General features: G+C 43.1%; 1 protein-coding gene across 1 annotated transcript; it reads right to left on the bottom strand.

Moving 5' to 3' along the window:
- Window positions 1–35078: 35078 nt before the first annotated feature.
- LOC109896080 (hexokinase-2-like) lies at window positions 35079–129149 on the bottom strand. Its single transcript, XM_020490307.2, has 19 exons — window positions 128853–129149; window positions 103335–103497; window positions 98838–98986; window positions 97880–97999; window positions 97646–97741; window positions 86886–86985; window positions 70536–70719; window positions 70157–70318; window positions 69763–69996; window positions 47466–47770; window positions 46491–46639; window positions 45223–45342; window positions 39012–39107; window positions 38682–38781; window positions 38351–38534; window positions 37764–37919; window positions 37226–37462; window positions 35369–35528; window positions 35079–35198 (listed from the first exon to the last, which is right to left on the bottom strand). The coding sequence occupies exons 1-18, from the start codon at window positions 128913–128915 to the stop codon at window positions 35384–35386; spliced, it is 2763 nt and encodes a 920-aa protein (XP_020345896.1). The 5' UTR covers window positions 128916–129149; the 3' UTR covers window positions 35079–35198; window positions 35369–35383.
- Between the last annotated feature and the right edge of the window lie 15030 nt (window positions 129150–144179).

Raw genomic sequence — 144179 nt, 5'->3', positions numbered from 1 at the left:
GTTGTCTATGTTAGTTTGTCTATGATTTTCTATTTCTGTGTGTGGCCTGGTATGGTTCTCAATCAGAGGCAGCTGTCAATCGTTGTCCCTGATTGAGAACCATATTTAGGTAGCCTGTTTTCTATTGTTTCGTGGGTGATAGTTTTCTGTTTTGTGTCTACACCAGACAGGACTGTTTCGTTTCGTTCATTCTTTGTTGTTATTTTGTTTCGTGTTCTTATGATAATAAATTATCAATATGGACACCTACCACGCTGCATTTTGGTCCTCCTCTTCTCCTTCATACGACGTCCGCGACAGAATCACCCACCACCAAAGGACCAAGCAGTGTGGTATCGGGCAGCAGCAGCAGCAGCAGCAGCGATCTCCAGACTCCTGGACATGGGAGGAGATCTTGGATGGCCAGGGATCCTGGGCACAGGCTGGAGAATATTGCCGCCCCAAAGCTGAGCTGGAGGCAGTGAAAGCCGAGAGGAGGCAGACACGTACATAGTGGTCAAGTAAGCACAAGAGGCAGCCCCAAAAATTTCTTGGGGGCGGCACATGGGGAGTGTGGCTAAGTCAGGTAGGAGACCTGAGCCAACTCCCCGTGCTCACCGTGGAGAGAGGTGGACCGGGCAGGCACCGTGTTATGCCGTGAGGCACACCGTGTCCCCGGTGCGCAGGCATAGCCTGGTGCGTTACATAGCAGCACCTCGTATCGGCCTGGCTACGGGGAGCATCCAGCCAGGTAGGGTTGTGCAGGCTCGGTGCTCGAGACCTCCAGTGCGCCACCACGGTCCAGTCTATCCGGTGCCTCCTCCACACACCAGGCCTCCGGTGGCAGCCCCCTGCACCAGGCTGTCTCTCGGTCTCCTCCCTATAGGTGCTCCCGTCTGTCCTGAGCTGCCAGAGTCTCCTGTCTATCCTGAGTTGCCGGAGTCTCCCGTCTGTCCTGAGCTGCCGGAGTTTCCCGGTCAGTCAGGGGCTGCCGGAATCACCCTTCTCTCCGGAGCTGCCGGAGTCTCCTGCCTGTCCAGTGCTGCCGGAGTCTCCGGTCCGTCCGGTGCTGCCGGAGTCTCCCGTCCATTCGGGACCCGTGGCTAGGGTCCCCAGTCCGAGGTCGGCAGCGAGGACTATGGTGGAGTGGGGTCCACGTCCCGTGCCAGAGCCGCCACCGCGGACAGACACCCACCCAGACCCTCCCCTATAGAGTCAGGTTTTGCGGCCGGAGTCCGCACCTTTGGGGGGGTTACTGTCAAGTTCTGACCTTAGTTATTTTGTTATGTCTTTGTTTTAGTATGGTCAGGGCGTGAGTTGGGTGGGTTGTCTATGTTAGTGTTTCTGTGATTTGCTATTTCTGTGTTTGGCTTGGTATGGTTCTCAATTAGAGGCAGCTGTCATTCGTTGTCCCTGATTGAGAACCATATTTAGGTAGCCTGTTTTCTATTGTGTTTCGTGGGTGATTGTTTTCTGTTTTGTGTCTACACCAGACAGGACTGTTTCGTTTTGTTCATTCTTCATTGTTATTTTGTTTCGTGTTCTTATGATAATAAATTATCAATATGGACTCTTACCACGCTGCATTTTGGTCCTCCTCCTCATACGACGACCATGAGAGCTGATCTGATATGTCAAAAGCTCAATTAGTGGAACAAATATGACAATCGCCCTTCCTGTCTAAACACAGCCTTAATAGCCTCCTTCCACGGTTGGATTCATTGACTCTCCCCTTTAACTGCCCCTAATTGACAAATGTTTTTCTCCCCAGCCAAATACATGTGCACACAGCCAGACATGGATTTGTTGACAGCTTGTGTAAACTCCAGAACATTTCTTAGGATTTTCTACATGCAGTAACCCAAGAGCAGTATAATGCTGTAAATACCGGTAAAAGCACAGTGCCACCATTTCTGCACCAAAAGGCAGGGCCCTATACACTGAGTGTAGAAAACATTATGCTCTATAGTAATATAGTAGTAGGTGCCAGTTTCCCATGTCTATCAAGAATGTTCCACCACCCAAAGGACATCCAGCCAACGACACATGGGCCAGCATCCCAGTGGAAAGCTTTCGAAACGTTGCGTCCATGCCTGGACGAATTGAGGCTGTTCTGTGGTCAAAGCGGGTTGCAACTCAATATACACTGCTCAAAAAAATAAAGGGAACACTTAAACAACACAATGTAACTCCAAGTCAATCACACTTCTGTGAAATCAAACTGTCCACTTAGGAAGCAACACTGATTGACAATAAATTTCACATGCTGTTGTGCAAATGGAATAGACCACAGGTGGAAATTATAGGCAATTAGCAAGACACCCCCAATAAAGGAGTGGTTCTGTAGGTGTGAGTGGTTCCACTTCTCAGTTCCTATGCTTCCTGGCTGATGTTTTGGTCACTTTTGAATGCTGGCGGTGCTTTCACTCTAGTGGTAGCATGAGACGGAGTCTACAACCCACACATGTGGCTCAGGTAGTGCAGCTCATCCAGGATGGCACATCAATGCGAGCTGTGGCAAGAAGGTTTGCTGTGTCTGTCAGCGTAGTGTTCAGAGCATGGAGGCGCTATCAGGAGACAGGCCAGTACATCAGGAGACGTGGAGGAGGCCGTAGGAGGGCAACAACCCAGCAGCAGGACCGCTACCTCCGCCTTTGTGCAAGGAGGAGCAGGAGGAGCACGGCCAGAGCCCTGCAAAATGACCTCCAGCAGGCCACAAATGTGCATGTGTCTGCTCAAACGGTCAGAAACAGACTCCATGAGGGTGGTATGAGGATCCGACGTCCACAGGTGGGGGTTGTGCTTACAGCCCAACACCGTGCAGGACGTTTGGCATTTGCCAGAGAACACCAAGATTGGCAAATTCGCCACTGGCGCCCTGTGCTCTTCACAGATGAAAGCAGGTTCACACTGAGCACATGTGACAGAAGTGACAGAGTCTGGAGACGCCGTGGAGAATGTTCTGCTGCCTGCAACATCCTCCAGCATGACCGGTTTGGCGGTGGGTCAGTCATGGTGTGGGGTGGCATTTCTTTGGGGGGGCCGCACAGCCCTCCATGTGCTCGCCAGAGGTAGCCTGACTGCCATTAGGTACCGAGATGAGATCCTCAGACCCCTTGTGAGACCATATGCTGGTGCAGTTGACCTCATGTGTCTGGAGTGTGTCAGCAGTTCCTGCAAGAGGAAGGCATGGATGCTATGGACTGGCCTGCCAGTTCCCCAGACCTGAATCCAATTGAGCACATCTGGGACATCATGTCTGGCTCCATCCACCAACGCCACGTTGCACCACAGACTGTCCAGGAGTTGGCGGATGCTTTAGTCCAGGTCTGGAGGAGATCCCTCGGGAGACCATCCGCCACCTCATCAGGAGCATGCCCAGGCGTTGTAGGGAGGTCATACAAGCACGTGGAGGCCACACACACTACTGAGCCTAATTTTGACTTGTTTTAAGAACATTACATCAAAGTTGGATCAGACTGTAGTGTGGTTTTCCACTTTAATTTTGAGTGTGACTCCAAATCCAGACCTCCATGGGTTGATAAATTTGATTTCCATTGATCATTTTTGTGTGATTTTGTTGTCAGCACATTCAACTATGTAAAGAAAAAAGTATTTAATAAGAATATTTCATTCATTCAGATCTCGGATGTGTTATTTTAGTGTTCCCTTTATTTTTTGAGCAGTGTATGTTTCTAATGTTTTGTACAGTCAGTGTACATGACTTACCTTAAAGTGACTGCCTTTAAAAAGCAACTTCTCTTTTTGAAAATGGCCTATATGGCATTGATATGAGAAAGAAACAGTTATTCTAGTGTCAAAATTGGCTAGAATCTGTAAATAGGGGAATTTTGGTCATAAAGTCAGTCTCGTCCAAAACTGAGATTCGCATGATATGAACAAATTGTATGTCACGGAAAGAAGAGTACTGTAACAGTTTCCCTTGAGTTGGGTTTATCTTAATCGTGTCCACAGCTAGCAGCACACAAGTAATCATCCATTCGAAGCGCAGCTGCACCTGGCCCGATCATAATGTCCATGGTCAAGTTGGTTTGAAATTCGATATCCTACGGGGCTAGTTAGGGACCATCAGTCAATTACACAATGCCCATGGGGCTGGTTTGTGCTTAGTGGAACTATCATTTGTTTTTCAACAGGACAATGACCCATCACACTTCCAGGCTGCATAAGGGCTATTTGACCAAGAAGGAGAGTGATGGAGTGCGGCATCAGATGACCTGGCCTCCACAAGCTCAACCCAATTTAGATGGTTTGGAATGAATTGGACGGCAGAGTGAAGGAAAAGCAGCCAACAAGTGCTCAGCATATGTGGGAACTCCTTCAAGACTGTTGGAAAAGCATTCCTGCAACGTTTGTCGTCTGGGGAAGGAGAGGAGGACCAAAGTGCAGCGTGGTAAGTGTTCATATTATTTAATGAAATATGCAACACTAGTCAAAACAACAAACCCGACAAACAAACAGTCCTGAAAGGTGAAACAACAACACTAAACAGGAAACAACCACCCACAAAACACAATGGAAAACAGGCTACCTAAATATGGTTCTCAATCAGGGACAACGACTGACAGCTGCCTCTGATTGAGAACCATACCAGGCCAAACACAGAAATAGAAAATCATAGACAAACTAACATAGACAACCCACCCAACTCACGCCCTGACCATACTAAAACAAAAGACAAAACAAAGGAACTAAGGTCAGAATGTGACAATTCCTCCTGAAGCTGGTTGAGAGAATGCCAAAAGTGTGCAAAGCTGTCATCAAGGCAAAGGGTGGCTACTTTGAAGAATCTCAAATATATATTTTTTTATTTGTTGAACACTTTTTTGGTTAGTACATGATTCCATTTGTATTATTTCATAGTTTGGATGTCTTCACTATTATTCTACAATGTAGAAAACAGTAAAATTAATAAAAACCCTTGAATGAGTAGGTGTGTCAACTTTTGACTGGTACTGTACAAGGAACGTTTTTCTACATTTTCGCCTAAAATGACATAACCAAATCTAACTGCCTGTAGCTCAGGACCTGAAGCAAGGATATGCATATTCTTGTTACCATTTGAAAGGCATCACTGAAGTTTGTGGAAAAGCTTTTCTTTTGAAAAATGAACAAGTAGTTGGAAGAACTACAAGGTGTCTCTCATTAGAAAAGTGGTCTTGTTGGCGCGTGAATGAGGTCGCGCTCTTCGTTATTTATCTGCCCTATTGAACATACTAATTTCCATCTTAAATATCATTTATTTAGATATTAGAGTACCCGAGGATTAATTAGAAACATCGTTTGACTTGTTTGGACAAACTTTATTGGTAACTTTTTGGATTAGTTTCTATGCATGTTGAAAGAGTGGATTACTGAGATCATTGGCGCCAACTAAACATTTTTTTTTTATATAAAGGACTTTATCGAACAAAACGACCATTCATTGTGTAGCTGGGACCCTTGGGATTGCAAACAGAGGAAGATCTTCAAAGGTAAGTGATTTATTTTCTCGCTATTTGTGATTTTGTGACGCCTGTGCTGGTTGAAAAAGTATTTTGGTGTGGGGCGCAGTCCTCAAATAATCACATGGTATGCTTTCGCCATAAAGTCTTTTTGAAATCTGACAACGCGGTTGGATTAACAAGAAGTTAAGCTTTTAAATGATGTATGACACTTGTATTTTCATGAATGTTTAATTACGATTTTTGTATTTTGAATTTCGCGCTCTGCAATTTCACCGGATGTTGTTGTAGGTGTCCCGCTAGCGGTTCATGCGCCAAAAGACAAGGATGTGCACAATTTATTTTACAACATTTTATTTTCATTTTATTTTTTTCACCTTTATTTAACCAGGTAGGCTAGTTGAGAACAAGTTCAGCTGCAACTGCGACCTGGCCAAGATAAAGCATAGCAGTGTGAACAGACAACACAGAGTTACACATGGAGTAAACAATTAACAAGTCAATAACACAGTAGAAAAAAAGGGGAGTCTATATACATTGTGTGCAAAAGGCATGAGGAGGTAGGCGAATAATTAAAATTTTGCAGATTAACACTGGAGTGATAAATGATCAGATGGTCATGTACAGGTAGAGATATTGGTGTGCAAAAGAGCAGAAAAGTAAATCAATAAAAACAGTATGGGGATGAGGTAGGTAAAAATGGGTGGGCTATTTACCGATAGACTATGTACAGCTGCAGCAATCGGTTAGCTGCTCAGATAGCAGATGTTTGAAGTTGGTGAGGGAGATAAAAGTCTCCAACTTCAGAGATTTTTGCAATTCGTTCCAGTCACAGGCAGCAGAGAACTGGAATGAAAGGCGGCCAAATGAGGTGTTGGCTTTAGGGATGATCAGTGAGATACACTTGCTGGAGCGCGTGCTACGGATGGGTGTTGCCATCGTGACCAATGAACTGAGATAAGGCGGAGCTTTACCTAGCATGGACTTGTAGATGACCTGGAGCCAGTGGGTCTGGCGACGAATATGTAGCGAGGGCCAGCCGACTAGAGCATACAGGTCGCAGTGGTGGGTGGTATAAGGTGCTTTAGTGACAAAACGGATGGCACTGTGATAAACTGCATCCAGTTTGCTGAGTAGAGTGTTGGAGGCAATTTTGTAGATGACATCGCCGAAGTCGAGGATCGGTAGGATAGTCGGTTTTACTAGGGTAAGTTTGGCGGCGTGAGTGAAGGAGGCTTTGTTGCGGAATAGAAAGCCGACTCTAGATTTGATTTTCGATTGGAGATGTTTGATATGAGTCTGGAAGGAGAGTTTACAGTCTAGCCAGACACCTAGGTACTTATAGATGTCCACATATTCAAGGTCAGAACCATCCAGGGTGGTGATGCTGGTCAGGCGTGCGGGTGCAGGCAGCGAACGGTTGAAAAGCATGCATTTGGTTTTACTAGCGTTTAAGAGCAGTTGGAGGCCACGGAAGGAGTGTTGTATGGCATTGAAGCTCGTTTGGAGGTTAGATAGCACAGTGTCCAAGGACGGGCCGGATGTATATAGAATGGTGTCGTCTGCGTAGAGGTGGATCAGGGAATCGCCCGCAGCAAGAGCAACATCATTGATATATACAGAGAAAAGAGTCGGCCCGAGGATTGAACCCTGTGGCACCCCCATAGAGACTGCCAGAGGACCGGACAGCATGCCCTCCGATTTGACATTTTAGAGAAGTAAGCTGTTGGTACATGTGGAAAATATATGGTAGCTTTCATTTCAGCTCATGAAACATGGGACCAACACTTTACATGTTGTTTATATTTTGGTTCAGTGTATATTTGTTACATCTGCGTCTGCCACAACCTCTACTGCTCATCCTGTGTCTCGCTAACCTGCCGCCACTCCCCCAGTGCTCTCTCCCTCTTTCTGTGTGTGTGTGTGTGTGTGTGTGTGAGAGAGATTGTGTGGGCGGAGACAGGTGTGATGGAGACCTCAATATTCAGCCCTGCCACTTCCACGCTGCCAGATCGTAACCTCTACTTAGTCAGTCTGCGTTTTTGCCGTTTATTCCGGCATAGATCCTGTTTTTGTGTTGTGCCTTATTTCCCTTGCCTGATGCTGTTTTCCTCTCCATTGCAGTTCTGTTCGCTCTGACTTTGGTCCCTGTCTCCAGTCCCATGTCTCGTCAGTCCTGCTACCCTGTCCTGGACCCCCACCCCCCACTCTACTGCTTCCATGGATTCCTCTCCGGAACTGGTTACCCAGCCCCAATTTCCCTCGCTCCAGCCACAGCACGTGGCTCCCTGCAACCCGCCTGACCTTTCCTTGGCATGCACGCTATCTTCCCCTTGTTTTTCAATAAATACCTTGGTTCCCTTATCCCAGTCTCCCCGTCTGAGTCTACTCTTGGGTTCACCTGCTCCGCTTTGCGTAACAATATTACTATGTATCTTCACCCTAAATCCATTACATGTTATATTACATCTAATAATATTCAATTGTTCAATTTAATAGGTTGTTCTTTAGCTTACTGTAGCATTGAGTAGAAACCAGTATAACAAAGTTGTACACTGTCTGGCCTCCCTCTGCAGTACACCTGCACATGCAGCCAAACAAATAAAATAATGGCATAAAAAGAGCAAGAGTCATTCTTCAGTTCTGTCCCCATCCTTGAATGAAAGCCCAGCCCCCCCTCCTCCAGTCGTTTTCACTGGACAAATTAGAATAGCAGCAAAGACAATGGACTTGATGGATTGAGTCACCTCTCACAAGCTAATGCCCTAATTACAATGATTGCACAAATCAAACTGATTGGATAATGACAGTAGGGCTTTTACTCTGCCAGTCATTCTATTGTTTTGAGAACCTCTTTGAGGGTAGAGACATCTTATCCTGGGCTACACAGTTGTTGTGATTCATGGGATAATTGAGGCTATTTGTTGAGTTTATTATTTTATGCTATTGTAATATGCTTACTGGAAATCAGTTAGCACTGTACACCTGATTTGATATTCACAACACCTCTGCCAAAGCATGTCCCTATCCAGAAAGTCCACAATCTGTTTCATTTACAGTTTAGTCTTTTAGCAGATGCTCTTATCCAGAGCAAACTACATACTTACAATGCATACTAGTCCCACATGGGAAGCAAACCAACAACCTTGGCATTTCAAGCACCACGCTCTACCAACTGAACCACACAATCCTTTGTGTTTAAATCCCCAGACACTTCAACATACAGTACTGTACATTATCACACACTGCAACTGTTCCTGATGACTCCTAACCGGAACCCTTTGATAAACCGTTAAGAGGGTCCGCATGTTGAGCTTGGGGAACCGAGTCTCTCATAATTGTTTAATGGTTTGTTAATGTTATTATACTATTCCTGTGTACAGTAGTTACCTGTGAAGTACTTATGGGAGAAAATGTGATTTGGTATGTAGATTGAACCAGACTGTGGTGTTTGAGTGGCTTTTGCTCATGTCATATGTGTCAAAGCATTTGTCCAACTAATTTTGGACCAGTTCACTGGCTTTATGTTGAGGTAAAATGGAGTTGAATTGAAGTAGGTTGGTTTTCCATTGTGAAAGCTGGGATAAAATAAGTTAAATAATTTTCACATCACTTTTAATAATGATACACTAGGGCAGGGTTCCCCAATAGGCAGTGATTTCATTTGGCCCCCAGAGTTTTCTGAGACAGTACTCTCACCTGTAGAGTTATTCTTGTGTTGAAGAGATAGCGTTGAGAGTGGTAAACACCGAATTATCCAATGATAGTTTCAATTAGGAGCAAAAAGCATGAATGAATTTCAATAACTTTCATCGCTCTGCTTGCATAGATCATTTTATTGAATAACTACATTACAGGTTTTTTTCAATCACTGGTGCAATTTTCACACGTCTGTGGTACATTTTCACAACTCTAAGCACAAAACTCAAAACAGATATTTAAAATGGCTCATGTATCAAAACTCTAAGCACATTTTAATTGACTAAGTCACTTGTTCACTGCAGCAAATTAATCTTTCAATTTGGATACATATTCAGTCTAATGTCATCTAAGGGTGTTCACACTGCTTTACTAAAACTTGCTCAATCCTTTGTAGAGAAGACAATTTGACATTTACCTTTGGCATTTAGAAAAACTGATCTTTCACCCAAGATGTGGTCTCCCATAATACAGTTTTTCAATAATTTTGGCACATTTTTCAAGTTGTATATTTTCCAATCTGTAAGTACAAAAATCTAAACTGATAACAGGTATAATCCCTGTATCTTATGTTGACAACTTTTGATTGTGCATTCATTGGATTTGAGCACAAGACGAAGCAGATGCTAAACTACAGGACTGCTTTGCTAGCACAGACTGGAATATGTTCCGTGATTCTTCCGATGGTATTGAGGAGTACATCACGTCAGTCACTGGCTTTATCAATAAGTGCGTCCACACAGTGACCATAGGTACATACCCCAACCAGAAGCCATGGGTTACAGGCAACATTCACACTAAGCTAAAGGGTAGAGCTGCCACTTTCAAGGAGCGGGACTCTAACCCTGAAGCTTATAATAAATCCTGCTATGTCCTCCGATGAACCAACAAATAGGCAAAGCGTCACTACAGGACTAAGATCGAATCGTACTACACTGGCTCCGACGCTCGTCGGATGTGGCAGGGCTTACAAACCATTACATACTACAAAGGGAAGCAAAGCTGAGAACTGCCCATTGACACAAGCCTACCAGACGAGCTAAAAAAACTTCTATGCTCCCTTCGAGGCAAGTAACACTGAAACATGCATGAGAGCATCAGCTGTTCTGGATGACTGTGTGATCATGCTCTCTGCAGCCGATGTGAGTAAGACCTTCAAACAGGTCAACATTCACAAGGCCGCAGGGCCAAACGGATTACTAGGACGTGTACTCCGAACATGTGCTGACCAACTGGCAAGTGTCTCCACTGACATTTTCAACCTCTCCCTGTCTGAGTCTGTAATACCAACATCTTTCAAGCAGACCACCATAGTCCCTGTGCCCAAGAACACTAAGGTAACCTGCCTAAATGACTACTGAATTATTTATTATTCTTATCTCTTACTTTTTTGAGGATATTTTCTTAAAACTGCATTGTTGGTTAAGGGCTTGTAAGTAAGCATTTCACTGTAAGGTTTACACCTGTTGTATTCAGCTCATGTGAGAAATACAATTTTATTTGATTAAATGTTTTGACTTGACTTGAGTCATTAATACAAAATCAAATTTTTCCTATCAAAACTCTAAGCACATTTTAATTGACTAAGTACAACAAACACATTCACAAAGTCACTTGTTCACTGTAACAAATTACTATTTCAATTTGGATACATATTCAGTCTAAGATATTCTAAGGGTGTTCACACTGCTTTACTAAAATTGCATTGTGTTGTGCTTTGGTAAATAAATCAATGATTTGATTTAACCAGTTTTTGCCCAATGGGATATGTTACAAGTTTGGAGTACTGTATAAAAAAAATCACCACATAACACCAAAGCAATTGAAAAAAGAAACGGTAAAATGACTTAACAGTGAACCTATCATTAGCCGATGTATTGGTGACTAAATTAAATATTCTCATGGTATTTCACAGAAAACGTACATTTTGCATCAATAACTCAAGTGTGAAAGGTGTGCTCAAATCCAATGCATGTATCATCAAAAGTTTTCAACATTAGATAGGGGGATTATAAGTGTTATCAGTTTAGAGATTCAAATTTACAGTTTTGAAAATCTATCATTTACATTTGAAAAATGTGCCAAAATGATTGACAAAACTGTATTATGGGAGACCACATCTTCGGTGAAAGATCAGTTTTTCTAAATGTCAAATGATCTTCTCTCCAAAGGATTGAGCAAGTTGCTACAGCTACAACAGATAACTATATAACTGTACATACTGTGGGGCAAAAAAGTATTTAGTCAGCCACCAATTGTGCAAGTTCTCCCACTTAAAAAGATGAGAGAGGCCTGTAATTTTCATCATAGGTACACTTCAACTATGACAGACAAAATGAGAGAAAAGAATTCAGAAAATCACATTGTAGGATTTTTAATCAATTAATTTGCAAATTATGGTGGAAAATAAGTATTTGGTCACCTACAAACAAGCAAGATTTCTGGCTCTCACAGACCTGCAACTTCTTCTTTAAGAGGTTCTTCTGTCCTCCAATCGTTACCTGTATTAATGGCACCTGTTTGAACTTGTTATCAGTATAAAAGACACCTGTCCACACCCTCAAACAGTCACACTCCAAACTCCACTATGACCAAGACCAAAGAGCTGTCAAAGGACACCAGAAACAAAATTGTAGACCTGCACCAGGCTGGGAAGACTGAATCTGCAATAGGTAAGCAGCTTGGTTTGAAGAAATCAACTGTGGGAGCAATTATTAGGAAATGGAAGACATACAAGACCACTGATAATCTCCCTCGATCTGGGGCTTCACGCAAGATCTCACCCCGTGGGGTCAAAATTATCACAAGAACGGTGAGCAAAAATCCCAGAACCACACGGGGGGACCTAGTGAATGACCTGCAGAGAGCTGGGACCAAAGTAACAAAGCCTACCATCAGTAACACACTACGCCGCCAGGGACTCAAATCCTGCAGTGCCAGACGTGTCCCCCCTGCTTAAGCCAGTACATGTCCAGGCCCGTCTGAAGTTTGCTAGAGAGCATTTGGATGATCCAGAAGAAGATTGGGAGAATGTCATATGGTCAGATGAAACCAAAATATAACTTTTTGGTAAAAACTCAACTCGTCGTGTTTGGAGGACAAAGAATGCTGAGTTGCATCCAAAGAACACCATACCTACTGTGAAGCATTGGGGTGGAAACATCATGCTTTGGGGCGGTTTTTCTGCAAAGGGACCAGGACGACTGATCCGTGTAAAGGAAAGAATGAATGGGACCATGTATTGTGAGATTTTGAGTGAAAACCTTCTTCCATCAGCAAGGGCATTGAAGATGAAACGTGGCGGAGTCTTTCAGCATGACAATGATCCCAAACACACCGCCCGGGCAACGAAGGAGTGGCTTCGTAAGAAGCATTTCAAGGTCCTGGAGTGGCCTAGCCAGTCTCCAGATCTCAACCCCTTAGAAAATCTTTGGAGGGAGTTGAAAGTTCGTGTTGCCCAGCAACAGCCCCAAAACATCACTGCTCTAGAGGAGATCTGCATGGAGGAATGGGCCAAAATACCAGCAACATTGTGTGAAAACCTTGTTAAGACTTACAGAAAACGTTTGACCTCTGTCATTGCCAACAAAGGGTATATAACAAAGTATTGAGATAAACTTTTGTTATTGACCAAATACTTATTTTTCACCATAATTTGCAAATAAATTCATAAAAAATCCATACAATGTGATTTCCTGGATTTTTTTCCTCATTTTGTCTGTCATAGTTGAAGTGTACATCTGATAACAATTACAGGCCTCTCTCATCTTTTTAAGTGGGAGAACTTGCACAATTGGTGGCTGACTAAATACTTTTTTGCCCCACTGTAACTAACACTCAACGAATGCCTCGCTTGGAGTAAATTAACTCATGTGTTGCCATAGGATAGTCCATTAGCTACACCAGAAATGTTAATGAGCATTCAGCCGTATGCAGTTACAGAAATTAATGATGTAAATATGTACCGGGTCAGACCCCCCTTTTCGTTCAGAACAGCCTGAATTCTTCGGGGCATGGATTCTACAAGTCGGAAACATTCCAAAGGGATGTTGGTCCATGATAATGCAATGGCATGAGCTGTACACCACCGCCACCAGCCTGTACCATTGACACCAGGCAGGATGGGTCCATGGAGTCATGCTGCTTACGCCAATCCTGACTCTGCCATCAGCATGACTCAACAAGAACCAGAATTCATCAGACCAGGCAATGTTTTTTATTTTAATGTTTTTTATTTCTCGCTCTATTCTCAAGAAACCCTGGACACTGTAGTGTGTGAAAATCCTAGGAGGGCGGCCGTTTCTGAGATGAAAAATGGTGCCGAAAGAGAGGGCAGTATTTTGTTTTATTATGTGTTATTTAGGCCAGGACATTTTTTTTGAGAGCTGCAGTAACTCACCAGCATTACCAGCATTACAACCAGGAATACGACTTTCCTGAATTGGATCCTTTGTTTGTATCCCCAGGGGAAATTGAACTGATTCCAGAGGCTGATCCAAAACATCGCCAGCCGGAGAAGAGGTACTCGGAGTGGACATCTAGTCCGACTCAGGAGGTGCGCACACCACCCACCACTTTCGACTATATTACTCGCTAATGTACAGTCTCTGGATAATAAAGTTAATGAGCTGAGGGCGAGGATTTCCTTCCAGAGAGACATCAGGGATTGTAACATACTCTGTTTCACGGAAACATGGCTCTCTCGGAATATACTGTCGGAGTCCGAAAATCCAGTTGGGTTATCAGTTCATCCCGCATACAGGAATAAATATCTCTCCAGGAAGAAGAAGGGGGGGGGGGGTGTATGTTTCATGATTAACTACTCTTGGTGTGATTATGATAACACACAGGAACTCAAGTCATTTTGTTCCCCCGACCGTATTACCTCACAAGAGGATTCTCTTCGGTTATAGTCACAGCCGCGTATATTCCCCCTCAAGAGGATAACAAGATGGCCCTCAAAGAACTTCATTGGACTTTATGCAAACTGGAAACCACATATCCTGAGGCCGCATTTATTGTAGCCCTCCCTTCGGCAAATCTGATCATGACTTCATTTTGCTCCTCCATTCATATAGGGCAGAAACTCAAACAGGAAGTACCTGTGCTAAGGACTATTCACTGCTGGTCTGACCATTCAGAATCTACTCTTCAAGATTTTTTTGATCACGCAGACTGGGATATTTACTGGGTAGCCTCTGAGAATAACATTGACAAAAACTAATCAAGTTTGCAGACGACACAACAGTAGTTGGCTTGATTATCAACAATGACGAGACAGCCTACAGGGAGGAGATGAGGGTTCTGGGAGTGTGGTGCCAGGAAAATAACCTCTCACTCAACATCAACAAAACAAAGGAGCCGATCGTGGACTGCAGTGGAGAAGGTGGAAAGATTCAAGTTCCTCTGCGAACACATCACTGACAAACTGAAATGGTCCACCCACACAGACAGTGTGATGAAGAAGGCAAAACAGTGCCTCTTCAACCTCAGGAGGCTGAAGAAATTTGTCCTGGCACCTAAAAGACTCAAACTTTTACAGTTGCACAATTGAGAGCATCCTGTCAGGCTGCATCACCGCCTGGTACGGCAACTGCACGGCACGCAACAGCAGGGCTCCAAGAGGGTAGTGTGGTCTGCCCAACGCTTCACCGGGTGCAAACTACCTGCCCTCCAGGACACCTACACCACCAGATGTCACAGGAAGGCCCAAAAATTTGAGGACAACAACCACCCAAGCCACTGCCTGTTCACCCCTGTCACATTCGTTATAAGGATCGGACCAAGGCACAGCGTTGTATGTGTGCGTACATACCTATTTATTTAAAGAATGAACACTGAACAAAATGACAAAACTAACCGTGCCGCTATACAAACGAGTGCTGACAGGCAACTACACATAGCCAAGATCCCACAAACACCAAAGGGAAATGGCTACCTAAATATGATTCCCAATCAGAGACAACGATAAACAGCTGCCTCTGATTGGGAACCATATCAGGTCACCATAGACATACAAATCACCTAGACATACAAAAACCCTAGACAATACTAAAACTAGCGTACCCACCCTAGTCACACCCTGACCTAACCAAAATATAAAGAAAACAGAGATATCTCAGGTCAGGGAGTGACAACCCCGCTATCATCCAGAAGGCAAGGTCAGTACAGGTGCATGCATCAAAGCTGGGACTGAGAGACTGAAAAACAGCTTCTATCTCAAGGCCATCAGACTGTTAAATAGTCATCACTAGCACCTTAGAGCAGGGGTGGGCAACTCCTGTCTTCGGGTGGCCTGATTGGTGTCACACTTTTTCTCCATCCCTAGCAAACAGCTAAGTAATCAAATTGCATTCTAAACTGAATATCATGATTAGGTGACTATTGGGGTCAGGTGTGTTAGCTGAGGCTAGGGCAAAACTGTGACACCAATCAAGCCCTCGAGGACTGGAATTGCCCATCCCTGATGCCTATAAACATAGACTTGAAATCGCTGACCACATTAATAATGGAACACCAGTCACTTTAATAATGTTTACATATTTTGCATTACTCATATTATATGTATATATTGTATTCTATTCTACTGTATCTTAGTATATGCTGCTCTGACATTGCTCATCCATATATTTATATATTCTTAATTCCATTCCTTTACTTAGATTTGTGTGTATTGTGTGCATTGTTGTGAAATTGTTAGATATTACTTGTTAGACATTAATGCACTGTTGGAGCTAGAAACACAAGCATTTCGCTATACCCGTAATAACACCTGCTTTTCAATTGATTTGAGTGCCCAGCACATACGACCATACCACGCTCAAAGTCGCGTAGGTCACTTGTTTTACCCATTCTAACATTCAATCAAACATTAAGTGAATGACTCGATGCCTGTCTGCATGCTTTATACAGCAAGCCACGACCTGTCTGTAGGAGCGATCCATTTGTGTGTACCTAATAAAACCGACCGGTGAGTGTATATTTATTGTGTTAATAATGTTCTCTAGAGACAGATGAAAGGTGTCATGCTGACTCAGGCAGATGTTTTAATGATGACGGTACTATATAGAAAATACACCATGATCCAGCTGATGAACATGTTCATTTGGATAGGAATCAAGAACATACTAATAATTAGAATGAATGGTTTTTAACTTAGTTGTATTAGTTCCCTGAACGACTTAGTACGACCGCATATCATGCTGACACTAACTAAAGTCAAAATCTATTTCCATGATAATGATCATAAAAGCAACTTCCGTTCATTTTTTCTTTCATACAGTGCCTACAGAAAGTATGCATACCTCTTTACTTATTCCACCTCTTGTTGTGTTACAGCCTGAATTCAAAATGGATTAAAACACTTATTGGAGAAATGTCCTCTGGTCTGACGAAACAAAAATAGAACTAGTTATGTTTGGAGGAAAAAGGGGAGGCTTGTAAGACGAAGTGGCAGCATCATGTTGTGGGGGGGCTTTGCTGCAGGAGGGACTGGTGCACTTCACAAAATAGAAGGCATCATGAGGAGGAAAAGTATGTGGATATCTTGAAGCAACATCTCAAGACATCAGTCAGGAAGTTAAAGCTTGGTCCCAAATGGGTCTTCCAAATGGACAATGACCCCAAGCATACTTCCAAAGTTGTGGCAAAATGGCTTAAGGACAACAAAGTCAAGGTATTGGAGTGGCCGTCACAAAGCCCTGACATCAATCCTATAGAACATTTGTGGGCAGAACTGAAAAAGTGTGTGTGAGCAAAGAGGCCTACAAACCTGACTCAGTTACACCAGCTCTGTCAGCAGGAATGGGCCAAAATTCACCCAACTAATGTGGGAAGCTTGTGGAAGGCTACCCAATACCTTTCACCCAAGTTAAACAATTTAAAGGCAATGCTACCAAATACTAATTGAGTGTATGTAAACTTCTGACCCACTGGGAATGTGATGAAATAAATAATCCTCTCTACTATTATTATGACATTTCACATTCTTAAAATAAAGTGGTGATCCTAACTGACCTAAGACAGGGAATTTTTACTAGGATTAAATGTCAGGAATTGTGAAAAACTGAGTTTAAATGTATTTGGCTAAGGTGTATGTACACTTCCGACTTCAACTGTAGTAAGGGATCAAATAAGTGACACTGTAAGTATAGGCCCAAAATATTTATTCAAGACTAATCTAAATCTGGTACAAAAGAAGCATGCAGATCAAAGAAAATAATATATAAATATGAATCAGATAAAACAAAAATAGACTATAGGCATATAGTATGGACATTGTTTGCCCTTGTGCATAGAGTGGAATAACCACAGTGTTCAGTAGCAGCATAGAATTATAATGAAAATATATCTACCTTAGTAGTGTGGTTAGGTGACATAACTATTGCATTGGTCCGGTAAGCTAAAGTAATTTAAGTGTATACAGAATATGATTAAATGGTAAGTATGGTAGGGTGCAGGAGTCAGCCCAGGGTTCAGGTGTTGGATCAGTCTTGTGGCTTGGGGGTAGTAGCTGGCTTCGAGACAGGTGGTCAGAGACTTGATGTTGACCCTGTCACGACTTCCGCCGAAGTTGGCTCCCCTGCCTGTTCGGGCGGTGCTCGGCGGTCGTCGTCACCGTCCTACTAGCCACTACCGATCCCTTTTTCGTTTGTCTGTTGGTTTTGTCTTATTAGTTTCACCTGTGTGTATTTTAGTTTAATTAGCCTCCTTATATTTAGTAGGTTGTCCCGCCCTTGTTTTGTGCGGGATTGTTTTTGTATTCCTGTTATTTGGTGGTGTTCATGAGTTTTATTCTCCGGACTATTCTGGTCCTGCTTTGGATTATTCACCCTGTGTGTTGGGTTGACCGTTGTTTTGTGCGCCGTAGAATAAACTGTCTAATAATTTAAACCTGCTCTCTGCGCCTGATTCCACCCACCTTAGTAACTCGTGACAGAATCTCGCACCATAATGGAATCAGCAGGAGCAGCCGTGTCTCCTCTCCCATCGATGGAAGAGAGGGTCCTCCATCACACCAGCGTCCGTCACCGGATTGGTTCGGCCATGGACCAAATGATGGAGAGGATGGATCGATGGGAGAGGAGTGGCCTTCCCACCTCATCTCCAGCACCCCCTTCTTCAGCACCTCCTGTTCCTGCGACCACATCTGGCTCCGGGGCTCTTCGGCTGACGCTCCCTCGGGAGTATGACGGAACGGCGGCTGGGTGCCAGGGTTTCCTTCTTCAGCTGGAACTATACCTGGCTACCGTGCGTCCTGCTCCCTCCGGGGAGGAGAGCGTGAGCGCCCTCGTCTCCTGCTTGACTGGGCGAGCCCTCGAGTGGGCCAACGCAGTGTGGAATGGTCCGGACTCGGCGAGGGATAATTACCCAGAGTTCACCCGCCGATTCCGAGCTGTGTTTGACCATCCACCAGAGGGTCGGGCGGCGGGTGAACGGCTGTTCCACCTGCGTCAGGAGACGAGGAGCGTACAGGACTTTGCTCTGGAGTTCAGGACCTTGGCCGCAGGAGCAGGGTGGAACGACAGGGCCTTGATCGATCATTTCAGATGCAGTCTCAGGGAGGACGTCCGCAGGGAGCTGGCATGTCGGGACACCACATTCACACTGGATGAACTCATTGACTTGGCTATCCGTCTCGACAACCTGCTGGCTGCCCGCGGGTGTTCGGATCAGGCCCTGTCGTTTCCACTTTCCAGCCCTCCTGCCCCTATCCCTATGGAATTAGGAGGGGTGGCTTTGAGGGGGACCGGAGGAGGAGTGTCCTCCTGCACCAGTTGTGGTCGACGAGGGCACACGTCCAACCGGTGCTGGAGGAACTCGTCTGGGAGTCGGGAGGACAGGCGGAGCACTACTCGATCCCCCCAGGTGAGTAAGCACCAGACTCACCCAGAGCTTCCTGTCGGTCATGTGTATGTGTTGACTTCTTTCCCTGGGTTTTTTCCCTCTCTACAGCATAAGGCGCTAGTCGATTCAGGCGCAGCTGGGAATTTCATGGATCGTGGGCTTGCGTTAAGGCTAGGGATTCCCCTGGTGTCGTTATACCTACCGTTCCCCGTGCACTCCTTAGATAGCCGACCATTAGGGTCAGGAGTAATTAGGGAGGCTACGGTGCCGCTGGACATGGTAACGCAGGGGGATCATAAGGAGCAGATTAGTCTGTTCCTTATAGATTCACCTGCGTTTCCAGTGGTGTTGGGGGTTCCCTGGTTAGCTCAACACAACCCGGTGATTTCCTGGCGACAGGGGGCTTTTAAGGGGTGGTCAGAGGAGTGTTCAGGTAGGTGTATAGGAGTTGCCGTTGGTGCGACTACGGAGAGTCCAGACCAAGTTTCCACCGTGAGCATTCCCTCTGAATATGCCGATTTGGCTATCGCATTCAGTAAAAAGAGGGTGATCCAATTACCACCCCATCGTCGAGAGGACTGCGCGATAAACCTTCTGGAGAACGCTGCACTTCCTAGGAGTCACGTGTATCCATTGGTCCAGGAGGAGACGGTAGCGATGGAAACATATGTTGCTGAATCGCTGGGACAGGGGTACATTCGGCCCTCCGCATCACCCGTCTCCTCAAGCTTCTTTTTTGTGAAGAAGAAGGATGGAGGTCTGCGTTCGTGCATTGATTATAGAGGTCTAAATTCCATCACAGTGGGGTTTAGTTACCCACTACCTCTCATCGCTACGGCGGTGGAATCATTTCACGGGGCGCGCTTCTTCACAAAACTGGACATGAGGAGCGCGTATAATCTGGTGCGTAGCCGGGTTGAGATGAGTGGAAAACTGCATTTAGTACTACATCTGGTCATTATGAGTACCACGTCATGCCTTACGGGTTGAAGAATGCTCCAGCCGTCTTCCAATCCTTCGTAGATGAGATTCTCCGAGACCTGCTCGGGCAGGGAGTGGTAGTGTACATCGATGACATCTTGATCTATTCTGCCACACGCGCGGCGCATGTGTCTCTGGTGCGTAAGGTACTTGGGCGACTGCTGGAGCATGACCTGTATTGCAAGGTGGAGAAATGTGAGTTTTTCAAACAGTCCGTTTCCTTCCTGGGGTATCGTATTTCCACCTCCGGGGTGGTGATGGAGGATGACCGCGTTACAGCCGTGCGTAATTGGCCGACTCCGACCACGGTGAAAGAAGTGCACCGGTTTTTAGGGTTTGCCAATTACTACCGGAGGTTTATCCGGGGTTTTGGTCAGGTGGCTGCTCCCATCACCTCCCTGCTGAAGGGAGGACCGGTGCGCTTGCGTTGGTCAGCAGAGGCTGGCAGAGCTTTCAGTCGTTTGAAAGAGCTGTTCCCCAATGCGCCCGTGTTGGCGCATCCGGACCCCTCTTTAGCGTTCATAGTGGAGGTGGATGCGTCCGAGGCTGGGGTCGGAGCCGTGCTGTCCCAGCGCTCTGGCGTGCCACCCAAGCTCCGCCTGTGTGCTTTCTTTTCGAGCAAGCTCAGCCCAGTGGAGCAAAACTATGAAGTGGGGGACCGGGAGTTGTTAGCTGTAGTCAAGGCTCTGAAGGTGTGGAGACATTGGCTTGAGGGGGCTAAACACCCTTTTCTCATCTGGACTGACCATCGTAATCTTGAGTGTATCCGGGCAGCGAGGAGACTAAATCCACGTTAGGCAAGATGGGCCATGTTTTTGACCAGGTTTCGGTTTACCATCTCATACCGGCCAGGCTCCCAAAACACCAAAGCCGACGCGCTGTCCCGCCTCTAGTATACCGAGGAGCGGACCGTTGAGCCAACTCCCATCATTCCACCGTCATGTCTCGTGGCACCGGTGGTATGGGAGGTGGACGCGGAGATAGAGGAGGCCTCACGGTCAGAGCCGGCCCCCCCTAACTGTCCAGTGGGGACTCAGTACGTGCCAAGGGGGTCCGGGACAAGCTGATCCGGCGGGCTCAAACTCTCCCCTCCTCGGGTCATCCTGGCATCGAGAGGACAGTGCGGAGTCTGAGAGGGAGATACTGGTGGCCCACGCTGGCTAAAGACGTGAGATTTTATGTCTCCTCCTGCTCAGTGTGTGCTCAGAGCAAGGCTCCTCGGCACCTGCCTAGAGGGAAATTACAACCCCTCCCCGTTCCACAACGGCCGTGGACACACTTATCGGTGGACTTTCTTACCAACCTTCCCCCCTCCCAGGGAAGTACTACGATCCTGGTCGTTGTGGATCAGTTTTCTAAGTCCTGTCGTCTCATCCCGTTGCCCGGTCTCCCTATGGCCCTGCAGACTGCGGAGGCCTTGTTTACCCATGTCTTCCGGCACTATGGGGTGCCTGAGGACATTGTTTCTGATCGGGACCCCCAATTCACGTCCAGAGTGTAGAGGGCATTTATGGAGAGACTGGGGGTCTCGGTCAGCTTAACCTCAGGTTTTCACCCCGAGAGTAATGGGCAGGTGGAGCGTGTAAACCAGGATGTGGGCAGGTTTCTGCGGTCCTATTGCCGGGATCGGCCTGGTGAGTGGGCAAGGTATGTTCCCTGGGCTGAACTAGCTCAGAACTCCCTACACCACTCCTCAACTAACTTGTCCCCTTTTGAGTGTGTGTTAGGTTACCAGCCGGTCCTGGCCCCATGGCATCAGAGCCAGACCGAGGCTCCTGCGGTGGAGGAATGGGTACAGCGCTCCAAGGACACCTGGAAAGCCGTTCAGGACTCACTACGGTTAGCGGGAGAACGGCAGAAGAAGAGCGCTGACCAGCACCGCAGTGAGGCCCCTGTGTTTGCACCGGGGGACAGGGTCTGGCTCTCGACCCGAAACCTGCCCCTCCGCCTGCCCTGTCGGAAGCTGGGGACGCAGTGTGTGGGGCCGTTCAAAGTCCTGAGGAGAATAAACGAGGTGTGTTACAGGTTACAACTTCCTAGGTATTACCGTATTAACCCCTCGTTTCATGTGTCTCTCCTCAGGCCGGTGGTGGCTGGTCCCCTGCAAGAAGGTGAGGTGCCTGAGGTCCCTCCGTCCCCTCTGGACATTGAGGGGTCCCCGGCGTACACAGTTCGGGGCATTCTGGATTCGAGATGCCGGGTGGGGGGCCTACAGTACCTCGTGGACTGGGAGGGGTACGGTCCGGAGGAGAGATGCTGGGTTCCGGTTGGGGACATTTTGGACCCTTCTCTCCTGAGAGATTTCCACCACCTCCACCCGGATCGCCCGGCACCTCGTCCTCCGGGTCGTCCTCGAGGCCGGTGGCGGCACGCTGTGGGAGCCGCGCGTCAGGGGGGGGGTACTGTCACGACTTCCGCCGAAGTTGGCTCCCCTGCCTGCTCGGGCGGTGCTCGGCGGTCGTCGTCGAGCACCGCCCGGCGGTCGTCGCTCAGCGATCGTCGCCCTTTCAGGTAACGGGTGACCTGAATCTGGACCCCCTCATTTGTGGCATCTCGGGATGCAGGGTTCTTCTGAATGGCACTTACACACAAAGAAAGAACATTGAGTTTGTTACATTTGAATTGCAGAAGGTCTTACACAAGTAAAAAAATGTTTACCTAAAAGTAACATTTAATAACATCAAGAGTTACTGTGAAGAATAGTCTTTAGACATTGAAACAGGCCTTATCCCCTGAACCAGTCCAAGTTGTGTCGATGGCAAGACGGTTTTACAGAATGCAGGGTATCATCCGCCACACTGTCGACTTCAGGTTGTTGGCACCCGTTACAGCCAGAAACCTAACCTACAAATGCAAAAGTTGTGAAATGACACACCATGTTAATATATTTCCCTCTCCCTCCTCCCTATATTTTATATACATTTATTGTGACAGTCTGTAAAGACAGATTTCCAAGAAGTATTTACATGTAATGTAAATATAAATTCCTCATGTTAAATTTCTGAGCAGAAGGATTTAGAACATGCTGCTGTCACATCGGGTTACAATGGTTGCAACAGCAGGGTCTCTTGCTCTTTCCCAGAAAAAGCAATGGCTATATGACATTCTGAACACACTTACAAGTCTCTCCTGGAGCCTGGTCTCCAGAAGCTCCAGGTCTTTCCTGTCCTCCAGAGGGAGATTGATATCATCAGGCAAGGACAAATCTCCAACCGACCCATTAGCCTGTTGATAAGCTAACAAGGTATTGCAGCCAGGTCTCATAGAATAGATGTAAAAAAGTCAACTTTAATCCCTGGCACTCAAATGAGTATATGTTATGTTTGGTATGACTATATAAGACAGATGGTTACTTACGGAAAAACCGAAAGTAGAAGGGTTGGTTGGGTGTATAACGCAAACGTCTAGCAACCCAAAGGACACGAATTCAAATCTCATCATAGATGACTTTGGCATTTTAGCTAATTAACAACTTATAATGCAAACGTCTAGCAACCAAAAGGTTGCGAGTTCAAATATCATCACGTACAACTTTAGTATTTTAGCTATTTAGCAACTTTTCAACTATTTACTACTTTTTAGCTACTTTACAACTACTTAGCATGTTAGCTAACCCTTCCCTAACCCTAACCTTAACCCTTTTAGCTAGCCCTTCCCCTTAGCTAACCCTTCCAATAGCCCTAACCCCTAGCCTAGCTAATGTTAACAGCTAGCTAATGTTAGCCAACTAGCTAGAATTTGTAACGTATCATACATTTTAGATATTCGTAACATATTGTACATTTTGCAAATCGTAATATATAATACGTTTTGCAGATCGTAATATATAATACGAATTGTAATTCATAGCATATCATATGAAATGGGTGATGAACATCCACAAATTAATACATATTATACGAAACGTAACATTTCATACTAAATAGGGTGTCTCGGATTTACACACAGAATAGTACAAAATGCTCTGAGACCAGGTTGGGTATTCATCTTGTTATCCATCTCAAGTGTTAATTTACCATTGTTCCCATACACCGCAGAAAAAGTGTGTTACGCGGACCTATAGGGGGGGAAAGCAGTTAGTCACTCTCTAGCTCAGGGGAGTTAAACTCATTCCACAGAGCTCCGAATGTCTGCAGGTTTTTGTTTTTTCCTTTCAATTAAGACCCAGACAGCCAGGTGAGAGGAGTTCCCTACTAATTAGTGACCTTAATTCATCAATCAAGTACAAGGGAGGAGAGAAAACCCGGAGACATTCGGCCCTCAATGGAATGAGTTTGACACGTGGTCTAGCTGAATCACTGAGTATTTAAGGGCTGAAAGAAGAGTACAGACCTTGACAGCTTTTTCTTCTAAAACATTTCCTGCCAAAGATCCAACGGGAGACTGCACAATTCATCCTGTAACAATGGTGTCTAAAAATGGGGGCATGTCACACAACCACATGGCAATCTTTCACAAAACTTTTCAGACTAAGGCATAGTTGAGCTATTTTGCTATCAAAATTGCAGTGAGTGGAGTGGGCACATTCTCAAATAGTGAGCAGAATTTGATGAAACCATATTGTCCAAGAATAGTACATTTGTAAGAGATGCACAAAACACAAATCACAAATCTAGCCACGACGAAACACCTCAAATTTGCCGAATGTCATATCATTTTCAAACATGCTCTCTCTTTAAAAAAAAAAGTAAATTACATTTTAATTTGTTTAATTAGGGGGTAGATCAGCTTTAATATTGCAGATAGATTGTAGACTCCATCAATGTAATTGTCTGCTTCACTTCCTTCCAATGACTATTGTAGCTGGAAACGGCAGATTTTTTATGGAATATCTACATAGGCGTACAGAGGCCCATTATCAGCAACCATCACTGCTGTGTTCCAATGGTACGTTGTGTTAGCTAATCCAAGTTTATCATTTTAAAAGGCTAATTGATCATTTCTTTTGGGATATGTATACCAAGTATATCCACATCACCTTCAGATCATTTTATTGGTATACCTCATGGTAAAGTAAAAGTAGTATTTTCAGTGATCTAATATGTAATATAGTACACTTATCATAATTTGGTTGTAATCCAGAGAGGTGAGAACAATTATCTATATCCTCTATGAAGCTGTGGAGGAATCCAAGTTGTGGATTTAAAAGAAAACATGAATCATCAGCGTACAATGACACCTTTGTTTTTAAGCCCTGTATTTCTAACCCCTTGATATTATTGTTGGATCTGATTTAAAAGCTAACATTTCAATGGCCATAATAAATAGATATGCCGATAGTGGACAACCTTGTTTTACTCCTCTTGACACTTTAAAACTATCTGAGATGTAGCCATTATTTACAATTTTACACCTAGGGTTACTATACATGATTTTAACCCATTTTATAAGAGATTCTCCAAAATTGAAATGTTCCAGGCGTTTATATAAAAATTCCAGTCGTACTTCATCAAAAGCCTTTTCAAAGTCCGCTATGAATAGCAGGCCTGGTTTCCCAGATTTTTCATAGCATTCTATTGTTTCCAGTACTCGCCTTATGCCCAATGTATCGTCCATGTAAAAAACCTGTCTGTTTAGAATGAATGTCTGACAATACCTTTTTAATTCTATGTGCTATACATGTTGCTTGAATTTTTCATCACATCACTGAAGTGTAAGGGGCCTCTAATTCTTTAAATGAACTGGATCTTTATACTTCCCACATGTATCCTGTTTCAGTAATAATAAAAGCAGACCTTCCTGTTGAGTGTCTGATAATCTACCATTTACATAGGAGTGATTAAAACATGCTAATAATGGTTCTCTGAGTATACAGTATCAAAAAAGGTTTGGTATACCTCAACAGGTATGCCATCCAGACCTGGAGTTTTCCCAGACTTAAAGGCTTTAATTGCATCAAGAGGTTCCTTCTCTGTAATTTCACCTTCACATGAGTCTCTCTATGGCTGTTCATTTTACATTATTAATAGAAAAAAATCCTTACAATTTGCTTCGGTTAGTGGAGATGGAGGAGATAAACAAAAACAAATGCTTAAAGTACTTTGCTTCCTCCTTCAAGATATAATTTGGTGAATCATTTGTAACAAGTTTCAGTAATCTATTTTTGGTAGCATTTCTATGCTCTCTGTTGCATCCCACAAACATTGCATTTCTAACCCTGCACCGTGACCCCCATTAGATTTAGTGTGACCTGGAATTTCTGTTCATATTGAGTGTGGCCATTGGTCTATTTCGAGTGTGTCTCTCTATGAGACAGCGATAATAAGTGGTCATTAAAACATTCCAGAGTCTAGCGTAACTATGTCAGCGGCACACAAATCTTCTAGGCATGAAACAATTAATGCCAGGTATGTCACTTTTCTTTTCTCATTCACATGAGAAAAATGCTGGTTACGGTCAAATGTGGTATAAGTATCAAATTTGTAAATGGAATACATTATGTTGTCCATTCTCAATATGACATTAAGGGTTGGAAATATAACAATCTTGCCAATGCCATTAGACCTTGATACTGCTTTGTATTGATTCCTTCCAATGTTCCCACTGGGCACAGATGTCATTTCAACGGATTGTCTTGATTTACATTTGGTTGAGTTGTAAACTAATGTGAACAGTGTTTTGTCTACACTGTTTCCCAAGGCAAGACAGTAAACTTTGGGCTTGTATTCCCTTTAGCCTTAAACAAGAGACACCATATGACAACACAATATTTACCATTCAGTATATCAATAACATAGATCCATTTTTCAACAGAATGGAAAACAGTTTGACTGTTGTTTACTGCTCCTGTGCTGATGTTATACAGTGCCTTCGGAAAGTATTCAGACCCTTTGAATTTTTCCAAATTTTGTTACATTACAGCCTTATTCTGAAATGGATCTTTTTTTAAATCCTCAGCAAACTACACACAATACCCCATAATGACGAAGCAAAAACAGAAATGCCATATTTACTAAAGTATTCAGACCCTTTACTATTAGACTCAAAATTGAGCTCAGATGCATCCTGTTTCCATGATCATCCTTGCGATGTTTCTACAACATGATTGGAGTCCACCTGTGGTCAATTCAATTGATTGGACATGATTTGGAAAGGCACACATCTGTCTATATAAGGTCCCACAGTTGACAGTGAAAAAAACAGCCATGAGGTCGAAGAAATTGTCCGTAGGGCGCCAAGACAGGATTGTGTCAAGGCACAGATCTGGGGAAGGGTACCAAATAATGTCTGCAGCATTGAAGGTCCCCAAGAACACAGTGGCCTCCATCATCCTTAAATGGTAAGAAGTTTGGAACCACCAAGACTCTTCCTAGAGCTGGCTGAACGGCCAAACTGACCAATAGGGGGAGAAGAGCCTTGGTCAGGGAGGTGACCATGAACCTGACGATCACTCTGACAGAGATCTAGAGTTACTTTGTGGAGATAGGAGAACCTTCCAGAAGGACAACCATCTCTGCAGCACTCCACCAATCAGGCCTTTATGGTAGAGTGGCCAGACGGAAGCCACTCCTCAGTAAAAGGCACATGACAGCCCACTTGGAGTTTGCCAAAAGGCTGCTAAAGATTGAACTCTTTGGCCTGAATACTAAGCGTCACGTCTGGAGGAAACCTGGCACCATCCATACGGGAAAGCATGATGGTGGCAGCATCATGTTATGGGGAAGTTTTTCAGCAGCAGGGACTGGGAGACTAGTCAGGATCGTGGCAAAGATGAACGTAGCAAAGTACAGAGAGATCCTTGATGAAAACCCTGCTCCAGAGTGAAGGTTCACCTTCCAACAGGACAACAACCCTAAGCACACAGTCAAGACAACTCAGGAGTGGCTTCGGGACAAGTCTCTAAATGATCTTAAGTGGCCCAGCCAGAGCTCAGACTTGAACCCGATCGAAAATCTCTGGAAAAACCTGAATAAAGCTGTGCAGCGATGGTCCCTATCAAACCTGACAGAGCTTGAGTGGATCTGCACAGAAAAATGGGAGAAACTCCCCCATTTTAATTGTAATTTTTTATTGAACCTTTATTTAAGTAGGCAAGTCAGTTAAGAAAAATTCTTAAATACCATGACGGCCTACCAAAAGGCAAAAGGCTTCCTGAGGGGACGGGGGCTTGGATTAAAAATAAAAACAGGTTTAAACAGACATCACAACAAGAGAGACACCACAACACTACATAAAGAGGGATCTAAGACAACATGATAGCATGGTAGCAACACAACATGACAACAACATGGCAGCAGAACAACATGGTAGCAGCACAAAACATGGAACAAACATTATTGGGCACAGACAACAGCACAAAGGGGCAAGAAGGTAGAGACAACAATACATCACGTGAAGCAGCCACAACTGTCAGCAAGAGTGTCCATGATTGAGTCTTTGAATGAAGAGATGGTGTGCCAAGCTTGTAGAGTCAGTCCCAAGAAGATTAAATGCTGTAATCGCTGCCAAAGGTGCTTCAACAAAGTACTGAGTAAAGAGTCTGAATACTGAAAAGGTGTTGTAGCAGCCCCCACCACCTCACGGGCATAATATTTTAGTGACCCCCCTCTTGATGGCAGAGAGAAGAAATTTAAGTTTTAGAGTTCATTTCCTGCAATTCTAAACATTTTGCCATGACTTATAATATTTAAATGTTTTATATAATATCTGAGTGAGAGTGACTAACAAAATTCATTGGGGTCCCTGGAGGTCAGGGAACCTGGGCATGTGCCCTGCTTGCCCGGTTGGTAATTGAACCATGATTACTACAAGTTTATATAGCTGGCTAGACTAACTTACTGTAGAGCAGCGTTGATTTTGCACATCAACGCCAGACAACAAGAGCAAATACAATACACATAGGCCTCTCTTCATTGGCCAGAGAACCCATGAAGAGGGGGGGGGGACTCACAGCAGGTTCCCAGCAGGAATCGTCCTTCCCCCCCTTTTGCTAATTTCACACATCCAGCATAGAACAATCAGCCTGATTGAACCAAATGGTAATCAGACGGCCTGTAGGAAACATGGACCCAACAGGGTTCTGACGAAGAGTGACGATGACTACGACTCAGCCAACTTAGCCAAGGAACTTCTCCATTGTAGAACAATGGAATGCACAGATTTTCTTACGTGAACAGTGTAAATTGACTGAAAATGACAAGTGTAAAATAAAATAAAATGTTATTTGTCACGTGCCACAACAGGTGTAGTCCTTCCCATGAAATTCTTACTTACAATCCCTTAACCAACAGTGCAATATTGACTAAATAAAATAAAGTAAAAATCAAAAGTAACACAGTAGAATTCCATAACAATAACGAGGCTATATACCGGGGGCCCGGTACCGAATAAATGTGCAGGGGTACAGGGTAGTCGAGGTAATTTGTACATGTAGGTAGAGGAAAAGTGACTATGCATAGATGATAAACAGCAAGTAGCAGCAGTGTAAAAACAAAGGAGGCGGTCAACGTAGATAGTCTGGGTGGCCAATTGATTAACTGTTCAGCAGTCTTATAGCTTGGGGATAGAAGCTGTTAAGAAGCCTTTTTGACCTAGACTTGGTGTTTGGTACCACTTGCTGTGCGGTAGCATTGAGAAAAGTCTATGACTTGGGTGACTGGAGTCTTTGACAATTTTTTGGGCCTTCCTCTGACACCGCCTGGTATATAGGTCCTGGATGGCAGGAAGCTTGGCCCCAGTGATGTATGCACTACCCTCTGTAGCGCCTTGCGGTCAGATACGAGCAGTTGCCGTACCAGGCGGTGATGCAACCAGTCATGATTCTCTCTAAGGTGCAGCTGTAGAACTTTTTGAGGATCTCAGGACCCATGCCAAACTCTTTCAGTCTCCTGAGGGGGAAAATGTGTTGCCGTGCCCTCTTCACGACTGTCTTGGTTTGGACCATGATAGTTTGTTGGTGATGTGGACACCAAGGAACTTGAAATTCTCGACCCGCTCGACTTCAGCCCCCTTGATGTAAATGGGGGCCTGTTCGGCAAGCTTAATGATAGTGTTGGAGTCGTGATTGGTGAACACTGAGTACAGGAGAGGACCTGGCTGTTCTGATGTACAGAGCTCTTTTCGGTCATAAGAGGTGATAGCAGCAAATTTATGTAGATAATAAGTTACAAACAATGCGAAAAAACTAACAAAATAGCACAGTTGGTTAGGAGCCCTTAAAACGTCAGCCATTCCATTCGGCGCAATGATTATTACAAAAGTGTTGAGATGTGTGTTTAATAAGACTGTATTTAGAATGTGTTGTAATGTTTTCCTGCCATTAACAGGTATTACCCTTATTGGTCCACGGAAACGTATACTGTTTGATATCTGTACCATCGGACCGTCTTGACTCAAACGTATAACGATTTTATGAAAGTGTACTAAGCACTCTCGCAGTCATGCGGAACCCTTCCCTCAGCTGAACCAATCACAGCTCTCCTGAAAGGAGGCCTTATCTCTTCCTGTCGCAGGACTACAAAATGGAAAACGTTGAAAACAGCACCTCGGGTTCAGTTTGGCGACCAGACATGGTTGCTGTCATTTATGAACCAAAGAACAATTCAAGGCCACTCCAGTGGGGACCTTATGGAATTCTATTTGGAGTGGAATTTCCTTTTCGGGCTCTGCATGCTTGGAGAGTTCTCTGAAGACCCTTGGGTGCAGACATATCTTGTTTAGCTTCATCTCATCTTGTCTTTTCCCTGATTTGACTGTGTCATCTGTATCTGTTACTTTTATTATTGCCTATTTTTATCCTTGAAATTCCTGTCTCTTCATAATTAGGACTTTCAAAAAACGTGATTTTCCAGTGTTTTATATATATTTCCAAACTATGAGGTTGGAATAATACTGTGAAAATTATGATAATGCCCTTTTAGTTTGAGAGCTGTTTGAAAAGACTGCCTGAAATGCCTGTCTGTTTTCGTGGGATGGAGTTTTGACCTGCCTGGTGACATCACAAGGTAGTGAATTAGTGAATAGACCAATAAGAAAGAGAGTTCCAATCCCCTAATTTGCAGTTTTCCCCTCCCAACTGAGACCACTCCCAGAAAGTCCTAGCAAAATTATCGTTTGAGAAATGCTCTTTGTTAAGAATCTATTTTTGACCATTTTAATTCAAAACAATCATAGTACTTAATTGTTACCAAGAAATTATTCAATATTGAGATAAAAAAACAACACATCTGTATTGGACTTTTAACCTTAGTTATTTTTTATAATAAATATTATTCCTTCATAAAGTATACTGGTCTCTGAGAAATGCATTGCCTTATAATTTAAAAGTACATAAAAGTGCAATATGTAATTTTTTGGGCGACCCGACCAAATTGTCATAGAAATGTGAGTTGTCATTTAAAGTAAGCCTAAGAAGGAGTAGATCTGTTCAATGACAAAGATGGCGCCGACAGAGAGGGCTACCTCGCTTCTTTCTCTCTGTTAACTTTGCCGTATTTCGTTTTTTATGTATTATTTCTTACATTATTAGCCCAAGAACATTTTTGTCTTATCACATACAGCCGGGAATAACTATTGGATATCAGAGCGGTGGTAACTCATCAGCACTAACAGCATTACGACCAGGAATACGACTTTCCCGAAGTGGATCCTTTGTTTGCTCCCCCCAGGGCAATTGAACTGATTCCAGAAGCCGACCCAAAACACCGGTGGAGGAGAGGTACTCGGAGTGGTCTTCTACTCCAATTTAGGAGGCGCACACACCACCCACCGCTTCTGAGTACATAACTCGCTAATGTTCAGTCTCTGGATAATAAAGTTGACCTGCTCAGGGCGAGGGTCTCTTTCCTGAGAGAAATCATGGATTGTAACATATTCTGCTTCACAGAAACATGGCTCTCACGGGATATACTGTCTGAATCGGTCTAGCCAGTTGGATTCTCAGTTCATCGCGCAGACAGGAATAAATATCTCTCTTGGAAGAAGAAGGGCGGGGGTGTATGTTTCATGACTAACGACTCATGGTGTAATTGTAATAACATATAGGAAGTCCTTTTGATCACCCAATCAAATGCACACCGTATTATCGCCCAAGAGTATTTTCTTCAGTTATAGTCACGGCCGTGTATATCCCCCCTCAAGCTGATACCACGACAGCCCTCAAAGAACTCCACTGGACTTTATGCAAACTGGAAACCACATATCCTAAGGCTGCATTTATTGTAGCTGGGGATTTTTACAAAGCAAATATGAGAAAAAGGCTGCCAAAGTTCTATCAACATATTGACTGTAGTACTTCCGCTGCCAAAACACTCGACCACTGCTACTCCAACTTCCAGGAAGCCTACATGGCCTTCCCCCACCCTCCTTTCGGCAAATCTGACCACGTCTCCATTTTGCTCCTCCCTTCCTATAGGCGGACTGGGATATGTTCCGGGTAGCTTCTGAGAATAATATTGACGAATACACTGATTCGGTGACTGAGTTTATTAGGAAGTGTATAGGAGATGTTGTACCCACTGTGACTATTAAAACCTACCCTAACCAGAAACCAAGGATAGATGGCAGCATTTGTGCAATACTGAAAAGCGCAAACCACCGCATTTAACCATGGCAAGGTGACAGGGAATATGTCAGAATACAAACAGTGTAGTTATTCCCTCTGCAAGAGGAAAATAGATTCAAAGGCTATTATCAAACTATTGCAGCATAAATACTGGAGGCTGAGACAAGAGTTGTCAGGAGACACTGTGGCCCTGTCCGACAATACCGCAGGACAGGGCCAAACAGGCGGGATATTTCCTCACCCACTTTGCCAAAAATCAGCCCCCACACCACTAGAGGGATATCTTCAACCACCAACGTACTACCCTGAGACAAGGCCGAGTATAGCCCACAAAGATCTCCCCCACGGCACAAGCCCGAGGGGGGTGCCAACCTGGACAGGAAAATCACATCAGTGACTCAACCCACTCAAGTGACGCACCCCACCTAGGGACGGCATGGAAGAGCACCAGTAAGCCAGTGACTCAGACCCCCGTAATAGGGTTAGAGGCAGAGAATCCCAGTGGAAAGAGGGGAACCGGCCAGGCAGAGACAGCAAGGGTGGTTCGTCGCTCCAGTGCCTTTGCGTTCACCTTCACACCCCTGTGCCAGACCACTCTCAATCATAGGACCTACTGAAGAGATGAGTCTTCAATAAAGACTTAAAGGTCAAGACCGAGTCTGCGTCTCTCACATGGATAGGCAGACCATTCCATAAATATTGAGCTCTACGGGAGAATGCCCTGCCTCCAGGTGTTTGCTTAGAAATTCTGGGGATAATAAGGAGGCCTGCATCTTGTGACAGTAGCATACGTGTAGGTAAACTCAGCAAAAAAAGACAAGTCCTCTCACTGTCAACTGCGTTTATTTTCAGCAAACTTAGCATGTGTAAATATTTGTATGAACATAACAAGATTCAACAACTGAGACAAACTGAACAAGTTCCACAGACATGTGACTAACATAAATGGAATAATGTGTCCCTGAACAAAGGGGGGTTCAAAATCAAAAGTCAGTATCTGGTGTGGCCACCAGCTGCATTAAGTACTGCAGTGCATTTCCTCCTCATAGACTGCACCTGATTTGCCAGTTCTTGCTGTGAGATGTTACCCCACTCTTCCACCAAGGTACCTGCAAGTTCCCGGACATTTCTGGGAGAAATGGCCCTGGCCCTCACCCTCCGATACAACAGGTCCCAGACATGCTCAATGGGATTGAGATCCGGGCTCTTCGTTGGCCATGGCAGAACATTGACATTCCTGTCTTGCAGGAAATCACGCGCAGAACGAGCAGTATGGCTGGTGGCATTGTCATGCTGGAGGGTCATGTTAGGATGAGCCTGCAGGAAGGGTACCACATGAGGGAGGAGGATGTCCTCCCTGTAACACACAGCATTGAGATTGCCTGCAATGACAACAAGCTCAGTCCGATGATGATGTGACACACCGCCCCAGACCATGACGGACCCTCCACCTCCACCTTGGACGGTAAACGCAAATCCGACCTTCAACCCTGGTAAGAGAAAACCACGACTCGTCAGTGAAGATAACTTTTTGCCAGTCCTGTCTGGCAACGTTGTTGTCGGTGATGTCTGGTGAGGACCTGCCTTACAACAGTCCTACAAGCCCCCAGTCCAGCCTCTCTCAGCCTATTGCGGACAGTCTGAGCACTGATGGAGGGATTGTGCGTTCCTGGTGTAACTCGGGCAGTTGTTGTTGCCATCCTGTACCTGTCCCGCAGGTGTAATGTTCAGATATACCGATCCAGTGCAGGTGTTGTTACAGGTGGTCTGCCCCTGCGAGGAAGATCAGCTGTCCGTCCTGTCTCCCTGTAGTGCCGTCTTAAGCGTCTCACAGTAAGGACATTGCAATTTATTGCCCTGGCCACATCTGCAATCCTCATGCCTTGTTACAGCATGCCTAAGGCACGTTCACGCAGATGGGCAGGGAAACTGGGCATCTTTCTTTTGGTGTTTTTCAGAGTCAGTAGAAAGGCCTCTTTATTGTCCTAAGTTATCATAACTGTGACCTTAATTGCCTACCGTCTGTAAGCTGTTAGTGTCTTAACGACAGTTCCACAGGTGTATGTTCATGAATTGTTTATGGTTCATTGAACAAGCATGGGAAACAGTGTTTAAACCCTTTACAATGAAGATCTGTGGAGTTATTTGGATTTTTACAAATTATCTTTGAAAGACAGGGTCCTGAAAAGGGACGTTTCTTTTTTTGCTGAGTTTATGTACAGCAGGACCAAATCGGAAAGATAGGTAGGAGCAAGCCCATGTAGTGCTTTGTAGGTTAGTAATAAAACCTTAATCATCCCTAGCCTTAACAGGAAGCCAGTGTAGAGAGGCTAGCACTGGGGTATTATGATCAACTTGGTTGGTTATAGTCTAGATTCTAGCAGCCGTGTTTAGCACTAACTGAAGTTTATTTAGTACTTTATCTGGGTAGCCGGAAAGTAGAGCATTGCAGTAGTCTAATCTAGAAGTGACAAAAGCATGGATACATTTTTCTGCATAATTTTTGGACAGAAAGTTTAAGATTTTTGCAATGTTACATAGATGGAAAAAAGCTGTACTTGAAACAGTCTTGATATGTTCGTGAAAAGAGAGATCAGGGTCCAGAGTAATGCCAAGGTCCTTCATAGTTTTATTTAAGACAACTGTACAACTATCAAGATGAATTGTCAGATCCAACAGAAGATCTCTTTGTTTAATTTGCCGCCATCCACACCCACACAAGCTCTCTGAAACATAGACAAACAGACACATACAACAATAATCAAATAAAATAGTACAAAACAACTGGTGATGCAGGTTTGTGAACATGACATCATTTGCTTAACAGATGCGATGTGGCCCAGCAAATCTGGAAATAGGGTGCCATTGTGGGACACAGCCCTTGTCCTCAGCGTACCCAGAACTCCCCCGCTCAGCGTTGCCCGGCGTCTCGGATGCGACAAGCCACCGCCGTTATGAGAGCCGCCCCCTTCCCACTGCCATCCTCTGATTGGATGAAAGTGACCTTGCACTGCGGCGCCAGGTCCCTGACAGTCTCATGCATGAAGTTGGAGAAGCTGTGAAGACGAGAGGTAAGAAGAGAGATGAGAGGCAGTTTACAATGTTATTACTGAACGTAAGACAACAGACCAGAAGCTGCAGGGAATGCAGGGGAGTGAGCTCACATGGCCAGAAGCAAGAGCATGAGGTAGATGCGCATAGGCAGATGCACATGTACTCACAGCTACTGTAAAAAGATGCGGTGAAAAGGCATTTGAGGGTAGACTTTAGGATTCCTAGATGCTTACCTAGATGCTATATCACTCAAATTAAATATATTTGGTAAAAAAATGCATAAAGAAACCAAAGAACTATATTTTGTAGGCTACATAAAAAAAAATACATTTGAGAATGTTATCAAAACCTTGGAAACAGACGGCTTGTATAAAAAGTTAGGTTAGAAGATCTCAATGTTTATCTTTTTGTCGCCCACTAATTTTATTCATAGATTCAGAGAGATTTAGAAGGAGAAACTAAAGACTATAAGGTAAAACATTTCAAGATTTCTAGTTATAGTGCCTTCAGAAAGTATTCATACCCCTTGACCTGTTCTACATTTTGTTATGTAACAGCCTAAATTCAAAATGGTTTCAATCGTTTTTTCCCCCTCACCTATCTACATACAATACCCCATAATGACAAAGCAAAAACATGTTTTTAGACATTTTTGCTAATTTATTGTAAATGAAATATCTCATTTACATGTATTCACACCCCTGACTAAATGTAGGTTAAAACCTTTGGCAGCGATTACAGCTTTGAGTCTTTCTGGGTAAATCTAAGAGCTTTGCACACCTGGATTGTTCAATATTTGGACAATCTTTTTAAAACATTTCTGTCAAGATGTTTGTTGATCATTACTAGACAGCCATTTTCAAGTTTTGCCATAGATTTTCAAGTTGATTTAAGGAACATTCAATGCCGTATTGGTAAGCAACTCCCTTGTATAACCTATTTGGCATTGTGTTTTCGGTAATTGTCTGCTCAAAGCTGAATTTGACTCCCAGTGTGTTGGAAAGCGGACTGAACCAGGTTTTCCTCTAGGATTTTGCCAGTGCTTAGCTCTATTCCGTTTTTTTTTTCCATCCTAAAAAAAACTCCCTAATCCTTGCCGATGTTAAGCATACCCATAAGATGATGCAGCCACCACCATGCTTGAAAATATGAAGAGTGGTACTCAGTGATGTGTTGTGTTGGATTTGCCCCAAACATAATGCTTCGTATTCAGGACATGAAATGTATTTCTTTGTCACATTTTGCAGTTTTACTTGAGTGCCTTATTACAAACAGGATGCATGTTTTGGAATATTTATATTCTGTACAGGCTTCCATCTTTTCACTCTGTCATTAAGGTTACTATTGTGGAGTAAATCCTTTGTTTTCTCCTATCACAGCCATTAAACTCTGTAACTGTTTTAAATTCACCATTGGCCTCATTGTGAAATCCCTGAGCGGGTTCCTACCTCTTCGGCAACTTTGTTAGGAAGGACTAGGTGGACTAGGTGTAATTAATAACTTAACATTGCTCAAAAGGATTTTTATTGTTTGTTGGGATATTCAATCTCTGCCTGCCCCCCCCCCCCCCCCCCCTACCAATACGTGCCGTTCTTTGCGAGACATTGGAAAACCTCCCTGGTCTTTGTGGTTGAATGAGCTTTGTGGTGTTTTGAGCTTTATCCTGACAGTATGATCACAACAACAAAAAAACACTCACTGTGGGTGTAGTTTGTAGAGTGTTCCGTCGACACCCACTGTGATTTTGAGCTCAGGGAGGTTGCGGTTCTGCCGGATCTTATCGACCACAGCGGCCAGGCCAGCACCACAGAGCTGGGCAGCGCGGCAAGCCACCACGCTACACACCTCCTTCACCAGGATGCTGTCGTCACACGTAGAGCTGGTCAGACCCAGGTGCTGCAGGATGGAGCGCACCTGCCTCAGGGCCAGACGGTCACTAACAGGGGGGCACAGACAACAGTCAAGTAAATATCAACGAGATCTATATCAAATCAACACTTTTTATGAACATAAATAGCACACGTTCTCCATTCTATGCTAGACATATCGAAATCTAATAGCTTTGATACACAGAAAAAGGGATTCACACATTGCTCCCACCATGGTTGTCAACTTTTAAGCAACTTTTTTAACGAAACACTTTTCCAATCTTCTTCTTGCTCGTCATGCATCAACACTAGATATTGATTAAAGGTGTGATTACCACAAACATGACCAGACACTAGACACTGACTCACCTCTCGATCTGGGAGAGGAACTTGGTTTCAAAGATGCCTCTGGTCTTGAGCCTCTCAGAGAGTTTGCCACGGAACAGCAGTCCCTTAGTAGTGAACTCCAGCAGTATGTTCCTCACTATCTCCCCAAGGTACATCCCACTGATCATCTTCTCATACCTGACAGAGAGAGAGTGAGAGAGAACAAGAGAGAGAGAGCGAGACAAAGACAAAGACACTTGATTCCTGTGGCTTACTCCTGGAAAACCAGCTATCAGGCTTTATGGATTAAAGTGTTATTGCCCTGGTGTGTGTCTAGTAGTCCCCAGCCTCCAAAGATACATCAATCAACTTGAACAAACAGTAAATAATAAATCCAATACACTCACAAGAAGGAGATATGAGTTTGTAACTTTTTCTTTGTTCAGTTCATCCTTTGTAAGTCAACACCTCAACTAAAGGTGTTCTTTCGTTATTATAAACTGGGTGGATCAGGCCCTGAATGCTGATTGGCTGAAAGCCTTAGCCATGGTATATTGGCCATATACCATACCCCCTCTGGCCTTATTGCTTTATTATAACACAACTGCAAACAAACAGTAATAGTCTACGTCTGTTTTCCAGGGTTGGCGGAGTGCTCATCCACGGCTTTGTCGAAGTCTGTGCTGAAGTCGTCCAGCTCTCCGTGGTCCCCGAACGCCCCCCACTCCATGTTAACACACATCTTCCCTTCGCTCCCATCCAACAGCTCCATGTTCTGCATCTCCTCCATGTAGCACACGTTGGTGCCAGTACCTGGAAAGAGGGGAAGTGAGTGAGTAAGTGAGTGAGTGAGTAAGTAAGTGAGAGGAAACTCATTGAAATAAATGGGAGACCGTTGTTGATCTGTTACAGCCTGTGCTTGTGGTCCAAAAGGCACATCCAGTAGGCTCTGAGACTCACCTACGATGAGACCCACCTCACACAGTGGGTCCTCGTAGCCACATGTCATCATGGTGCCCACCGTATCATTCACCACGGCAACCACGTCCAGGTCAAACTCCTACAAAAACATCAACACGAAGAAGTACAGATCACTAACATGGAACAGTGTGCTATAATCAGAGAATTTCAGATTTGAGACTGGTATACTAACATCAAATTCCAAAATGGTTACGACGGTGTACTTTCATGGTATCATATTACATTTTTAAAGGATTTGAGATCCTACTGTTTTGTTTCTGGGCAGTGTAGGATTTTGAGAAAGCCCAGTCAATAGGTGTGACCTCTGACCTCTCTGCGGTAGATAGCATCCTTCAGTAGAGTGACAACATCCTCCCCCTCGCAGCCAGTAGCTTTGAAACCCTTGGTCCACTTTAGCAGGATGCCCTGGAGGAGAAGGAAGAGGAACGGACATCACATTAGGACAGGCATCTTTATCTGGCCCTTAGCAGAGTTTTGATTAGTCGGAAACCTAAGACATGAAGGCCAGCCTTGGCACGTGAGGGTATTTGTTTTGGAACGCAAAGGTTTGGCAAGCCACCCCCCCAAAAATTGATTTGTTATGTTCCAGACTTATTCTAAAATTGATTAAATTGTTTCCCCCCATTAATCTACACACAATATACCATGACAAAGCAAAAACAGGTTTACATTTTTCCTAATTTATGAAATATAAAAACCGGAAATATCACATTTACATGTATTCAGACCCTTTACTCAGTACTTTGTTGAAGCACCTTTAGCAGCAATTACACCATTGAGTCTTCTTGAGTATGACATTACAAGCTTGGCACACCTGTATTTGGGGAATTTCTACAATTCTTCTATTTTCAGGTCTCTCCAGAGATGTTCGATTAGATTCAAGTCCAGGCTCTGGCTGGGCCACTCAAGGACATTGAGACTTGTCCCAAAGTCACTCCTGTGTTGTCTTGGCTGTGTGCTTAGGGTTGTTGTCCTGTTGGCAGATGAACCTTCACCCCAGTCTGATGTCCTGAGCGCTCTTGAGCAGGTTTTCAACAAGGATCTCTGTACTTTCCTCCGTTCATATTTGCCTCGATAATGACTAGTCTCACAATCCCTGTTGCTGAAAACCCCCACAGCATGATGCTGCCACCACCATGCTTCACCGTAGGGATGGTGTCAGGTTTCCTAAAGACGTGATGCTTGGCATTCAGGCCAAAGAGTTCAATCTTTATTTCATCAGACCAGAGATTCTTGTTTCTCATGGTCCGAGAGTATTTAGGTGCCTTTTGGCAAACTCCAAGTGAGCTGTCATGTGCCTTTTACTGATGAGTGGCTTCCTTCTGGCCACTCGACCATAAAGGCCACAGAGGAACTCTAGAGCTCTGTCAAGAGTGACCATCGGGTTCTTGGTCACCTCCCTGACCAAGGACCTTTCCCCCTGATCGCTCAGTTTGACCAGGCAGCCAGCTCTAGGAAGAGTCTTGGTGGTTGCAAACTTCTTCCATTTATGAATGATGGTGGCCACTGTGTTCTTGGGGACCTTCAATGCTGCAGACATTTTTTGGTACCATTACCCTGATATGTGCCTCGACACAATCCTGTCTCGAAGCTCTACGGACAATTCCTTCGACCTCATGGCTTGGTTTTTGCTCTGACATGCACTGTCAACTGTGGGACCTTATATAGACAGGTGTGTGCCTTTCAAATTTTATTTATTTTATTTTCTAATTAAATAAATGTATTTAATTTAACCTTCATTTAACTAGGCAAGTCAGTTAGTCAGTTAAGAACAAAATCTTATTTACAATTTTTAATTTCACCTTTATTTAACCAGGTAACTTGTTCTCAACTAGCCTCTCATTTGCAACTGCGACCTGGCCAAGATAAAGCAAAGCAGTTTGACACATACAACAACAGAGTTAAACATGGAATAAACAAACATACAGTCAATAATACATTAGAAAACGTTATTCTACAATGTAGAAAATAGTAAAAATAAAGAAAAAAAAACCTGGAATGAGTAGGTTTGTCCAAACTTTTGACTACAACTGTATATATATATATATATATATATATATACACTGCTCAAAAAAATAAAGGGAACACTAAAATAACACATCCTAGATCTGAATGAATGAAATATTCTTATTAAATACTTTTTTCTTTACATAGTTGAATATGCTGACAACAAAATCACGCAAAAATGATCAATGGAAATCAAATGTATCAACCCATGGAGGTCTGGATTTGGAGTCACTCAAAATTAAAGTGGAAAACCACACTACAGGCTGATCCAACTTTGATGTAATGTCCTTAAAACAAGTCAAAATGAGGCTCAGTAGTGTGTGTGGCCTCCACGTGTCTGTATGACCTCCCTACAATGCCTGGGCATGCTCCTGATGAGGTGGTGGATGGTCTCCTGAGGGATCTCCTCCCAGACCTGGACTAAAGCATCCGCCAACTCCTTGACTGTCTGTGGTGCAACGTGGTGTTGGTGGATGGAGCGAGACATGATGTCCCAGATGTGCTCAATTGGATTCAGGTCTGGGGAACGGGTGGGCCAGTCCATAGCATCAATGCCTTCCTCTTGCAGGAACTGCTGACACACTCCAGCCACATGAGGTATAGCATTGTCTTGCATTAGGAGGAACCCAGGGCCAACCGCACCAGCATATGGTCTCACAAGGAGTCTGAGGATCTCATCTCGGTACCTAATGGCAGTCAGGCTACCTCTGGCGAGCACATAGAGGGCTGTGCGGCCCCCCAAAGAAATGCCATCCCACACCATGACTGACCCACCACCAAACCGGTCATGCTGGAGGATGTTGCAGGCAGCAGAACGTTCTCCACGGCGTCTCCAGACTATGTCACTTCTGTCACGTGCTCAGTGTGAACCTGCTTTCATCTGTGAAGAGCACAGGGCGCCAGTGGCGAATTTGCCAATCTTGGTGTTCTCTGGCAAATGCCAAACGTCCTGCACGGTGTTGGGCTGTATGCACAACCCCCACCTGTGGATGTCGGGCCCTCATACCACCCTCATGGAGTCTGTTTCTGACCGTTTGAGCAGACACATGCACATTTGTGGCCTGCTGGAGGTCATTTTGCAGGGCTCTGGCAGTGCTCCTCCTTGCACAAAGGCGGAGGTAGCGGTCCTGCTGCTGGGTTGTTGCCCTCCTACGGCCTCCTCCACGTCTCCTGATGTACTGGCCTGCCTCCTGGTAGCGCCTCCATGCTCTGGACACTACTCTGACAGACACAGCAAACCTTCTTGCCACAGCTCACATTGATGTTCCATCCTGGATGAGCTGCACTACCTGAGCCACTTGTGTGGGTTGTAGACTCCGTCTCATGCTCCCACTAGAGTGAAAGCACCACCAGCATTCAAAAGTGACCAAAACATCAGCCAGGAAGCATAGGAACTGAGAAGTGGTCTGTGGTTGCCACCTGCAGAACCACTCCTTTATTGGGGTTGTCTTGCTAATTGCCTATAATTTCCACCTGTTGTCTATTCCTTTTGCACAACAGCATGTGAAATTTATTGTCAATCAGTGTTGCTTCCTAAGTGGACAGTTTGATTTCACAGAAGTGTGATTGACTTGGAGTTACATTGTGTTGTTTAAGTGTTCCCTTTATTTTTTTGAGCAGTGTATATTGTGGCAGACGGCAGGGAGAGGTGAGGGGAGTGGTGATTGAAGGAAGATATCTTGTAGCCCGCTGGCTCCACCCCCAAGCCTTATATGGACTTCCTGCCCCAACAAGGCAACACGGTGGATTGTTAAGCCATTGAGTGCTTGGGGATAAAAAAAAGAAGCGGCTGCACAAAGGGTGAGAGGACCGAGAGGGAAAAGCCTGTCATGGAGAGGGTGAGAAGCAGAAGAATTAACTCTACGATTACCCGTTGTGAACTGGTTGCTGGATTCCCCCCTTTCCCACTGTGTGCAAATATCCCTAATAAATTCCCCATTTGCATTCTAGTTGCAAACCCCACACCCCACACCTGCTATTATATATATACTGTATACACATACTTCCGTTCAAAGGTTTGGGGTCACTTTGTTTTGGAAAGAAAAGCTCATTTTTTGTCCATAAAAATGACATCAAATTGATCAAAAATACAAGGTAGAAATTGTTAATGTTGTAAATGACTATTGTAGCTGAAAACGGTTTTGAATGGAATATCTCCATTTTGAATGGAATATCTACATAGGAGTAGAGGCTCATTATCAGCAACCATCACTCCTATTTTCCAATGGCACATCGTGTTAGCTCATCAAAGTTTATAATTTTAAAAGGCAAATTGATCTTTAGAAAACCCTTTTACAATTATGTTAGCAGCTGTAAACTGTTGTGCTGATTAAAGAGGCAATTAAACTAGCCTTCTTTAGACTAGTTGAGTATCTGGAGCATCAGCATTTTTTTGTTCGATTACAGGCTCAAAATGGCCAGAAACAAAGAACTTTCTTCTGAAACTCGTCAGTCTATTCTTGTTCTGAGAAATTATGGCTATTCCATGCGAGAAATTGCCCAAAAACTGAAGATCTCGTACAACGCTGTGTACTACTCACTTCACAGAACAGCACAAACTGGCTCTAGCCAGAATAGAAAGAGGAGTGGGAGGCGCGGTGCACAACTGAGCAAGAGGACAAGTACATTAGTGTCTAGTTTGAGAAACAGATGCCTCGCAAGTCCTCAACTGGCAGCTTCATTAAATAGTACCCACAAAACACCAGTCTCAAAGTCAACAGTGAAGAGGCGACTCCGGGATGCTGGCCTTCTAGGCAGAGTTCCTCTGTCCAGTGTCTGTGTTATTTTCCCATCTTAATATTTTATTTTTATTGGCCAGTCTGAGATATGGCTATTTCTTTGTCTCTTGACCTAAGAGTTGAGGAGAGACTGACTGCATCACTTCTTCATTTTATAAGAAACATTCATGTGTTGAAAATCCCAAATTGTTTGCATAGTCAACTTACACACAGCTCTGACACACACACTTACCCCACCAGAAAATATTAAGATGGGCAAAAGAACACAGACGCTGGACAGAGGAATATAAATTTGTTTTACTGAAGGACCGTTCTGTTTGCGCTCTCTGTTGTAAAACTGTTGTTTGTTGGACATTAATTGTATGGCGTCATTTTGAAACGAGACATGGGAAAAACTTCATGGATGAGGCGGACAAGGCTGAAGGAATCAAAAGGGCAGTGTCCAGGTATGAAAAGCAAAGCAGTGTGTTTACAAATCTACATGCAGTCAAAAATCAAGCTACAGAGGAGAGCTACAAAGTTGAGCAGTGCTTTGCAAAACATGGAAAACCATTTACTAATGGAGAATATATCAAGGAGGCTTTACTTAGTAGTTCCCATGCTTAATTTGATGGATTGCCTAACAAAGACAAAATCATCTCAAAGACATGCCTGTCTCCAGAACTGTTGAAGGGTGCGTTACGTAGATGGTTGAAAATGTAAAGAAACAGCAAACTGTAGTGTTAAAAGATGCACCTATGTTTAGTGTGGCTCTTGATGAGAGAGTGGATGTGAATGATATTCCACATCTGACGGTTGTTGCAAGATACTGTGACCCAGAGCAGGTATGTGAGGAGCTGCTTGGTCTATAACCCATGCATGGTACTACTAAAGGGGAAGATGTAGCAAAAGCATTCACAGATCATTTTGAGGAGAGAGAGGTGTCGATATTAAAAACATCTCGCTCGCATCTCGCTATGCAGGCTGACCCAGGTCGCCAGTTGAACGGTGTTTCCTCCGACACATTGGTGTGGCTGGCTTCCGGGTTAAGCTGGCAGGTGTTAAGGAGCATGGTTTGGCGGGTCATGTTTCGCCTCTCCCAAGCCTGTTGGGGAGTTGTAGTGATGAGACAAGATCGAAATTGGGGAGAAAAAGGGGTGTAAAAAAAAAGAAAATGTCACTATCATTCACCAAGAGAAACTGTGTTCCAAGATCAAGCCTGTGGTGCTGATGGACAGCACCTCTCTTTAGTGAGATATGGAATTGTTCCATTTGTGGGCAATTAGATATTCAATAGACACAATTAGATGTAATGCACATATGAAAATCCTAACTGGCATGCAGATCGTTAGAAATGGTAGGGTAAATTGTAAATTGGCACCCTACACAAAAAAGGTCTATGCTATGTCAGGATCACAGGCTACAGGCACCTAGAGCATGGGTGAATAGACCATGTGTTGCACTCCGACCACTCCTGTCAACACTTGTCCTTCCAAGCGTTGCCCTGGGAATGATGAGGTGCAGACAGAGCACGATGAGTGTTCTCTAGTCTTCTCAACGTTTTGTCTGTGAGAATTTCAGCAGTAGTGGGTCAATCGATAAAAAAACGATTGAAATGCATTGCTTTTTGTGTATGTGTGGTGTGTATATGTGGTGTCTGTGTGTGTGTCTGTGTGTGTGTGTATATGTGGTGTCTGTGTGTGTGTGTGTATATGTGGTGTCTGTGTGTGTGTGTGTGTGTGGTGTCTGTGTGTGTGTGTGTGTGTGTGTGTGTGTGTGTGTGTGTGCTTTGTTACCTGGTCCAGTTTGCTCTGATGGCAGGGGAAGGAGAAGGTGAAGCCGAGGGGCAAGGACGCTCCTTTCATACCCATGTACTCCAGGAAGTCAGCGATGCAGTGCACTATGTGGTCAAACAGCTGACAGGGAGAGAGAGAACAGAAAGAGAACGAGAGAACGAGAGAGATGACAGAGAGAAAGAGAAATAGAAAAGAGTGAGTGAGAAAGAGAGAAAAGATAGGTCAAATTACCAATGCAGTGGACTGGGACTGAGCTCTACCTATTAGGGTTGGCCAATATTTTATATCTATGGATGATAATTGAAAGCCATTGTCGCTGGTGACGACATAGTGAATTGACAGACGGTGGTTTAGCCTATTTGAACTTGACTGGCGCCGCACAGTAACAAATGGAGTAGGGCAGCACACGAGTGACATTAAGAGTAATCTTCCCATTCCTATTTGCTTTAGCTTATTTCAATAAATAGCCTATGTTGTACAGGCCTACAGAACGCAAGAGAGGAATGTAGGCTAGACAGCAGAATTCCACCAAAGCAGCACAAAATGTCCATTCAGAAAATATTGTTTCTCTTTCTCTCTCTCTGTCGGATGCATGGGCCTTATAGCCTAAACTTGTACATGTTTAATAACTGACACTACTTAACTATATTGTCTAGCTGTTAAAAAAACATAGGCTATATTCCCTTCTCTCCATTCAATATGAATATGACCTATGGGCAAGGCTACGCTTTCATCGTTTTATGCATGCATGGCTTTCTCCAGATCAAACAATGAATGAATCTAACAACGTTCCACCTCAAAGTTGTTTGAATATCCTAAAAATGTATGGTAGCCATGGGACTGATAATGAAAGAGAACAAACAATATCAATGGCCTATGGAAAAATATAATGACAAGTTAAATCAAGTTTAAATGATCAGTGCAGGGTGAAAAAATCCCTCCATGTGAGGTTAAAATCTAAATGGCCAATAACCTCTCCTCCTACGCCTATCATAAAAGCTTGAAGACAAATGAAAGTTATGAACAGCAACCTATTTCCCAAATATTTGAAAAGCCTAAGAAGGTACTGTTGTCCTACAGTTGTCGCTTTCAAAGAGAACAAGAATATAATCCTCAAGTCTCATCTTTCAAAATACAGTCCTCTTAATTTACAGCATTTCTCACACACAGACAACCTAAAGTTCCCAAATTAGCAGGAGGGATTGGGGGAAACTTCATTGCACGAGGTACTCAAGTTCAGAACGGCTGTCAGTGAAAACCTGGTTTACCTCCTCTCCAGTGCCCTGCATGGCCTCCTGGGGAATGGAGTAGATCTTGTTGTGCATCTCCACACTGCGTCTCTTCCCACGCCGCACACGCACCAGCAGAACCCGGAAGTTGGTCCCTCCCAGGTCCAGGGCCAAGAATTCACCGCTCTCTGATGAGTTCAATGAGCACAATGGGGAGAGAAGTTAAGAAAGTAAGATAACACTCCAAAATTATATTTAGCAGTTTGGGGGTTATGTGGCTTGTTAAGGACCACAACAGCAGTAGGTGCTCACATCCTAATGTACATTTTGTCAGCCATGGATTTCCAACCGCTGAGCTTTTGATTGCTGGCCCATCTCTCTAACCCAGGGGTGTCAAACTCATTTACCCCAGGAGCCGCATTGGGTCTTAAACAAGGTCCGGAGGGCCGTACTGAAAATATATTACATTTCCTCGCTGTCAATAATTGTATAAAAATCGTCCTCTATCCATTGTTTTTGGAATTTTCTATGCTCCCTGACTGTCTAGCTTTTATTTAGGTGACTATTAGCGAGCTAGACACAATCAAGAAAGTGTATTATAAGTCCATTATAATTTCTAATTCGATTTGGTTTTAATCATTTGAAAGTACATTGATTTTGTGTTTTTATTTGTAACAGCTTAAGGCTTTCTCAGTTTCCTGCTATAGCCCTGCCAAGGACATCCATCTATTTTCAAGGATTTTCAAGGTCCATCAGTAGCTTATGGCTCCCTCTCCTACATACACATGGAGAATCCCGATTCCTAACCCGATTCTTCGCGTCCCCTGTCCTCACCTCCTAAAAACCCATTGGATGAGGTCAGCGGTCCCTGCCCTCTGACTTTCTAATCCAATTGGTTTTGAAAAGCGGGCGAGGAGAGACTACATGAGGAATCAAGAAAATGCCATTGATATTCTCCCACAGATAACACCCCTCTCCCTCCTCTCTCCATCTTCTCTTCTCTTGACCCTGTACCTGTGCCGTCGGGCATGGAGCGAACAAAGGTGGGCAGCATCTTGACGGTGGCCTGATCATGACTCTCCTTGGCCAAGCCTCTGTTCATCTCCTCTCCCATCCGCCTTTTCACGTCCAGCAGCTGCTCCTGGCTCAGACGCAGAGCGTCCAGGATACGCTGCCGCTCGGCATGCTGGATAGCCAACCGAAACGCCACTGCTGTCACCATGGCCGCTCCCTTCCCACTTCCGTCCTCCGAGCGCAGGAAACGTACATCGCAATCCGGCACCAGCCGCCGCACCATCTTGTGGAGCCGCCGCGCAAACCTGGGAGAGGAGGTACAACTTTATTTTAAGCTTATTAAACATTATTAAAAGGCTCATTAGCTATTAGTAAACTGTTTGTAAATTAAATATATTTGATCATGTTTCAGTTACTAGTGAATACATGTACAGTACCAGTCAAAAGTTTGGACACCTACTCATTCAAGGGTTTTTCTTTATTTTTACTATTTTCTACATTGTAGAATAATAGTGAAGAATTCATATGGAATCATGTAGTAACCAAAAAAGTGTTAAACAAATCAAAATATATTTGAGATTTTAGATTCTTGAAAGTAGCCACCCTTTGCCTTGACAGCCTTGCAAACTCAATACGGAACATTTCAAGAACTTTGAACATTTTCAAGTGCAGTAGCAAAAACCATCAAGCACTATGATGAAACTGGCTCTCATGAGGACCGCCACAGGAAAGGAAGACCCAGAGTTACCTCCGCAGCAGAGGATAAGTTCATTAGAGTTACCAGCCTCAGAAATGGCAGACCAAATAAATGCTTCAGAGTTCATGTAACAGACCGGTGGAAGAAGCCACCTTTAGCTTGATGACAGCATGGCACACTCTTGGCATTCTCACAACCAGGTTCATGAGGTAGTCACCTGGAATGCGTTTCAATTAACCGGTGTGCCTTGTTAAAAGTTAATTTGTGGATTTATTTCCTTTATGTCCTTTGGTCTGATGAGTCCAAATTTGAGATTTTTGCTTCCAACCGTGGGGTCTTTGTGAGACACAGAGAAGCTGAACGGATGATCTCCGCATGTGTGGATCCCACCGTGAAGCATGGAAGAGGTGTGATGGTGCGGGGGTGCTTTGCTGGTGACACTGTCAGTGATTTATTTAAAATTCAAGGCACCCTTAACCAGCGTGGCTACACAGTATTCTGCAGCGATATGCCATCCCATCTATCATTTGTTTTTCAACAGGACATGGATCCAACACACCTCTAGGCTGTGTAAGGTCTATTTGACCAGTAAGGAGAATGTTGGAGTGCTTCATCAGATGACCTGGCCTCCATAATCACCCAACTTCAACCAAATTGAGATGGTCTGGGATGAGTTGGACCGCAAACTGAAGGAAAAGGAGACAACAGCGTTCAGCGTATGTAGGAACTCTTTCAAGTCTGTTGGAAAAACATTCCAGGTAAACCTGGTTGAGAGAATGCCAAGAGCTGTCATCAAGGCAAAGGGTGGCTACTTTGAAGAATCTCAAATATAAAATATATTTTGATTTGTTGAACAATGTTTTGGTTACTACATGATTCCATATGTGTTATTTCATAGTTTGTCCTCACTGTTATTACACATTGTAGAAAATAGTAAAAATAAAGAAAAAGCCTTGATTTAGTAGGTGTGTCCAAACTTTTGACTGGTACTGTATATACAGTGCCTTCGGAAAGTATTCAGACCCCTTGACTTTTTCCACATTTTGTTACGTTACAGCCTTATTCTAAAATGGATAAAACAAACAAATTGTTCAGAGTAGACTGTGTGAATCAGCTCAAAATTGCTGCAAAGAAACCACTACTAAAGGACACCAATAATAAGAAGATACTTGCTTGGGCCAAGATGAGCAATCGACATTAGACCAGTGGAAATCTGTCCTTTGGTCTGACAAGTCCAAATTTGAGAATTTGGGTTCCAACCGCCCTGTGTTTGTGAGACACAGAGTAGGTGAACGTTGATCGCCGCATGTGTGGTTCCCACCATGAAGCATGGAGGAGGAGGTGTGATGGTTTGGGGGTTCTTTGCTAGTGACACTGTCAGTGATTTATTTAGAATTCAAGGCACACTTAACCAGCATGGCTACCACAGCATTCTGCAGCGATATGCCATCCCATCTGGTTTGCGCTTAGTGGCAGGATCATTTGTTTTTCCACAGGACAATGACCCAACACTGCTCCAGGCTGTGTAAAGGCTATTTGACCAAGAAAGAGTGATGGAGTGCTGCATCAGATCACCCAACCTGAACCCAATTGAGATGGTTTGTGATGAGTTGGACCGCAAACTGAAGGAAAAGCAGCCAACAAGTGTGCAGCATATGTGGGAACTCCTTCAAGACTGTTGGAAAAGCATTCCAGGTGAAGCTGGTTGAGAGAATGCCAAGAGTGTGCAAAGCTGTCATCAAGGCAAAGGGTGACTACTTTGAATCTAACATCTTGTAAGGATCTGGGTGTAGCTGGTGCAGAGGAGTCAGGCGCAGGACAGCAGAGGAACTTTACTCAATTTCCAAATACATGAAGTAAGGCCCACAATCATCGGACCGAACTTACAATAAAGTATTCACGCACAAAAAACGTGGGGAAAACAGAGGGTTAAATAATGAACATGTAATTGGGGAATTGAAACCAGGTGTGTAAAACAAAGACAAAACAAATGGAAAATTAAAAGTGGATCGGCGATAGCTAGAAGGCCAGTGACGCGACCCGCCGAACGCCGCCCGAACAAGAAGAGGGACCAACTTCGGCGGAAGTCGTGACACAATCTAAAATATATTTTGTGATTTGTTTAACATTGTTTTGGTTACTACATGATTCCATGTGTTATTTCATTGTTTTGATGTCTTCCCTATTATTCTACAATGTAGAAAATAGTAAAATAAAGAAAAACCCTTGAATGAGTAGGTGTGTCCAAACTTTTAACTGGTACTGTATGTACAAGCCATTTCCTACTTGGTCTTGTAATTTTAACTGGCACTTGAGATATAAGGGTCAACTCCATTGTAATTTCCCTCATCCACTGTGTAATTTAGTTAAGTCTATTCTAGGAGAATTGCTCTGAGTAGTCATGCTCTCAGGGAGGTGTAGATTGAAACTCAGGGAGGTGTAGATTGTTGTCAAGTTGAGTTGGAATTCATTCAAATGAAACTCGACAATGTCCATAGCATTTCATTTTTAATGTCCTGAAACGACTGGAGTTGAAGTGCATTCGAGTCTTGCCTCTTTGGAATCAGAGTGGAAGTCTACTTCCTCACTCGTCTTTAATATATATATGGTAAAAAATTCCAAGCAGTACCTTGTATGACTCATGCTCTGAGTGCTGTGAAACTCAGGGAGGTGTAGATTGTTTGAGTATCAAGTTGAGTTGGAATTTATTCATATAAAACTTGACAATGTGCAATAGCATTTCATTTTTTGAGTCATGACCACATAGGCAAATTACAGTTGGCCCAGAACAGAGCAGCCCGACCGGCCCTTAAATGTAAACATAGGGCTTATATCAAGAACATGCATGTCAATCTCTCCTGGCTCAAAGTAGAGGAGAGATTGACATGTTGAAAGCACTGTTCAAACAGCTAACACACAGCTCAGACACCCATGCATACCCCACAAAACATGCCACCAGGGGTCTTTTCACAGTTCCCAAGTCCAGAACAGAGGCTAGGAAACACACAGTATTATATAGAGCCATGACTACATGGAACTCTCCTCCACCTCAGGTAACTCAAGCTAGCAGTAAGATCAGATACCTTTTTTTTTTTAAACAGTTAAAACAACACCTCACGGGGGATCACGTGACCCTTGAAGAGATGGCCGCATGAACTAAGAGCTCCGCACAAGTAGTTTCCAATTCCTAATCTTACCTCCACTCCAAGTTCAAACTCATTTAGCTTTAGTAAAAAAAGTCATGGCGGCTACAAAAGACGACACTACAGGTGACATTTTTACCCGGACTCGAGTATTAGCGACGGAAAAAGCCTCCAAGAAGAAGCTAGCTTCAGAAAAAGGTAGCGCCATTAGCCAGGAGCAAGAGGACCCGCTCCCCCCGAGGACCAACGAATGCCAACCTCGCACTCTGTCGAAGACATCCTTTCTGAGTTGAGATCCCAACGTACAGAACTAAACACTAAATTAGATGCCATTAACTCTCAGCTCAGTGCGATCGGGGGCAAGGTGACAATCCTGGAAAACGCTTTGCCTGACAACAACAAGAACCATAAACGCGGAGCGCCTGGACGAGACAGAGGGGCGAATCCTATCCATGGAAAACTTATTGACAGATGCCAAGGAAATAATAGCATATGCTAAAAAGAAAATAGAGCATCTGGAAGAGAAAACAGAGGTCCTGGAAAACAGGGGGCGAAGGAATAATTGTGTTCTATTCAATCTGGGTGAAAAAGAAGAGGGAAACATGCCACTGATCCTCTACCTGCAAGACAAACTTCCCGAGTGGCTCCACCTGTCCACCGACAGCCCCATAGAACTCGAGAGAGCTCACCGAGCACTGAGGCCCCCACCAGCAGCCAGACAACCACCGCGCCCAATCACCATATGTTTCCTGAGATTCACTGACAAGGAACGAGTCCTACAGGCGGCGAAAAACAACACCATCGCAGTGAGAAACGCCAAACTCACTTTACACCAGGACCTGTCAGCTGGAATACGCCGAGAGTTTGACGAAGTGTAGAAATACTCAATTGACCGAGGGATCTTCAGGGGATTCAAATACCCAAACGAGCTCAGGATTCTTCACCAAGGAGCCTTGCAACACTTCAAAACTCCCGAAGAGGCAAAACGTTTTATGAAAGACAATCCTGGTCAATGAGAAACGGACCGATGACTAAATGCGATTAATGCTATTACTAAAGGAAGTAGGACAATATATAGCCGACATCCAAAGACCCACCCTTCCCGCTAAATGTCATTATAGCCGTCTAATCTCTATTTATTTTCCTTTAGCTGAGAGGGATATGCTCTCTAGCCTAACCTAGGCCTACTAACGTTTCAGCCTACTTTTATTTCCATCTTTTTGTTGATATTATTACTGTGGTTCCCTATGTCCCATGGGGAAGGTATATGTAGGCTGGGCTATTGATTTTATTTTCTCCCTCTTTTAGTGTGGTCTGGACGGGGGCTACGTTGTCATTTACTCAATGCGGGGCGGAGAGGATGAGGCATTTCTTTGGTGGGGAGGGGGAGACGTTGTGCGTTGCTAACTTTTCACGGTTTTTGTTTTTTTCAGAACACAGAATTGAGACTGAGCGGGGGGGTAATAGATCCAACTGGATGTGTCGAGTTGTCTGGGAACCCGGCTGGGGTGTTCAGAGATTGTTATTTTATGGACTCCATTTATTTTCCTTTTATGTGAACGCAGCTTTAACTACTATCCACTTTTACCCAGCAATGACTTGCACTAAAGTTCGATTACTGCTCGATGACTAGTACCTTAAATCTATTGACATGGAACTGCCATGGTCTAGGGCATGCAATAAAACGAAAAAAGATACTATGTGCTCTAAAAAAGGAAAAAGCAGACATCGCGCTATTACAAGAGACACACCTCTGTGATGCTGAACATGCCAAACTCCGCAGAGCTTGGGTGGGACAGGTGTATTTCTCATCTTTCAAATCAAACAATAGAGGCACAGCCATACTTATCCATAAAAATGTTCCATTCATAATTGACAAAAACATATCTGATCCGTAGGGGAGATTTATTTTGATAACTGGGTCACTATACGGCCAACCAATTACTATCTTAAACATATACGCCCCTAACACAGATACTCCTGCCTTCCTGTCAAAAATGATAACCCTGTTCAATGAGCATTGTGTTTCCTTTGGCGTTGTGGCCTTAACCCAACCCTAGACAAATCTCCTCAAGTCCCCACCACAAATCCTAGATCTGCAAAGATGTTGAACTCTCTTACTAAAGAGATGGGACTGATAGATATCTGGAGAGAGACTAATAGCTCATCTATGGACTATACATACTACTCTAACGTCCATAACACCTACTCCCGTATAGATTACATTTTTATCCCAAAGAGTTTCATAAATTCAGCCACGTGTACAATCGGACCCATAGCACTTTCAGATCACGCCTTTGTCCACCTCCGCTTTGACCTCTGTAAAAACATCCCGAGGTCAAAGAGCTGGAAATTCAACACCTCCATGCTATCAAACGAAGCGTTCCATACATTGGTAACTACATGGATAGACAACTACACACAAGACAATAAAGATTCTCCTGTTTCTCCGGCCACAATGTGGGACGCTGCTAAAGCCACACTAAGAGGTCATTAATTGCATATGCTTCCTCTAAGAAAAAAGCAATGGAAGCACACAGGCTAGATCTTGAGAGGGAGCTGGAATGCTGTGAAAAAATACATAAACAATCCCGACAGCACCTCCTGGAGTCATCTTAAAGCAGCCAAAGCCAAACTGAATTTGGACTACACTCGGGAAATAAAAAAAGACGTTTTCTTTACTAAACAGAAATACCATGAGTATAGCAATTGGCCCAGTAGATTGCTTGCTTACAAATTAAAAAAGGAGCAGTCAGAGCGTACAATTATGGCTATCCGAACAGCAGAGGACGAGGTCACATATGACCCAAAAAAGATCCATCTAACTTTTCATGATTTTTACTGCAAACTATATACTGTATCTCTGAGAGAAAACACACGGAGGCAGAACTCCACTCTTTCCTAGAGGGAATCTCACTACCTAAACTATCAAGAGACCGACCAAGAAGATCTCAACTCCCCATTCACTCCTGAGGAGATCCTGGAGGCAATTACCTCCATGCCACCTAATAAGTCCCCAGGCCCAGATGGATTCCCCAGAGAGTTCTACAAAGCTTTTTGACCCCAGCTCAGCCCTATCTTCATGCCAATGCTGGAGGATTTTAGCAAAAACGGAGTTCTCCCAGACTCAATGCACACAGTTCGCATTACAGTGTTGCTCAAAAAGGACAAGGACCCCCTATCCTGCTCGTCCTTCCGGCCCATAAGCTTGTTGAATTTCGACTATAAAATAATTACCAAATTGCTCGCCAAAAGACTGAACTCTCTTCTTCCCAAAATAATAAAAGCGGACCAAACTGGATTTATTAGAGACAGATACTCTTCTGATAACATTCACAGTCTTTTTGATATTATTGATCAAGTAAACGCACAGAAGGCCCCTGTCTTGCTGGCTTCACTGGATGCTGAGAAGACGTTTGACAGGATGGAGTGGAGCTTTCTGTTTTCAGTCTTAGAAAAGTTCAATATGGGCCCAAATTTTATTAAATGGATCAAATCACTATACTCTCATCCAAATGCCATGGTGACTACTAATGGACTGAACTGACAGATTCCCTCTGGAACGGGGCACAAGACAAGGGTGCTCGCTGTCCCCCTGCTCTACTTGTTGGGGGCGGAGCCTCTGGCAGAGCTGATAAGGAACAATCCAAGTATTATGGGTGTTTCTGCAGGCGGCCTGCAGCACAAGATTTCGCTTTACGCGGCTGATGTCTTGCTCTACATATCCAACCCTGAGAAATACCTCCCTCTCATTTTAGACACAATTGCTCAGTATGGCAAGTTTTCAGGTTATAAGATACATTTGAACAAATCCACTGTCTGCCCTCTCAATATTACACTCACCAGCTCTATGAAGACACTTTGTCCTTTCCAATGGAAAACACAGGGGTTTCAATACCTCGGGATCTTCACAACGCCAGATCTGAATAGCCTTCAAGGAAAATGATCTTCCACTACTGGATCGAATCAAGAACGATCTCCAAACCTGGATCTCCCTCCCAATTAGCTTAGTAGGAAGAATTAATGTCATCCGTATGAACGTCCTCCCTAGACTGAACTACTTATTTCAGATGCTCCCATCTCCCAGTTTCCTTTTTCAAAACAACTAACCAAAGCATCACCAAATTTATATGGGGCAATAAAAAACCTAGGATCAAGTTTTCCACTCTATCGAAACCTGAATCTAAGGGTGGTCTTGCCCTTCCCTCCCTTCAATTGTACTACTGGTCTGCCCAAAACCTTTGTGATTTACAGCACCCTACTAGCGTGGAGGGACTGTAAGAAATACCTGGGCATTTCCTCCCAAATATGTTCTCACTCGCCTATAGTAGGCAACCCAGACTTGCCAAAAGCCCTGAGGGATGCCAACTTTAGCCTTTGGCATACTCTAGGAATCAGAGTATTTCATCAGAAAACCACTACACTGAAATCTTTTCAAGAGCTCTGCAGTGAATTCAATGTGCCAAGATCCCTTTTTTTTTATATCTTCAAATTAGACATCCAAGAAGAGGTTTAGAACTCAGTTGAACTCAGTTTAGAACTCAGTTGAATGAAGTTGAAACCCTTCTTGTCACAACACAATCAATTAAAGGCAAAATATATGACATCTATAGACTCCTTTCTGAGAAAGGAGGCTCCTCCTTTACTCTGTTGAAAATAATTTGGGAAAAGGACCTTGGTCTGACTATCAGTGATGAGTTATGGGTGGAGGTTTGCGACAGGTTATACTGCTCCTCTACCAGTGTAAAAATGAAAGAATCCAATTACACATTTTTGTACAAATGTTATTACACTCCTTTGAGACTCCATAGAATGAAAACAGATATGTCTCCTAACTGTAAAATATGTACCTCTGAAAGTGGAACCTATATGCATGTATTTTGGAGCTGTAGAGAGATTGCCAGATTCTATACATACTGCTGCACAGAAAATACTAGATGTACAGTTTGATATGACATCCACAAAAGACAGCCCAAGTTTGATAGACTCTCCACTATTCAACTATATTTCAAACTGGACAGAGTGAACGGGGTGACTAGGGAAATGTGCAGATACATGTTGTGTAAGGTGGTGTAAAATCTAAAAACTAATTATTGGCTCGTCGTCTCAGCGAAAGCTAGAAATAGCTAATAAGAACCTTGATAGTGCTGCTGCAAGCTTTATATATATATATTTTATTTTTTATTCTTTGTGAGTACGTGTAGGTATGTAGGATATGTGTGTGTGTATGGGTGTGAACGTATGCATGTATATGTGTACATATGTGTATGTGTGTATATATAGATATGTGTATGTATGTATATACACTGCTCAAAAAAATAAAGGGAACACTAAAATAACACATCCTAGATCTGAATGAATGAAATATTCTTATTAAATACTTTTTTCTTTACATAGTTGAATGTACTGACAACAAAATCACAGAAAAATGATCAATGGAAATCAAATTTATCAACCCATGGAGGTCTGGATTTGGACTGACACTCAAAATTAAAGTGGAAAACCACACTACAGGCTGATCAAACTTTGATGTAATGTCCTTAAAACAAGTCAAAATGAGGCTCAGTAGTGTGTGTGGCCTCCACGTGCCTGTATGACCTCCCCACAATGCCTGGGCATGCTCTTGATGAGGTGGCGGATGGACTCCTGAGGGATCTCCTCCCAGACCTAGACTAAAGCATCCGCCAACTCCTGGACAGTCTGTGGTGCAGCGTGGCGTTGGTGGATGGAGCGAGACATGATGTCCCAGATGTGCTCAATTGGATTCAGGTCTGGGGAACGGGCGGGCCAGTCCATAGCGTCAATGCCTTGCTCTTGCAGGAACTGCTGACACACTCCAGCCACATGAGGTCTAGCATTGTCTTGCATTAGGAGGAACCCAAGGCCAACCGCACCAGCATATGGTCTCACAAGAGGTCTGAGGATCTCATCTCGGTACCTAATGGCAGTCAGGCTACCTCTGGCGAGCACATCGAGGGCTGTGCGGCCCCCCAAAGACATGCCACCCCACACCATGACTGACCCACCGCCAAACCGGTAATGCTGGAGGATGTTGCAGGCAGCAGAACGTTCTCCACATTGTCTCCAGACTCTGTCACATGTGCTCAGTGTGAACCTGCTTTCATCTGTGAAGAGCACAGGGCGCCAGTGGCGAATTTGCCAATCTTGGTGTTCTCTGGCAAATGCCAAACGTCCTGCACGGTGTTGGGCTGTAAGCACAACCCCCACTGTGGATGTCAGGCCCTCATACCACCCTCATGGTGTCTGTTTCTGACCGTTTGAGCAGACACATGCACATTTGTGGCCTGCTGGAGGTCATTTTGCAGGGCTCTGGCAGTGCTCCTCCTGCTCCTCCTTGCACAAAGGCGGAGGTAGCGGTCCAGCTGCTGGGTTGTTGCCCTCCTACGGCCTCCTCCACATCTCCTGATGTACTGGCCTGTCTCCTGGTAGCGCCTCCATGCTCTGGACACTACGCTGACAGACACAGCAAACCTTCTTGCCACAGCTCGCATTGATGTGCCATCCTGGATGAGCTGCACTACCTGAGCCACTTGTGTGGGTTGTAGACTCCGTCTCATGCTACCACTAGAGTGAAAGCACTGCCAGCATTCAAAAGTGACCAAAACATCAGCCAGGAAGCATAGGAACTGAGAAGTGGACTGTGGTTGCCACCTGCAGAACCACTCCTTTATTGGGGGTGTCTTGCTAATTGCCTATAATTTCCACCTGTTGTCTTTTCCATTTGCACAACAGCATGTGAAATTTATTGTCAATCAGTGTTGCTTCCTAAGTGGACAGTTTGATTTCACAGAAGTGTGATTGACTTGGAGTTACATTGTGTTGTTTAAGTGTTCCCTTTATTTTTTTGAGCAGTATATATATATACACACAAAACAAACAACACCTCACGGAACCACACGCACACACACAAATGATAAACCAAAAACTGTTTTAAGTGAGAAGTAGGCATTGCTCTGAAACCTAAAAATTAAGGAAATTCACGAGCACCACAATGCCTACTTCACCCATGCTCTATCACACAGCTTTGACCTACTACAGTAGGTATGTTGTCTATTGTACCTCAAACAATGTGTAGGCAGGATTGCTTAGGATTCAAATGTTCTCAAATAGCCTAACTCATATGCTTAGAGAAGGTGTTCTCACAATAATGTGATTTGTAATGCATAAGGTAAAGTTCTCCATTCTTCACACACCACACTAAGACATTATCCTATTCCACTTCTACACAATGTCTGCCATCTGCCCAGTACAGATGAAACTGGGATTAATCCTTGAAGAGCACACTTCTCCAGCGTGCCAGTAGCCATCGAAGGTGAGCATTTGCCCACTGAAGTTGGTTACGACGCCGAACTGCAGTAAGGTCAAGACCCTGGTGAGGATGACGAGCATGCAAATAAGCTTCCCTGAGACGTTGCTGGCAGTTTGTGCAGAAATTCTTCAGTTGTGCTAACCTACAGTTTCATCAGCTGTCCGGTTGGCTGGTCTCAGATGATCACACAGGTGAAGAAGCAGGATGTGGAGGTCCTGGGCTGGTGTGGTTACACATTACAAAGGAGAAATGCTCACTAATTGGGATGTAAATGAATTTGTGCACAAAATTTGAGCATATGGAACATTTCTGGGATCTTGTATTTCAGCTCATGAAACCTGGGGCCAACACTTAACATGTTGCGTTTATATTTGTATTCAGTGTATATATTTCATAATCACATCCTTTTTTGGTTAGTAGGTGTGCAACATAACAGGTGGTGGGTGGTGTGTTGGACACAGTCCCTCAGATAAAGTTCTAAAGAACCTGTCAGAATTCCTGATTTCTGTGACCATTAGCTAATCTGTGTAATATTGACATAAACTCAAAACCACTTGTTTTGCAAACAATGGTCCTGTTTTATCAATTACTGTGCTAATCAATGGACAGTTCATTACCTGTCAAAGGAATATGTAGATTAAAGTTATGTTTCTATTTCTATATATCTATTATTTTTGCAGTAAAGATGATGACACTACAATAAAACACATTTAGGCCTACAATAGGGGCTATATCTAAAAATACATACAGACTAATGATAAATATTATGGGTGTACCGATCTCATCATACTCGTATTGGTAATTGTATCCGTTTTATCACACTTGATACTGGTAATTGGATTTACTCGTGAACAGAAAATCCAGAAGTGCGCTTTAAATGCAGGTGAAGCCTCAAGTGTGCATTACTGCAAAATCACTTAGAGTGCATCGTTTAGTTCCTTCACACACACGTTGTTAAACGACCCTGACCGATGAAAATGCACCATTTACTTACTTAGTCCTATTCAATTTCTCAACAAAGGAGGCTAATAAATAGTCTAATGCATGGCTGGCTACTACTGCCTGCAATTATTCCAGACAGATTTAGATGAAGGTAGGCTAATTCACTTGCCCCATATATTGTTTCACTTTTGAGAGGAGCAAAACTTCTCTCCCGAAACTTATGCCAACACATTTGCACAATCAAAATAAACCATCTACATTTGTAATTTTATTTTCTAATTATCTGTCACTCAGTAAACATGACTGGGAAAGAAGAAATAATAATAGCAAGCAAGCATGGGGATCGCGACATAACGACAGTACGTCGTCAGCAATGGATACGGACAGACAAAGTAGGCATACTACACAACACCATGTAGACAGGCAAAAACAACCATATGGCCTCAGAAAAGTCCACAGGAAAAAAACTAAATTGAGCAACAATGACTAGATACAGATTAGGATTCATTCATGATGTTTGGAGAACGGGAGACTTAACAGAGCCACACGGGTCTGTCTGGAGAAATGAGAGCAGAGGGAGAGCAGCTTGTTCAACTGATATCCCGCGTGTTTCTTTACAGGCAGAAGAACTAGCTAATAGTTGTCATAATCGTATTCAGAAAATTCTCCATCCCCATTAGATACTAATTTTGTCCGAGCACTCGGCACACCCCTAATAGATATACATTATTTTAATAGCAGAACACTGTAAAGTCCATTATTACTCTGAAGAGTATTAATTAGGGTGTTTGAGAAGGTTTGAATCCTAAGCAACCTGCCTACACATTGTTTGAAGTACAATAGACAAACATCGCTACTTTAGTAGGTCTAAGCTGTGTGCTAGAAAACCTGGGTAGTTCAATGATGATGTAGGCATTGTGCTTCTCCTGAATTTCCTTTATGTTTTGCCTTGTGACCAATGCCTACTTCTCACTTAAAAACGTTTGTGGTTTTTACACTGGAAGGTGATTATACAAAATTATAATACAACATCACAACCTCTTCCTTGACTACTGTCACATTAGGTGGCTTGGAGAGCGAGGAATGAAGTGGGGCAACCTGCAGAGGTGCTGCTGCTCCCCCTGACATCATAGTCATCCACCTCAGTGAAAACGACTTGGCCTCACACAAAGGTGACAGCCCTGGTGCATCAGATGTGAGCTGATTTGGAGGTAGTCATCCAAATGTTCCCCGGGACAATGGTGTTTTACTCTGACATCGCACAGCAGAGGAGTTGGATGTTCTAGTGTGAGGAGGACTTCAACAAGCGCATAGATGGCCCGGCGCTATGTCAACCAGCTTGTGTTAGCATTTCTCTGTGACAGGCGCATGTGCACAATCCGCCCCTCTGTAATAAAGCACAGTTTCCCTGTGCAGTAACATAGGTATGGCGTGCATCGCACGGAGGGTAACAACCTCCTCTTTGAGAGTCAGAGCTGGTCTCTCCTCCGTTCCAGCAAGACGCATACAGTAGTACACACCACCACACTCACTGCCATTTGCCTGCCACTCCACAAACCCAAAGGCTCTTTTAAGAGCCACCTAATAAATTAATATAAGTGTGTGTATGTCAGGAAGGGGCTGTCAAAACTATAAACTAAATAATGGTCCAAATGTATCCTACAGAAAGCGAACCCACAATCTTCAGATCCAAGTTGCGTTATGGTAATGCAATTTTGTTTCTGGTGTCCTTTGACAGCTCTTTGGTCTTGGCCATAGTGGAGTTTGGAGTGTGACTGTTTGAGGTTGTGGACAGGTGTCTTTTATACTGATAACAAGTTCAAACAGGTGCCATTAATACAGGTAACGAGTGGAGGACAGAGGAGCCTCTTAAAGAAGAAGTTACAGGTCTGTGAGAGCCAGAAATCTTGCTTGTTTGTAGGTGACCAAATACTTATTTTCCACCATAATTTGCAAATAAATTCATAAAATGTGTGATTTTCTGGATTTTTTTTCTCATTTTGTCTGTCATAGTTGAAGTGTACCTATGATGATAATTACAGGCCTCTCATCTTTTTAAGTGGGAGAACTTGCACAATTGGTGGCTGACTAAATACTTTTTTGCCCCACTGTATAACTGAATTAACTCTTGACCCCTCACCATTATCGATCACCACTTAGCTGACAGTTCTACTAACGGAAAACCTGGGAATGCACTCACTGCCTTATCTAAAACACCCCAGAGCTAAGTTTCGTCGGTTCAATCATAGGTTAAAGACCTTTTCTGCTTACTTAAAAAAAAACACTCCTAATCTCCTCCAACCTGGCTGGAATGGTATTTATATTTAAATGTAATTAACCTCTGTTTCAGGCTCCACAATCCCTCACTTATGAACTCATATTGTTAATCAGATATAATAAAACAGAGTATAAGTTTACTTAGTTACAGTTCTATTTAAAATGGGGATATTGTTTAGTCATTTATTCATAAAATTCCTAACAACTACAAACCCTGTTCTACAAACATTCACAGATCATTTACATTCTCAATGCGTTTGTTTCAAAATTATTTTGTTCATTCATTCAGCACTGATTGAACATTTATTTATGTTGCTTGGTTAAAATACAATAGTCTAAAAAAGCAATTCACTTTTGCCTGTGAAAACACACGATTCTACTCATTAATGACAAAATGGCGCCGGCCGAAATGGCAGCAGTTTTATGGGCGCCCAACCAATTGTGCCATTATGTGATTTTTGCGTTATTTGCCATCATTGGACAATAAACTAGACGAGGTACGATCACGAATATCCTACCAACGGGACATCAAAAACTGTAATATCCTATGTTTCACAGAATCGTGGTCGAATGACGACATGGATATTCAGCTAGTGGGATATACGCTGCACCAGCAAGATAGAACAGCACACTCCGGTAAGATGGTGTGGGGAGGTCTGTGCACATTTGTAAACAACAGCTGGTGCATAAAATCTAAGGAAGTCTCTAGATTTTGCTCGCCTGAAGTATAGTATATTATGATAAATTGCAAGCCACACTACATGCCTAGAGAGATTTCAGCTATACTTTTCGTGGCTGTTTATTTACCGCCACAGACAGATGCTGGCACTAAGACCGTACTCAGTCAGCTGTATAAGGAAATAAGAGGAAACAGGAAACCACTCACCCAGAGGCGGCGCCTTGTGGCCAGAGACTTTAATGCAGGGAAACTTAAATCAGTTCTACCAAATTTCCATCAACATGTTAAATGTGCAACCAGAGGGAAAACAAATTCTGGATTACTTGTACTCCACACACAGAGACGCGTACAAAGCTCTCCCTTTCCCTCTATTTGGTAAATCCGACCACAACTCTATCCTCCTGATTCTTGCTTGCAAGCAAAAATTAAAGCAAAAAGCACCAGTGACTCGGTCTATAAAAAAGTGGTCAGATGAATCAGATGCTAAACTACAGGACTGTTTTGCTATCACAGACTGGAACATGTTCCGGGATTCTTCTGATGGCATTGAGGAGTACACCACATCAGTCACTGGCTTTATCAATAAGTGCATCGAGGACGTCGTCCCCACAGTGACTGTACGTACATACCCCAACCAGAAGCCATGAATTACAGGCAACATTCGCATTAAGCTAAAGGGTAGAGCTGCTGCTTTCAAGGTGTGGGACTCTAACCCGGAAGCTTACCAGAAATCCTGCTATGCCCTGCGACGAACCATCAAACAGGCAAAGCGTCAATACAGGGCTAAGATTGAATCATACTACGCCGGCTCCGACACTCGTCTTATGTGGCAGGGCTTGAAAACTTTTGTATAAGCTAATAATCTATTATTTATGACATTCCTGAGAGTGTGTAAACTGACATTTTTTATTACCATAGTATTTTTGTATGTTCTCTATAGCTATGTACTTGAAAATGTATCAATTTACCAAATCGACACATTTTGGAAAACTCCTGGCAGACTTGATACAAAATATTGTGCAGTAATGTAATTCTTCATTGGATCAGTCTGAAACTTTGCGCACACACTGCTGTCATCTGGTGGCCAAAATCTAAATTACACAGTCTCCTATCTGAAATGACAGCCTTTCTCTTGCATTTCAAAGATGATTTATTTAAAAAAAAGAAATCCATGTTTTTTTGTTTGTATTATCGTTTGCCATATCATATGTGTTATATTCTCTTACATTAATTTTACATTTCCAAAAACTTCAGGGTTTTTCCTTTTAAATGGTATCAGGTTCACCTAAGGGTCATGATAGGGGCTGTACCAAATGTTTGATTATATTATAATAATAGTATATAATATAATAGTATTATAATAATTGATTATGCTTATGTTGTATTAATAGAAGGGGAGGGGTTATAAGACCCCTCCCTCCTTACATTTATAGGGTCCTAGACTACAGATTAACAATATATATACATTATGAGGTTTAATATTGTTCCACAGTACTTTTCTAGGCTCTCTGCCTCTTATGAAGAAACTGTCTGAGAAATGTTTGACTGTGACGACAGAACTCTGCAGGGGAGTGTAAGAGATAAGAGATTAGTTAGACATTCCACTATAAATAAACTCGGACATTTACTGCTAAGCTTTTAGATAGCTATATAAATAAGAGTTTTAGTGTTGAGTAGGCATGGTTTTGGACTCATTTCACCTCATGAGTAAAAGATAATGATGTAGTGTTGGGGATGAATCAGAATAGTTGGGTAACATAGATAAGATGTTTTATTTTCATTATATGCTTGTGAGTTACTTCTCATTTAGAATGTATCTTGTTGTACTATAGTGGTGGCCATTTGCAGTTATCCTTTCTCTGTCCTGGGGTCAGTTACTTGGGCCGCGGAGAGGGGAGAGGTCAAGCTTGTCTTCATATGTAAACATATCTTTTAAACCATGTGAAGGGGTGATTGAGGGGGAACCAATTATCTCTTGGCTCCACAATGTCTGTGTGCCAGTCACTGTCTCTGTGATCTTGTCCAGGAGGGGTGTATTTGATATATGCTAGTGGATGAGGTAATGTCTTGGTACTATGTTGTACCAAGAACGAGAAGTAGAACCTCGTTTTAGGAGAGCTAACTGAACGATAATTTATAGCTAATGCTGTCTGGCTATGGGATACGCCTCTCTCAAGTAAAGTCTTCCTTTGTAATGTTCCTAAGATCTGTTATTCGTCATGTGAGTTGAGATGGGTGTGTCTTGGATAGAAATGATACTAAGAACTGTTTTGTAAGCACTCTCAGAGAATTCATTTATAGACACTGAATTGATCTGAGAGTCACAGGGTTGTGATGGAGCTCACAATAATTAAAGATGGACTTTATGATAACTCTGTGTTGTGTGGTGGTTTGGTCTCATGATTTGGTAAATACAGGACATTTCCACTACAGTAGGCAGTGACATCACTAGGCCTGGACTTCGGGTTTAATAAAATAACATGGGACCTTTTCTTTGATGCAGAACTTACTCGGAAACATGCATTATGTTCCTGTTGTCAACTTCTGTCTGCAATTGCATTAATAAAGGTTTTTGAATGATTTAATTAAAGATATTGTCATAATTCTAATTTCACCAATGAGCCAATGATTGACAAGGAACAATGAAACGAATACCAACACTAGCTAGCTAACTACGGCTAATTTACAGTCACGTCAAAAAGTGCAGACAGAATAACAGCAAAGTAGCTGCATTTGCATAATCAGTTTTCTAGTGACATTTATTTGGATAAATCCATAACAATTAATTAATGAGGTGCAATTTCGCCTGGCATAGAAAATGTGCTCACTCGTCAGGACACTGTTGTTCAGAGGAGCTAGCCAACAACACAGCAACACAATCTCTTCAAACTGAAGCTGGAAAGACTGCAAATTAGCTGTGTTCCGTTTGACCTTTTTTCAATTGACATTTTTTTGTATACAGTTGAAGTCGGAAGTTTACATACACTTAGGTTGGAGTCATTAAAACTCGTTTTTCAACCACTCCACAAATGTCTTGTGAACAAACTAGTTTTGGCAAGTCGGTTAGGACATCTACTTTATGCATGACAAGTTATTTTTCCAACAATTGTTTACAGATTATTTCACGTATAACTCACTGTATCACAATTCCAGTGGGTCAGAAGTTTACATACACTAAGTTGACTGTGCCTTTAACTCTTGGATCTACCCATCCCGGATCCGGGAGAATTGTCATCAACTGACACTAAGTAGCATAATGCAACGGACCAAAAATCTTACTAGAAAATATTCAAACACAGCTTAGCCTTTTGTTAATCACCCTGTCATCTCAGATTTTGAAAATATGCTTTACAGCCAAAGCAAGACAAGCATTTGTGTAAGTTTATCGATAGCATTATGCCTAGCTAGCAGCAGGCAATCTGGTCACGAAAATCAGAAAAGCAATCAAATTAAATCATTTACCTTTGATGAGCTTCGGATGTTTTCACTCACGAGACTCCCAGTTAGATAGCAAATGTTCCTTTTTTCCAGAAAAAATATTTTTGTAGCCAAAAATAACTAGTTCTTCACATTTTGCTGAGAAAACGACCGGAAATTGCGGTCACGACAACGGTAAAAAATATTCCAAATTAGCTCCATAATATCGACAGAAATATGGCAAACGTTGTTTGTAATCAATCCTCAAGGTGTTTTTCAAATATCTATTCGATAATATAAACCGGTAAGGCCGGGTGGAAAAATGGCTACCTCTGTAATACACAAAGAGCCATCAGGTGGACACTGACGCAATGTTGTTGTACACGCACATTTTTCAAAATAAATGCCTGAAACTATGTCTTGTGATACTAGACACATTAAGGAAGCCATAGAAAAAGGAATCTCGTTGATATCCTATTCACTGCTCAATAGGGAAGCATAGGAAGGGACTCTTATTTAGAAACCGCTGCGTTCCTGATTGGATTTTTCTCATTCTTTTGGCTGCAATATCAGTTCTGTTATACTCACAGACAATATCTTTACAGTTTTGGAAACTTCAGAGTGTTTTCTATCCTAAGCTGTCAATTATATGCATATTCTATTTTCTGGTCCTGAAAAATAGCCTGTTTACTTTGGGAACGTTATTTAAAAAAATAAAAATAAAAAGATCCCTAGATACAACAGCTTGGGAAATTCTAGAAAATATGTCATGGCTTTGGAAGCTTCTGATAGGCTAACTGACATCATTTCAGTCAATTGAAGGTGTACCTGTGGATGTATTTCAAGGCCTACCTTCAAACTCAGTGCCTCTTTGCTTGACATGGGAAAATCAGAAGAAATCAGCCAAGACCACATAAAAATAAATTTTGACCTCCACAAGTCTGGTTCATCCTTGGGAGCAATTTCCAAATGCCCGAAGGTACCACGTTCATCTGTACAAACAATAGTATGCAAGTATACACCATGGGCCCACACAGCCGTCATACCGCTCAGGAAGGAGACGCGTTCTGTCTCCTAGAGATCAACGTACTTTGGTGTGAAAAGTGCAAATGAATCACAGAACAACAGCAAAGGACCTTGTGAAGATGTTGAAGGAAACAGGTACAAAAGTATCTATATCCACAGTAAAACGAGTCCTATATCGACATAACCTGAAAGGCCTCTCAGCAAGGAAGAAGCCACTGTTCCAAATCCGCCAGACTACGGTTTGCAACTGCACATGGGGACAAAGATTGTACTTTTTGGAGAAATGTCCTCTGGTCTGATGAAACAAAAATAGAACCGTTTGACCATAATGACCATCATTATGTTTGGAGGAAAAAGGGGGAGGCTTTGCAAGTCGAAGAACACCATCCCAACCGTGAAAGCATGGGGGTGGCAGCATCATGTTGTGGGAGTGCTTTGCTGCAGAAGGGACTGGTGCACTTCACAAAATAGATGGATGTTGAAGCAACATCTCAAGACATCAGTCAGGAAGTTAAAGATTGTTCGCAAATGGGTCTTCCAAATGGACAATGACCCCAAGCATACTTCCAAAGTTGTGGCAAAATGGCTTAAGGACAACGAAGTCAAGGTATTGGAGTGGCCATCACAAAGCCTTGACCTCAATCCTATAGGAAATGTGTGGGCAAAACTGAAAAAGTGTGTGCAAGGAGGCCTACAAACCTGACTCAGTTACACCAGTTCTGTCAGGGAGAATGGGCCAAAACTCACCCAACTTATTGTGGGAAGCTTGTGGAAGGCTACCCGAAACGTTTGACCCAAGTTAAACAATTAAAGGCAATGCTACCAAATACTAATTGAGTGTATGAAAACTTCTGACCCACTGGGAATGTGATGAAAGAAAGAATATGAAATAAATCATTCGAGACAATTATTTTGACATTTCACATTCTTAAAATAAAGTGGTGATCCTAACTGACCTAAGACAGGGAATTCTAACTAGGATTAATTGTCAGGAATTGTGAAAAACTGATTTGAAATGTATCTGGCTAAGGTGTATGTAAACTTCTGACTTCAAATGTATATCCATAAAAAGATTCCAGCTGATTCATTATCTAGACTGGCTGAGAAACGCTGCCTACCTGTCTGTCTCGTCCAAACTCCCGACACGTTCATTACTATGGGACAGCAGGAGTTTGAATTTCAATATTGAAACAATGTTGCAAATGTCTGAGGGACAGACAGAAAATATCCGGTGTTGAAAACAAAATGTTAGTCTAAAAGAAATGTGAGATAATGTCTAGATGCTTTTTATAGTGGAAATCAAGTGTATAAGTTGCCTGGCTGGGCTGATGAGACATTGGATTGCGCAGTCAGATGGAACAGAGTAAATAGGCATCTGTCGCAACTTCCCGGAATAGACACCGGCTGGAATGTGGTTTTAACCAATCAGCATTCAGGATTAGACCATCCAATCAGCCAATCAGGGCTTTGTATGTAAATATCTCAAAGTTGTGTCCTAATGTCCACACGATCAGACTGAGCATTTCAATGGCCAAAAGCCTAAGGCAGGATTTAAAATTAACACCTGCCACCCGCCAAATGCGAGTACATTTTGGCATTGGAGGGTAAGGGCTCCACAGTGCGAGCATTTAAAAATAAAAATAGTCAAGTATGATCACATTTATAGCAAAACAAATTCTACAGTAGCTGTTTTTAAAGAATTTCTGCTGTTTTGTTTCATAGCTGGTAAATTAAATTGTACTAAGTCAAAGAACTACGAATCCTACTTAACCTATCCTACCTCGCACTGCAACACTGCCTGGCTGGGGGCTGTGTACACGTGAAGAGCTGAGTGAAAGCTTCATTTTTAGAAGCGCTGTGCACAGGTATAAAAAGGGGGATGTTTTACAGTGGCAGGGAGACTAGTCAGGATAGAGGGAAAGATGAACGGCGCAAAGTACAAAGAGATCCTTGATCAAAACCTGCTCCAGAGTGCTCAAGACCTCAGACTTGGGCGAAGGTTAACCTTCCAACAGGACAACGACACTAAGCACACAGCCAAGACAATGCAGGAGTGGCTTCGGGACAAGTCTCTGAATGTCTTTGAGTGGTGCCGGTGGCTGAATCAAGAGTGGTGATGGGGGTTGCCTTAATCGACATCTTTGGCGCCCTGGGAGCAGTTGTTGTTGGGGGTTAAGTGCCTTGCTCAGGGTCAGAATTACATTTACAGACGGCGATACGATCCAGCAACCTTTCGGTTAGTGGCCCAATACTCCTACCCGCTAGGCTACCTTACTAGTAATAAATGTATTATTGTTTTAGAAACTTTACAAAGCATGTTCATCAGTTTTTTCTGTTTGTTGGTGAAATTTTAGCAACAACAAAAACATTTTTGGATGGTAAAAAATCTGAGTGGCTGTTAGATTTTTTAAAATCTACCTAACACAGTGGTTGGTGTACCAAACATTTTTTAGTCCCTGGGCTCCAGGAAAAACATTATAAAACATATAATTTTGAGTTATTTTTATTAAATAAACACAGAGTGATGTATTAGATGTATTACAGTGACTTACATTTTTTTTATTCTATTCTGAATTTAAGGGAGCTGCAATGGCAGCATCATTGACCCCAACTATGTTAGAGATAACCCCAGAGTACAGTATATCCATGCTCACACACCGAGATACACACACGCACTAATACATACGCAAGCACTCACACACACACGCAACCCCACACACTCGCGCATACCCTCACTCATACATGCACTTGCACACACACACCTTGCGCACCCCCCCCCCACTCACTGTGGGTGGTTCTTGTAGACAGAGCCGTCCACTCCTATTGTTGTCCTCAGTCTCTCTGCAGCCTTGTTGTCTCTGATCTGTCTTAACACAGCGGCCAGGGTGGCAGCACACAGGTGGGCGGCCCGGGTCGACACCACTTGACACACCCTCCGAGTGGCCACGCAGTCCTCCACAGAGGGGTCCAGGCCCAGCCCCCTCAGCATCTTCTCTGCACTCACCAGACCCTCCTGGTCTCTGTCAGGAAAATAGTACCACCTCAGTTACATACCAGCTTATAAAGTATAACATTCAGTTTGGTATTTGTATGAATTACATTTACTACCTATTATCATCATCATGAACCAAGTTATATCAAGATAGGCCCACATATCGTGCACACACAAAAACTACTAACTTGTCATTCTCGATGGCAGAGACAAAGCTGGTCTGGAGTTGTCCATTGGTGACGAGGTCAGGGGTGGTGTGACCCTGAAACACCATGTCCTCCTTGGCCATCTTTACTAGGATCAGACGCACCAGCTCGCCCATGTACATCCCACTGATCATCTTCTCAAACCTACACACACACAGCAGGCTGTCACACATTTACAACAACACCTGGCTAGCTGTGAGTAAATTCTGAGGGTGATACTTAACAACAAGCTGAAAATTACACTTTCAACACAAAGCCAGATCTATATAGCAGCTGGAGGTTGATAACAGACAGAGAGGACTAGTGTAATAAACAATATAGTAGAAGTAGAGGGCGGGCCAGTTGTCGGTCTGTCACTCACAGCTGTTTGCCGGGGTTGAGGGAGCCGGCGTCGATCTCCTGGTCGAAGTCTGTACGAAGATCATCCAGAGCGCCATCGTCCCCAAATGCCCCCCACTCCATGTTAACACACATCCTCCCCTCATCCCCTTCCACCAGCTCCAGGTGACGCATCTCCTCCATGTAGCAGGCGTTGGTGCCAGTGCCTGGGGGGCAGCAACAGACAACATGGTCATACTGTACTTCTTACTTACAAAGGCCTCATCACACCATGCGGCATTTAAGGCCTCAAAAGGGCCCCCCCTTCTATTTTTAAAAATATATTTTTTACCTTTATTTAACTAGGCAAGTCAGTTAAGAACAAATTCCTATTTTCAATGACGGCCTAGGAACAGTTGGTTAACTGCCTGTTCAGGGGCAAAACGACAGATTTGTACCTTGTCAGCTCGGGGATTTGAACTTGCAACCTTCCGGTTACTAGTCCAACGCTCTAACCACTAGGCTACCCTGCCGCCCCTATCTCTTTCTGTCCTGGGCTAATTTAGACACCTCTTTCGAAGGCCCAGGTGAGCCCCACATTACACTAGTCTTGAGCTCGGCTCGATACTGTAATTCAAGGATTCTATCAAATCTGGAAACTAACAGTAATCCATCTGGCACCCCAGGCTTGGTTACAACAGAGTATCCCTGCTTTCATTTGTGCCAGCTACATTTTTGGGATGATAAGCAAAATAAATGTTTGTTTTGTTGAACAATAGACACGAGATGCTGGGTGTTTTTTTTCCTCCAAAGTGTTTTAAATTAAATAATTTGTATATTGAGAATGTATGACTAATCTGATGATATAAATCGTTTTTCATTTCCTGCCTGCATATAGGTTCACCTTCCCTCAACAACCACACTTCTAGGTTTATAATTGTACTAAACTTACAGACACGTTTCAACGGTAAGCTTTTCTCACCCTAATTTGGTCACACCTACTCGTTCAAGGATGTTCTTTATTTTTACTACTTTCTACATTGTAGAATAATAGTAAACACATCAAAACTATGAAATAACACATGGAATCATGTAGTAAACAAAAAAGGGTTAAACAAATCAAAATACATTTTGTATTCTTGAAAGTAGCCACCCTTTGCCTTGATGACAGCTTTGCACACGCTTCTCCAGTAGCGTGCCGTGGTTCTGGGGCCTGGGCTTTCAGTGAAGTCCTACACAGTCCCACCCGAATTAATCCACCTCTTATTACCATCATTATGATGCCATGGCTCTAGACACTATACATTTAGACAGAAACGCAGTATAACCAGGCGTTGCGTCACCTTGAAATTGACATTTTTATTCAGAGAATTGCAGAGGAAGAGTACAATACCTTTTCATTGTGCAGCTTCGTTGCCCTGCGCGCTTGTTCGTTGAGCTGTAGATCCACTCGGGTGTCCCCAAAAGTTTTCAAAAGCACCATTGTTTGTAAGTGCCCAGCCGTACTTTGGTGTCTCGTTGCTGCCTTGGTTAGACAACTCAGGTTTGCAAAGCCAGTGTGGCTCCAAACACCAAATCGATCACTTGCAAATAATAGGCATTCCCAGCAGTACAGTTTGCAGTGCTTATCGGAGCCTGTGAGTCATTCATAGTTGAGAGTGGCGAACGAACCCCTTTCCCGCCTGTGACAGGCTTTGTAACTTTTCTTGAAAAGTTTTTTCTTGAGAATGGCGTTATAATTATATCCTCGACCAAATCGATATATTCTCCTTCCGCCATTGTGGGTTGAAAAAACAGCTTAGTAGTACGCAAATTAATTCGTTGATCAATTTCAGTTTCCTAGTTCTGAGACCTGCCCATGTAGGACCTGCCTCTCAATATTGGTAATCCAGTCAAAAGACGTGCACGCACTACGCCTGCTAGCTGGCTCCTGTGTAACACTGGAGCCAGCCAGCAGGCGTACGATAGCCAACTCTAAAGCTGATTGGTTGACACTCAATTTTAATTTCCATTCACTTTAAGCTACAAGCGCCCGCACTGTTGATTCTGAAGGCCTGAGGGCAGATTTTAGACCCCTGGCAACACATGATGGCTGAATATGATTGGATAAAAGATCTAACATAAAGACCAGCCCTCCAAATCTCAACCTGGGGCTGGAAGTAGTGCAACCAAGAGGAACGCTATGAAATGAAGAGTGTAACTCTTACTCTGGGGAATAATTTAATACATATTTGTGGGAAAATATATTTAAAAAAAAATTTATATTCTGATGATGTTTAGGCCAGCAGAGAAGGTCTTGCTGGCCCTGATGGCCCACCACTGGTATTCTCTCACCCAGCATCACCTAGAATGCTTTTCCAACAGTCTTGAAGGAGTTCCCACATATTGTTGGCTGCCTTTCCGTCACTCTACGGTCCAACTCATCCCAAACCATGTCAATTGGTTGAGGTCAGGTGATTGTGGAGGCCAGGTTATCTGATGCAGCACTCCATCACTCTCCTTCTTGGTCAAATAGCCCTTACACAGCCTGGAGGTGTGTTTTGGGTCGTTGTCCCGTTGAAAAACAAATGATAGTCCCACGAAGCACAAACCAGATAGGATGGCATATCGCTGCAGAATGCTGTGGTAGCCATGCTGGTTACGCAGTAGTTTATGTGTCGGGGGGCTGGGGTCAGTTTGTTATATCTGGAGTACTTCTCCTGTCCTATTTGGTGTCCTGTGTGAATCTAAGTGTGCGTTCTCTAATTCTCTCCTTCTCTCTTTCTTTCTCTCTCTCGGAGGACCTGAGCCCTAGGACCATGCCCCAGGACTACCTGACATGATGACTCCTTGCTGTCCCCAGTCCACCTGGCCATGCTGCTGCTCCAGTTTCAACTTCCACCTGACTGTGCTGCTGCTCTAGTTTCAACTGTTCTGCCTTATTATTATTCGACCATGCTGGTCATTTATGAACATTTGAACATCTTGGCCATGTTCTGTTATAATCTCCACCCGGCACAGCCAGAAGAGGACTGGCCACCCCACATAGCCTGGTTCCTCTCTAGGTTTCTTCCTAGGTATTGGCCTTTCTAGGGAGTTTTTCCTAGCCACCGTGCTTCTACACCTGCATTGCTTGCTGTTTGGGGTTTTAGGCTGGGTTTCTGTACAGCACTTTGAGATATCAGCTGATGTACGAAGGGCTATATAAATAAATTTGATTTGATTTTGATTTGATACGTGTGCCTTGTATTCTAAATAAATCACAGACAGTGTCACCAGCAAAGCACCCCCACAGCATCACACCTCCTCTTCCATGCTTCACAGTGGGAACCACACATGCGGTGATCATCCGTTCACCTACTCGGTGTCTCACAAAGACAGGGCAGTTGAACCAAAAATCTCAAATTTGGACTCATCGGACCAAAGGAAAGATTTCCACCGGTCTAATGTCCATTGCTCTTGTTTCTTGCCCCAAGCAAGTCTCTTATTATTATTGGTGCCCTTTAATTGTGGTTTCTTTGCAGCAATTCGACCACGAAGGCCTGATTCACACAGTCTCCAATGAAAAAGTTGATGTTGAGATGTGTCTTACTTGAACTCTGTAAAGCATTTATTTGGGCTGCAATCTAAGGTACAGTTAACGCTAATGAACTTATCCTCTGCGGCAGATGTAACTCTGGGTCTTCCTTTCCTGTGGAAAGAACTGAGAATGAATCGGCGGATTAATTTATTTATTTATTTGTAGTAATGACAATTACAACAATACTGAATGAACACTTATTTTAAGTTAATATAATACATCAATAAAATCAATTTAGCCTCAAGTAAATAATGAAACATGTTCAATTTGGTTTAAATAATGCAAAAACAAAGTGTTGGAGAAGAAAGTAAAAGTGCAATATGTGTTATGTAAAAAAGCTAACGTTTCAGTTCCTTACTCAGAACATGAGAACATATGAAAGCTGGTGGTTCCTTTTAACATGAGTCTTCAATATTCCCAGGTAAGAAGTTTTAGGTTGTAGTTATAATAGGAATTATAGGACTATTTCCCTCTATACCATTTGTATTTCAATAACCTTTGACTATTGGATGTTCTTATAGGCACTTTAGTATTGCCAGTGTAACAGTATAGCTTCCGTCCCTCTCCTCGCTCCTCCCTGGGCTCGAACCAGCAACACAACGACAACAGCCACCATCGAAGCAGCGTTACCCATGCAGAACAAGGGGAACAACCACTAGAAGGCTCAGTGATGCGAGTGATGTTTGAAACTCTATAAACTCTGAGACAACCCCCCTTGGGTGGTGCTGTGGCGGAGATCTTTGTGTGCTATACTCGGCCTTGTCTCAGGATGGTAAGTTGGTGGTTGAAGATATCCCTCTAGTGGTGTGGGGGCTGTGCTTTGGCAAAGTGGGTGGGGTTATATCCTTCCTGTTTGGCCCTGTCCGGGGGTATCATCAGATGGGGCCACAGTGTCTCCTGACCCCTCCTGTCTCAGCCTCCAGTATTTATGCTGCAGTAGTTTATGTGTCGGGGGGCTAGGGTCAGTTTGTTATATCTGGAGTACTTGTCCTGTCTTATCCGGTGTCCTGTGTGAATTTAAGTATGCTCTCTCTAATTCTCTCGTTCTCTCTCTCGGAGGACCTGAGCCCTAGGACCATGCCTCAGGACTACCTGGCATGATGACTCCTTGCTGTCCCCAGTCCACCTGGCCGTGCTGCTGCTCCAGTTTCAACTGTTCTGCCTGCGGCTATGGAATCCTGACCTGTTCACCGGACGTGCTACCTGTCCCAGACTTATTATTTGACCATTCTGGTCATTTATGAACATTTGAACATCTTGGCCATGTTCTGTTATAATCTCCACCCGGCACTGCCAGAAGAGGACTGGCCACCCCTCATAGCCTGGTTCCTCTCTAGGTTTCTTCCTAGGTTTTGGCCTTTCTAGGAAGTTTTTCCTAGCCAACGTGCTTCAATACCTGCATTGCTTGCTGTTTGGGGTTTTAGGCTGGGTTTCTGTACAGCACTTTGAGATATCAGCTGATGTACGAGGGGCTCTATAAATAAATGTTATTTTATTTGATTAGCGTGCGGTAATTAGCTAGCCATTTCACTTCGGTTACACCAGCCTCATCTCGGGAGTTGATAGGACTGAAGTCATAAACAGCGCAATGCTTGACGCACAATGAAGAGCTGCTGGGAAAACGCACGAAAGTGCTGTTTGAGTGAATGTTTACGCGCCTGCTTCTGCCTACCACCGCTCAGTCAGATACTTAGATACTTGTATGCTCAGTTAGATTATATGCAACGCAGGACATGCTAGATAATATCTAGTAATATCATCAACCATGTGTAGTTAACTACTGATTATGATTGATTGTTTTTTATAAGATAAGTTTAATGCTAGCTAGCAACTTACCTTGGCTTACTGCATTCGCATAACAGGCAGTCTCCTTGTGGAGTGCAACGAGAGAGAGGCAGGTTGTTATTGCGTTGGACTAGTTAACTGTAATGTTGCAAGATTGGATTCCCCGAGCTGACAAAGTGAAAATCTGTTGTTCTGCCCCTGACCGAGGCAGTTAACCCACCGTTCCTAGGCAGTCATTGAAAATAAGAATGTGTTCTTAACTGACTTGCCTCGTTAAATAAAGGTGTAAATATATATATATATATATATATATATATATATATATATATATATATATATATATTATATATATAAAAAAAAAATCGGCACATCGGCGCCCAAAAATACCGATTTCCGATTGTTATGAAACCTTGAAATCGGCCCTAATTAATCGGCCATTCCGATTAATCGGTCGACCTCTAGTGTGGATACGCTCAATACTTTGTTGCCATATATCATTGGGTAGCTCGCCACCTACGTCTTGCTCCCATGCAGATTTTGTATTGCAAAGGAAGGCAGATTAATGTTCTGTATTATGTCGTATAATCTGGAGATTGTGCCCTTCAGATAAGGGTTAAGATCTAAGCATCTCTCGACTGGACACTTCGTAGGCTCGAGTGGAAATGAAGGGAAATGTTTTTTGGCAAAGCTGCGAGTTTGCAAGTATCTAAAAAAGTGGGTATTGGGAATATTATGGTAAACCGTCAGAGTATCAAATGAGACAAATGTATTATCAACAAATAGGTCACACAAAAAACAACCAGACGGTTCCTATGCCAGCACTGGAATGCCGTGTCAATCTGTGACGCTGGGAAGATATTATTAGATGTTAATGGGGAGAAGCCGCTTGCTTGTTTAAGGCTAAAGTGATTTCGGAATTGGGACAAGATTTTAAGGGAGTTCTTAACAATGGGAATCAAAACATGGGCGCCAAGATTCACAGACATTGGGGTGTACAGGAGCGAGACCGGAGAAGTTGGAAGGCTTGACTGTAACTCCATGATGGCCCAAGTTGGGTCATGCTTGTTTTGAAATGTAGAAACCCAATAAACACATTTAGATATATTTGCTGACCAGTAGTACTGTAAAAAATTGGGAAGGCACAGCCAAGACCTGTGGGCTTATGTCTCCCTAGATATACCCTTCTCATTGGTGGATTTGACTTATTCCAAATTAAGTTGAAAATGTACCTGTCCAGTTGTTTCAACATCGACATTGGCAGAAAAATGGGGATCATTTAGAATAAGTACAAAAACCTAGGTAGTAGTCACCTTAACATAATTAATGCAACCTGTTAATGAAATGGGAAGAGACGACCACCTTATGAAATCCTGCTTAGTGTGCTCCAGGGGTGTTTTGAAGTTAGGTTTAAACAGAGCCTTAAATTAGTGTGTGACCTTTATCCCCAAATAAGTAAAGAACTGATGCTCCACCATACATGGGAAATTGACATATACAATTCCTTCTGTTAACTGATTAATGGGGAGAAGCACACTTTTTGTTAGGTTTAACTTATAACCAGAGAATGTCCCAAAACCTTGTAGCATGTCCAAGAGATGGGGTATAGACTCCACAGGGTTAGAGATGTGTAAAAGAAGATTGTCTGCATATAAGGACACCTTGTGAGTCATGTTGCCCCTCAATATTCCCTTAATCCACTCCTCCGGGCGCAGGGCGATAGCAAGAGGCTCAATAGCCATATCAAATAGGAAAAGGGATAAACAGAAACCCTGCCTGGCCCCCCTGTGAAGAGGGGAGTAGCTGGAGGTAACATTGTTGGTGCGAACAGAAGCCACTGGGGAAGATATAAAATCTTAATCCAGGAAAGGAATGACAGGCCAAAACCAAATCTCTCTGGTACTGTAAATAGAAATTCCCACTCAACCCTGTCGGAAGCCTTTTCAGCATCAAGAGAGATGATAACCTCTGGCTGTAGACTTGAGAGGGCAGAATAAAAAACAATAAATAGCTGGTGCATACTATAAAATGATTGCCTACCTGAGAGAAATCCGGTTTGGTCAGAGTAATTATATTAAGCATCACTGTCTCTAAAAGGCACGAGAGGACCGTAGTGAGAATTTTATAACCGCAGCACAAAAAGATTATAGGGAGGTACGAGCCACAGTCTAGGGGATTCTTGTCTTTTTTCTGCAAAACCAAAATAGTCCCCTGGGTAAGTGTCTGTGGCAGTTTCTGACTAGAAAGGATTTCATTGTACATTGAGCTGAGAATAGGGAATAATTAAGAGGAGAATGCTTTACAAAATTCAATAAGGAAGCCATCAGGCCCAGGGACTTCACAGCTCTGCATGGACTGGATTGCCAGAGTAGCTTCATCATCACTTATTGAGGCATCCATGTTGGTTTGTTCATCTGAATTGAGACAGGGGATGTCCAGATTGTCTGGAAATGCATGCATACGAGATGTGTCAGGAAGAGCCTCTAACGAGAAAAAGAGCAGAATAGAATTGCTTATATTGATTGTTGATTTCTTTGGGATTGGTAGAAGTTAAATCAGCTGCAACCCATATTTCAGGTATGGTGCTGCTAGCAGCAGATTGTCGAAGCGGGTGCGATAACAACTTGCCAGCTTTCTCTCCGTGTTCATAGAATTTTTGCCTCGACTTAAACAGAAGCTGCGCCGTTTGTTTGGTGGAAATATTGTCAAATTCTGATTGGTGTAGCAGTCTCTCTTTGTAGATTTCAGGAGTTGGAGAATAGGCATATCTATTGTCCACATCTAGCATGTGTTGAGATAGCTCCGATAAGTGTTTGGTGCTCTGTTTGTTGTCATACTCTGTGTATGAAATCATTTGGCCCCTGAGATATGCTTTAAACAACTCCCACACAGAGTGAGACACGTCAGGTACAGTTTATCTGTAAATATACATCAATGTGAGTTGATATGTATTTTTTAAAGGCACTACAGGATAGTAGTAGTGGGTCAAGTGCGTTGTGACAAAGTACTGTCCGGAAAGCAGATATCTAGCTGGACAGGGCTATCTTCTGAGATAACGATGCTGTGATATTTGCTATTAGTTACAAAAGGAAGAATTCTATTGTCCAGCAGGAAAAAGTCATTCCTAGAGTGTGAGCGGTGGACTGGAGGAAAAAATGAGTGGGACTGCTCCTCCTCCATCGATCAGAAAAATGATAGGATTCTAGAAATGAGTTGATTACTGCGCCTGATTTTGAAATTACATTGTTGGGCTTCGGTCTGGATCTGTCAAGACTTGGATGCAATACACAATTTAAATCTCCGCCCAATATCAAATGATGAGAGTTAAGGTCGGGAAGTGTTGTGATGAGGTCAAAGAAAAATTGAATGTCATCCCAATTAGTACCATAGAGGTTAGCCAGAATAACCTGTGTGCTAAACAATTTCCCCATCACTGTAATATATCTGCAATAAGAATCTCAAATTACTTTGGAGGAGACAAACGGGGGGGTGACTTTTCTGATAAGGATGGCTGCCCCGCTGGCCTTAGCACCAAAGTTAGAGTGAAATAGTTGGTGTACCTATCCTCTCTTTAGTTTGTCATGGTTGCTGGACCCGAGATGGGCCTCTTGGAGGAAAACAATGTCCGGACCTAAGGACTTAAGATGAGCATACACTTGGCTACGCTTGATCACCTGGTTAATTCCTTTCACGTCCCAGCTGATAAAGCATGTGGAGCCTAGAGTATGTGAATTAGGCATAGTCATCAGAAATGAATGTTAGTACGATTACATGGCCAGTGTCCTGAAAGGTCAGAACAATAGAACATAAAGAAAAGAAAAAAAGAGCTACCCAGAAGAAAACCTTGGATCCTATGCTGGGCTTCCCCCTATTGGAAGGCTGCATCTACCTCTCCTAGACTAGAGCAAAATGCTACCATGGAAACCTGAACCTCAGTAGAGCTCTATCCAGGGCCAACATGATCAAGTTTACACCTAGGGAAGAGATTCTGAAGGGAACAACCTTAGTTATCTAAGATATACTATGCAATATGCATATTTGAAGGATAGTAAAACAATATATGAAAGAGAAGGTATATGTTCCCCCCTCCCCCCGACAAACCCCATCCACTTGGGATTACTTAAAACATAAATGAATAGTATATATACATACTGTATACACAGTCATACACATACATGCATACAGTTGAAGTCTGAAGTTTACTTACACTTAGGTTAGAGTCATTAAAACTAGTTTTTCAACCACTCCACAAATTTCTTGTTAACAAACTGTAGTTTTGGCAAGTTGGTTAGAACATCTACTTTGTGCATGACAAGTAATTTTTCCAACAATTGTTTACTGACAGATTATTTCACTTAATCACAATTCCAGTGGGTCAGAAATTTAACTACACTAAGTTGACTGTGCCTTTAAACAGCTTGGAAAATTCCAGAAAATTATGTCATGGCTTTAGAAGATTCTGATAGGCTAACTGACGTCATTTGAGTCAATTGGAGGTGTACCTGTGGATGTATTTCAAGGCCTACCTTCAAACTCAGTGCCCCTTTTCTTGACATCATGGGAAAATCAAAAGAAATAAGCCAAGACCTCCACAAGTCTGGTTCATCCTTGGGAGCAATTTCCAAATGCCTGAAGGTACCACGTTCATCTGTACAAACAACAGTACACAAGTATAAACACCATGGGACCACGCAGCCGTCATACCGCTCAGGAAGGAGACGCATTCTGTCTCCTAGAGATGAATGTACTTTGGTGAGAAAAGTGCAAATCAATCCCAGAACAACAGCAACGGACCTTGTGAAGATGCTGGAGGAAACTGGTACAAAAGTATCTAAAGCCACAGTAAAATGAGTCCTATAACGACAACCTGAAAGGCCGCTCAGCAAGGAAGAAGCCACTGCTCCAAAACCGCCATAAAAAACTCAGACTACAGTTTGAAACTGCACATGGGGACAAAGATTGTACTTTTTGGAGAAATGTCTTCTGATCTGATGAAACAAAATAGAACTGTTTGGCAATAATGACCATCTTTTGGAGGAAAAAGGGGTAGGCTTGCAAGCCAAAGAACACCATGAAGCACGGGGTGGCAGCATCATGTTGTGGGGGTGCTTTGCTGCAGGAGGGCCTAGTGCACTTCACAAAAGAGATGGCATCATGAGGTAGGAAAATTATGTGGATATATTGAAGCAACATCTCAAGACATCAGTTAAAGTTAAAGCTTGGTCGCAAATGGGTCTTCCAAATGGACAATGACCCCAAGCAAAATGGCTTAAGGACAACAAAGTCAAGGTATTTGAATGGCCATCACAAAGCCCTGACCTCAAACCTATATAAAATGCGTGGGCAGAACTGAAAAGCGTGTGCGAGCAAGGAGGCCTACAATCCTGACTCAGTTACACCAGCTCTGTCAGGAGGAATGGGCCAAAACTCATCCAACTTATTGTGGGAAGTTTGGTGGAAGGCTACCCGAAACGTTTGACCCAAGTTAAACAATTTAAAGGCAATGCTACTAAATACTAATTGAGTGTATGTAAACTTCTGACCCACTGGGAATGTGATGTAAGATATAAAAGCTGAAATAAATCATTCTCTCTACTATTATTCTGACATTTCACATTCTTAAAATTAATTGGTGATCCTAACTGACCTAAGACAGGGAATTTTTACTTGGATTAAATGTCAGAAATTGTGAAAAACTGAGTTTAAATACATTTGGCTAGGGTGTATGCAAACTTCCGACTTCAACTGTACCTTCACGTATCTGACATTACATGATCATTGATGTTTACGGATCATGAAAAGAATAGTTATTTGCTGTACAACTCTAATGATAGGGCTAAATGTGCACAATTGTTTTGCATGGAATAATTAAACATTTGTAGTTCCGACTATGCTCAATAGGTGATGATATTAAAACAAATAGTTATAACATTTATTTCCCAATCCCTTGAAAACATTATGTAGTTGTCAATGGTTTTAACGGAGCTGGGGGTCTCGTTTCTGTCTGTAATGAAGCCCTTTTGTGAGGAAAAACTTTTTGGGATTGGCTGGGCTTGGCTCACCAGTAGGTGGGCCTCGCTCCCAAGTGGGTGGGCCTATGCCCTCCCAGGCCCCTGCCCAGTCATGGGAAATCCATAGACTAGGGCCTAATTAATTAATTTCAATTAACTGATTTCCTTACATGAACTGTAACTCAGTAAAATTGTTGAAATTGTTGCATGTTGCGTTTGTTTGTATTGTTGTTCAGTATAGTTTTTATGACATGCGCCCCATAAAAATACACCCATTAATCTACACAGGTTTCACACATTTGTTGTTATTGTCGGACAATTAAAGTGGCACTAGGCTACAATCTGTGGCTCCATGTGTAGCAAGCAATGTGGGAGATTTCTAATCAATGCAAAATTGAATACAAATTATGGAATTAAATTAGCTAAATGAGAATGAGTAGGCTACAACAAGCAACCATTAGATAGGCTGTTGTTTAATCTGAATGTAGTTGTTGTAGAGCGGGATGGGAAGCTCAGCAAAATAGCTTCAATTAGCCTAGATATCTTAGGCTAATCTATTTTAGCTAACTTCATCACATCGATTTGATTGCAGTCAAGAGAAGCACTAGAAGATGGGATGATAGATAACCTACGGTATCTACAAGTTTGTCAAACTAGCACGGGTCTGCATGGCTACTCTCTCCCTCATGTCAAACTTATTGGCCCCTGCCCATCCCCCACACTGCTGCAAGCAAACAGATCTCCCAAGTCGCATAGGCTGCACAGCAAGCCAGTTACCAAGTTTAAACAATATATTTTTTTTAACACATGTATTTCGAAAATCCAGATATTCGAGAGAAAAAAAATCTAGATATTATTCGATAGTGAAATTATTTAAAATGCCCATCCCTACTCTGGCTACCTTACATTTTTTAGACCATTGAAACAACTTTTTGAGATGGAACTCTCGTTAGAATTATTAATGGTTTGATCAGGAGGAAGCCATGCATGCTTAAAACGATGAAAGCGCAGCCCAAAGTCATATTCAAAGCCTATCAAATGGAAAGATAAAGAAATATAGCCTACTTTTAAAAGAACTTCTAAATACTTATGGAGATACTTAGGAAGTGTTCATTATTTAACATTTTTACAAGTTTAGGCTATATGGCCCTTGCATCCGACATAGAGAAAAACTATATTTTCTGACTGGACATTTTGCACTGCTTTGGTGGAATTTTTTGCTCTCTTTTGCGTTCAGTTCATTTTCTTAATCTTTTGTCTAGTACTGTCTTTTTGCTAGCTACTTTAAGTGCCGTCTGTCTTCCCAGTAGCCTATTTGGTGTGTGAACTGCTCACTGCTCATAACTTGCAGCTGATTGTTGCACTATCAACCAGGATTAATGAGCAGGTCAATATTTGACTGTTGTTGTTTTGGTAATCTGTGGCTGCATTGTAGGGGGAGTGGTTTCTCCTCTCCTAGGAAATCAACAATTAGTACCGGGAGGTGTGCACTTCACCTCTGCTAGATAATTAGCCATTAGTGTTAGTACTTAGGTCTTCCCTGTTTTCTCAGCCCCAGCTGTAAGCGCCGGTCGTGTCAGCGCCGGGCTCGTCGCCGAAACAAAGACAGTTCTGCCGAGTTGTTTGAGGAAGGCACCACTCTCTCACTTGAGGATCTAACCTTGTTATTTTCAAATGATCTCCTTTTGCTCTTTTGTAGCATTGGCAACCATGTGTGGTTTCTATACCTGTGTCTCCTTCTAGGCATTAGATGCTCCCCACCCCTTTGCTGCAACCATTCTAATTTAGTGTACCCTGCGCACACACAACCCATGAATTCCTGGTTCCCGGCAGTGTTTGGAACTGCCGATCTGCGGTCAAGAGCGCTGGATTCATCTCAGCCTATGCTGCCATTCAGTCCCTAGACTTTTTGGCCCTGACGGAGACCTGGACCACCCCAGAGAACACTGCTACTCCAGCTGCTCTCTTCAACGGACTACGTATTCTCTCGTAGTACAAGAGCATCTGGTTGTCAAAGTGCTGGCACGGGCCTACTAATTTCTCCTAAATGGAGATGATATTTTCTCCATCACTCACCTGTCAATCTCCTCATTTGAATTCCTTGTTACTGTCACTTGTCCACTTAAGCTTAACATTGTCGTCATCTATTGCCCACCAGTACATTTAGAGTTCCTCAGTGAGCTTGACACCTTCATAAGCTAATTTCCTGATGGTCACCCCTCTTCGTACTGGGCGACTTTAACCTCCCGATGTCTGTCTTGAATTATTTTCTTTCCAACTCTTTGCCTCTTTTGACCTCACCCTTTCCCAGTCCCCTCCCACTCACAAGGCAGGGAATACGCTTTACATCATCTTTACTAGAGGCTGTTCACCTACTAATCTCACTGCAATCCCCCTCCAGGTCTCTGAACATTACTTTGTTTCCTTTTCTGTCTCCCTCTCCTCCAACCCTACACAGATGGTCATGCGCCATCGCAATCTTCGCTCTCACTACTCTTTCTTCTTCTATCCTATCATCTCTCCCTTCTGTTAAATCCTTCTCCCAGTCTCCTGAATTTGCCTCTTCAACCTTACTCTTCTCCCTTTCCGCATCCTAGGACATCCACTGCCCCCTTTCCTCCCGGCCGGCTCGGCCCTCCCCTTCTGCTCAGCCCTCCCCTCCTACTCTGACTCATTGCGAGCTTACAGGGTTGCGGGCAGCTGAGCGAAAAAGTTTTGTTTACAACCAATCATCCTTTCATTCCCTTCTCTCTACCTTCTGCTGCTAGAGCCACTTTCTATCAATCAAAATGTTAAGCTTCTGCCTCTAACCGTAGGAAACTATTTTCCACCTTTTCCCTCCTTAATTCTCCAATCCCTCCCTACGACTTTGTCAACTACTTTGAAAAGAAAGATGATGACATCCTCTCCTCATTCACTCAGCCTATTGAGTCCACTGGTCCCACTCACACAACTACCCTACGCCTTGACTTCTTTCTCCCCTCTCTATCCAGATGAAATCCTGCGACTAGTGAGGTCCGGCCGACCAACAACCTGCTTGTTCGACCCTATCCCCTCCTCCAATTGTCTGGGGACCTTCTCCCACTCCTCACTTCTATCATCAACTCATCCCTGACCACTAGCTGCGTCCTCTGCCTTCAAAATGGCCAGAGTCACTCCCCACCTCAAAACCAACACTCGACCCCTCTGACGTCACACTAGGTTGCTGGATCGAATCCCGAGCTGTCATTCTGCCCCTGAGCAAGGCAATTAACCCAGTTCCCCAGGCGCCAAAGACGTGGATGTCAATTAAGGCAGCCCCTGCACCTCTCTGATTCAGAGGGGTTGGGTTAAATGCAGAAGACACATTTCAGTTGAAGGCATTCAGTTGTACAAAAAAATATTTGGAATGTCACTCGTGCTGTACGCTGCCACTGCGAGTCAAGTTCAAATAGGCTAAACCGTTGTCTGTCAAATCAGACACCCAACCCTACTATGCTATGTCACACATTTTCACTAATCCCCATATACAGTGGGGAGAACATTTGATACACTGCCGATTTTGCAGGTTTTCCTACATACAAAGCATGTAGAGGTCTGTAATTTTTATCATAGGTACACTTCAACTGTGAGAGACGGAATCTAAAACAAAATCCAGAAAATCACATTGTATGATTTTTAAGTAATTAATTTGCATTTTATTGCATGACATAAGTATTTGATACATCAGAAAAGCAGAACTTAATATTTGGTACAGAAACCTTTTTTTGCAATTACAGATATCATACGTTTCCTGTAGTTCTTGACCAGGTTTGCACACTCTGCAGCAGGGATTTTGGCCCACTCCTCCATACAGACCTTCTCCAGATCCTTCAGATTTCGGGGCTGTCGCTGGGCAATACGGACTTACAGCTCCCTCCAAAGATTTTCTGTTGGGTTCAGGTCTGGAGACTGGCTAGGCCACTCCAGGACCTTGAGATGCTTCTTACGGAGCCACTCCTTAGTTGCCCTGGCTGTGTGTTTCGGGTCGTTGTCATGCTGGAAGACCCAGCCACGACCCATCTTCAATGCTCTTACTGAGGGAAGGAGGTTGTTGGCCAAGATCTCGCGATACATGGCCCCATCCATCCTCCCCTCAATACAGTGCAGTCGTCCTGTCCCATTTGCAGAAAAGCCTCCCCAAAGAATGATGTTTCCACCTCCATGCTTCACGGTTGGGATGGTGTTCTTGGGGTTGTACTCATCCTTCTTCTTCCTCCAAACACAGCGAGTGGAGTTTAGACCAAAAAGCTCTATTTTTGTCTCATCAGACCACATGACCTTCTCCCATTCCTCCTCTGGATCATCCAGATGGTCATTGGCAAACTTCAGACGGGCCTGGACATGCACTGGCTTGAGCAGGGGGACCTTGCGTGCGCTGCAGGATTTTAATCCACGACGGCGTAGTGTGTTACTAATGGTTTTCTTTGAGACTGTGGTCCCAGCTCTCTTCAGGTCATTGACCAGGTCCTGCCGTGTAGTTCTGGGCTGATCCTTCACCTTCCTCATGATCATTGATGCCCCACGAGGTGTTACCTTCTCACCAAGCTGCTTGCCTATTGTCCTGTAGCCCATCCCAGCCTTGCGCAGGTCTACAATTGTATCCCTGATGTCCTTACACAGCTCTTTGGTCTTGGCCATTGTGGAGAGGTCGGAGTCTGTTTGAGTGTGTGGACAGGTGTCATTTATACAGGTAACGAGTTCAAACGGGTGCAGATAATACAGATAATGAGTGGAGAACAGAAGGGCTTCTTAAAGAAAAACTAACAGGTCTGTGAGAGCTGGAATTCTTACTGGTTGGTATTTTATTGTCATGCAATAAAATGCTAATTAATTACTTAACAATCATACAATGTTATTTTCTGGATTTTTGTTTTAGATTCTGTCGCTCACAGTTGAAGTGTGCCTATGATAAAAATGACAGACCTCTACATACTTTAAGTAGGAAACACTGCCGATTTTGCAGGTTATCAAATACTTGTTCTCCCCACTGTACGTGCAACAGGATCCTGGTGAGACTCACCGACAATTAGGCCTATTTCACAGTGATGGTCATCGTATCCACAGGTCATCATGGTGCCCACAGTGTCGTTGATCACCGACACAATGTCAATGTCAAAGTCCTAGAAAGAAATAAACAGGACATAATTAACTTATCAAGTGACTTACCTAGTAGCCAGTGTGCTGTGATTGACATCATTACACATGACGCAACACCTATGAAGATCAACAAGTAAAGATACAGGTTGTGATCAGGGTAGTAGTGCAGTTCTAGGATCAGGTCCATCATGTCCATGTGATCTTATTAATTGTCATCTAAATGTCAAAACTGATCCTAGATCAACACTAATGGTCCGTTATTAGCAGCCAATTTAAATCACACACAAATTACATATTGGTTTCCTAACCCTGTAAGTAGTCTATGGACAAGGTATGACAGCAATCCATGCTTTGGTTTAGTTACCCTGTGACTGTTTCCAAATCCACACATTTTAGCATTTGTGGCACAAATCCCATGCATGTCGTGCTTCATGTCCAAAACATATTCGATAAGCTACACAATCCATTTCTGATAATTTAGCATTTGAAAAACATGCTACGAACAGTATCGTTTCAGTTGAGCGTATTAGCATTTCCCTGTATCGGAAATTGATGCTGTTGCTATGCAACCTCTTGCTAGCTTGTTAGCTTAACTAGCTAGACATTTTACGATTTCGGGTGTATTCGTAAATTCAATCTGGAGTGCCAGAGTGCCCTCTGAGCATTTGAAAATCCAGAGCAGTGTCAGATTATCCGTTGGTTAGCTCAGAGCGTTCAGAGCACACACTGGACGCTCTGGCCGAGGAGTAGAGTTGATCCGAGCGTTTGACCTCCCAACTGCACCCAGACACAAATGAGAGAACACCTCACTCTGACCATTTTACTTGCCCAAACAGAGCTGGTTAGGCTGTTTTCATGTTATTCAGAGCGTTGGTGACTGTAAATGTACTGCTGGCAAAATAATGCTTTTTTTGCCGACGTTTACCGACACCAGCCACATTCAACAGGTTTTGAGCGTTCATAAATTCAGTTATTCTGCGCTCTGGAACACTCAGGCGAGAGTGCTCTGAAATCAGAGTAGATGGCCAGAATTAACAATGTCCATTGAGAAGGCACAACGACTATACCACTTAGCTAAGAATGAAGTGAATAATCAAGTCAATAAAAGCTGCGTAGTTGGCATATAGTTAATGGTGCATGGCAAGTTCGATGTATTAGTAGTAAACTCACATTAGGCAACTAGCATACCGGTACATACTGCTGTAATGCTATGCGGTTCGTAAGGATAGTGTAGCTAACAAATTGTCAGCCAACATAACATGTGATGTAATTGATTTAAATCATGACTTTATTACATTACTCAACATTTTAATGTTTGGCATAATTAGTTAAAGAAATTAATTTATATCCGATCTTGTTGGACTTCAGCTGCATATTTTCCGTCATTTTCTTCAAATCTGAAACCGTTGTGAAGCCATACCCATTTTCAGAAGAATTGAAGAATTGCATTATGGGCCTAAAAGCACGGAAAAAGTGTCCACCGCTTGTATACTTTGTATACTTGGTCACTGGGCTCCCTCCATCTGATGGCAACATTGTCATTCTGACGGTAGTGGACCGGTTCTCCAAGGCCACCCATTTCTGCACCCTTATTGGGTTGTTGGCCAGCCTGTCCTCCGGATTCCATCCCCAATCCAACGGCCAGTCGGCGCGAGCTAATCAGGACCTAGAAACCACCATAAGATGCCTGGTCTCAACCAACCCCACTACCTGGAGTCGACAACTGGTCTGGGTGGAGTATGCTCGGAACACCCTTCCCTGTTCAGCCACGGGACTCTCCCGTTTTGAGTGCTCTATGGGTTATCAACCTCCACTCTTCCCAGAACAAGAGCAAGAGGTCCACGTACCCTCGGCCCAGATGTTTGTCCTCCACTGTCGACGTACCTGGAGAAGAGCTCAAGCGGCACTTCTCAAGACCAACTTTAGGTATCGTCGACAAGTGGACCGTCGCCGGACTCCAGCTCCCTGCTACCGCATTGGGCAGAGGGTATGGCGCTTTCCACTCGGGACCTGCACCTTCGAGTGGAGTCCCGCAAACTGTTCCCCCCATCTCATTGGTCCTTTTCCCATCTCTAGGGTCCTTAGTTCCACTGCTGTCCATCTTGTGTTACCCTGTACCTTCCGTATTCACACAACTTTCCATGTGTCTAGGATTAATCCTGTGTCTCACAGCCCTTAGTCGTCTGTCTCCAGGCCCATTCCCCCCGTCATCGATGGTCATCTGGCATACACGGTGAAATGCCTCCTGGGTGTTCGACCACGGGGCAGGGGTTTCCAGTACCTGGTTGACTGGGATGGTTACGGCCCGGAGGAGAGGTGCTGGGTTCCCGCTAGAGACATCCCGACCCGGCCCTCATCCCCAACTTTCACCACCGAAATCCCGGTTACCCAGGTGGCATCCCTAGAGGGGGGGAGGGGGGGTTCTGTCATGCCTTGATCTATTTCACCTGTCTTGGTGATTGTCTCCACACACCTCCAGGTGGGTGGAGACAATCATTAGTCCCCAGTGTATTGATCCCTGTGTTTCTCTCTGTGCCAGTTCATCTTGTTTTGCCAAGTCAACCAGCATTTCTCCTAGCTCCTATTTTTCCCAGTCTATTTTTTCCTGGCCCTCATGGTTTTGACCATTGTCGGTCCTGACGCCGAATCCGCCTGCCTGACCACTCTAACCTGTGGTCCGCCTGCCTAACCTCTAGCCTGCCTATCCCCTTGGACTCTGACCTGGTTTATGAACCCTCGCCTTTCCCCAACCTGCCTTTTTGCCTAACCCTTTGGTGTAATAAATATCAGAGCTCAACCATCTGCCTCCTGTGTCTGCATTTGGGTCTCGCCTTGTGCAATTATACTGCGGTCCAACTCATCACAAACCCTCTCAGTTGGGTTGAGGTCTGGTGATTGTGGAGGCCAGTTCATATGATGCAGCACTCAATCACTCTCCTTCTTGGTCAAAATAGCCCTTACACAGCCTGGAGCTGTGTTTTGGGTCATTGTACTGTTGAAAAACAAATGATATCCCATCTAGTTTGCACTTAGTGGGAATAGCGCTTGATGGTTTTTGCGACTGCACATGAAGAAACGTTAAGTTCTTCATTTTTCTCATTGAAATCAAATTTTATTGGTCACATACATGTTTAGCAGATGTTATTGCGGGTATAGCGAAATGCTTGAGTTTGTAGCTCCAACAGTGCAGTAATGTCGAACAAGTAATATCTAACATTTCTCTGTTGCGCCTAGTTCACCACACTGTCTGTGTGGGCGGACCATTTCAGTTTGTCAGTGATGTGTACGCCGAGGAACTTGAAACTTTCCACCTTCTCCACTGCGGTCCCGTTGATGTGGAAAGGGGGGTGCTCCCTTTGCTGTTTCCTGAAGTCCATGATCAGCTCCTTTGTTTTGACGAAGTGAGAGGTTGTTTTTTTCATGGCACCACACTCAGAGCCCTTACCACCTCCCTGTAGGCTGTCTCGTCATTGATGGTAATCAAGAATACTACTGTTGAGTCTGCACAATGACGTGGCCACGCAGTCATGGGTGAACAGGGAGTACAGGAGGGGGCTGAGAACGGAACCCTATGGGGCCACAGTGTTGAGGATCAGCAAAGTGGCGGTGTTTCCTACCTTCACCACCTGGGGGTGGCCTGTCAGGAAGTCCAGGACCCAGTTGCAAAGGGCGGGGTTCAGACCCAGGGCCCCGAGCTTAATGATGAGATTGGAGGGTATTAAGGTGCTGAATTCTGATCTATAGTCAATGAACAGCATTCTTACTTAGGTTTTCCTCTTGTCCAGATGGGATAGTGCAGTGTGATGGAGATTGTATCGTCTGTGGATCTATTGAGGCGGTATGCAAATTGAAGTGGGTCTAGGGTGTCAGGTAAGGTGGTGGTGATATGATCCATGACTAGTCTCTCAAAGCACTTCCTAATGACAGAAGTGGATGCAATGGGGCAATAGACATTTAGTTCAGGTACCTTTGCTTTCTTGGGTACAGGAAAAATGGTGGCCATCTTGAAGCATGTGGGGACAGCAGACTGGGACAGGGAGATTGAATATGTCTGTAAACTCTCCAGCCAGCTGGTCTGCGCATGCTTGGTGGACAGGCTAGGGATGCCATCTGGCACGGCAGCCTTGCGAGGGTTAACAATCTTAAATGTTTTAATCATGTTGGCCACGGAGAAGCAGAACCTACAGTCCTTGGTAGCGGACCGCCTCAGTGGCACTGTGTTATCCTTAAAGCAGGCGAAGAAGGTGTTTAGCTTATCTGGAAGCAAGACGTTGGTGTCCGATGTGGCTGGTTTTCCTTTTGTAGTTCGTGATTGTCTATAGACCCTGACACATACGTCTCGTGTATGAGACATTGAATTGCTACTCCACTTTGTCTCTATACTGACATTTTGCATGTGATTGCCTTACAGAGGGAATAACAACCCTGTTTGTATTCAACCATATTCCCAGTCACCTTGCCATGGTTAAATGCAGTGGTTTCTCGCTTTGTTTGGCACAAATGCTGCCATCTATCCACTGTTTCTGGTTAGGGTAGGTTTTAATGGTCAGTCACATCTCCTGTACACTTTCTGATAAACTCAGTCACCGTATCAGCGTATTCAATGTTATTCTCAGAGGCTACCCGGAACATATCCTAGCCCTCGAGATAAAAAAAATATTGAAGTATGGATTCCGATTGGTCAGACCAGCATTGAATGGGTACAGTGCCTTGCAAAAGTTCATCCCCCTTGGCGTTTTTTCCTATTTTGATGCATTACAACCTGTAATTTCAATTTATTTTTATTTTATGTAATGGACATACAAAATAGTCCAAATTGGTGAAGCGAAAAATGTTATGAAAAAAATGTCTAATTAAAAACAGAGAAGTGGTGCATGCATATGTATTCACCCCCTTTGCTATGAAGCCCCTAAATAAGATCTGGTGCAACCAATTACTTTCAGAAGTCACATAATTATTTAAAGTCCACGTGTGTAATCTAAGTATCACATGATCTCAGGATATCTACACCTGTTCTGAAAGGCCCCAGAGTCTGCAACACCTCTAAGCAAGTGGCACCAGCAAGCAAGCAAGCGGCACTATGAAGACCAAGGAGCTCTCCAAACAGGTCAGGGACAAAGTTGTGGAGAAGTACAGATCAGGGTTGGGTTATAAAAAAATACCAGAAACCTTGAACATCCCACGGAGCACCATTAAAAAAATTGAAAGAATATGGCACCACCACAAATCTGCCAAGAGAGGGCCCACCCATCAAAACTCACGGACCAGTCGAGGGGGGCATTAAACAGAGTCAACGATAAGACCAAAGATAAACCTGAAGGAGTTGCAAAGCTCCACAGCGAAGATTGGAGTATCTGTCCACAGGACCACCTTAAGCTGTACACTGCACAGAGCGGCCAGAAAAAGCCATTGTTTAACGAAAGAAAAATGGTGTTTGCCAAAAGGCATGTGGGAGACTCCCCAAGCATGTGGAGTGGAAGAAGGTACTCTGGTCAGATGAGACTGACTTTGAGCTTTTTGTCCATCAAGGAAAATGCTATGTCTGGTGCAAACTCAACACCCCATCACCCGAGAACACTATCCCAACAGTGAAACATGGTGGCAGCATCAAGCGGTGGGGCTGTTTTTCATCAGCAGGGACTGGGAAACTGGTCAGATTTGAAGGAATGATGGATAGTGCTAAATACAGGGACATTCTTGAGGGAAACCTGTTTAAGTCTTCCAGATATTTGAGACTGGGACATAGGTTCACCTTCCAGCAGGGCAATGACCCTAAGCATACTGCTAAAGCAACACTCAAGTGGTTTAAGGGGAAACATTTAAAAGTCTTGGAATGACCTAGTCAAAAGCCCAGACCTCAATCCAATTGAGAATCTGTGGTATGACTTAAAGATTGATGCACACCAGCAGGAACCCATCCAACTCGAAGGAGCTGGAGCAGTTGTACCTTGAAGAATGGGCCAAAATCCCAGTGGCTAGATGTACCAAGCTTATAGAGACATACCAAGAGACTTGCAGCTGTAATTGCTGCAAAAGGTGTCTCTACAAACTATTTACTTTGAGGGAGTGAATAGTTATGCACACTCAAGTTCAGTTTTTTTGTCTTATTTCTTGTTTGTTTCACAAACACTATTTTGCTTCTTCAAAGTGGTAGGCATGTTGTGTAAATCCAATTACACAAACCCCCCCAAAATACATTTTAATTCCAGGTTTAAGGCAACAAAATATGAAAAATGCCAAGTGGGTGAATACTTTCACAAGCCATTGTACTTCAGTCAATGTGTTGATAGAACTTCGGTTGCATTTTCCTAAAATTTGCTTTGTTCAAATCCCCAGCTACAATAAATGCGTCCTCCGGATATGTGGTTTCCAGTTTGCATAAAGTCCAGTGAAGTTCTTCGAGGGCTGCCGTGGTATCGGCTTGAGGGGGAATATACACGGCTGTGACTAACCGAAGAGAATTCTCTTGGGAGGTAATAGGATTGGCATTTGATTGAGGTATTCTAGGTCGGGGGAAAAAAACTTCAGTTCCTGTATATTATCATAATCACACCATGAGTAGTTAATCATGAAACATACATCCCTGCCCTCCTTCTTCCCGAAGAGATTTAATCCTGTCTGCGGGTTGAACTGAGAACCCAACTGGCTGTACGGAGAGCCATGTTTCTGTGAAACAGAGCATGTTACAATCCCAGATGTCTCTCTGCAAGGAAATCCATGCCCTCAGCTCATCAACTTTATTGTCCAGAGACTGAACATTAGCGAGTAATATACTTGGAAGTCTACTCTGAGTACCTCTACTCCGCCAGCGGTGTTTTGGATCAGCCTTTGGAAACAGTTCTATTGCCCTCGTGGGTACGAACAAAGGATCCGATTCGGGAAATCGTATACCTTATCGTAATGCTGGTAAGTTACCACCGCTCTGATATCCAAACGTTCTTCCGCGCTGTACGTAATAACAAGTTTCTGACCTAATAATGTAAGAAAAAAACACAAAAATAAAAATACTGCAAAGTTGCCTAGGGGCTAGAAGAACAGCTGCCCTCTATCAGCACCATTTTGACTGACCTTCATGTAATGATGGACTGTCCTCCATGAAGCTGGTTGAGATAATGCCAAGAGTGTGCTCATCAAGGCAAAGGGTGGCTACTTTGAAGAAACTCAAATACACAATTTACTGATTTCTTTAACACCTTTTTTGGTAACTACATGATTCCATATGTTAGTTCATAGTTCTGATATCTTCACTATTATTCTACAATGTAGAAAATAAACAAATAAAGACAAACACTGAAATGAGAAGGTGTCCAAACGTTTGACTGATACTGTACATATACAGTGCCTTCGGAAAGTATTTAGACCCCTTGACTTTTCCCACATTTTGTTACAATACAGCCTTGTTCTAAAATTGATTAAATTATTTTTCCCCCCTCAATCTACACACAATAACCCATAATGACAAAACAAAAAAGATTGTTAGAAATGTTTGCACATTTATTAAAAGTAAAAAACAAACACCTTATTTACAGAAGTATTCAAACCATTTGCTATGGGACTCGAAATTGAGCTCAGGTGCATCCTGTTTCCAGTGATCATCCTTGAGATGATCACCATGCAGCCAGCCCTAGGAAGAGTCTTGATGGTTTGAAACTTCTTCCATTTAAGAATGATTGTGGCCACTGTGTTCTTGGCGAACTTCAATGCTGCAGAAATTTGTTGGTAACCTTCCCCAGATCTGTGCCTCGACACAATCCTGTCTCGGAGTTCTACTGACAATTCCTTCCAATTGTCCAGCTTGATTTTTGCTCTGACATACACTGTCAACTGTGTGAACTTATACAGACAGGTGTGCCTGTCCAAATCATGTCATATCATTTGAATTTACCACAGTTAGACCACAAGGATGATCAATGGAAACAGGATGCACCTGAGCTCACTTGAGTCTCATAGCAAAGGGTCTGAATAATTATGAAATTTGGTGTCTGCTCTCTGGTAAAATATATTTTTTTTAACCCGTTTTCACTTTGTCCTTATGGGGCGTTTGGTGTATATTGATGAGGGAAAAAATGTATTTAATCAATTTTAGAACAAGGCTGTAATGCGATGGATATTTTATACATGTGCTGTTCTAATAACAGCAAGTGACTGACTGAACAAATCCTCACTTATCAGTATCTGCAATTTGGCAGTACACCTAGACTTTGTTTTGACAACTTAATATGTCAAGGTCTCAGCTTAAAGAGAAGAAGCCTCGTGAGGTATTGGTATGTCACATGTTATGAACCAGTCAGTATTGGTCGGCATTATGAATGAAACAAAACGGTAATGATGTATTAATTATGCTAAATCATGCAAATATAACTTGTCTTATACACAGCTATACACAGACAACTGCTGGGACTGCCCTAGCAGACCTTCTGACAGACATTCACTATGGTGCATTAAGTTGACAAACAATGATTCATTTAAAATTTACATTGACTGTCCCTGTTTAAGAATTTCCACAACGGTAAAAAGTTAAGGGGCCTGAATACTTTCCAAACGCACTGCGTGTACATACACACACACAGCACATTCCCATAATAGCCATCACAGAGTGGGCTATAAAATAAATATGTTTTATTGTCACACCAAATGGGTGCAGTAAAATGTGTTTTATAGGGTCAGCCAAAGTAGTACGGCACCTTAGGGTTATGAACACCTGGCCCAACGCTCTAACCGCTAGGTTACCTGCGCCCTATGAGTTTTGAATACACCTTAAGACATGAAAGGATAACTACTGTAAAGCTCAGTATGAAGAGTTTGACTTAATGTTCCATACAAAATGGGTAAATACTCCAAGGTTCATCAGTGCTGTAATTTATTTAAGCATGGGAACAAAGACACACAGACATGTCAGCTACTAACAAGCATTATTCAGAGTGTGATGTTATAAAATAGAAAAATTGCAAAAACAAAAACCTTGTTGTCATTTCTCTTTTGTGTTATAAAATCTTAATTTATTGGATTTATTATACAGTACCAGTCGAGTTAACACACCTACTCAAAGGTTTTTCTTTATTTTTACTATTTTCTACATTGTATAATAAGAAGACATAACACATATCATGTACTAACCAAAAAAGTCGAAACCTTTGCCTCTGACAGCTTTGCACACTCTTGGCATTCTCTCAACCAGCTTCATGAGGTAGTCACCTGGAATGCATTTCAATTAACAGGTGTGCCTTGTAAAAGTTCATTTGTGGTATTTCTTTCCTTCTTAATGCGTTTGAGCCAATCAGTTATGTTGCGACAAGGTAGGGGTGGTATACAGAAGATAGCCCTATTTGGTAAAAGACCAAGTCCATATTATGGCAAGAACAGCTCAAATAAGCAAAGAGAACTTTGAAAGTTTCTTAAATTGCAGGGCTTGATGGTTCTTGCGACTATGATGAAACTGGCTCTCATGAGGACCACCACAGGAAAGAAAGCCCCAGAATTACCTCTAATGAACTTCTCCTCTGCAGCAGAGTTACCAGCCCAAATAAATGCATCACAGAGTTCAAGTAACAGACATCTCAACATCAACTGTTCAGAGGAGACTGCGTGAATCAGGCCTTCATGGTTAAAGAAACCACTACTAAAGGACACCAATAAGAAGAAGAGACTTGCTTTGGCCAAGAAACACAAGCAATGGACATTAGACCGGTGGAAATCTCTCCTTTGGTCTGATGAGTCCAAATTTGAGATTTTTGGTTCCAACCGCCCTGTCTTTGTGAGATGCAGAGTAGGTGAACGGATGATCTCTGCATGTGTGGTTCCCACCGTGAAGCAAGGAGGAGGAGGTGTGATGCTATGGGGGTGCTTTGCTGGTGACACTGTCTGTGATTTATTTAAAATTCAAGGCACACTTAACTAGCATGGCTACCACAGCATTCTGCAGCTATACGCCATCCCATCTGGTTTGCGCATCGTGGGATTATCATTTGTTTTTCAACAGGACAATGACCCAACACAGCTCCAGGCTGTGTAAGGGCTATTTGACTAAGAAGGAGAGTGATGGAGTGCTGTGTCAGATGACCTGGCCTCCACAATCACCCAACCTCAACCCAATAGAGATGGTTTGGGATGAGTTGGACCGCAGAGTGAAGGAAAAGCAGCCAACAAGTGCTCAGCATATGTGGGAACTCCTTCAAGACTGTTGGAAAAGCATTCCAGGTGAAGCTGGTCAAGAGAATGCCAAGAGTGTTCAAAGCTGTCATCAAGGCAAAGGATTGCTACTTTGAAGAATCTAAAATATATTTTGATTTGTTGAACACTTTTGGTTACTACATTATTCCATGTGTGTTATTTCCTAGTTTTGATGTCTTCACTATTATAACATTTTTCACTGGTACTGTATATTTGTATGGCGTATCTTTTTGCTTGATATTGGTGGGTTGAGTGTGATGGTCTCTTTCTAAACTTGAATAAACACTAGGTTTCAGTTCATCTTAATGTTGCTGGCCTGAAGCCTTCATGTTATACTTTCAGCATAACCTATATAGGTCAGATTACTTTTGTAGCACACAATGTCTGGGAGTTTGCTAGGAGGCCATACATTATCTGTATGGAAGGAAAAAGGCATGATGTGGCAAGGTGGTAGGCACAAAGAGTGCTGCCATTGGTGCATAACCTTGGCCCATTCATTTTCCACTGACTCACCCCTCTCTTTATGATGGCTTTCCTCAGAAGGCTGACCACATCTCTCCCTTCCACCCCATGCGACTTGAAGCCCTTGGTCCATGACACCAGAATACTCTGCATGAACATACACACACACGCACACAGACAATGACTTCTGGATCATTCTGAAGGCTCAAACCTCCAAATCACAGTTCCATTTTTCTCTTTAAATTTCAAATGCGGTCCTCAATAGTGAACCTCCTTATTCCTCACCTCATCCAGTTTGGTCTGCTGGCAGGGGAAGGAGAAGGTGAAGCCCAGAGGAAGCTTCTGGTTCTTGATCCCCAGCTTCTCCAGGAAGTTAGCAAGACACTCAGCAATATGGTCGAAGAGCTAAGGGCGAAACAGAGGGGTGTTAACATACAGCAGCAAACTGGTCAATGTGCTAGTAGCCCCTTCAGTTCATTGATAATGATCTATGGTTTTTCCCACCCCATTTTTATCGTATTTTAGCTAAATTATGATGTTATGGTCAAATATGACATATATGACATAAAAGCCATTACCAACCTCAACCCTTATTGAACACCCCGAATGTTGTCTTTACCCAACACAGTTCGAATTAGAAATACCTATGAAACCCCTATTCCAGAACCAGATGTTCTTCCCAGCATCAAAGTTAGCGATGTTATACAAATGTCATAAATCAGACCTACCGACATTGATACTGCTTGGTCTGAGCGATGAGGCAGTGTTTAAAGGGACAATCAGCAGTTGCTACATACATATCATTCATGTATACGTTTTTTAAAAAATGTATCTGTTGATTCTTGAAGAATATAACTTATGACTCATGAGCTTATTAGTTTCGTACCCCATCAGAACTCAAAATAGAAAACTTTTTTCCACCAATGTTTGTAAACAAAGTAAATGTAAACAAACCAGTTACAGCCTCATAACATAGTTAAAACTATCATTTTGATATCATGGATGGTCAGTCCTTGCATCCATAGGTCTGTGTGTTAATTACATTTCTCCAGCCCCATCCCTCAGCGTTTTACAGAAACAGTGGGGGAGTGGTTGCTTTCTTTTTGTTTAAACTCCCGATTGGCCCTTTAAGAGGTCACAGTAATAAGGTCAAAGGTCAAGCATCTGGCCCATTGCATGGATTTGCTGTGTGTTTAGGTCATTCCTGATGTCCATTGAAATGAACACCCCCTTCTCCTCTCACCTCTTCGCCACTGCCCCTCATCAGCTCCTCAGTAATGGCATAGATCTGGTTCTCCATCTCCACCTTCTGCTTCCCGTTGTCAGACACCTTCACCAGCAGGACCCGGAAGTTGGTCCCACCCAGGTCGAGAGCCAGGAAGTCTCCCTTTTCTGGAAGAGTCAGGGAAAAAACACACACATACTCAAAAATGCTGCAAAGCAAGAAAAACATTTTTATACAAAAAACACAAACTAACAGTACTAAGTCTACTAAACTGCAATAGAGAGGGTAAAGAAAACAGGTATACCAAATATTTAAGTGGGAATGTGGTGCTCGTCTGGGTAAATAAATTATATACTACAAGTCTTCCAAACAGCCTAAATGGAGGACAACAATAAATCCAAGAATGTACCAAAAATAGGCCTAATGGTATTTTTCATGTCATAGTACTATTTTATAAAGAGTGTATACGTTTCTACAACAGTCTTTATGAAAGTTACAAAGCTGCAATAGAGATAACCATGAGCAGCAATAATGTTGATTGGAGCAGGGATGATCACAGGTCAGACTAAAATACATTTCATTACAACCACAGAGGACATTGACCATGAAGCAGTAGGCTCCTTCTGAACATCGGAGTCCTCTTTGAAAAGTGATGTCTTTCACCCATTGCCAATAACATACACATGACCTTCTACCATTTTTATGAGATATAAAGGGGAATCTTTCAACGGACTGACCTTATTTTATAATGCATAACAACCAACATAAAATGTTAATTACCAAACTATAAGGTTTTATTCAAGCAATAAACAATCAATGCAATAAACAAGTATAAAATACGTTTTGAATCCTGTCACATTTGAGTGAATAGCCTACCGAACATTCAACATCAGTGGCTAACCACATAATTTAGATTGAAAAGAAAACCACATCGAAAGGAAGGAGAGAGAGAACGTGGAGAGAGAAAGAAAGAGAGAAAAAGAGAAAGAGAAAAAGAGAGAAAGAGAAAAAGAGAGAGAGAGAGAAAGAGAAAAAGAGAGAAAAAGAAAGAGAGAAAGAGAAAAAGAGAGAGAAAAAGAAAGAGAGAGAGAGAAAGAGAGAGAGAAAAAGAAAGAGAGAGAGAGAGAAAGAGAGAGAGAAAAAGAGAGAAAGAGAAAGAGAGAGAGAAAGAAAGAGAAAGAGAGAGAGAAAGAAAGAGAAAGAGAGAGAGAAAGAAAGAGAAAGAGAGAGAGAAAGAAAGAGAAAGAGAGAGAGAAAGAAAGAGAAAGAGAGAGAGAAAGAAAGAGAACGAGAGAGAGAAAGAAAGAGAAAGAGAGAGAGAAAGAAAGAGAACGAGAGAGAGAAAGAAAGAGAAAGAGAGAGAGAAAGAAAGAGAAAGAGAGAGAGAAAGAAAGAGAAAGAGAGAGAGAAAGAAAGAGAAAGAGAGAGAGAAAGAAAGAGAAAGAGAGAGAGAAAGAAAGAAAGAGAAAGAGAGAGAGAAAGAAAGAGAAAGAGAGAGAGAGAAAGAAAGAGAAAGAGAGAGAGAAAGAAAGAGAAAGAGAGAGAAAGAAAGAGAAAGAGAGAGAGAAAGAAAGAGAAAGAGAAAGAAAGAGAAAGAGAGAAAGAGAGAGAGAAAGAAAGAGAAAGAGAGACGGAAAGAAAGAAAGAGAAAGAGAGAAAGAAAGAGAAAGAGAGAAAGAAAGAGAAAGAGAGAGAGAAAGAGAGAAAGAGAGAGAGAAAGAAAGAGAAAGAGAGACGGAAAGAAAGAAAGAGAAAGAGAGAAAGAAAGAGAAAGAGAGAGAGAAAGAGAGAGAGAAAGAGAAAGAGAAAGAGAAAGAGAAAGAGAAAGAGAAAGAGAAAGAGAAAGAGAAAGAGAAAGAGAAAGAGAGAAGTCAGAAATAGTGCTGTCACACACACAATACCAGATTTTTTTTCAATACAGATTTTTTTTTAACATTGAACAATATATTGATAACTGGTAGAACAAATAAAATAACAAATAGAATATCTCATTTCTGCTGAAGCTTCTATACTGCAATAGTCTACCATGGACATTTAGTCTACAGCAGTGTCCCCCCCATGCACTAAACAACTGATTCAAATAACCAACTCATCATCAAGCTTTGATTATTTGATGATGTAGTGCACATAAAAATAACTTTTGACGTTAAATGGCCATGTACTGAACGCAAATACAAGTTAAATGCGTTTTGTTCACATTTTCAACTCTACTGATGGTTATGTCAAAAACTGTTGCGTTTATATAGCAAATGTGCCCACTCTGGTCTTGGTATGTGAGCTATAGACAATAACTTGCAGATAGGCTTTCTAAATTATGAGATTATTATGGATAAGAGAGCAATTTGTATTTGTCAAATGGCAACCAAGCATTGATCATGTCACCAGAATAAAACCCTCGTTATATATTGGAAAGGAACATCAAGCTCATCATTTTGCACATTCATCACCCTGTGAAGTTCATCACTTATTTAATCTGTAGCCTAATAAAGTGCACTGTACTGCTTTGTAACACCTTTTACTTTTGTTGTTTTGGTGGGCTGGCCTCCCATCTGCTCTGTAATCAAAGTATTCCCATAGTTCGCTTCTGCAGACAGTGTGGTCAACAAGCTGCGGACACTGGGCTATAATAAAAGTTGTGTGTGTGAAGGTATGAAATGTACGTTTGAAGAAGCCATGCTTTTCTTGCTTGCTTCTTAAGTAAGTGGCTTGCTCGGTGTCAGCTGCATGTGCAAACACAGCCTGGCTAGCTACTGCCCCCTTGAGTAATTTGTCTGAATCTTTGATGTCACGTGAGACACCTTTGACATAAGTACAGAAAGTAACAATAATTCTAGTACCAAACCGCTTTTCATGTTTTAGTATTAAAAAAAAGTACAGAAGCTTCGGTATATCGTGCAACACTAGTCAAAAGAGTGAGAGAGAGACAAGATAGAGAGGCAGGGAAAGTGAGAATGATGAGAAAGAGGGAGGGAGACATAACAGTGGTTCAGCTGGATAGACACTTATCTGATAGGTTGGAGTTTAATATGCCAATAATGACCAGAATCAACAGGCTGAGCAAACCGAGGTTTGGCCTGGTTGCTTTTGCACTTTCTCTGCAATTCACATTTACCATTCCTCTCCAGTCACTTACGACAAATCACCTTCCCCAGTCTCCAAGAGTGGTTTTTGCCACCTGATATACTTTTGATATGCCCCGGTCACAGTCACTAACACAGGTCAAACTCAAAGGAAAACGCAGCTGGGACATTTCAATGTTCATGCAGCATAGGCCTACCGCTAGAATGTAATGTCTAGATGGGATACAGCTACGGCATTTTAGCTAACCTTAACCCTTTTCCTAACCTTAACCTAATTCTCCTAAACTGCTATATTAATTATCTTAACCTGCTGGTAAGTTCTTCTAACTCAATTTTTACAAAAGCTGTGTCCCTTCTAGACAAAACCCTCCTAGAGTGCATGTCCAATTAATTTAATTAAAAGTAGTATGCTAGTGTGGATGGATATTATAACAGAGCCCAGATTTTCTATGTGCCATTCTTCACCAGCATACTCTCATTAGCTAAAGGTTCATCATGGTTCTGGGGATCCAAAGGGGTGCACATTTTGTTCTTGACCTAGCACTCACACACCCAATTTAAAACAAAAGGCTTGATGATGAGTGGATAAGTTGAATCAAGTGGGTGAATGCTAGGGCAAAAACAAAAAGGTGCCTAGATTGAGAAACTAGGGCGAAGATTGAGAAACCCTGATCTAAAGGGCTGTCAAACAAAAAAACTCCCTCCTATTCTCACCTCAACAACCAGTCCATAGTTGACATATTTCTAAGCATGGGTTGTGCTGTTTCTTGAAGATTCCAATTACTGTGCATGAGAAGGCTTGATGGTCAGGTCTCTCTTGGGAGAGAGGTCTTCTGACACCAATGGCACTTTTTCATTCAATACAGGTTAAATAAGATTTTTTTTTAAACATTTTAGATGGGGCCAGAGTCATATAGCTATAAATATATATATATATCCATCTATGGCTCTTAACTGGGCTTAGCTGTGTCATTCTGACACAGTTCACTGACACAGGTTATATTCTGCAGCTGAGACACACAGCTTCAGTATTTATGTGCTTTTCACCACGAGTCTCTCATTCTACCAGCCTGCCCTCATCTAAGCAAGTTACAAATATGAAATTATTGAAGGATTGTGCAATTTCTCTTATTCCTGTAGAGTGCATTGGTAGGCAAGGCATGGGTCTCTATGGACTAAGAAGGGCCTGCGGCATGGATGTACTGAGATTTCTCCAGGCCTCCCTGAAGAAAGAAGTCTTCTGACCTCGATGGGACTAAATAACATTTAAGTCTGCGTCCCAAATGGCACCCTATTACCCTTATAGTGAACTACTTTTGACCAGTACTTTTGGCCAGTCCCACTGTAAAGGGAATGTGGTGCCATTTGGGACACAACGTAAATAGAATAGAAATTACTCAGATGTCTGTCAGACCCCCTCCACCGACCCCCTTACCTGTCCCGTCAGGGGTGGAGCGCACAAACGTGGGCAGCATCTTCACAGCAGCCGTAGGGTTGGAGTCACGGCCCAGCCCCTTATCCATCTCCCTACGGAACCTCTCAGACACGTCAATCAGGTTCTCGTCCGATAACCGCAGGTGGTACAAGAATTTATCCACCTTAAGAGGGAGAGAGAGAGGAAGAAAACAGAGTAAGATAAATATACAGTGCATTCGGAAGGTTTTCAGACCCAATTTTCCACATTTTGTTACGTTACATCCTTATTCTAAAATTGAATTAATGATTTTTCCCATCAATCTACACAAAATACCCCATAATGACGAAGCAAAAACAGGTTTAGACATTTTTGCAAATACTCAGTACTGTTCAAAATTTTGAGGTCATTTAGAAATGTCCTTGTTTTTGAAAGAAAAGCAAATTTTTTTGTCCATTAAAATAACATCAAATTGATCAAAAATAGTGTAGACATTGTTCATGTTGTAAATGACAATTGTAGATGGAAATGGCAGCTTTTTAATGGAATATCTACATAGGCGTACAGAGGACCATTATCAGCAACCATCACTCCTGTGTTCCAGTGAAATGTTGTGTTAGCTAATCCAAGTTTATAATTAAAAAAAAGGCAAATTGATCAATAGAAAACCCTTTTGCAATTACAGTTGAAGTAGGAAGTTTACATACGAGTTTTAATGACACCAACCAAAGTGTTTTTCAACCACTCCAGAGTTCCTCTGTCCAGTGTCTGTTATTTTTCCCATCTTAATCTTTTCTTTTTATTGGCCAGTCTGAGAAATGGCTTTTTCTTTGCAACTCTGCCTAGAAAGCCAGCATCCCGGAGTCGTCTCTTCACTGTTGACGTTGACTGGTGTTTTGCGGGTACCATTTAATGAAGCTGCCAGTTGAGGACTTGTGAGGCGTCTGTTTCTCAAACTAGACACGAATGTACTTGTCCTCTTGCTCAATGTCTACAGTACACTGTATTTCTGATCAATTTGATATTATTTTAAAAATGGACAAAAAAAAGGCTTTTCTTTCAAAAACAAGGACATTTCTAAGTGACCCCAAACTTTTGAACTTTAGTGAATAAAAAAATTTAAAAAATACCTTATTTACATAAGTATTCAGACCCTTTGAAAAGAGACTCAACATTTAGGTCAGGTGCATACTGTTTCCATTGATCATCCATGAGATGTTTCTAACTTTATTGGAGTCCACCTGCGGTAACTTCAATCGATTGAACATGATTTGGAAAGGCACACAGCTGTCTCTATAAGGTCCCACAGTTGACAGTGAATGTCAGAGCAAAAACCAAGCCATGAGGTCGAAGGAATTGTCAGTAGAGCTCCGAGACAGGATTGTGTTGAGGCACAGATCTGGGGAAGGGTACCAAAACATTTCTGCAGCATTGAAGGTCCCAAAGAACACAGTGGCCTCCATTATTCTTAAATGGAAGTAAACTCAGCAAAAAAAGAAAAGTCCTATCACTGTCAACTGCGTTTATTGTCAGCAAACTTAACATGTGTAAATATTTGTATGAACATAAAATTCAACAAATGAGACAAACTGAACAAATTCCACAGACATGTGACTAACAGAAATTGAATAATGTGTCCCTGAACAAGGGGGGAGGGGGTGGGGTCAAAATCAAAAGTAACAGCTGGTGGCCACACCAGATACTAAGTACTGCAGTGCATCTCCTCCTTGTGGACAGCAGCAGATTTGCCAGTTCTTACTGTGAGATGTTACCTCATTCTTCCACCATGACACCTGCAAGTTCCCAGACATTTATGGGGGGGGGGAGGGGTATGGCCCAGCCCTCACCCTCCGATCCATTAGGTCCCAGACGTGCTCAATGGGATTGAGATCCGGGCTCCTTGCTGGCCATGGCAGAACACTGACATCCCTGTCTTGCAGGAAATCACTCACGGAACAAGCAGTATGGCTTGTGGCATTGTCATGCTGTTGGGCCATATCAGGATGAGCCTGCAGGAAGGGTACCACGTGAGGGAGGAGAATGTCTTCCCTGTAATGCACAGCGTTGAGAATGCCTGCAATGACAACAAACTCAGTCCAATGATGCTGTGATACCACCCCAGACTATGACAGACCCTCCACCTCCAAATCGATCCCTCTCCAGAGTACAGACCTCGTTGTAACGCCCATTCCTTCGATGATAAACGCAATTCTGACAATCACCCCTGGTGAGACAAAACCGCAGCTCGTCAGTGAAGAGCACTTTTTGCCAGTCCTGTCTGGTCCAGCGACGGTGGTCCTGTCTGTGTCCATAGGTGACATTGTTGCCGGTGATGTCTGGTGAGGACCTGCCTTACAACAGGCCTTCAAGCCTTCAGTCCAGCCCCTCTCAGCTTTTGTGGACAGTCTGATGGAGGAATTGTGCATTCCTTGTATAACTTGGGACAGTTGTTGCTGCCATCGAGTACCTGTTCCGCAGGTGTGATGTTCGGATGTATCGTTCCTGTGCAGGTGTTGTTACACGTGGTCTGCCATCAGATGTCCGTCCTGTCTCCCTGTGGCGCTGTCTAAGGCATCTTACAGTACGGGCATTGCAATGTATTGCCCTGGCCACATCTGCAGTCCTCATGCCTCCTTGCAGCATGTCTAAGGCACGTTCACGTGCAGGGACTCTGGGCATCTTTCTTTTGGTCAGAGTCAGTAGAAAGGCCTCTTTAGTGTCCTAAGTTATCATAACTGTAACCTTAATTTCCTACCATCTGTAAGCTTTTAGTGTCTTAACGACCATTCCACAGGTGCATGTTCATTAATTGTTTATGGTTCGTTGAACAAGCATGGGAAACAGTGTTAAAACCCTTTACAATGAAGATCTGTGAAGTTCTTTGGATTTTTCCGAATTATCTTTGAAAGACAGGGTCGTGAAAAATGGATGTTTCTTTTTTTGCTGAGTTTAGTTTGGAACCGCCAAGACTCTTACTAGAGCTGGCCACTTGGCCAAACTGAGCAATCGGGGGAGGTGACCAAGAACCCGATGATCACTGACAGTGCTCCACAGTTCTCTGGTGATGTTTTTCAGCAGACTAGTCAGGGAGACTAGTCAGGATTCAGGGATATATGAACAGAGCAAAGTACAGAGAGATCCTTGATGAAAACCTGCTCCAGAGCACTCAGGACCTCATACTGAGGTGAAAGTTCACCTTCCAACAGGACAACAACCCTACCAACACCAAGCTGGGGTGGCTTCAGGACAAGTCTGTGAATGTCCTTGAGTTGCCCCAGCCAGAGCCCGGACTTGAACCCGATCGAACATCTCTGGAGAGACCTGAAAATAGCTGTGCAGTGATGCTCCCCATCCAACCTGAGAGCTTGAGAGGCTCTGCAGAGAAGAATGGGAGAAACTCCACAAATACTGGTGTGCCATGCCTGTAGCGTCATACCCAAGAAGACTCGAGGTTGTAATCGCTGCCAAAGGTGCTTCAACAAAGTACTGAGTAAAGGGTCTGAATACTTATGTAAATATGATATTTCAGTGTTAATACATTTGCAACATTTTTGAAAAACCTGTTTTTGTTTTGTGTGTAGATTGATGAGGGGGAAAAATAATGAATCCATTTTAGAATAAGGCTGTAACAACAAAATGTGGGTCTTAATACTTTCCGAATGCAATGTAACTGAAAGGTGGTAAAGGTATTTATCCACCTGACCTTAGGAAAGGGCAACAGAGAAAAAAAGATGCATTATTACAACAGGCCTTGTTCGAGACAGAAAGGCTAATAGGGCAGGAGCATGTTTCCTGTTCCTGTAGCGTGAGGCAGCTTGACGTACCAGTCTACCCCCTGGACACGACGTATTGATTCCTTATTGAATGTCTGACTTATAGCCTGACATGAGTAGTCAATGTTCATGAGGTTTACCGTGCAGTGACAATGGTTAGCTAATAGCTATACAAAGGAACCATCTGTTTGCTTACGTGGTTATAAGTGTGTCTCTATTTTGTTGCTTTCCCACTGAAGTTACATAGCGTTGTGTTCAATTAGCACAATTTGTGTGTGTGTGTGTGTGTGTGTCTGTCTGTCCGCATATATACTTGTGAGAACCAGAAGTCCTCACAAGATTAGTAAACCAAAGATAATTCTGAGAAGTGAGGACATTTTGCCAGTCCTCAAAGGGAAAAGGGCTATTTTAGGCTTAGGAGTTAGTGTTAGGTTTAAGGTTAAGGTTAAGGTTAAGGTTAAGGGATAATAGGATTTTGAATGGTAATCAATTGTTGGTTCCTAAACAGTCCTCATAAGTATAGTAAAACAAACATGTGTGTGCGAGTTAGAGCTGGGACGATAAATTGAAAATGATCGACAACGACCATACCGATGACTTATCACAGGCATTTTGCTGATATTGTGTATTATGATACAAGAAAAATGTGAAGTTTGAAATTAAATAAGTTTGCTCATTTGGGTTGTTAACCCTTTACACTCATGGGAATTGGCCTATATTGATAGGGCTTAATTCAAATGTTTCTTACAGATTAAATATGACAAGTATTTGCGTAACATTGGTAGCAATTGAAAAGGAACAGTTTAGAGAAAATGTTAAAATATATATTTGACCACAACAGTTCCCCTGAAAAGACTGAATCCAAACATTACAGTGTTGATTTTATTTTTACTGTACGTTGACGCATTTGTTGATAACGAAACCTGAAAACACCCTGGATACATTCAGTAACATGATACGAATATTCCTGGAAAATGTGGGGTAGGTGAAAAATAAGACAAACAAATTACAAGGTTTTAAGTGAGAGGACTAATTGGTGTCCCCAAGTGGCCACACACCTCTAAAGAATGCACAGTTCCTAAGCAATTTCAATGCACTTTTATGACTAAAGGACTATGAACTCTGCTGCACACCGCATCAAGTCATCTCTGACTTGAACTGTACACAAAATAACTGCACTATACTGCTAATCTCTCAACATTTAGAAATATTCATACTGATAGTGTACATTTGTACATCCACTGTATATGTGTATAGCTGCTCATTCTCATAGCTCTATGCTCACTCTACCTATTTCTATATAATGTATGTTTTTTAAACTCTGCTGTCTGTATTCTGTCTCTAAATGTTGTCGATCACAACCAACACCATATTACCTAGTCAAATTCTGAGTATGTGTAAATGTACTTGGCATATAAGGGTGATTCTGACTCAAAGAGTCATCAACCTTAAGGTACTTTTTTTTAACTATTCTAACTGGGCTGTTGAGGAACTAGAGCAAGCACACTTGTAGGTCATTTCATTTGGAGCACAACCCTGCATCACCGGCGTCACAAATTACTGTTGTTGTTCAAAAATCCCCCCAAAAAAATGTTGGGGGGGGAAAGCTTGTTCTATTGCCAACATGACTAGCTAAGTTATAAAATATGATCTTACAGTGTTCAGCTTTTACAAGGTAATTCAGATAAACAGATCATAAAAAGGAGTCTTGAGAGCATTCAGGTGGATGCGCATGGCCAAATCTTCACAACAAATAAACATAGGCTCCTTCTGTTCAGAACAACTCAGGGTATGATTCCATTTAATCTTGTAACTGTACATCAAACATAGTGATCATAAATGTTGAAGCTGTATATGACACAAGTTTTATGATTTCGAAATGTGAAGTGCACATTTGGACTCACAGGTGTTTGCCTAGCTTGTGTAACATCAAAGCCCTATTTATTATAATCCTCAACGGCTCATCTTTGAAAATACACTTCTTGTCGAGCGAGGTGTTCAAGTTCAGAGCGGCTGTCAGTCCAAACCCATACAGTGCTGTGAAGCGCAGAGCCTGACTTCATGTATAGCATGTTACTGTATGGCTACTTGTTCCAATTTAGGTGTGTATTAGTGTACAAATCGGGCAAATCACGATATGGTTTTTTGTTCATATCACCCACTTCTAGTGTGTGTAGCTATTAGGGTTGCAAAATGGTCGGAAACTTTCGGGTACATTTATTTTTTCAGAAAATGTTGTATGGGAAGTTAAGCCCGGGAATTTGTGGAATTTTGCTTAAATTCATCAAAAAAGGTTAGCTTGTAACAGTGAACCTTTGAAGGATACACATAAGCCAATTCTAGGTCTTGTGGCATATTTTGGTTAAATTATCCCCAATGCAATAGAATTGCAACCCTCTGCATACACAGTGCACTCCATCACATGTACAGCTGATTCTCAAGATCTTGCACACTAATGAGATGTTATTGAGCTCACACCACCACACTGTTTGAGCCAAGGACTACATGCTTTCTGGTAAGTTTTGATTACAATACTGGGTGGGGTGAATATATTTTATATGACATACACAATTCTTTGTTAACTAATAAATAGTAGCCTACAGCAAAGTGTGTTTAAATCATTTCTAACTTGTTAACAATTTCCGCTAGTTAGTTTTTGCTGCCGTGTGGGTTTTAGCTTGCTTGAGCCTGCTAACTGAGGACTGTTAATTCACCTGTTTCCATACAGGTTTCATTTAAAAGCATTTATCTTACAAAGGAGTTGTTTAATCTAACTGCTTAACTATTTATCTGAACGAACTTTATTTAACTCTCTGCAAACTGGAAACGATTTATCCGGAGGCTGCATTCATTGTAGCTGGGGATTTTAACAAGGCTAATCTGAAAACAAGACTCCCTGAATTTTATCAGCATATCGATTGCGCAACCAGGGGTGGAAAGACCCTGGATCATTGTTACTCTAACTTCCGCGACGCATATAAGGCCCTGCCCCGCCCCCCTTTCGGAAAAGCTGACCACGACTCCATTTTGTTGATCCCTGCCTACAGTCTGTCCAACGCTGGTCCGACCAAGCTGACTCCACACTCCAAGACTGCTTCCATCACGTGGACTGGGAGATGTTTCGTATTGCGTCAGATAACAACATTGACGAATACGCTGATTCGGTGTGCGAGTTCATTAGAACGTGCGTTGAAGATGTCGTTCCCATAGCAACGATTAAAACATTCCCTAACCAGAAACCGTGGATTGATGGCAGCATTCGTGTGGAACTGAAGGCGCGAACCACTGCTTTTAATCAGGGCAAAGTGTCTGGTGACATGACTGAATACAAACAGTGCAGCTATTCCCTCCGCAAGGCTATCAAACAAGCTAAGCGCCAGTACAGAGACAAAGTAGAATCTCAATTCAACGGCTCAGACACAAGAGGCATGTGGCAGGGTCTACAGTCAATCACGGACTACAGGAAGAAACCCAGCCCAGTCACGGACCGCGATGTCTTGCTCCCAGGCAGACTAAATAACTTTTTTGCCCGCTTTGAGGACAATACAGTGCCACCGACACGGCCTGCAACGAAAACATGCGGTCTCTCCTTCACTGCAGCCGAAGTGAGTAAGACATTTAGACGTGTTAACCCTCGCAAGGCTGCAGGCCCAGACGGCATCCCCAGCCGCGCCCTCAGAGCATGCGCAGACCAGCTGGCCGGTGTGTTTACGGACATATTCAATCAATCCCTATACCAGTCTGCTGTTCCCACATGCTTCAAGAGGGCCACCATTATTCCTGTTCCCAAGAAAGCTAAGGTAACTGAGCTAAACGACTACCGCCCCGTAGCACTCACATCCGTCATCATGAAGTGCTTTGAGAGACTAGTCAAGGACCATATCACCTCCACCCTACCAGACACCCTTGACCCACTCCAATTTGCTTACCGCCCAAATAGGTCGACAGACGATGCAATCTCAACCACACTGCACACTGACCTAACCCATCTGGACAAGAGGAATACCTATGTGAGAATGCTGTTCATCGACTACAGCTCGGCATTCAACACCATAGTACCCTCCAAGCTCGTCATCAAGCTCGAGACCCTGGGTCTCGACCCCGCCCTGTGCAACTGGGTACTGGACTTCCTGACGGGCCGCCCCCAGGTGGTGAGGGTAGGCAACAACATCTCCTCCCCGCTGATCCTCAACACTGGGGCCCCACAAGGGTGCGTTCTGAGCCCTCTCCTGTACTCCCTGTTCACCCACGACTGCGTGGCCATGCACGCCTCCAACTCAATCATCAAGTTTGCGGACAACACAACAGTGGTAGGCTTGATTACCAATAACGACGAGACGGCCTACAGGGAGGAGGTGAGGGCCCTCGGAGTGTGGTGTCAGGAACATAACCTCACACTCAACGTCAACAAAACTAAGGAGATGATTGTGGACTTCAGGAAACAGCAGAGGGAACACCCCCCCATCCACATCGATGGAACAGTAGTGGAGAGGGTAGCAAGTTTTAAGTTCCTCGGCATACACATCACAGACAAACTGAATTGGTCCACTCACACAGACAGCATCGTGAGGAAGGCGCAGCAGCGCCTCTTCAACCTCAGGAGGCTGAAGAAATTCGGCTTGTCACCAAAAGCACTCACAAACTTCTACAGATGCACAATCGAGAGCATCCTGGCGGGCTGTATCACCGCCTGGTATGGCAACTGCACCGCCCTCAACCGTAAGGCTCTCCAGAGGGTAGTGAGGTCTGCACAACGCATCACCGGGGGCAAACTACCTGCCCTCCAGGACACCTACACCACCCGATGCTACAGGAAGGCCATAAAGATCATCAAGGACATCAACCACCCGAGCCACTGCCTGTTCACCCCGCTGTCATCCAGAAGGCGAGGTCAGTACAGGTGCATCAAAGCTGGGACCGAGAGACTGAAAAACAGCTTCTATCTCAAGGCCATCAGACTGTTAAACAGCCACCACTAACATTGAGTGGCTACTGCCAACACACTGTCAATGACACTGACTCTACTCCAGCCACTTTAATCATGGGAATTGATGGTAAATGTAAATATATCACTAGCCACTTTAAACAATGCTACCTTATATAATGTTACTTACCCTACATTATTCATCTCATATGCATACGTAGATACTGTACTCTATATCATCGACTGCATCCTTATGTAATACATGTATCACTAGCCACTTCAACTACGCCACTTGGTTTACATACTCATCTCATATGTATATACTGTACTCGATATCATCTACTGTATCTTGCCTATGCTGCTCTGTACCATCACTCATTCATATATCCTTATGTACATATTCTTTATCCCCTTACACTGTGTATAAGACAGTAGTTTTTTTGGAATTGTTAGTTAGATTACTTGTTTGTTATTACTGCATTGTCGGAACTAGAAGCACAAGCATTTCGCTACACTCGCATTAACATCTGCTAACCATGTGTATGTGACAAATAAAACTTGATTTGATTTGATTTGTATATTTTTTTTTTTTTACTAATTGTTTTCTAATCTTTACAGGAAAATGCCACGGGCACTATCTGATGTTTGGAGACATTTCACTGCAGCTAATGTAGAAGGAAAAGCTATGTACATTTGCAAATAATGTGCCAAATCATGTGAAGAATGCAACAAAGATGCAGAATCATCTGGCCAAGTGCTTAAAGTTCCCTTAGCGCTCACAACAAGCAACCTCTGACAAAAGTCCCTCTACTTCTATTTGAGGTGAAAATGATGAATCAGACACCTTATCGACAGCAATAGCTCATGGTCCTCCTGGAATCAGAAGTTGTTTTGGCTCAATGGAGGAACGTAGTCAGAGAAATGCTGATGAATGTCTTACTCAAGCTGTGTATGCAACTCGTTCACCTCTGATTCTCACAGGCAATGTGTATTGGAAAAGATTTTTGACTGTTCTTCGCCCAGCATACACGCCTCCAACCAGACATGCTTTATCTACTCATTTCATGGATGCAGAGTTCAACAGAGTTCAAGTGAAGGTCAAGTAAATCATAGAGAAAGCAGACTGTATTGCAATCATCTCTGATGGGTGGTAGAATGTTCGTGGGCAAGGAATAATTAACTACATCATCTCCACCCCTCAACCAGTATTCTACAAGAGCAGACACAAGGGACAACAGACACACCGCTCTCTACATTGCAGATGAGCTGAAGGCAGTCATCATTGACCTTGGACCACAGAAGGTATTTGCACGGGTGACAGACAATGCTGTGAACATGAAGGCCACTTGGTCTAAAGTGGAGGAGTCCTACCCTCACATCACACCCATTGGCTGTGCTGCTCATGCATTGAATCTGCTCCTCAAGGACATCATGGCACTGACAACAATGGATACACTCTACAAGAGAGCCAAGGAAATGGTTTGTAATGTGAAGGGTCATAAAGTTATAGCAGCAATCTACCTCACCAAGCAAAGTGAGAAGAATAATAGCACCACACTGAAGCTGCCCAGCAACACCCGTTAGGGTGGTGTTGTCATCATGTTTGACAGTCTCCTGGAGGTGAAGAAGTCTCTCCAAGAAATAGCCATATCACAGTCTGCCGATATGGACAGCCCCATCAGGAGGTTCATCCTGGATGATTTATTTTGGGAGAGAGTGGTAAGCAGCCTGAAACTCCTGAAACCTATAGCAGTAGCCATTGCACAGATTGAAGGAGACAATGCCATCTTGATTGATGTTCAGACTCAGCTTGCAGATGTAAGAGAAGAAATCTGCACTGCCCTGCCCACGTCACTGTTGCTCCAAGCCGAGGAAACTGGAGTTCTGAAATACATCAAAAAGCGTGAAGACTTCTGCCTGAAGCCCAAACACGCCACAGCGTACATGTTGGACCCCAAGTATGCTGGCAAGAGAATCCTGTCTGGTGCAGAGATCAACAAGGCCTATGGTGTCATTACTACCATGTCTCGCAACCTTGGCCTGGATGAGGGCAAGGTTCTTGGCAGTCTGGCAAAGTACACTTCTTAGCAAGGGCTTTGGGATGGCGATGCAATATGGCAGTCGTGCCAACACGTCTCATCAGTCACCTGGTGGAAGGAATTTGTGGATATGAGGCTGTTTCCCCTGTTGCCTCCCTCATCCTCCAAATCCCACCAACATCAGCCGCCTCGGAGTGCAACTGGTCCTTGTTTGGGAACACACACACCGAAGCATGCAACAGGATGACAAATACAAGGGTTGAAAATTGGTGGCCGTCCGGGCCAATTTGAGGCTTTTTGAGCCTGACAACGAGCCATCCTCAACAGGGTTAGAAAGTGACAGTGAAGATGAGGCCTCAGAGTCTGATGTTCAAGAGGTGGACATTGAGGAGGTCCAGAGAGAATACATGGAAGCCTGAGAGGAAGACAACCAAAGCTTTAGTTTCTAGACTATCATTTTTCAGATGTATGTTGAAATGTTTTTGGGAGATGCAATGGATCATTGGGGATCATTCAATATTCCCTTTATTTTGTTGTTCAGTGAAATCATCCCATGTGAAGAGTCAACATTTAATTAAAGTTCAATTCGTAACTCAAGTTTTTATTTCTATTGGAAGGATTTAATCATTTGCAATTATGTCTACTTACGATAAACCTTTTACCTTGTGTTTCTGTCTCCATATGATGTGGTAAATATATCCAACGCAAAAAACATCTACATTTAAATGGTATTAATATTAATACCCATATATTCCCATTAATTCCCACCTCTGAATATTCCCCAAAATGTGCAACCCTAGTAGCTATGGTCCGGAGCCATTAGGGCCAGTGGGAGTACCATCTTGTCACCGCTAACAGGATACATCTGGCACTCATTATACTACAATCTACCCTGCTGAAATACCAACAGTAATCTGATATTTTTTAAATGTTTTATTTTATTTAACTAGGCAAGTCAGTTAAGAACAAATTCTTATTTATAATGACAGCCTACCCCGGCCAAACCCAGACGACGCTGGGCCCAGGGACGTCTTCCTGGGGGCTTGGAAATTGCCCCGGACCTCTCCGTCTGCCCCACCAAGTACCAGGACCTCTGGGAGGGGTTCAGTAAGGCCCGGGCCACTTCGCTTCCGCTGCACTCCAGGAAGGTCAAGCCTGAGGCGCTGGCTCAACGCTATAGTGCCGCGGCTATTACCCCAGAAGCAGAGACCTTTTCCCCCCCGCTCCAAGATCATTAGCCCCTCTGCTGTTTGTCCTCTGTTGCCCCATACCCTCCGTATTTTTCCTACCTTTTCTGTGAATTAGAATTAAAACCATGTCTGACTGCCCCTTGTCTCCTGTTTCCAGACTCACCCCTCTCCCTCGTCTCATCGACGGCTGACCGGCGTACATGGTGAGACGGCAGGAGATTCCAGTACCTGGTTGACTGGGAGGGTTATGGCCCGGAGGAGAGGTCCTGGGTCTCCACTAGGGACATCCTGGACCCAGGCCTCATCTCATCTCCAGCGCCGGCACCCCGCTCAACCAGGTACGTGCCCAGATAGGACACATGGTGCATCCCTGGGGGGGGGGGGGTACTGTCACACCATGTCCATGTCTCCACACCCTCAAGGTGTCACCCATCTTCCCCATTATCCCCTGTATATTTGTACCTGTGTTTTCTGTCTGTCTTTTGCCAGTTCACCTTGTTTGTTCAAGCCTACCAGCGTTTTGTCTCAGCTCCTGTTTTTCCCCTAGTCTCTCTTTTTCTCATCCTCCTGGTTTTTAACTTTTACTTGTCCTGACCCTGTACCCACCGTCCACTGCCTGTCTCTGACCCTGATCCTGCCTGCCATTCTGTACCTTTGTTCCACCTCTGGATTACCGACCTCTGCTTGACCTGACCCTGAGCCTGACTGCTGTCCTGTACCTTGGCCTCAGCTCTGGATTATCGACCCCTGCCTGCCATGACCTGTCGTTTGCCTGCCTCTGTGGTTACAATAAACATTGTTACTTCACATAGTCTGCACTTGGGTCTTACCTTGATTCCTCTAATAGGTTCAGATTGGTTCCACAGCCAAGGTGACATTACAGACAAGCAGTCATCACAGAGACTACACAATGGAATATCATGATATATGTTCTCTATCTTATTTAGATTTCCAGTTAGGTACATCGTCTCCAATAGGTCTAGGCCAATTTGTTTCTCGTCAATCATACCACGGTCAAACAAAGCCAAATCTGACTATTTCTGAAGGCCCTCTCTCTCAACTCCTTAAATTAACATTCTGTATCAAGCCTCCTTCCTCTGACAACATTTTATTGTACTGGAACACGAGTCACACTTCCCCAGGGCTAACTAAAACCACCCCCTGCTCTACTGGTTTGCTCCAACTCCAGGAACTAGCCTAGATGCCTCTGCTTAGCACCAGCCATATGTACTGGCAGCTGATGTCCTCCACGGGCACACCACAGTACTTTAAACAAATACAGAAAGTATTCAGACCACTTCCCTTTTCCACAATTTGTTAAGTTACAGCTTGATTCTAAAATAATTAAATAAATAACAATCTCATCAATTTACACAAAATAACCCACAATGACAAAACAGGTGAAAACAGGTTTAGAATTTTTTGCAAATATACATTTATTTTTAAAACACCTTATTTACATAAGTATTCAGACCCTTTGATATGAGAATCAAAATTGAGCTCAGGTGCATCCTGTTTCCATTGATAATCCTTGAGATATTTATACAACTTGATTGGAGTCCACAGGTAGTAAATTAAATTGATTGGACATGATTTGGAAAGGCAAACACCTGTCTATATAAAGTCCCACAGTTGACAAGTGCATGTCAGAGCCAAAAACCAAGCCATAAGGTCAAAGGAATTGTCCGTAGAGCTACAAGACAGGATTGTCTCGAGGCACAGATCTAGGCATTTCTGCAGCATCGAAGGTACTCAAGAACACAAGTAGTTTGGAACCACCAAGACTCTTCCTAGAGCTGGCTGCCCGGCCAAACGGAGCAATCGGGGGAGAAGGGCCTTGGTCAGGGAGGTCACCAAGAACCTGATGGTCACATGGACAGAGCTCCAGAGTTCCACTGTGGAGATGTGAGAATCTTCCAGAAGGACAACAATCTCTGCAGCACTCCACCAACCAGGCCTTTATGGTAGAGTGGCCAGACAGAAGCCACTCCTCAGTAAAAGGCACATGGCAGTCCTCTTGGAGTATCGACATAACCTGAAAGGCTGCTGAGCAAGGAAGAAGCCATTGCTCGAAAACCACCATAAAAAAAGAGAGACTACGGTTTGCAACTGCACATGGGGACAAAGATCGTACTTTTTGGAGAAATGTCCTCTGGTCTGATGAAAAAAAATAGAACTGTTTGGCCATAATGACCATCGTTATATTTGGAGGAAAAAGGGGGATGCTTGCAAGCCGAAGAACACCATCCCAACCGTGAAGCGCAGGGGTGGCAGCATCATGTTGTGGGGGTGCTTTGCTGAAGGATGGACTGGTGCACTTCACAAAATAGATGGCATCATGAGGAGGGAAAATAATGTGGGTATATTGAAGCAACATCTCAAGACATCAGTCAGGAAGTTAAAACTTCTTGGTGACAGGGGGGCAGTATTGAGTAGCTTGGATGAATAAGGTGCCCAAAGTAAACTGCCTGCTACTCTATGCATAGTATTAGTAGTATTGGATAGAAAATACTCTGAAGTTTCTAAAACCGTTTGAATGATGTCTGTGAGTATAACAGAACTCATATGGCAGGCGAAATCCCGAGAAGAATCCAACCAGGAAGTGGGAAATCTGAGGTTTGTAGGTTTTCAAAACATGGCCTATCGAATACCCAGTGTCTATGGGGTCATTTCTCACTTCCTAAGGCTTCCACTAGATGTCAACCGTCTTTAGAAACTTGTTTGAGGATTCTACTATAAAGGAGGGGCTCATGAAACCTGTATGAGTCAGTGGTCTGGCAGAATGCCTTGGTCTCATGACGCGCGCTCACGAGAGAGTTAGCTCTCATTCCATTGCTTTTCTACAGACATAGGAATTCTCCGGTTGGAACATTATTGAACATTTATGTTAAGAACATCCTAAAGATTGATTCTATAATTAGTTTGACAGGTTTCTACGGACTGTTATATAACTTTTGGAACTTTTCATCCGACATTCTGCTGGACCTGCACGCGCGTTTGGATTTGCTTACCAAACGCCCTAACAAAAGGATCTATTTCGACATAAATGCCAGACATTATCGAACAAATCAAGCATTTATTGTGGACCTGGGATTCCTGGGAGTGCATTCTGATGAAGACAATCAAAGGTAAGTGAATATTAATAATGATATTTTTGACTAATGTTGACTACACAAAATGGCGGATATCGCTTGGGCTTCTTTGTTGTCTGAACGTAAAGTTAAATCTGACACAGCGGTTGCATTGAGGAGAAGTTTCTCTCTAATTCCATGTATAATAGTCGTATCTTTATCAATGTTTATTATGAATATTTCTGTAATTTGACGGGGCTCTAAGCTAAATCATTGCATGTTTTAGAACTACTGAACGTAACGCGCCAATGTAAAATTCGATTTTTTTATATAAATATGCACTTTACCGAACAAAACATACATGTATTGTGTAACATGAAGTCCTATGAATGTCATCTGATGAAGATCAAAGGTTAGTGATTAATTTTATCTCTATTTGTGCTTTTTGTGACTCCTCTCTTTGGCTGGAAAAATGGCTGTGTTTATTCTGTGGCTTGGTGGTGATCTAACATAATCATTTGTGGTGCATTCGCTGTAAAGCATTTTTTAAATCAGACACTGTGGCTGGATTAACGAGAATGTTATCGATAAAATGGTACCTAATACTTGTATGTTTGAGAAATTTGATTTATGAGATTTATGGTTGTTTCGTATTTGGCGCCCTGCAATTTCATTGGCTCTAGGCGAGGGGTTGCGATGGAACGGGGTTCCCCCTTTCCCAAACAGGTTAAAGCTTGGTCCCAAATGGGTCTTCCAAATGGACAATGACCCCAAGTATACTTCCAAAGTAGTGCAAAATGGCTTAAGGACAACAAAGTCAAGGTATTGGAGTGGCCATCACAAAGCCATGACCTCATCCTATAGAAAATGTGTGAGATAAACTGAAAAAGCGTGTGCAAGCAAGGAGGCCTACAAACCTGACTCCGTTACACCTCTCTGTCAGGAGGAATGGACCAAATTTCCCCCAATTTATTGTGGGAAGCTTTTGGAAGGCTACTGTCACACCCTGGCCATTGAGAGGCTTTTTATTTTCTATTTTGGTTAGGCCAGGGTGTAACTAGGTTGGGCATTCTATGTTCTTTCTTCTATGTTTTTGTCTTTCTTTGTTTTTGGCCGGGTATGGTTCTCAATCAGGGACAGCTGTCTGTCGTTGTCTATGATTGAGAACCATACGTAGGTAGCTCTTGCCCACATGGGTTTTGTGGGTAGTTGTTTTCTGTTTCGTATCTGTACCAGACAGAACTGTTTCGGTTATTATTTTTGTAATTTTCGTATTTAGTGTTCAGTTGCTAATAAACTAATTATGAACATGTACCACGCTTCAACTTGGTCCTCACCTTCTTCTACCAACGGCCGTTACAGCTACCCAAAACGTTTGACCCAAGTTAAACAATTTAAAGGCAATGCTACCAAATACTAATTGAGTGTAAGTAAACTTCTGACCCACTGAATGTGATTAAAGAAATAAATCATTCTGACATTTAACTTTCTTCAAATAAAGTGGTGATCCTAACTGACCTAAAACAGGAACATTTTACGAGGATTAAGTTTCAGGAATTGAGCAAAACTGAGTTTAAATGTATTTGGCAAAGGTGTATGTACATTTCCGACTTCAACTGTAGATACTAGAGGTCGACCGATTCTGATTTTCCAACGCCGATACCGATTATTGGAGGACCAAAAAAGCCGATCCCGATTAAATCGGCCAATTTTTTTGTGTGATTTTTTGATGTAATAATGACAATTACAACAAACTGAATGAACACTTATTTTACCTTAATATAATACATCAATAAAATCAATTTAGCCTCAAGTAAATAATGAAACATGTTCAATTTGGTTTAAATAATGCAAAAACAAAGTGTTGGAGAAGAAAGTAAAAGTGCAATATGTGCTATGTAAGAAAGCTAACGTTTCAGTTCCTTGCTCAGAACATGAGAACATATGAAAGCTGGTGGTTCCTTTTAACATGAGTCTTCAATATTCCCAGGTAAGAAGTTTTAGGTTGTAGTTATTATAGGAATTATAGGACTATTTCCCTCTATACCCTTTGTATTTCATTAACCCTTAACTATTGGATGTTCTTATAGGCACTTTAGTATTGCCAGTGTAACAGTATAGCTTCCGTCCCTCTCCTCGCTCCTCCCTGGGCTCGAACCAGCAACACAACGACAACAGCCACCATCGAAGCAAGGTTACCCATGCAGAGCAAGGGGAACAATCACTAGAAGTCTCAGAGTGAGTGACGTTTGAAACTCTATTAGCGCGCGCTAACTAGCTAGCCATTTCACTTCAGTTACACCAGCCTCATCTCGGGAGTTGATAGGCTTGAAGTCATAAACAGCGCCATGCTTGACGCACAACGAAGAGCTGCTGGCAAAACACACGATAGTCCTGTTTGAATGAATGTTTACGCGCCTGCTTCTGCCTGCCACCGCTCAGTCAGATACTTAGATACTTGTACACAGGACATGCTAGATAATATCTAGTAATATCATCAACCATGTGTAGTTAACTAGTGATTATGATTGATTGTTTTTTATAAGATAAGTTTAATGCTAGCTAGCAACTTACCTTGGCTTACTGCATTCGCGTAACAGGCAGTCTCCTTGTGGAGATCAACGAGAGAGAGGCAGGTCGTTATTGCGTTGGACTAGTTAGCTGTAAGGTTGCAAGATTGGATCCCCCGAGCTGACAAGGTGAAAATCTGTCGTTCTGCCCCTGAACGAGGCAGTTAACCCACCGTTCCTAGGCCATCATTGAAAATAACAATGTGTTCTTAACTGACTTGGCTCATTAAATGAAGGTGTAAAAACACAGATTTCCGATTGTTATGAAAACTTGAAATCGGCCCTAATTAATCGGTCAACCTCTAGTAGATACTTTTGTGCCTATTCCCTCCAGAATCTTCACAAGGTCTTTTGCTGTTCTGGGATTGATTTGCACTTTTCGCACCAAAGTACGTTCATCTCTAGGAGACAGAACGCCTCTCCTTCCTGAGCGGTATGACGGCTGCGTGGTCCCATGGTGTTTATACTTGCGTACTCTTGTTTGTACAGATGAACATGGTACCTTCAGGCGTTTGGAAATTGCTTCCAAGGATGAACCAGACACGTGGAGGTCTACAATTTTTTTTCTGAGGTCTTGGCTGATTTCTTTTGATTTTCCCATGATGTCAAGCAAAGAGGCACTAAGTTTGAAGGTAGGCCTTAAAATACACCCATGGGTACACCTCCAATTGACTCGAATTATGTCAATTAGCCTATCAGAAGCTTCTAAATCATTTTCATTTTCTGGAATTTTCTAAGCTGTTTAAAGGTACAGTCAACTTAGTGTATGTAAACTTCTGACCCACTGGAATTGTGATACAGTGAATTATAAGTGAAATAATCTGTCTGTAAACAATTGTTGGAAAAATTACTTGTGTCATGCACAAAGTAGATGTCCTAACCGACTTGCCAAAACTATGGTTTGTTAACAAGAAATTAGTGGAGTGGTTGAAAAACTAGTTTTAATGACTCCAACCTAAGTGTATGTAAACTTCCGACTTCAACTCTATATATCCCAACCAGAAGCCATGGGTCATTTTTCACTTCCTAAGCCTTCCACTAGATGTCAACAGTCTTTAGAACCTTGTTTGAGGCTTCTACTGTGAGGAGGAGAGAATGAGAGCTGTTTAAACCAGAAGTCTGGCAGAGTGCCATGAGCTGATCACATGCGTGGCCGTGAGAGGTAGCTGCATTCCATTGCATTTCTAAAGACAAAGGAATTCTCCGGTTGGAACAATATTGAAGATTTATGATAAAAACATCCTAAAAATGTATTCTATACATCATTTGACATGTTTCTACGAACTGTAATATAACTTTTGTGACATTTCGTCTGAACAAGTGATCGCACGATATACATTTGGATTACTGGGCTAAACGCGCAAACAAAAAGGAGATATTTGGACATAAATAATGGACTTTATCGAACAAAATAAACAGTTATTGTGGAACTTGGATTCCTGGGAGTGCATTCGGATCAAGATCATCAAAGGTAAGTGAATATTAATAATGCTATTTCTGACTTTTCTGACACCTCTCCTTTGGAAAATGGCTGGATGTTTTTCTGTGACTAGCGCTGACCTAACATAATCGCAAGGTGTGCTTTCGCCGTAAAGTATTTTTGAAATCTGACACAGCGGTTGCATTAAGGAGAAGTTTGTCTATATTTCCATGATTAACACTTGTATCTTTTATCAATGTTTATTATGAGTATTTCTGTAATTTGATGTGGCTCTCTGCACTTTCACTGGATGTTTGTTTGAGACAATGCATTTCTGATCATAACACACCAATTTCAAATTAGGTTTTTGGACATAAAGATTACCTTTATCGAACAAAACAGACATTTATTGTGTAACATGAAGTCCTGTGAGTGCCATCTGATGAAGATCAAAGGTTAGTGATTAATTTAATCGCTATTTCTGATTTGTGAGCCCTCTCCTTGGCTGGAAAATGGCTGTATGGTTTTCTGTGACTAGGTACTGACCTAACATAATCGTTTGGTGTGCTTTCGCCGCAAAGCCTATTTGAAATTGAACACTGTGGCTGGATTTACAAGAAGTTCATCTTTAAAATGGTGTAAAATACCTGTATGTTTGAGGAATTTTAATTATGGGATTTCTGTTGTTTTGAGTTTGGCGCCATGCAATTTCACTGGCTGTTGGCGAGGTGGGATGCTACCATCCCACATATCCCAGAGAGGTTAAACAGGTCAACATTCACAAAGCCGCAGGGTCAGATCGATTACCAGGACGTGTACTCAAAGCATGCGCGGACCAACTGGCAAGAGTCTTCACTGGCATTTTCAATATCTCCCTGACAGAGTCTGTAATACCTACATGTTTCAAGCAGACAACCATAGTCCCTGTGCCCAAGGATGTGAGGGTAACCTGCCTAAATAATTACCGCCCCGTAGCACTCACGTCGGTAGCCATGAAGTGCTTTGAAAGGCTGGTCATGGCTCACATCAACAGCATCCTCCCGGATACTCTAGAACCACTCCAAATCGCATACTGCCTCAACAGATCCTAAGATGACGCAATCTCAATCGCACTTTGTGACCCTGGAACTAAATACCTCCCTCTGCAACTGGATGCAACTGGATCCTGGACTTCCTGACGGGCCACCCCCAGGTGGTAAGGGTAGGCAACAACACGTCTGCCACGCTGATCCTCAACACTAGGGCCCCTCAAGGGTGTGTACTTAGTCCCCTCCTGTACTACCTGTTCACCCACGACCGCGTGGCAAAACGACTCCAACACCATCAAGTTTGCTGACGACACAACAGGGGTAGGCCTGATCACCGACAACGATGAGACGGCTACAGGGAGGAGGTTAGAGAACTGGCAGTGTGGTGCCAGGACAACAACCACTCCCTCAATGTGAGCAAGACAAAGGAGCTGATCATTGACTACAGGAAAAGGCAGGCCGAACAGGCCCCCATTAACATCAATGGCGCTGTAGTGGAGCGGGTCGAGAGTTTCAAGTTTCTTGGTGTCCACATCACCAACAAACTATCATGGTCCAAACACACCAAGACAGTTGTGAAGAGGGCACAACACCTTTTCCCCCTCATGATATTGAAAAGATTTTGCATGGGTCCCCAGATCCTCAAAAAGTTCTACAGCTGCACAATCGAGAGCATCCTGACCGGTTGCATCACCAACTGGTATGGCAACTGCACAGCATCTGACCGTAAGGCACTACAGAGGGTAGTGCGTACGGCCCAGTACATCACTGGGACCAAGCTTCCTGGAATCCTGGACCTATATAATAGGTGGTGTCAAAGAAAAGTCCATAAAATTGTCAGAGACTCCAGTCACCCAAGTCATAGACTGTTTTCTCTGCTACCGCACAGGAAGTGGTACCACTGGAAACCCCCCCCCCCCCCTCCATTTGTTTTGTACACTGCTTCTACTCGCTGTTTATTATCTATGTATAGTCACGTCACCCCTACTTACAAGTACAAATCACCTCTAACCTGTACACTCGCACACTGACTCTGTACCGGTACCTCCTGTATATAGCCTCGTTATTGTGTTACTTTTTTCTTTCTTTTTTAAAAACTTTAGTTTATTTGGTAAATATTTTCTTAACTCTTCTTGAACTGCACTGTTTGTTAAGGGCTTGTAAGTAATCATTTCATGGTAAGGTCTACACTTGTTGTATTCGGCGCATGTGACAAATACAGTTTGATTTGATTTGAATGCCAAGCGTCCCATCTGTAGATAACCTGTCTCTATCCCTAAGGTGAAGCATGGTGGTGGCACCATCATGCTGTGGGGATTTTTTTCCAGCAGCAAGGACTGGGAGACTAGTCAGGATTTAGGGAAAGATGAATGGAGCAAAGTACAGAAAGATACTTCATGAAAATCTGCCCTGAGCGCTAAGGACCTCAGACTGGGGTGAAGGTTCACCTTCCAACATGACAATGACCATAAGCACACAGCCAAGACAATGCAGGAGTGGCTTTGGGACAAGTATGTGAATGTCCTAGAGTAGCCCAGCCAGAGCCCGGTCGAACATCTCTGGAGAGACCTGAAGATTGTATTGCTGTATAGCGACGCTCCCCATCAAACCTGAGAGCTCGAGAGGATCTGCAGAGAAGAATGGGAGAAACTCCCCAAAAACAGGTGTGCCAAGCTTGTAGCGTCATACCCAAGAAGACTTGAGGCTATAATCATTGCCAAAGGTGCTTCAACAAGGAACTGAGTAAAGGGTCTGAACACTTATGTCTAAAAATATGTTTTCGCTTTGTCATTATGAGGTACTGTGTGTAGATTGATTAGGGAAAACAACTATAAGATCCATATTAGAATAAGGCTGTAATGTAACAAAACGTGGAAAAAGTCAAGGGGTCTGAATACTTTCCGAATGTACTGTATCTATTACACTGACAGGACACAATGTTCCAGCAGCAATCTGGAACAAACTGACGATACAGCATTCAAATTTGAAACTGGAGATTGCAAAATCTCACGAGTGAGAGAGTTGAGCAGGACGGAGAGTTGAGACACCAAAAGGGGTATGTGACTTTTTACACTAGACTGCAGTAGGGAATCATATTGTCATGGCGTAAATCAGAAGTAGGATAAAGCCTAAAGAGAAAATCTCGGAATGGTGAGAAGCACAAATGTAGGAAAGCCAGTGACGGAGAGGCAGGCAGGAGAAGTAGCCTGTGGGCTGTCCAAAATTGTACATTTTATTGACCTAAGTTGGAGCTGTGAAATGTCAATAAAGTTAGAGGCTAGTAGTGCACAGTTTGTGGCTGGCCGAACCTAACAGGCTTATTAGCAAGTTAAACACAGCTGGCGAGCAGAGCCTATACTATGAATGTAATTTGAGGAGTTAGCTAGGTAACTTGGTCAACTGAGTTCAACTCGGGATAACCGGTACCACAAAAGTGGCTCACCTTTAAGCTAGGCAAAATTTTACGGCAACAAATCATTCAGAACTAACTTGCAGTGACTGATGACAAAGGGGCTATCTTATCGTAGTGACATCAGGCCTGGATAGAAGCAGTCTACCATCTTCAGAATAGGATAATTGGTTTGACTCGAAATAATAGAAAAATAAATAACACTGTTTGCTCCATCCATCATAAAGTTGTGATTGGGAATAGCCTATGCCCAGGCTATAAACTTTCATTCTTCTTTTTTTTGAAAGCCATAACTTTAGGACAACACCTTCGTAGGCTAGAATACATTACATGGCCAAAAGTATTAGGACACTGCTCGTCGAACATCTCATTCCAAAATCGTGGGCATTAAAATGGAATTGTTCCCCCCTTTGCTGCTATAACAGCCTCCACTCTTCTAGGAAGGCTTTACACTAAATGTTGGAACATTGCTGCAGGGCCTTGCTTCCAACCTCACTAAGAGCATTAGTGAGGTTGGGCACTGATGTTGGCAGATACGTCCTGGCTCGCAGTTGATGTTCCAATTCATCCCAAAGGTGTTCGGTGGGGTTGAGGTCAGGGTTCTGTGCAGGCCAGTCAAGTCCTTCCACACCAATCTCAACAAACCATTTCTGTATGCACCTCGCTTTGTGCACAGAGGCCTCGTCATGCTGAAACAGTAAAGGGCCTTCCCGAAACTGTTGCCACAAAGTTGGAAGCACAGAATTGTCTAGAATGTCATTGTATGCTGTAGCGTTAAGATTGTCCTTCACTGGAACTAAGGAGCCTAGCCTGAACCATGAAAAAACAGCCCCAGACCATTATTCCTCCTCCACTAAACTTTACAGTTGCCACTACTTTGGGGCAGGTAGCGTTCTCCTAGCATCCGCCAAACCCAGATTCGTCCGTTGGACACCCAGAGGGTGAAACGTGATTCATCACTTCAGATAATATGTTTCCACTGCTCCAGAGTCCAATGGAGGCGAGCTATACACCATTCCATCAGACGCTTGGCATTGCGCATGATGACCTTAGGCTTGTGTTCCGGCTGCTCGGCCATGGAAACCCATTTCATGAAGCTCCCAACTAACAGTTATTGTGCTGATGTTGCTTCCAGAGGCAGTTTGGAACTTGGTAGTGAGTGTTGCAAGCGAGGACAGATGATTTTTACAAGCAACTTGCTTCAGCACTCGACGGTCCCGTTCTGTGAGCTTGTTCGGCCTACCACTTTGTGGCTGAGCCGTTGTTGCTCCTAGACGTTTCCACTTCACAATAACAGCACTTACAGTTGGCAGCTCTAGCAGGGCAGAAATTTGCAAACTGACTTGTTGGAAAGGTGACATCCTATGACAGTGCCATGTTGAAAGTCACTGAGCTCTTCAGTAAGGCCATTCTACTGCCAATGTCTTCTATGAAGATTGCATGGCTGTTTGCTCGATTTTATACACCTGTCAGCAACGGGTATTTGTATTTATTAAGGATCCCCATTAGCTGTTGCCAAAGCAGAAGCTACTCTTCCTGGGGTCCAGCGACATTAAGGTGGTGTGGCTGAAATAGCTTTCGTATATATAGTGCATGCCCTGCTCCTTCCCTGACTTTATTGTCAATGTCAGAATTTTGAAATCACAAACAGAAAAGTATTTAGAGCCTTTTTACCAATTTTTTTCACACCTATTACTAACTTAACCTGCCAAGACAATGTGCTGTAGGATGTTGGTACCTAGCCAGGCACTAATGCGTCTCTCTCTCCTCACTGAATGAATGACAAATGGTTGATAATTGTGCACCTTACTTCACAATTAAAATTGGAATTATGCCTAACTGAATGATAAGTAGGGTGAAGAAGTTGATTTAATTTAGAAAGACAAACGTGTAATGATGAGTTTGTGTTATGCCTATTTACCAGAAGCAAATAATTTGACCTCGGGCCTTGCGGGTTCATACAATTCTCTTGTACGTTTTACTTTGTAAAAAGAAGCTGCTATGGGACTGTTTTAATTACTATAACTCTATTACTAATAAAATGTACTGTCAGGGAAACAAAAACATGCTACATGTTGAAGTAGGACTTTAGAATAACGCAAAACATATCCTTGACTGCATCCAAGTTGATGAGCGGGAAACACACGATGCAACTCAGCCGGCACGCCCGGCCCCTCGAAATTACACCTAAACTACAGTACTAGTCAAAAGTTTGGACACATTGTAGAATAATAGTGAACACATCAAAACTATGAAATAACACATATGGAATCATGTACTAACCAAAAAAAGTGATAAACAAATCAAAATATATTTTATATTTGTCCTGATAGCTTCTGGTGTGTATGAACAATATCAACATGCGCGCAATGCCGCACGCAGACTAACGCGCGTCCCGGTCTCGTCAGCATGTTAACCTCTCAATACTTTTCCGCATCCAATGTCATTCAACCATCCCTGATTAACGTACACAGGTAGCCTACATAAACCTTTAAGTAATGGTTTGGCAATCAGATGAAAACAACATGATTGGTTGTGTTCACGCCACATTAAAAGGTAGGCTAATACATTTGAACGTTAAAAGGACAAATCTTTACTATTTGGCCCATAGATATCCTATTAAATTCATATGGATTTTGTATGATTAAGCGGCCACATAAGAGGTCCCCATATCTGTAAGAAATTAAATCTACTTTCACCCCTGCATAACATAGTCAAACACGAGTTACATGTTTAACTAGCAATCCATAGACCAGGCCAACAGCTTTAACAGGCATTGTGCCGACGCTAGAAGATGCGCGCTTGTTGCATATCTGATAACAAATCAGTAAAAGTCCATATTTGGGTATAGCTCGCAAATCGCCAGTCTTCAAAATTAATGTATGTAGCTAGTGTTGATAGACATGGATGTGGTGCAATTTTGACGGAAAATAAAACTAGCTACCACTGCTAAGAGTAAATTCAACTGAATAGTGAATGGCTCGAGGAGGCTGGCTTGATGTTCCACTGACCCTGCAATGCCAACATGATCAGAGACGTCACGTGGCGTACCTTCTAGTAACTTAGCTTCTTCAAAATAGCAAAAATACATGTTTCTAACCAGTAGCCACTTACTTGTTGAACCTTGTCATGGTGGAGCTCCGTGAAGTAGTATGCCAGAAGATGAGAGGCTATCATCGTCGTTATGAATGTCCTTCTCCTCTACCACTTAACTAGCTAACTATGTTAATTTAATTATTTCCTAATTGCGGGCTTGTTCGTTAAACATTCGGCAACTAGTCATAACATTGAACAGAATCTGCCTTCGTAATAACACTTTTAGCTACTACGACTTTATAGAGATGTAGACTACAGAAGTCACATACTTCAAACAAGTCATTCGCGAATAACGAGTATTCTTACGGTTATTGCAGGCACGAGGAAGGTGTGGCTTATGTCGTGTCGCCGTCTAATGAAAAGCAAATGATGATATACTCGAATAGTTTATGAATGGATTTGATAGCCTACCTATAATCAAATCTTCTCACAATTATTACAACATAGCATTAAATATTATGATTGAATTAACTCTCAAAGCAACTTTTAATTACTTTGATATATAGTGTATCTTATTGATAGAGATACAACTCCATAATCTTATTTCTGTAAAACAACACTGACCTTGGTTACTGGTATTATGTCAACGTGAGAACACAACATAATGATTTGATTATCTCTCAGAGCAACTTTTAATTACTTTTTAAAATAAAATAGTGTATCTCATAGAGCTATAACAGTGTTTCCCAAACTCTGTCCTTTGGACACCAAGGGGTGCATATTTTGGGTTTGGCCCTAACACTACACAAATGATTCAAATGATCAAAGCTTGATGATTAGTTGATTATTTGAATCAGCTGTGTAGTGCTAGGTCAAAAACCAAAATGTGCACCCCTTGGGGTCCCAAGGACAGAGTTAGGGAAACCTTGCTATACAGCCTAGATACAAACAATAATTTAATCAAATGTATTTCATAAAACTGATTTTACACGAGTAGTTTTTACATCAGTAGTCACAAAGTGTTGTACTGGTAACTTGAATAATGTTTACATACTGATTTACTCACTTCATATGTATATAAGGTATTCTAGTCAAGGTACTGTACATCCTATATAACTATTGCTGTACACAACTTTTATATTCATATACTGTCTATAACGTCTATACACACCATTATTTATATACAATGAAGTCAGAGGTTTACATACACCTTAGCCAAATACATTTAAACTCTGTTTTTCACAATTCCTGACACCTAATCCTCATAAAAATTCCCTGTCTTAGGTCAGTTAGGATCACCACTTCATTTTAAGAATGTCAGAATAATAGCACAGAGAACAATTTATTTAAGCTTTTATTTCTTTCATCACATCCCTAGTGGGTCAGAAGTTTACATACACTCGATTAGTATTTGGTAGCATTGCCTATACATTTTTAAACTTGGGTCAATTATTTTGGGTAGCCTTCCACAAGCTTCCCACAATAAGTTGGGTGAGTTTTGGCCCATTCCTCCTGATTGAGGTCAGAGCTTTGTGATGGCCACTCCAATACCTTGACTTTGTTGTCTGTAAGCCATTTTGCCACAACTTTGGAAGTATGCTTGGAGTCATTGTCCATTTGGAAGACCCATTTGTGTCCAAGTTTTAACTGATGTCTTGAGATGCTGCTTCAATTTTTCCACATCATTTTCCTGCCTCATGAAGCCATCTATTTTGTGAAGTGCACCAGTCCCTCCTGCAGCAAAGCCCCCCCACAACATGATGCTGCCACCCCCGTGCTTCGCGTTTTGGATGGTGTTCTTCGGCTTGCAAGCCTCCCCCTTTTTCCTCCAAATGTAACGATGGTCATTATGGCCAAACAGTTCTATTTTTGTTTCATCAGACCAGAGGACATTTCTCCAAAAAGTACAATCTTTGTCCCCATGTGCAGTTGCAAACCGTAGTCTGGCTTTTTTATGGCGATTTTGGAGCAGTGGCTTGTTCCTTGCTGAGCAGCGGTTCAGGTTATGTCGATATAGAACTCGTTTTACTGTGGATATCGATACTTTTGTACCTGTTTCCTCCAGCATCATTACAATGTCCTTTGCTTTTGTTCTGGGATTGATTTTCACTTTTGCCACAAAGTACGTTCATCTCTAGGAGACAGAAAGCGTCTCCTTCCTGAGCGGTGTGATGGCTGCGTGGTCCCATGGTGTTTATACTCGCGTACTATTGTTTGCACAGATGAACGTGGTAGCTTCAGGCATTTGCAAATTTCTCCTAAGGATGAACCAGACTTTTGGCGGTCTACAATTTTTTTCTGAGGTCTTGGCTGATTTCTTTTGATTTTCCCATGATGTCAAGCAAAGAGGCACTGAGTTTGAAGGTAGGCCTTGAAATACATCCACAGGTACACCTCCAATTGACTCGAATTATGTCAATTACCCTATCAGAAGCTTCTAAAGCCATGACATATTTTTCTACATTGTAGAATAAAAGTGTTATAGAAATCAAAATATTTTAGATTTTAGATTCTTCAAAGTAGCCACCCTTTGCCTTGATGACAGCTTTGCACACTCTTATAGTTACATGATTCCATATGTGTTATTTCATAGTTTTGATGTCTTCACTATTATTCTACAATGAAGAAAATAGAAAAAATAAAGAAAAAACATTGAATGAGTAGGTGTTCTAAAACTTTTGACCTGTAGTGTATATATTCCGGACTCTGACATATATTTATTTTATTTCTTTATTCCTTTCTTTTTGTTTTGGGGATTTGCATGTGTTGCTTTGTATTGTTAGGTATTGCTGCACTGTTGGAGCTAGGAACAAGCATTTCACTACACTTGCAAAATATGTGTACATGACCAATAAAATGTTATTTGATTTACAGATACCTAGCCTAAAACCCCAAAAAGCAAGCAAAGCAGACGTAGAAGCACAGTGCACAGTGGCTAGGAAAAACTCACTAGAAAGGCAGGAAACTAGAAAGGAATCAGGCTTTGAGGGGTGGAGATTGTAAGAGTATATGGCCATAAAGTCCAGACGTGGAGAACTTGTCCTTACGCTCAGAGAGTAGTTCAATCTATTGGCATGAAGTTTCTGTAATGACTGATTCTGTCACTGTGAAAATGCACATAGAAAAAAAGTCAATCTCAAGAATGTGTGGGAAGAATCTATTGTATGGCACTAAATCAACAAGACAGAGAGAAGTATTTCCACAACACTGTTGTCTAGCCAGGTGCCACTCAGTGTGTGTGTGTGTGTGTGCGTGCGTGCGTGCGTGATTGTATTACATGCGCCAAGCCAAGGTCATTCTCTGCAACAAGTAATACCATTTTTATCATACTAACTAACAAAATCGCAGTGATTTGGTTCACATACATCTGCATATCCCACAAAGCTAGGCATTACAAGGCCATTTCACACTGCATTGTTATTAGCCCCGGGCTATCTTATCCCCAGTCTAGACTGGCCCTGGGATAGCTTAGCCTGTGTTTACACAAGCATTTGTTAACCCTGGGCTGCTTTAGCCCTGGGCTAAGGATTCACACATATTCCACAGCCCTGGGCTAACGGACAAACAGACACGCAACCAACATTCTATCTCTGCCACGTGACCAATGTTAAGTAATAATGCATTTATTTTTAGACATTATTTCCTCTTGCTTCTATTCTAGCCTAGCATTTTATTTCCGACAGTGATATTTTGTATAAACCTTGCTGTCTGCCTGTCCGACCTCGGAAACAATGAGCATGGTTTCATGCACACAATAATGCGATTATTGTGGATAGTCAGGTTAATATAATAGTTTGTTTAAAACATTTACACGCTTTGCAAGAAGAACTATTTCCCAAATAATGGACACATCTGAAATCATTTACATTTTTACAGACTGCATTTAGGGTTAGCATAAGTACGTTGCTCGTGGGCACATCGTACAGATTTTTCACATAGTTGACTCTGGTGTTGTGCCGAAAATCTCCCTCCTGACAGAATCCACCCCCCCCCCTTCGTGTGAACACACACATACTCAATTCTTCATTACTGCGACTTGCTTACTAGTTGAGATTTCCAATCTTCACTCCGTTGTCAGTTTAGCCTACATTTCACTGATCTTAGTAGAATAAATAATTTATTTGTGTCCTTCAAGGCTGCTGTCAATGATCACATTAGGCTGCGTTTCATTTTTATTTATTTTCTATGGCGGTTTGCTCGTGGGGGAGGCACTAGTAATGTCTGCAGTTTTTGGTTTGGCTATTTGTGTATTAGTCTATAAATAAATAACTTTTCAAAAATCTCTCCCATGTCTTATTCGACTACAAGTTGTTCTGAAATGTTTATTGCTTGACTACATTTTACTCCCTCGGGAGGCAAGAAAATGGCCTTGCCGAACCCCCCCCTTCTAATTTCCTTAATTTTCTCACTAGAGTCAAATACTTTCTGTGGCACACATCAGAGTCAAATACTTCCTATTGAACAAACTTCACTCAGGATAGTCAACCGTAATTAATAATTAATATACAGTGGGGAGAACAAGTATTTGACACACTGCCGATTTTGCAGGTTTTCCTACTTACAAAGCATGTAGAGGTCTGTAATTGTTATCATAGGTACACTTCAACTGTGAGAGACTGAATCTAAAACAAAAATCCAGAAAATCACATTGTATGATTTTTAAGTAATTCATTTACATTTTATTGCGTGACATAAGTATTTGATACATCAGAAAAACAGAACTTAATATTTGGTACAGAAACCTTTGTTTGCAATTACAGAGATCATACATTTCCTGTAGTTCTTGACAGGGTTTTCACACACTGCAGCAGTGATTTTGGCCCACTCCTCCATACAGACCTTCTCCGGGTCCTTCAGGTTTTGGGGCTGTCGCTGGGCAATACGGAATTTCAGCTCCCTCCAAAGATTTTCTATTGGGTTCAGGTCTGGAGACTGGCTAGGCCACTCCAGGACCTTGAGATGCTTCTTACGGAGCCACTCCTTAGTTGCCCTGGCTGTGTGTTTCGGGTCATTGTCATGCTGGAAGACCCAGCCATGACCCATCTTCAATGCTCTTACTGAGGGAAGGAGGCTGTTGGCCAAGATCTCGCTATACATGGCCCCATCCATCCTCCCCTCAATACGGTGCAGTCGTCTGTCCCCTTTGCAGAAAAGCATCCCAATAGAATTATGTTTCCACCTCCATGCTTCACAGTTGGTATGGTGTTCTTGGGGTTGTACTCACCCTTCTTCTTTCTCCAAACACAGCGAGTGGAGTTTAAACCAAAAAGCTATATTTTTGTCTCATCAGACCGCATGACCTTCTCCCATTCCTCCTCTGGATCATCCAGATGGTGATTGGCAAACTTCCGACGGGCCTGGACATGCCCTTGCTTGAGCAGGGGGACCTTGCGTGCGCTGCAGGATTTTAATCCATGACGGCGTAGTGTGTTACTAATGGTTTTCTTTGAGACTGTGGTCCCAGCTCTCTTCAGGTCATTGACCAGGTCCTGCCGTGTAGTTCTGGGCTAATCCCTCACCTTTCTCATGATCATTGATGTCCCACGAGGTGAGATCTTGCATGGAGCCCCAGACCGAGGGTGGTTGACTGTCATCTTGAACTTCTTCCATTTTCTAATAATTGCACCAACAGTTGTTGCTTTCTCACCAAGCTGCTTGCCTATTGTCCTGTAGCCCATCCCAGCCTTGTGCAGGTCTACAATTGTATCCCTGATGTCCTTACACCCTCTCTGGTCTTGGCCATTGTGGAGAGGTTGGAGTCTGTTTGATTGAGTGTGTGGACAGGTGTCTTTTATACAGGTAATGAGTTCAAACAGGTGCAGTAAATACAGGTAATGAGTGGAGAACAGGAGGGCTTCTTAAAAAAAACTAACAGGTCTGTGAGAGCCGGAATTCTTACTGGTTGGTAGGTGATCAAATACTTATGTCATGCAATAAAATGCAAATGAATTACTTAAAAATCATACAATGTGATTTTCTGGATTTTTGTTTTAGATTCCGTCTCTCACAGTTGAAGTGTACCTATGATAAAAATTACAGACCTCTACATGCTTTGTAAGTAGGAAAACCTGAAAAATCTGCAGTGTATCAAATACTTGTTCTCCCCACTGTGTGTGTGTTATATTAAACATCGAGGAGGGAGTAGAATGTAGGCAAGCAATAAATATTTCAGAACAACTACTAGTCGGATAAGACATGGGAGAGATTACGAATTTTTGCAAAAATATTCATTTATAGACTAATACACTTGAAACAAGTAGCCAAACCGAAAACTGCAGACATTACTAGTGCCTCCCCCGCTATCAAACTGACATAAAAAAAAAAAATGAAACGCAGACTAACGTGATCATAGACAGCTGCCTTGAAGGACACAAATAAATGCTCTCTGCTACTAAGATCAGTGAAATGTAGGTAAACTGACAACGGAGTGGAGAGCAGAAATCTCAACTAACAAGCAAGTCTCAGCAATGAAGAATTAAGCGGGGGGGAGAATTCTGGCAGGGGGGAGATTTTCGGCACAACACTGGGAGTCGAACTAGTGACATTTTGGTTACTGGCCCAACGCTCTTAACACTAGACTACCTACTGATGGGAGTTTGATCAATTTAGAAAATCGCCAATCTAAATAAACATTCTATCACAGTGAGCATGTTGTTTTTGGGAAGACTATTTGATTCAGAGTTTTCCGAACTCACATCACTCACATAAGAAGGAAGCTTGCGCTACCCCGATGCTGACCCGTGCGCACATCAAATACACCTAGATAACACCGATTAAGCTGTTTAGGCCTACATGTCCTAATAATTCTAAATATTTCTCAAAAACCAGGTGTTTTAATCGGCATATGCTTAATTCGATTTTGACCTTACGTCGAATTAAGATAAACAGAGTAACGTGTTCACATGACTATTGCATAATCTGTCTACTGCCGTAACCCATTTAATGACAATTATTAGTGTGCATGCTAACATGGGCTACTCGATGACGAGGCAGTGCAGGGCTTGGGATCCCGGGATCGCAGGCAGTTGGATCAAGAGGGCCAAGAGGTTGTAAATGAGGGTGTCCGCATACCGGGACTAGATGTACCCCAACAGTCCGACGACAACAGGATGGTGGACATGCACATCATTGACGATGGTGAGGGAGACATACAAATAAAATGTATGATTCACTCATGCCGGGTTTTGTTCAATATTATGACATCACACTTTACTCTAGCTTCGGAGGACTTTACCCCCCAGAGCCAATTGTGTTAGGATGAGGCAGAGCAGGAGCAGCAGATGTATCTGGAGAAGCAGAGGAAGCTCAAACAGAAGCAGCTGTTCAAAGACTGGGGAAAAAGTGTGAACATTCTATTCATAATTGTTCCTCTCTTTACTTACAATGCTAGAATATAACTGTGGCCAAAGATTCTATCCAGTGCAGTGATCTCTCCTTTGACAACTGAAAACAGCAATATTTTGTGGATTACTATAAAACATGCGATATTCAATCACCAATAAATCTTAAATGGTTAAGAAGTTGTTCTCACTATCTTGCAGAGCAGGTCCGATTTACGTTGTTCATTGTTCGATTAGATCAATTACATCGATTTTCAGGTCCACTGTAGACCTACAGGAAAAGACACAGACTCTGGCTCCCAAGAACAATCACAAGGTGATGTTGGAGGAGAATACCAAGATGCAGGCAGTAAAAGACAAATGATGGACACAAATGAAGGGAGGAATGGAGGACTGGATTTCCAAGATGGATTTAATGGGGAACAAAACAGTTGTGCAGGCCAGGGGCAAAGTAAAGATCTCCATGAACCAACACGTATTGGATGCTGCCTGATTTAAAGTTCATATAGCTCTCTAAATCCAAGATGGCTAGCAGTCAGGCGTCTTTGTCTTCGCCTTGTCGTGTCCAGTGTATATATCTTTTAATATATTTTTTTCTTCTCTTTTTTTATTTTTTATTTTTCTTAACCTTAACTTCAACATACTCACCCAACGTGGTATGGATCTGCTATTTTCCTTACTTTAGAACCAGAACCCCCAACAGAAGCTAGCCAGCTAACTAGCTACTAGCTAGTAACTACTAGCTAGTAGTCAGCCAGCCACTGCTAGCTGTCATCAGCTAACTTTTAGCCTGGACAACTCCTGCCAGTCTGCATAGCGCAATTCAACCCAGAGCATATCGGACTTCGCAGCTAGCTAGCTAGCTATCATCGCAGCTAGCTAGCTGCTATCCGACTGGCTACTCCTGGCTAATGTTTCTGTCCCGAAGCAAACACCAATTAGCCTGGAGCTAGCTTATGCTAGACCCATCTCCCGGCTAGCTAAAGAGGTCCATCAGCCACTCCTTGGGCTACAATACCTATTTTGCCAATTGGCCTGGACCCCTTTTACTGCCGATACGGAGCCCCGCCGATTCATCACGACTGGACTACTGACGTAACCCGCCCGAGAGGGTTTTTCAACAGGCTCCTCTGTCGTGACATCCAATGAATGCTCATCTGCTAGCCTGCTAGCCCACTAGCTGTCTAGAGCATATCTGACTGTTAGCTGAAGAGGTCCATCAGCCAATTTTTTGGGCTACTATACCTATTTTGCCAATTGGCCTGGACCCTTTTACTACATGGAGCCCTGCTGATCCATTACGACTGGTCTGCCAACGTAACCGCATGAGAGGGCTACAAAAGACTTCTTCTGTCGCAACGTCCCTCTAATTCCCTTCTGCTAGCCTGCTAGCCCCGGCCCGGTGGCTGTCTGTATCGCTGTGTCTCCAGCCTGCCTAGCTACTCACTGGACCATATGATCACTCGGCTACACATGCCTCCCACTATTGTCAATATGCCTTGTCCATTGCTGCTTTGGTTAGCGATTACTGTCTTATTTCACTGTAGAGCCTCCAGCCCTGCTCAATATACCTTAGCTAACTCTTTTGTTCCACCTCCCACACATGCGGTGACCTCACCTGGTTTAAATGTTGTCTCTAGAGACAATACCTCTCTCATCGTCACTCAATGCCTAGGTTTACCTCCACTGTATTCACATCCTACCATACCTTTGTCTGTACATTATGCCTTGAATCTATTCTACCACGCCCAGAAACTTGCTCCTTTTACTCTCTGTTCCGAACTACTAGACCACCAGTTCTTATAGCCTTTAGCCGTACCCGTATCCTACTCCTCCTCTGTTCCTCTGGTGATGTAGAGGTTAATCCAGGGCCTGCATTAGAAGCCTCCACCCTAAGTTTGTTTTATTCATTGCTTTAGCACACTCTGCCAACCTGGATGTCCTAGCCGTGTTCGAATCCTGGCTTAGGAAGGCCAACAAAACCCAGAAATTTTCATCCCTAACTATAACATTTTCAGACAAGATAGAACTGGCAAAGGGGACGGAGTTGCAATCTACTGCAGAGATAGCCTGCAGAGTTCTGTCTTACTATCCAGGTATGTGCCCAAACAATTTGAGCTTCTACTTTTAAAATCCACCTTTCCAGAAACAAGTCTCTCATCGTTGCCGCTTGCTATAGATCACCTTCAGCCTCCAGCTGTGCTCTGGCCACCATATGTGAATTGATTGCCCCTCATCTATCTTCAGAGCTCGTGCTGTTAGGTGACCTAAACGGGGACATGCTTAACACCCCTAGAGTCTAAGATCGATGCCCTCAATCTCAAACAAATTGTCAATGAACCTACCAGGTACAACCCCAAATCCGTAAACACAGGCACCCTCATAGATATCATCCTAACCAACTTGTCAAACGACCACACCTGATCATGGTCAAACACTTCCTAAAACACTTCAGTGAGCAGGCCTTTCTAATCGACTTGGCTCAGGTATTCTGAATGGATATTGACCTCATTCCGTCAGTAGAGTATGCCTGGTTATTCTTTAAAAGTGCTTTCCTCACCATCTTAAATAAGCATGCTCCATTCAAAATAATTTGAACCAGGAACAGATATAGCCCTTGGTTCACTCCAGACCTGACTGCCCTTGACCAGCACAAAAACATCCTGTGGCGTATTGCATTAGCATCGAATAGCCCCCGCGATATGCAACTTTTCAGGGAAGTTAGGAACCAATATACACAGGCAGTTAGGAAAGCTAAGGCTAGCTTTTTCAAACAGAAATCTGCATCCTGTAGCACAAAACTCTGGGACACTGTAAAGTCCATGGAGAATAAGTTCTCCTCCTCCCAGCTGCCCACTGCACTAGGAAACACGGTCACCACTGATAAATCCTCGATAATGGAGAATTTCAATAAGCAGCCATATTTTCTACAGCTGGCCATGCTTTCCACCTGAATAACCCTACCTCGGTCAACAGCCCTGCACCCCCCAACGCAACTTTCTCCTCCACCCAAATCCAGATAGCTGATGTTCTGAAAGAGCTGCAAAATCTGGACCCCTACAACTCAGCCGGGCTAGACAATCTGGACCCTCTCTTTCTACAAATGATCTGCTGAAATAGTTGCAACACCTATTACTAACCTGTTCAACCTCTCTTTCATATCGTCTGAGATTCCCAAAGATTGGAAAGTTGTCGCAGTCATCCCCCTCTTCAAAGGGGGAGACACTCTAGACCCAAACTGCTACAGACCTATATCTATCCTACCCTGCCTTTCCAAGGTATTCGAAAGCCAAGTTAACAAACAGATCACCGACCATTTCGAATCCCACCGTACCTTCTCCGCTATGCAATCTGGTTTCCAAGCTGGTCATGGGTGCACCTCAGCCACGCTCAAGGTCCTAAACGATATCATAACCGCCATCGATAAGAGACAATACTTTGCAGCTGTATTCATCAACCTGGCCAAGGCTTTCGACTCTGTCAATCACCACATTCTTATTGGCAGACTCAACAGCCTTGGTTTCTCAAATCACTGCCTCGCCTGGTTCACCAACTACTTCTCAGACAGAGTTCAGTGTGTCAGATCGGAGGGCCTGTTGTCCGGACCTCTGGCAGTTTCTATGGGAGTGACACAGGGTTCAATTCTCGGGCCGACTCTTTTCTCTGTATACATCAATGATGTCGCAGTTGCTGCTGGTGATTCTCTGATCCATCTCTACGTAGACGACACCATTCTGTCTACTTCTAGCCCTTCTTTGGACACTGTGTTAACAACCCTCCAGATGAGCTTCAAAGCCCCATATACTACCCATCACTGCGACCTGTACACTCTCGTTGGCTGGCCCTCGCTTCATACTCGTCGCCAAACCCACTGGCTGTCTCCAGGTCATCTTCAAGACCCTGCTAGGTAAAGGCCTTATCTCTGCTCACTGGTCACCATAGCTGCACCCACCCGTAGCACGCGTTCTAGCAGGTATATCTTACTTGTCACCCCCAAAGCCAATTCCTCCTTTGGTCGCCTCTCTTTCCAGTTCTCTGCTGCCAATGACTGGAATGAACTACAAAAATCTCTGAAACTGGAACCACTTATCTCCCTCACTAGCTTTAAGCACCAGCTGTCAGAGGAGCTCACAGATCGCTGCACCTGTACATAGCCCATCTGTAAATAGCCCAAACATCTACCTCTTCCTCTACTGTATTTATTTATTTATTTTTCTCCTTTGCACCCCAGTATTTCTACTTTGCACACTCATCTACTGTCAAATCTACCATTCCAGTGTTTTAATTTCTATATTGTATTTACTTCGCCACCATTGCCTATTTATTGCCTTTACCTCCCTTATCTCACCTCATTTGCACACATTGTATATAGACTTATTTTTCTACTGTATTATTGACTGTATGTTGGTTTTATTTATGTATTGTTATATGTGTCGAACTGCTTTGCTTTATCTTGGCCAGGTCGCAGTTGTAAATGAGAACTTGTTCTCAACTTGCCTACCTGGTTAAATAAAGGTGAAATAAAATAAAAATGATTACAGCGCTTTCTCTTTCAAGACTTACCTTGTAACAGATTTCGGAAGTGGAAACACTTGCTATGCAATAGGTCAGTACTTTGAGGGTGAAAAACACAACTTCTTCACAAAATTTCAAAATCTTCAGTATTTCCTCCCTGTGGGGATGTCACGATCATTGGAGTAAATGGACCAAGGCACAGCGTGCGTAGAGTTCCACATGTTTCATTGAATGAAACTCACAGAAAACAATAAAGCACGAAATGTGATGCTAATGTAGTGCTCGCAGGCAACTATACATGGACAATATCCCACAACAAACAGGTGGGAAAAGGCTGCCTAAATATGATTCCCAATCAGAGACAACGATAAACAGCTGCCTCTGATTGGGAACCATACCAGGCCAACATAGATATATAATAACCTAGATAACCCACCCTAGTAACACCCCGACCTAACCAACATGGAGAATAAAAAGCTCTCTATGGTCAGAGCGTGACAGTACCCCCACCCACCCCCAAGGTGCGGACTCCGGCAGCAAAACCTGACTCAATAGGGGAGGGTCCTGGTGGGCATCTAAGGTCGAGGGCGGCTCCGGTGCGGGGCTAAGTACCCACTCCGCACGCGGATGCGTCAGCTTCAGTGGCGGCTCTGGTGCGGGGATCGTCGCCAGAAGCTCCGGACCGTGGGTCGCCGCCCTAGGGCCCGGACCATGGGTCGTCGCCGTAGGGACCAGACCGTAGATCGTCGCCGGAGGGACCAGACCATAGATTGTCGCCGGAGGGGCCGGACCGCAGACCATCGCTGGAGGATCTGGACCACAGACCGTCGCTGGAGGCTCTGGAACGCAGACCGTCGCTGGAGGCTCTGGACTGCCGACCGTCGCTGGAGGCTCTGGACTGCCGACCGACGCTGGAGGCTCTGGACCGCCGACAATTGCTGGAGGCTCTGGACCGCAGACCATCGCTGGAGGCTCTGGACCGCAGACCGTCGCTGGAGGCTCTGGACCGCAGGCCGTCGCTGGAGGCTCTGGACCGCCGTGTTACTTCACAAGCACACTAATAATAAAATAAAATTAAGTATCTCGAATAACATAACAACCACACTAACAACTCTATGACGTTGTTTAAAAACATATACAGTATGTATGGTATATGCTGTGTTCATTGTGAGATATAGACTTGATATTAATTGATAGATATTTATGATGTTTAGAATGTTTATGATATAATTCATATCATGTTTAATGTCATATATAATTAGATGTAAAGAATGACAAGTCAGGGTTGAGGGAAAGATGAAAGATGAACAGAGCAAAGTACAGAGAGATCCTTGATGAAAACCTGCTCCAGACTGCTCAGGACCTCAGCCTGGGGTAAAGGTTCACCTTCCAACAGGACAACGACCGTAAGCACACAGCCAAGACAATGCAGGAGTGACTTTAGGAAAATTCTCTGAATGTCCTTGAGTGGCCACACAGAGCCGAGACTTGAACCTGATCGAATATCTCTAGAGAGACCTGAAAATAGCTGTGCAGCAACACTCCCCATCCAATCTGGCAGAGCTTGAGAGGATCTGCATAGAATAATGGAAGAAATTCCCCAAATACAGGTGTGCCAAGCTTGTAGCGTCATACTCAAGAAGAGTCGAGGCTGTAATCGCTGCCAAAGGTGCTTCAACAAAGTACTGAGTAAAGGGTCTGAATACTTATGTAAATGCAATATTTTGTTTGTTTATTTGTAATATATTTTAAACATAAAAAAAAACAGTTTTTTCTTTGTCGTTATGGGGTATTTTGCATAGCTTGATGAGGGAAAACAACAATTCTATCAATTTTAGAATAAGGCTGAAACATGACAAAATGTGAAAAAGTTAAGGGGTCAGAATACTTTCCAAATGCACTATATGCTATTCAAATATATAATCATATTTATTTTTTATGTATGGCACATTCATATATTGGTTTTGAATATATTATCATATTTTTTTTAATATATGTCACGTTTTTCAATATATATAGCCATATATGGCCATATATTACTTTACTGTATGGGGGCTAAGATGCAGTGACCTGAAGATTCAGCTAGAGCACTGAGAAGTCTCACTCCCCCTCAGTCTGGCCCCATGTCAGGGTAGGTTTGAGTCCCAAGGCTTTTGGACTTTTTTTCTGGCTTTTTTGGGGGCAGGCCTCTGAGGTAGAAACATTTTTGAGCCAAACACTAGCGCTAAGCCTGATAGGTCAAATTCATGAGAGGATAAAGTACTGTGAGTGGCTGCTTGCAGGCTTTATACACTTCACCTGGGCAGATACCCATCACCATATGCCTCTGCCCATCACCGCACAGATAATGATCTTTAGTAGTCTTTTTATCCGTCTAGAATTTCAGCGGAACGGGCTCACTCATATTTCACAATGACCATAATGACATAACGCAATAACGTGTTCATTTTGCATTCTTCTGATACATTTTGAAGCTTTTTAAATTAGTCTCAAGTTTTCGTTCATAGTCATTTCTTTAGTCAGTTTCCAGCCATGGCATCAGCATCTCTCTTCTTCTATATGGTTATCTCCAAGCCCAACTGTTTGTTGTTTTTTGTCTTTTTCAGTCTTAGTATTGCTTTTTGTGTGATCTTGTTATTTCAACAGGGGCTTTCAGTATATGACGATAGATATCACCTTCAGACTATGGTGTGACTCAGACAGTGTCAGCTGCTGCTTATAGAATATGAGAATCAGAACACTATATTCCATCACATAATACAATAGAACAGAACACAAGGTCAGAACATTGGGATCTAACTCCAAACTGCAGCATAGAAGCTATTGTCCAGAAGAAATTACACATCCACAGCCACTGTTGTCACATCAGAGCAATGCAAACCTACTGGCTGAAGTATGCCTATCTCTTTGTCAGTACCTACGCAGTGCTCAGGCAGTGTGCTGGCCGTTCTGCCAATTCTCATACTCATTGTTTCTCTCTATCCATCTTAAACTTTTCCTCCTACAGTATATGACTCTTTGTTTCCGTCAGACATGGCACCAGGCCATATACAGTATAGTGCACTTTTGACCAGAGCCCTATGGTAGTGCACTAGGGAGTGCCCTTGTCAATATTGTGTTCCTTCCTTTCTTGGAAGCAGCAAAAACACACAGTACCACATTAAATCATTATTAAATTAACAGAAGCAAAACCATTGTAAAAAGCCATCGGTACTGATCATAGCCCTCCCTGTTCATATTCATCACAATTCAGACAAAGCGCTCTTTCAAAAAAATGTGCCTTTTTATATGAGCCAAAGGGAGTGCAGAAAGGGTCAGCAATGATGTTTCCAAATATGTTTTACCTCTGTTTTTGCACATCAATTTACTCTATTTCTCTTTTCCTTCTACTTATGAAGCGTTGCTCATGCAACTCTGAAATAACAGCAACCGTTTTTAACGTAGGCCTCTGTGGTTCCTGTATTGAGCACACAGATGTACCAGTAAACGGAATGCAAATAGATGTCACATTGTCATGCGGTCCTAAGTTCAGGTTATGGATGTATCCTAA

Source organism: Oncorhynchus kisutch, linkage group LG8 (genome assembly GCF_002021735.2).
Source record: "Oncorhynchus kisutch isolate 150728-3 linkage group LG8, Okis_V2, whole genome shotgun sequence".
Lineage (NCBI taxonomy): Eukaryota > Metazoa > Chordata > Actinopteri > Salmoniformes > Salmonidae > Oncorhynchus > Oncorhynchus kisutch.
The sequence above is the reverse complement of the archived record's forward strand: the minus strand, read 5'-3'. Positions and strand labels throughout refer to the sequence as shown.

Bases quoted from the DNA above. Each gene is read 5' to 3' on its own strand.
- LOC109896080 (XM_020490307.2), bottom strand. From the start codon at position 128,915: ATGATAGCCTCTCATCTTCTGGCATACTACTTCACGGAGCTCCACCAT. The intron at 70,319-70,535 runs GTGAGTGACAGA...GTGTGTGTGTAG, and splicing joins CTCAACCCCGGCAAACAGCT to GTTTGAGAAGATGATCAGTG. The intron at 35,529-37,225 runs GTGAGTGTTTTT...TCGTCTTCACAG, and splicing joins CTCTACAAACTACACCCACA to CTTCTCCAACTTCATGCATG.